General features: G+C 43.7%; 3 protein-coding genes across 11 annotated transcripts in view; 2 read left to right on the forward strand and 1 right to left on the reverse strand.

The window, feature by feature from the left end:
* The window catches only part of LOC147014363 (atypical kinase COQ8B, mitochondrial-like), a 92,955-nt gene extending 80,833 nt beyond the window's left edge, over positions 1-12,122 (forward strand). For both annotated transcript variants that reach the window (XM_085852275.1, XM_085852276.1), the window contains 5 exons: positions 3,450-3,543; positions 3,858-3,999; positions 9,572-9,679; positions 9,879-10,031; positions 10,119-12,122. In XM_085852275.1, coding sequence (XP_085708401.1) covers positions 3,450-3,543; positions 3,858-3,999; positions 9,572-9,679; positions 9,879-10,031; positions 10,119-10,409 — 788 coding nt within the window. In that variant the 3' untranslated portion in view covers positions 10,410-12,122. The remainder of the gene's footprint in view (positions 1-3,449; positions 3,544-3,857; positions 4,000-9,571; positions 9,680-9,878; positions 10,032-10,118) is intronic.
* A 3,606-nt stretch (positions 12,123-15,728) lies between these two features.
* Positions 15,729-45,532, reverse strand: LOC147014365 (uncharacterized). 4 transcript variants are annotated; one of them, XM_085852282.1, is made up of 5 exons: positions 45,404-45,532; positions 44,839-45,018; positions 22,073-22,392; positions 20,380-20,462; positions 15,729-20,061 (listed from the first exon to the last, which is right to left on the reverse strand). In XM_085852282.1, the coding sequence occupies exon 5, from the start codon at positions 19,642-19,644 to the stop codon at positions 17,977-17,979; it is 1,668 nt and encodes a 555-aa protein (XP_085708408.1). In that variant the 5' UTR covers positions 19,645-20,061; positions 20,380-20,462; positions 22,073-22,392; positions 44,839-45,018; positions 45,404-45,532; the 3' UTR covers positions 15,729-17,976. The 4 variants fall into 4 exon arrangements, with proteins under 4 accessions (XP_085708408.1, XP_085708410.1, XP_085708411.1 ...); XM_085852284.1 differs by lacking the exon at positions 22,073-22,392; XM_085852285.1 differs by lacking the exons at positions 22,073-22,392; positions 44,839-45,018 and having other exon boundaries at positions 45,404-45,479.
* Positions 45,533-45,596: 64 nt separating this feature from the next.
* LOC147014366 (MAP/microtubule affinity-regulating kinase 3-like) lies at positions 45,597-106,037 on the forward strand. Of its 5 annotated transcripts, none has more exons than XM_085852277.1 (17): positions 45,597-46,129; positions 52,971-53,168; positions 66,020-66,073; positions 72,089-72,137; positions 81,962-82,027; positions 82,293-82,363; positions 93,437-93,493; positions 95,118-95,354; positions 95,473-95,592; positions 95,819-95,918; positions 96,263-96,399; positions 96,628-96,781; positions 96,866-97,113; positions 97,241-97,344; positions 97,447-97,587; positions 102,234-102,497; positions 103,009-106,037. In XM_085852277.1, the coding sequence occupies exons 1-17, from the start codon at positions 46,079-46,081 to the stop codon at positions 103,358-103,360; spliced, it is 2,403 nt and encodes an 800-aa protein (XP_085708403.1). In that variant the 5' UTR covers positions 45,597-46,078; the 3' UTR covers positions 103,361-106,037. The 5 variants fall into 5 exon arrangements, with proteins under 5 accessions (XP_085708403.1, XP_085708404.1, XP_085708407.1 ...); XM_085852278.1 differs by having other exon boundaries at positions 45,598-46,129; positions 96,263-96,375; XM_085852281.1 differs by lacking the exon at positions 45,597-46,129 and adding an exon at positions 49,545-49,641.
* The last annotated feature ends 908 nt before the right edge of the window (positions 106,038-106,945 follow it).

A 106,945-nucleotide genomic window follows, 5' to 3' on the forward strand; every position in this document is an offset into this window, starting at 1 on the left:
TGCAACTCCTTCATGGTTGGCTAGGAAATGCAAAAATGTCGGAATAGTTCACAGGGGGCAATCGCATACTGGGGGAATTATCCTTAATCCCTATCTAATTAGCACCACACCACCGCCCATGTGGTGACAAGTAACATTTAAGCTCACAGTTTCCCTACTTCATTACATCGAGATGTCTCCTACATATCCACGGACCAAACAACTCGATACGATCCTATCTTTCCGATGAAAATCCTCCATCTACCGCACAAACATTACAATATTTCATTTCCTATGAGCCACCATTTTGTCTCGATCTCAACATTTCCCAACGATGAGCGTGCGAGCAGCAAATTTGATTGGTTGAAATGATTTAAAATTGTGTGATATTTTGAACAAGTGCTGTTAAATTGAGCTCTTTGGAAGTGCCAACAATGTGATTTGTGTTCTGCAATATGCAAGTGTTTAATTCAATTGAAATAAAGTAAAGATTTTCAAGGCTGTAGAAATTTTTTTTCAGAAGTTTACCACTGTTGATGCAGCATCTTCTACATCACCATATTCAACATGTTACATTAGTTTTTCATGCCTGTGTCCTTTACGGTGTCCTGTTTGGAGTGATTTTCAATTTTGTTTGACTGCGAGACAAAGTAAAAATATTATCTCACTCCTCTGTGTGCATGCGTGATCAGGATGAATTCAAAGCCAAAGTATTGCTAAACTACATGTTCATTTTCCGATTCGGGTTCAAAATATAACATTTATTTGAAATCAAATTGTTCTTCAATCATAAACTGATGTTTGCAGATGGATAGCAGAGTGAACCAATTGATAACCCCACTTTGGAATTTGTGTACGGGTTGAAAATTGGTTTACAGTTTTTATGTTGGACAAAAACAAGTGGTTGTTGTTAGTTTGTGGGAGGAGGGGGTCTCAGTATGCTGAAAAACGTGATGGAGATGTGATTTTGTTGGATTTTTAGCTTTTTGTAGTGAATGGACGAATGCTTTGTTGAATAATGAAGTTTGTTTCTTTACACTTGTGTTGAAAATTTGCACAAAATACTATTTGTGTTTGAACATATCTACTTTGTGTGTAGGCAACATATTTGAACTTGTCTCACACTTGCGTATTTGTAGGCGTTTCAACTTATCTCTGACAATACACTGCTCCTGTGCTGTGGTAATGGTCACACACTCGCACTCACACACCCAACAAATTCCCAAATAATCAACCTGATTAAGAAAGCCAAGGATATATGGAATACCACACTAATGCTGCAGCACTTGGAAAGAAAGATCGAAATACCAGAAGTGAAGATACGATGAGGGATCTTTCAAGGGGACAACCTCCCCTCCCCCCCCCCACTTCCTGTTTTGCCTGGCTCTGGGTCCACGAAGTAACCTCATTAATGAGCAAGGACACGGATACACCCTAACAAACAATAAAATAACGTCCAAATAAACAGATGATAACCACTTTACATGGATGATTTAAAACTCTTTGCACCGACCGAACAAAAAATTGGTAGAACAACTGAAATTAGTGAAATGATATTCTGACGACATCCAAATGGAATTTGGCCTAGATGAGTGTGCCAAGTGCACATTCGTGCAAGGTAGACCAACAAAACAGACAATACAAAATCGACCGCTACAACAAATACAGGAGCTTGACAATGAAGCATCTTGCAAATACCTTTGCGTAGAAGAGGGCCACCAAATGTCATACAAATGCAACAAATAATTACCAAAGAATACCTGCATAGAATGAGGCTGATCATGAAAACATACCTTTCTCCAAAGAACAAAATCAAAGCCACAAACCAGGTAGCAGCAGTACAAGTGTTCCAATACAGTGGTGGAATAGTAAACTGGCCACAAGTGGAAATCAGAACAAGGAAACTCCTCAGTATCCACAAAATATTCTACAAAAAATCAATGCATCCTGAGAATGTACCTGCCAAGGAAAGGAGGAGGTGGCGGCCTGATGGAACTCTATCAAGTGCACAGAGTGATGACTGTAGGATTAGCAGAGTACGTCAAAAGTTCAACAGACCACCGAATACAATTTGTACACAAGCATGAGCGCAACAAGCCAGAAAAGGTGTATCTCACTCACCTTGAAAAAACTTCCAAAAACCGATATGAATAGAAGATGTCATGCTCCAAACCGAAACAGCAACAAATACAGCCCCAATGATTGCAAAAAGGCCAAAAGAAAAACACAAGATGAAATACCAACAGATATACAGTGACAACTGGGAGAAAGACAAAAGAGCAGGGAAATATAAAATAAGAGTTGGACAGATTGGGGATGGACAATGAAGGAATATTGGAATGGCGAAGAAGAGATCCGCTCAATTGGAATGGAGAATCAATCATTATATATGCCCAAGACAAAGGATACAACATGAATGGCTTTTAAAAAAATGGCAGGACTGAGTCAATCGGACAAGTGTAGATTTTTCAAGGTAGAAACAAAGCACGAGCCACCTCCTATCAGGATGTAAAAACTCGTGTCAGAACGGCTGTATGCACAAAGGCACAGCAAGGTGCGATGCGGTCATCTTCATCCTGATGAAGCAGCATTTGTATGGAAAGGAAGGAAGGTTGTGTGGAGTAATTCATTGGCACATCTGTAGAAATTAAATATCCCAGTTCCACAAAACTCATGGAACCACGAACCAAAAGTAATCATTGAAAACGAGGACATGATGCTCAAGTACGACCTGATGATCCCATCCAGTGTGAACATAGAAAACAAAGCAGTGCTGCTTCTAGAAAACAAAAACATTGGTTTTACTTTCTGCTGCTAGAAAACAAAACAAAGCAGTCCATGAAAACAAAGCAGTTGACAGAGTACTCAGATAAAAAAGGGAAATAAGGCATTGCTAATTGTGGTTTCAGTACCCAGTGATTTCAGTTTAAATAATGCAGAAATTAAGACCTCAAGAATGAAGTGAAAAGATGAAAGCTGAAGAGTGCCAAAATTGTCCCAGTGATAATTGGAGTAACATTAATGATAAGGAAGAACCTCACAAAAATCGGACAAACCATCCCTGAGAACATTACCACCAACCAACTGCAGTTGGAGGCTGTCCGGGGTTTGGTGACTATCCTGAGAAGAGCCCTTGGAAAAAAATAATTGAGAACACAACTTCACAACTTGGTTCATAAACCACAATCCTTCACCAAAACAAAGGTGGATACTTGAAGTCCTGGGAGGACTCTGTTCCACCTTCTGAAACCCATATTGTGGAGATAACAATCAACCACACATGCACACATATATTGTTCAATGTGTACTATATACTGTATACAAAATTGAGGCTCACTGAACAGTGAGGTGATAAAGGGGGAAAAGGCAACTGTGCTCTAGTGGGGTCACAGTTGGATACATCAAGCAAGGGAATGAGCAAACGAAAATTTTATTCCACAATCTAATTATCTGCCATTCTGCATGTACAGGCTTGTTTGCAGACAGTGTGGTTGAGGTTCTTGGTCGCGAGCTTTCCTGGGAGTGTGATTACATACGTGAAGCAGAGTGCACACGACGATTTAAGTGAGTGCTTTAGTCTCCCAAACTTTTTATCAGAATCTTCAGTATCCCAACAAAACTCTCCCAAGTGATCCTTTCACATCCCATTCTTCCTCCCCTACTCCCCCCCCCCACCTTATTTCTTCATCATGCCCATCATTTTATTTTCTTACTGTGTTTCTGTTTTACTTTTGAGACTTTTCGATGATTCAACAAATTCTCCTGGATGTTGACCTTTGAATCCACAAATTATTTTTCTTGTGGATTTGTTTCGAATTTGACATATTGGTTCTTGTGCATTGATTGATGATTTTTATTTATTTATTTATTTTTCTCAGAGAGCTCCTGAAAAATGAACCTGGGTTCCTGGTTCCTGATGTGGTGGACCAATTGAGTAGCCGCAGAGTATTGACCACTGAGATGGTACCCGGTGTCCCCCTCGACCATGTTGTGGATCTTCCTCAACATGAACGGAATCTGGTCAGTCATACGGGTGTAGGTAACTCGTCAAAAAGGAGAAATTTGTTGTCAAGTGGATTCTATAATTCTTCTTCCAGCTGCTCCGATTTTACTTTTGATGTCTCATGAAACCTATCCATATAAACTGCAGTATTGAAGCAGGCACATTCGTCATCTTGGGACGTCAATGGCTTGAGTTGCAGTGGTGAAGCTTGTAAAAGCTCCTATAGTTTGAATTGGTTTTACTTCGTTGGACATGAGTTAGAAATGCAACTCTTTCTTGCTTGACGGCTTAGCTATGAGAGTGTCGGCCATGAAACGCCGATTAAAAATGGGCCAATGGCAAAGATAGGCACAGACACCTGTGGTTGTTTCTCAGCCAGCCACGGAATGCAAGTCGACTGCGTTGGAAGCGAGTTCATGTCACATTGGTTTATAGTTGCGTAGCTGTTCAACCATATTTGGACTGATGTGTTTTTGACTTGCTCGCTAATCCCAAATGAAAAATTTCAATCTTTGTATACTCAGGTTTTAAATTAAAGAAAATGCAATACAAATAAACCTCCCTCCCAATCGGGTTTGAACAAATTTGTGTGATGTGACGTTTTTTTGAGTGGGAAAGGGGCTTTTGTTAGAGTAGTTAGAATAAAACCTGAATGGTGTGCTTTGAGGTTGTATATCCCTAATACATTCAGGTTTTCTTCTAACCACTCCACAAGTCCCGTAAAACCTGCGTGTGCAAGCCTCTAACTTCATTTGAGTGCCCCCTGGTGTACATGGTGTATAATTTTCGGAGGGGAATCAAATGAAAGACTAAATACTGCATTGGAGTCCTCAGAAGGAAACTGAAAATAAGTAAAGATAGCGATCAGGAGGAACCTGGATAGGATTTAGATTTCAGCTGCTGTGCCTCAACCATCAAAACTCATCCAGGCGCAGCCAAGCGAGCTTTAAAAAAAAAATTGGTAAGAATTTATTTCTCCAAAGACAGAAAGATAAACAAAGAAAGTTAAAAGAACAGAAAAGGCAAGAATTAGCATGAATAAAGCAAAATATGAAAAAGTAGGAAGATGTGCAAAATGAACAAAGATCAAAGATGTTGGGAAGAACCCAGATGGATATATTTTCAGCAGTTACTTCCAAGGCTCAAAGGCAGCAACAGGTACAATGTACCAGAGGTCTGTCATTGTGGTGACATAAGGGGATTGGGTGGTGGGTGGGGAGGTTGGTGACCTTTATAGTTCCAAACATAGCATCAGTGAACATATGAATGTTTATTATAGTATAATGTGGCATGTTGGACGAAAGTGAATTGTGCTTTAAGCATGCCATTTGTATTTTTTTCTCAATCCGATTAAGAAGTCATTACTTATTCTTGACTATTGATAGATATGGTACTTTGAAGGTGGCCTTTATGTAAAATGCTTTCCAAAAATACACCCAGCTAACTTTTCATCAAGCTGGCTGGCCTTGGGGCCATTCACCAAAAGAAGTTGCCTGCCAGAGTTTTCACCAGCTGGCTTTGCACCGCCATACAGACATTGCTCGCAAACAAAACAGGAGTGCCATGTTGGGACTGGCACGGGGACGAATGCAGCAATCTACGCACCTAAACTAGATCGGCACCCGGAAGAGTGCATGCCTCATGAATTGTTCTTGAATATTGATAGATATGGTATTTTGAAGGTGGCCTTTATGGAAAATGCTTGATTGCAGACAGTGCTTGATTTCAATTTGACCTTTCCTTAATCCCATGTCTTAAAAGTCCCACTGTTACAACATTTCCTTTCTCCATTCTCTTGGTTCTCATTTATCGCATCTCTGACTTTAAAAAAATAAATTAAAATCCCACTTTGCAATGTACGAGTATGTTCACGTTCCATCAATCGTTCCTTTTTTTCCAACTTTAGTACCAATTCACCCAACCTCCTCACATCTACCTCCTCCTAACCCCTCACCTGCTATACCATCTCCTTACCCCTCCCATCTTCCCCCTCATCCTACCTCCGCTCTTAGCACCTCTTCGCTGTCTTCTGCTTCAGTATCAACTCCTCCTCTGATGTCCCAAAATGTGTGGTGTTTTTACATCTGTGGGCTACATTGTTACCTAACAGATATCTCACTCTCTCTATCAGTACAATAAACATTTCAAACATGCTCTTTCTTTCCTCACATCTCCCCCTCTTCCCAACCTCTCAAATATTGTACCTCCCCCTGCCTGCAACCTTCTTCACCACACCACGACCAAGTCTCATCCTTCCCCTCTCCCCACCTCTTCCATTGCCCTCCTGCCCCTTGGCTGTGCCTGCTCTCATTGTCTCCCCTTCCCCTCAAAGCTTCCCTCTCACCTTTCTCAAAAACTACTCCTCACCATTCTCCCTCAACTCTCCCCTCTCACCCTTCTCTCTCCAATGTGCCCCCTCCTTCCCCCTTCACAAAGTTGCTGCCTGTCACATCCACAAAGCTGCCTTCTTCTCCTGCCCTCTCTTCCATCTCATCACTCTACCTCCTCCAATCTTCAACTTCCCTCTGTCTCCTCTCTTACTACTTCCCACTGTTGCACATTCCATCACCACCGAGCCTTTTCTCTTCCTCATCTGGCCCTCTCCCCAAGCTCTTCTGTAATCCCCCACATTCTGTCAACATCTCTCCCTTCCTCCTCCCCCTCTCCTCCCCTGCACCCAAAGCCTTCTCCGCTCCGTCTTCCTTAACAGTATGGACCTCAAACATCCAGGGTCTTTGCTCAAATCTGACATCTTTCCATACATGTTGCCACTGACAAATCAGACATAATCTGCTTAACAGAAACTTTCCTCCTTCAAGATGTCTCTGCCTCCCTCATATCTCTCCCTGGTTACTCCCTCCTCCGAATGACAGACCTGAGCCTCATCCTGGCGGAGGAGTTGCTTTTATCAAAAACTCTATTCCTCAGTCTCCATGCACCGCCCTCACTCCCCCACTCCCCCAGGAATACTTCTGGCTTCTGCTTCTCCTCCACCCCCACCTCATGTTTATATGTGTGTTCTGCCATCCACGAAACAGTGATGACTCCATTTACACCTCACTATCCGAAAACATGGACCAACTTCTGTCCTCTCAGCCGAACTTCTCTCTTCCTCATATGTGGTGACTTCAATTGTCATCATGCCAGTTGGCTGGGTGTGGGTGCCTCTCTCACCTGTCATGGCACTTCTGCGACTCATTGGGACTGAAACAATCTGACAACTTCCCGACCGGGATCTCAACCAACGGTACTACATATCTTCTGGATCTGATTTTGATCAATTTCCCAGAAAACATCTGCTGTTCTTCCTCTGCTCCAATCGGTTCATCTGACCACGTACTTGTCAAACCAAACATCTCTCTTGCTTTTATTGGAGAACCACCTCAGCGCCATCGTGTCTGGCATTTCACTCAGACCGACTTGTAAGGACTTCAAGCATCTATCAAACCTCTCAATTGGTCTCCCATCTCTACTTTCTCCGACATAAACTCATCTTGTGAATTCTTTCAAATAAATTTACTCTTTCTCATGCACAGATTTATCCCATCTCGTCTTCAGTTGTCATAGCCTTCCTCCCGCCCATGGTACACTGAGGCTTGTGGCGAAGCAGTTGGCCTGAAATAACTTTCCTTTGCGTGATGGAATGCAAATCCAACTGAAGGCAATCTCAGTTCCTTCCACAAAGCTCACAAGTGTGTGTCGACCCTGAGGAGAGCCAGGAAACAATATCTTTCTCACCTCAAGTCCGAACTCTCAGACCTGTCTCCCTCCTCCAAATCCTGGTGGCTTGTAGTTATGATTGTTTCTGGTGTATGTCCCCCCTCCATCCCCTCCCTTACCACAAATGGCCACACAGCTGACACTGCACGTGAAAAGGTTGAATGCCTAAACTCTGTGTTTGCTTCTAAATCTTGTGTCCCAAGCCCATTTATTTCCTTACCCACCTTACCCAGTTGCACCCAGCTGTTCCTGGACCCTGTGTCCTTTTCTCCTGACAAGGTGCAGAGCTTGCTGTCAAACCTCGACTCAGATTCTGCAACCGGTCCAGACGGCATCAGCCTACGTGTCTTAAAAACCTGCTCTGCTGCTCTTACTCACCCTCTCTCTGTTCTGTTCACCCTCTCATTTGCTCAACGTGTTCTGCCATCTGCTTGGAAAAGGTGCAAAAACAGATCCCTGCAACGACAGACCAATCAGCCTTCTCCTAATCATCAGTAAGGTTATGGAGTCCATAATCGCTTCTGACACTAAATCTCTCCTCTTCTCCAATGGCCTGATTTCCAATCATCAATTGGGACTCAAACCAGGTCACTCTCCCCTGGACTTGCTGCTCCTGCTTTCCCAACGGTAGATGGAGGTCCTCAATGCCAGACATGAGATCAGCGCCATCTCCCGAGACAAATGGCGTGCTTTCAATACGGTCTGGCAACCCGCCGTGCTCACCAAACAATCCAATCCATGGTATCCAAGACAATCTCCACTCATGGCTCGGAGACTTCTTCTCCTGTCGCAGTCAACTTGTGGCCCTTAATGGAAATCTCTCGTCCCCTCTTCCTGTCCAGGCTGGAATTCCTCAAGGCAGTGTACTGGGCCCAGTGCTTTTTTTTCTCATTTTCATCAATCTCTCTTGCTGGAAAATCCTCCTTACCCCTTTGCTGATGACTCCGCCCTCTGCCGTACCATCTGTCATCCCTCAGATTGGCAAGCAGCAGCCTCTTCACTCTCTGCAGATCTGGATAAAATCACAAGCTGGTCCAACAGTTGGAACATGTCTTTCAATCCTGACAAATCTCACACTCACGATGTCTTTCCGAAAGGACCGGCTGGAACTCCCCCCCCCCCCGACCCCCATCTACTTTCTCAACAATCCTCTTGAAGTCTTGTCATTCAAACTTTTCGGCCTCACTATCTGCCATGATCTTTCCTGGGAAAGCCACATTTCCAAGCTGGCCTCCAAAACCAGTCACCGATTGGGCATCCTCCGTTGTGCAAAGTCCTTTCTTGGCACACCTGAGCTCCTGACCACATACAAAGCTTTCAACCACAACCTGATGGAATACTGCTCTCCTCTGGGTCACCTTTCTCGGCTTCACTCGCACCTTTCTCGGCTTCATGCTGTGGAAACCAAGGCATTTAAGATCATTGGTATCTCCCTTGATGAAACTGAGTCTTTGAGTTTATTTTTCTTGTTTATTTTTTGCCATTTGTGGGTATGTTGTGTGCATCTTGCAAAATCACATCCTAGGAGTCCCGCAATGTTCCCACCAGACAGGTTGACAAATGAGGATATGTATCCACACGAGAGCAAAATTATCCGCCTCTGGCCTATAGGCGGGTGGGTGATCGTTTGTTGCGCTGCCATGACAATGTCGCCTGTATAAAACTGCATGGGACCTGATTGCATTGCATATAATATGCGACGTACGATTAGAAAAAGAAATATTAAGTTTTTCAGTTTGTGAAACCCGATAAATTTTGCAACTTTTACCAAATTGCTTTTATTTATTTGAGTTCTCTGTGTGTTCTCAGTCCTGCAACTTCTGACCTGGTATTGTCATGGTTCTCTGTATCCCCCCATTGTGCTCCTAGATTGCATCCCGTGTCATGTGGCTTTGCCTTCATGAGCTGTTTGAGTTTCGCTTTATGCAGACAGATCCCAATTGGTCCAACTTCTACTATGACACAGACAATCAGCGTGTGAGAATTTGCACCCTTGGCTTACACGTACCATTTTACCTTCCTTATGATGACCACCTGAGCAGTGTGACACATGTTGATGACAAAGGAATTTATGTGACTGGGTTTGCATTTTAATTCCAGTTGCTCCCATTTAAAGCCTTCGTTTGTGGATGATTTTTCTTCCCAACGTGCACCTCCTTGCCCATCCATCCCACAGGTCGGTCTGCTGGATTTTGGGGCGAGTCGTGATTATGAGGTAGATTTCATCGACAGCTTCATCGAAATGGTGCATTCTGCTTCACTGGGAGACAAAGCTAATGTGCTCAGCTGCCTCCAGAATATGCGTTTCTTGACTGGTTACGAAACAAAGGTGGGATAAAATATGGTGTTTTTGTGCGTCATGACAAATACGATTTTGTTTGTCAACATTGAGCAGCTAATTTTCCCCTCTCTCCAGGCCCTGCAGGAGCTGCACATCAATGCCGTAATGATCATCGGTGAGGCATTCTCCGCTGAGGGTCCGTTTAACTTTGGACACCAATCCACCGTACAGCGCATATTTGGTCTCATGCCGACCGTGATGCGGCACCGTCTGGCCCCTCCGCCCGAAGAGAGCTACTCGCTGCTGCGGAAGCTCTCGGGCGCTTTCCTAATTTGCTCAAAACTGAACGCATGCATTCCTTGCAAGGAGGACTTTGACACAGTCTACCGGAATTATTGGGAGAAGAGGCACGCTCAAAAGGGTTGAGGGCATGGGAACTTTATGGTCTCCCCCTACTGAGGGAAAAATGGACAGGCCTTTGAGTGCCGCTCTACTCGATTATCTCCTGCCGCCTCTCCCTTTCTTTTCTCCTTTTGTTTTTTGGACTCGTATTACAAAGTGACTTTCTTTTTTGTTTCTTTCCATATTTGAGCCTTTGGCTGCCTAACGACACATTCTGCTTCAGGCCTGTTTCACCCAGTTGCAAGTCCAATAAAACTTCCGATATAATTTTGGAGCTTGAGAAAACCAAGCATTTCAGTAACCTTAAAAAAAGCTAAAATAAATAATTTTAGAAACCTGTTTTAATGCTCCTGCTCACAACCTGGTCTGGAGCAAATTCTTTTTTGACATCAAAAGGTAACATTTATGACTTTTAAATGTTTTTGTTTTGTTGTTTTTGAATCAAAGGACAATTTTATGGCTCTTACAAAAATAATCACACAAGGTGAAGTTTGAAAGTCAGGTGATGGAAAGTATGGAATGGCATGTTTGGCAAATACTTGGAGACTGTGTTACATTGGTCGGTCCAACAAGGCTGACACGGTGCTGTCTGGAATTGAATGAAAGACCAGTTGACTTGTCGTGTTGTGCAAAACTCGAGGGTTTTTTTGGGGAGGGGGGGGGGGGGGTTCTGTGTTCCAATGACATCGAATCGTCTTTCAAAAAAACAAAACAAAAAAACCCAATAAAAACGCAGCAGGAGGGTGCTGAATCTTTGAAAGGCTGATGTCTTCAAACTTGAACTCTATACCGAAGTGTTATGTCCGACGCACTCAGAGGTCTGGTTTCCGGCAGCAAGTTGAGGCAGCTGCACACGACGTCCAGCATCCAGTCCTCCGCTGGATGTTTGCACTGGTCCTTATCAAGTCATGTTCTATATGTTGTAAAATAACTGCTCAGTGACTTAACTAGTTTAGAGAGACTGGTAATTGATATCTCAGCCACCCAATGACACCATTATTATTTTGTGATGACTTTTTGACTAACTGCACACCATGCCATTGTCATCAGAAGTCCTTCACTTATTGGTCACACTGCAATAAAGTACCATGTATTTCTTCTCTGGTTTGTAGTCGTGTATGATGGGTCTTTTCATGTTTCTTCCTTTTACATGTAGCAGGTGTTGGCAGCTGGGTTAAGAATATGACTGTTTAAGCAAAATGCGTTATTTTATCTTCAGTGTTTAAACTCCAATGTGCTTTTAACAGTGACATTGTAATAATGGACTGTTTGTTTATGATGAAACTCGAGCATCATCTTCCGCTGAGCCGGTAGCTGTATGGAGGTTTGAGAGAACCGTTTATTTTTCTTTTATGGTTCTGGAACCTTTTGATTTGAAACATTACGCCTATTTTCTGTCTTTGAACGATCTGTGTTCCTCAGGTATGATTGTACTTTGAAGAGTACCAAACACCTGTTTTTTTTTTTGTTTTGTTTTTTGGGGGGGGGGGGTTTAAGTCTGCAATGTCATCACAAACAGAAGGTCCTTTGTTAATAATTGTCTTTTTGTTACCAGGAAGTTAAATTCTCACCCTGGTTTTACTGGGGAAAAAATATATTCTCTCCAACTTTTGTATAATCTCCTTTTCCCTACCTCCAACCGATAACATTTCCCATCTTCCTGGTGTGCCTGGTTGGAGGTGGTGGGTAGAACAGGATTGCTTGTCATTTTGGTTCTATTAAAGACTTTTATTTTGATGTTGTGTGACGGTTGTCTACTTTTGATTAAGATAGATCGGCAAAGAGTAATTAAACTAGCTATCTGTGACGGCCAAGGGTAAGCGTTCCTTGATGCCGATGATTTAGGGATAGAGTGCACGTTAAGAAAATGTGTCCATCTACATTATATGCATAAAATTCAACATCATGAAATCGGAGGAAAATTATTCAAGTTATGATCAAAAAGATTTTTGTTAATTCAGTCACAATCTGAAAAAAGTTGGTCAAGGACACAACTTAATAATTGGTTGCACAACATCAGGGCAAGTACATTATTGATGCAAGAACATCTTGGAAGGCCATGCAGTCTGAGGTTCCACATTGGCAATATCGAGCAATGACAAAAAAAAAAAAAAAAATTGAGACCACCATTTGACCTTTAACCTGGAGAGGTATGATGTAAATGTGCCTTGGTCTAGGCTATCGAGAGGGCAATTTCATTCCAATCTGACGAACAGTCGAGTTATCGCGAAACCATAAAATGTCATGACCTTAATGACGTCAAGGTCAAAAATTGTCAACCCCGCATTCTCTGTATTCCCATTGTTGATGCAAAATTTAATTCTGAAAGTCTCAGCCGGCTCAGATACAGCAGTGGCAGGAAAAAAACAGAAGAAAAAAAAATCTAGAGGTGGTTTCGGTACCATTAGAAACTCGAGTACCATTAAAAATTGGGAGTACTAATTGTAGAAAAACTACAACACTTATAAGCCTCTCCCCAATCCTACACGGGGAGGCTTAATAATATTGAGCCTTTTATTTCTTATACATCAATAAATATGTGTGAGATAACACCAATATGGATGAATGATTTTACATAGTGACAGGTGGATAACAACGAGACGAGCATCTTTCAGCTTGAAAATGAAGGAGAAAGGCCCCAACGACCTTGCTTATCAATGGGTTGATGCCATGTTTCTGGGTTTGCCATTTATTATGACGATGCCTCCAATGAGTGGTGTGGGGGTAGATGAGAGAGATAAGGATGAAGGTGCATGTGATTGCAAATTCTTGAATGGATACGTCAAGATGTGTACCAAGAGGCAAATGAATAGTGATGATAATGATACTGCCAACCAAAAATAAACATTTGAGAACCATGGCTATAATCTGGCACTTTGCATGCTGTTTACAGGGCTGAATAAAGGGGAATTACAGGAGCTCCTGCACAAATTTGGGAACCAGATTCCAGGATTGCTGTGGAGTATGGACAAGATGAAATATATTGTTACGGATCTGGAAACCATATGCATTCAAACATACAGATGTCCCAAGAGTCAGTTATTCCGTTAAGTACATGTGAGACAGGTCCCTTCCTTTTGTCTTGTGGGAGAATCAAAGGTGTGCGTTGCGATGTCCTTTCAGGTAGGTTATTACATCTTACGACCATCCAACAAACCATCCAACAACGAACCACGGTACCTTAGCAGCACTTGCAACCCTCACCTCACTGGCCACAGCATACGGGGCAAAAACGTCCAGTCCGCGGTTCCTTTGCGCTTCTACAAACGTTCCTTTTCAACTTTGAATCTTCCCCTTGATGAGTCCACACGCGTGGAGGGGGGGGCTCCCGGTTTGGCCGAGGCCCCCCCCCCGTTTGGGGAGGTCCATAAAAATACGAGGCGATCCTGAGAGTGTAAGTTTTTTTTTTGGAGGAGTTGAGTTGGGTGGTGTGCGTCGTGCGGTTTGAGCTGGAGTCTCAGGCGTTCGAGTGGAGTTCTGCATTTGGCTGGCGTTCGTTGGAGTTTTTCTGGGTCCCGTCCACGACCCTGATCTCCGCCCTGGGACTCCGACTGCCCCACTCGGGTTCCTCCACGGGCACGAGCCCCACTCGTGTGACTGTGGGCCGAGCCGCACGATCATTATCAGGTGCCGCACCGTGGAGCACCCCCTCCCTTCACCGTGCAGGTACCCAAGCGAACTGCGACCCCCAGCTCGTCTCCCTCTCTGGCTACGGAGGTCTTTTAATAAATCATCTGAGTGTGCGGGCCTGTCTTGTAAGTAGAAACTGTTTAAGTGTTTTTGAACATTGTAAATTCTTGCTTGTATATTCCGCAATAAGTCTTACTCTGTGTCTTCTTTATTGTAAATAAATTACTGCAGAAATGTTCCCAGTTTGTTTCCGTCCTTTCTTTCATTGGTCCAGCTTGGTTGGGATCTGAGTTTTAGCTGGATTTTTATACCTGGTAATCCGTTCAACCGAGCCGGCACGGCTTTGGCAGTTCCGCTCGACTGCACCCGAACCGGAGTTGGTAGTCGGTACTCTACCGCAGTCGGTAGAGTGACCCGGTTCGAGTAAGACCTGCTGAGGGCGTGGTTCCCCGGTAGACGACACCGTGTGGTTAATTAGGTAAATTGGTTCCAGACAAAAAGACCCTACGCCACACGGTCGAGATATTGGCATCCACGGTCGGTTCAGCGACCCGCCGGCTCACGGAATCATCCGTTAGCGACGGCTTACAATTCCAGAGAGTCTGGGAGGTGACAACGTAACGTCCCCCACTTCGTGGTCGTTCTCACCAACGGCCCTCAACAATATATATATATATATATATATATATATATATATATATATATATATATATATATATATATATATATAATTCCATTTGAGTATTTCCAACAAGTCTCCCATATGCTGCTGAAAGACAGTTTGAAGATCTAAGTAAATCCAAAGAAGTTTGACAGCAGAAAAAAATATATGCTTCTTTCCTCCAGGTGACCTTTCTTGAGAACGAAGATGAGTGCAACTTATCTTTGGAAAAAAAAAAATTTCAATCAATCAAAATTAGGGATAATCTTTTAACATTGTGATCAATGACGAAAACAAAATTGAAGACTTCATATGACGAACAAGAGAGCATTTAACAATCAGGAAACGTGGTTGTGGATGTATTGAGCATAGTCGTTCTGAGTTCATCGATATATTATATTAAAAGTGGATCTGTGTGCAGCCATGAACAAACACACAGACCAATGGGCTATCCGTCCCGTCGGGAACGGAAGATGCAACACGATTACTATAAGAAGAGTAAATGTTTTTTGGACAAAAGATACAAACCCCGTTTTTTGTAACGCACATTTATAGTGGTTAACATCCGTTTTTTGGAAAGTTTGAAACTGCAGCTTTAACAGCAGTAAATGTTTTGTTTAACACCAGCCACTAACTTTGATCCATTTTTGTTCTGGAATCAATCGAAATCGACTTTCAACCAAAAACAATTAATATATTGTTGCGAATTCGCGCCCGCCGGCGTGCGAACGGCCACGTAACTCGAATCGCGGCACGTCGCCCACCGGACGGACAATTCTGTCGTGACCCTCTCGGACGAACGCCAGGAGCTCGTCACGGGTGGGCCTTTTGGCCTCACCACGATCGTGCCAATCGGCCCCCCGCGTGGGATAGGGTTGTTCGCCAAACTCGACCTACCTAAGTACCCACGCGGAGGGTAGACCGGGCGATCGCACCTCGCCGCAGGTCGACTCCGGACACGGGCCGCTTAATCGATCCGTTCCGTACTATCGGGATAACCGAGCGGTGTTATCGTCGGCCTCGACGGTTCCGATTAATTATCGGGCGTATTAAGCCCACTACCAACCCTTTACGTGAAGCAAGATGGAGATTCAATTAAAGAAAAGACGAAGCGAAACGGGAAAACAGTTCAACATAATGCACATTTATTCCGCGGCACACGGAGAGCACACAAATACAGCCAAACAGAATGCACATAAAGCAAATGTAACAAAAGAAACAATGACGCAGAGATACTACCGAATAAGACCGACACACGGCAACACTTAACAGTTTTACTTCACCAGACCGGCGCCACACACACACACGTTTGCACAGAAACAAAAGAAAAGGCCACTCTCAAAGACAAGGAGGCAGAGGGGGCCTGTGGGCCAATATTTGCGCGGGACCTGAAAGAGCGGTCAGGTCCGCGAGACCGGGTGGATCCTATCCGTGTCTTTGTGATGAGCCGCAAATGTGGCAGCGCGGCGGTGCCCCGACTTCGTGCTCCTTCGCAGGTTTCGTTGGCACCGCTTGGAGTGGGGTGGGAACGGGGCCCCCTTTTCACACTATCTCAGCGCGGGGGAAAAAGGGGGGGGGAATTGTTGATGCTCTGGGGAAAGAGTATAGCTGGCTTGCTTGGGTCCCGTGACGAGCGATTCCACCGCGACCTCGTCGCTGACCGCCGTCTTCCTTGCCTCGGACCCGAGCTCCTCGGACTCTTCCCCCAATTCTCCTTAGCCGACTGCCGAAAACCACCGGGACGCCCTCGCCTCCCGACTCCCGACTCTACTCCGTGCTCCGCGCTCCAACCCGACTCTGCCCAAAACTCTCTCCGCTTTTATGCCACTCTCCGCTCTTCCAAAACCGACTCTGCCCAAAGCTCTCTTCGCTTTTCTGCTACTCTCCGCTCTTCCAAACTGACTCTGCCCAGATTCGCCTTGCGCTCGGCACTTTATAGGCCGTCAGGAGAACCCGTATGCAAATTTCCAGATCAGAACGAGCTCGGGGGCGGAGCCACGCTCGCACATTGGACGGAGAAAAAGGGGCGTGAATCTCCCCTGATCCTAGAATTTGCATATCTCGATTCCACACAGACGTGCATGGGAGCAGGGCCAAACCGCCCCGCGATTGCTGATTGGACGGATCAGAAGTGGGCGTGTAGCATTCCTGATCCGAATTCTCCTCGGAAAGGCCACATTTTGCACTCGCGGCTCGGCGCATACCTTGTACGAGCCCAGGACAGCCTGACGCTCGGTGCTCACAGGTGGTGCGGGAATGGCCGCAGAAGGAGAGAGGTGAAGGTGGTGGAGGGTTTATGGTGGTGGTTTATGGCCATGGTGCCGTTTGGAATGGCGGTGATGCGATGTTTGCAGGAGCGAGTTGTGAAGGTAAAGATCGTGGCTGTTGGCGTTGTTGTTGTTGTGTGATGGTTGGAGCGTGGTTGGTTCAAAATAAAGATAGAACAGAAAAACGGCTGTCTCAAAGCGTCGCAGCCCGAATGAATCACATTTCTTCCCTCTAAACAACGGATTTGGGGCTAACTACACATGTACTTACAGAGATATCTCACCTACGGGACCTGAATGGTGGTTTGCGAATTTCCACAACCGCAACAATATATACCACCATCAATAGCACCCGTTGCTTCACTGACGGGAATACTAGGGGGGTGGCGGGAAAGCAGCCAATGGTCATGTGATGGGTTGAATAAAATTTGGCTCTGAAATTTAGAAAACACGCTAATACAGCGAACGACTCGGAAATCGGGTGTTATCAAATATATTTTGCATTGAACTCACAAAGAGAAACCATAGAGCCTTTGTAAAGCACACTCGAGTCAAAAAAATAACCAATTGCTTTAGAAATGGTCAGGAGGACAAAAGAAAATGTGATCTCTTGTACGTTGCTGAGGTCAAAAGTTAAAACCTCCATCAGATATGGTATGAAACTTTGCCACCATGGCACCCGTAACCAAGCATGCCGGTATGCACACACCCACGGAGAGTCTAGTATATGCTGATGTGTTGTCATTTGGGGAATCGTCAAAATTTTGGGTTAATTTTTGACAACCTAATTTTTTTAGTGACTATGGACCATAAACTTATCAAAAATTCAGGTTGACATTTTTTTGGCAGCCATCTTGGATTACTGGCCACCATCTTGAAATTTGCTCTATAAAAACACATTACTGCCCATATCTCGACCAATAATAGTTGAATTTTGATGATGTTCATTTCTAAATATGTATAATTACACACTGGCCACATTGAACTCCAACTACATTACCTTAATCATGATGTTGAGTCACCAACTTAAAAATTATATCACTTTTAGTCTGTTGTGGGATTCCAGAATCATGTCATCAGACTCTTCAGATGAATCAGGCTCCTTGTCTTTTCTCAGGATATCTTCTAAGAGATTTCTCTTTGGGCATTTCGCTGGCATCTGTTTCTTTCGTTTCTGACTTTCTGTAGCATCCAGCCTGATTTGTTCCTTGATTGGGGTGTCTGTTAGAATTCTTGTGGCACCTTTTTTACGGCCTCCAAATGTATTCTTTCGTGGTCCTGCTACTTTAAATGGACGGACATCTTCGGGCGAGAAAGGAGGTCTGACAGACTTCTCAGCATCTTGTGTTTCTGTGGTGTGAGATGTTGATGGTAATACGGTTTCACTGAAGGTCTCCCTCGGGAGTGTATTTTCAACATCTGCTGTATGTGTGGCTGAAGCTGTTGGGTTTGGGCGGTCTGTTACACTGGATGGCAAGAAGTGTTCCTCTCCAAACGTGTTGCGATCAAATGGGTATATTCCCGTCACCTGAAATCCAGCCTTGATGTTGCTTGGGGTCATGGCCTTTGGAAATGCATAGCTCACAATGCTGGGTATGTCGTATATGGTCATTGTCTTTCCCTTGTGTTGCATTAACCAACTGTCGCAACCACTGTTGTAGAACTTCTTGAAAGGAAAGTACACACTGCGATCTAGGGGTTGAAGCTTGTGAGAGCAGTGGGGAGGAAACGATAGCATAATTACTCCATTTTCTTTTGCATAATCCAGTACAGCTAGACTGATATGCGATTCATGGTTGTCCAGCAGTATCAAAGCTGGATGTTCAGGTGTGGGGCGGACATGACTGACAAAATGCTGTAAGAAAACTAGAAAGTTGGGACCAGTCATCCATCCAGATGGGTGTGCTGCACCTATGCATCCTTCGGGTCCATCCCCAATAAAGTGATCCTTGAAGTTGACACGGGGAAATATAAACATTGGTGGTATGGAATTGCCAAGTGCACTGACCCCACAGCATACAGTGACAAGAGCTCCACGTTCTGCAGGGGTCATAGCACCAACTTGTTTTACACCCTTCCCTGCAATAACTTTGCTTGGTTTCTGCACTGTTGTGCAGTCTGTTTCATCAATATTCCAAATGTCCTTACACTGAATTTTATGCCTTGTCATCACTGTCTCCAAATTGTCAAAGAACGACTTAACATTGTGTTGGTTAAAACTTGTTGCCCGACTGAGGGATGTTGCCTCTGGAGTTCTGATGGAGATTTTTGTGTGTCGCTTTAGAAAACCGGACAGCCAATCTGGTCCAGCTGATCTGTTTTCCTTCCAATTCTCAGGCATGTTCTTATTATTTTTGAGTGCAAATTCATATGCCAAACTTCTAAGCTCTTTTGGTGCAAGGCAATAGTACAGTTGTGATGCTTTCAAAATGTAGGAAACAAGCATCTCTTCTTCAACACTGTCAAACACTTGCTTCCCATTCCAGTATCCAACACGAACATCTGGAAACTCGCCTGCATTTTCAGTGTTCATTCCCTTCAGTTTGAGACAGTATCGTCGCAAAGTAACATGTGGAATGTCAAACTCTTTGGCAACAGTTCTACATGGTATCTTGCTGTCTATCACCTGTCTTGCAGCACGAATCATTACATCTGGAGCAGTACTGGCATTCTGTGTTTTTCTTGTATACTTTCGTACCATCTTGATTACATCAGGTCATCCACACACTGACACAACAAGTTATAGTCTGGACAAATGTAAATGTGATCACAGCGTGTCAGTGGTTCTACAATTCTCATGAAATTTTTGGCACATTCCAGAACAGACAGTGGATAATCATCTGGCCCATTAATCTGATTAGAAAGGATGTAGATCAAAGCTTCCTTGCATTTTGCACCAAAGTAAGTATGGCTGCCAATCAAGTTAATCATCAGGAAGATGATACTGGTTTGACATTCATCATCAGGTTCTGAATAGAATAGTTTAGTGAGGGAAATTCGAATGTAGTTGGTCTCAACACTGGTCCCACACTTTCTTCTTATTCCACTCTCTCGGTTCAATAGTTGTGGATAAATATTGCCATTTGACACGCTCCAATGAAAACCATCCACAAGCATTCTGAAAGAAAAAGCAAAAAGCTTCAGGAAGAATTATATACATTATCAGACTATAAAAGGTGTCTGGGGCTAGTTGGAACATGTTCCAACTTGTCCCAGTTGAATTGTTTCAATTAGCCCCAGCTGCTCATTTACATTTCATCATGGCTGATTAACAAACCGATTGCATATGGAGTCTGAAGACAACCACACTTAGTAAGATCTATCGATGTTCTTGCCACATGTGATAACTGACAAATACTGCAATGTGAAGCTTCAGTTACAGAACAAGATGTTTTGCATGCTTAAAATTTACTGAGTAATGGAAAAATCAACAAACCTCATCTGGTGTTCTTGTCTAGTGGCCTTCTTCACATGGAACAAAATGGCTGAAAGGGCACGTAAGACAGGAAGTGTGATAGGCTGAAATGGAAGAGATGTAGCAAACGATTTTATTGGTAGATGCAATGTTTCAACCTACCCCATGTTCCATCTAGCCCCGGTCTCCCCTAAGGGTTGAATTAGCAATTTTTCCTTATATGAAGAAATTTAAAGTGCGAAAACAGTTATTCATCTGAATCAGTTTCTTGATCTGACATGCAGTCCTGTTGGGTATTCATACAGCTCTCTGGATTGGCTTCACACTTGCACAATTCTGTGCACTCTAAATTGTTTTGCTTGCAAGAACAACGAGCATTACACAAACTTTTGCTGTAACCACACCTCACCAATTCTGTAACTGATTCAGGGGCTGGAGGCATTTTGGACAGAATTGGTTTCAGTTCACTGGTAGATTCTCGATACCATCCAAGCTTTTGTTGGGTCAAGACGACAGGGCTTTGGAACAAATACTTCCTGCCACACATGGCACTGTAGATGAGCTCGGCGAATGTGTTCCACCATGTTCTTCCATGTTATTCTTCACTGCGCAAGCTATCTGTGAAACACGCTGAAGTGTGTGCTGGTATGACACTCCTGCACCAGCATGGGATACAGCATCAATAATCTTCTTACTCTGCATGGCATGATAGTAATACAGGGACATGCCCAATGTCAGAGGAGTTTCAGTGCCACTGCGAAACACAGAGGAATCTGATTTGGGTTTGTATGTAACCTGTCTGTGTGATCTGTAAGCTTGCATCATCTGCTGTGATATGTTACTGCATGAATGTCTGATACTTTCAGACCGTACATTTGACTGGGCCGTGCTCTGTCCTTGAATTATCCAACCCAACAATAAACTTAACTCTTCAGGAACAATAGTTTCACCAACCAAGGAACCTTTAAATTTCAAGCTATTATTCTGTTCTATTGTTCTCCGTATGATTTTTGCAGTAGTAAACATTGCTTGTACATCTTGTCTTTCAGTTTTGTTTGCAGCATTATCTGCAGCAGCCTCACGTGCCTTACTTGAGTAAATTAGTGATGGTTTAGTGCGGTCACATGGGTGTGTGAATTCCACATCATCGATATTCTTTTCAATAATTTCCTTCATTGCAGCACGAGTGGTAGTTCTGTGTAAACCATACATCATCATCATACTGTCATAATCTTGTTGTACTTTATCAATGCCTATATATTCACCAGAGCTGAGCTTATCTGCAAGGCAACTGTAAAACTCAATTTCTGCAGCCAAGAAATTTACAGAATCATCTGAATCCTTTTGGTCTTTTTCTGCAACTGGTTGCTTGACCAGGTTGTATTTTTTTCCACTGATTTGCCAGGCAGGTATTATGATACATCAAATCTCTAGAAAGTGGGTCCTTTGAATTTATCAATTCACTGTAGTTCACCTTCCACTCATCATTGTTGCATTTTTGCACAATCACTGCCATTTTTTCACCAACATTTTGACTTTGACATCTGTATTATTACCCTGACAAAAGAAGCACTCAGCTTTATTGAACTTCCTTATTTGGGAACGTGTGCATCGTACTGGTGGAGAAGAAGATTATGTAGAGCTACAAGATATAGGGCGACCTCTCTTTCGCTTTAGCTGGGTAGAGTCCTGTATAGCGAGGGCTGTTTCATACCGCCTGTTCGATCTTCCAATGTCTGTGACGTTAGTAGTTTCTGCATAGCATGGAGCATGCCACTTCGCATGTTGGTCCTTTAGCTGTTCTGCAGTTATATCACCCAGACGGTTATGAATTCCAAGGAATTCCAGTTCACCTAAATCAGCCCTACGATGGACAGAATGCAGAAATTTTTCATATGATGAATATTTTGGGTGTTGTCTCAACAAATCACTGCTATGTTTTTGACATTTAATGCACGGTTTATAGTTTGTATTGGTGCGTGATCTTTTTGTAGGTGGCTCTCCCATCTTTCTTCAGGCTGTTGTAGCTATATTCTGAAAAAAAGCAGAAACAAATATTTAATAAATATTAAACGTGATAATAGGTATTTATGGGAAAATAGTCAAATTAGGTCATGACAACAGCTATGAAATATCAAAAAAGAACATAATAAAATTTCATTATTTTGGCTGCTGCTATAAGCTAAAAAATGACAATTATTTCCATCACCAGTATTATTATTGTACATCACCAGTAGTAGACAGTATTATTGACAATTTCCTTGTCAAGTTTTATATTTAGACCTTTATGAAGTATGACAAATGATTGCTAGCCCTCTAAAACATACATTTAGACACTAATATCATGTAAATACCTCTATCAGAGGTAAAGATATGGTTGGAAATGTGTTTTACCCTCGCCAATTTCAAGATGGCCGCCAATAATCCAAGATGGTGGCCAAAAATATGCCAACCAGAATTTTTGATAAATTTATGGTCCATCGTCACTAAAAAATTAGGTTGGCAAAAATTAACCCAAAATTTTCACGATATTACACAACAGCATATACTAGTCCCTCTCCAGATCCAAATATACCCATATATGTACCTCTACATTGTAGCAACTCCCGACTGCACGTCCTGATTGGGACACGAACTGTACCACTATCGACTGGAGGGCGCTTGGCAAGTGGCTTAAGCACTGAAGAAAGCGCTCCAATTAAATGGTTGATAAGGAACGGCTGGCTTGGCAAATGATAGCATGTTGATTAGATCAGTTTGGTCATGGCACATTCCCGCAAAAAAACTAAACATCACCGATTTCTGAACGTTTTCAGATTTCACTCCAGATTTTTGAGTTATTTAGTCCACATGATCCAATCCTCAAAACTCAAATAATATTTGTATTATATACTTTAATTAGTCGGTGAGAGTAGATCATGGAAAATCGCATCATATAATGCATGAAATCGCTCCAAGCTCCTAATTTGAAAACTACAGCACTTACAAAAACAATGTTTCAGCGATTCGTAGTTATGTTTATCAGGCATTCGATGATGTCGGTGAGGAAAGTGAAAAAAACAACATTTTGAGCACTTTGTCATTAATAAACAGTTGGGGCCTGTTATATTCAAGGCATGATTGAGCAGGCCGAACAAAATGGCGAACTAAGACCCCGGTGAGAGTGAGGCGTCCGAGGATGTGCCTGATAAAGGATGTAATTAAATAAGGGCGTTAATTATCTTCAAAAGGGGTGTTTTAATTTATTCAAACACAATTTTCACTCTTGCACTCCCTTGGAATTCCCTCATTATGCATGCAAAGTTTCAGGCTGTTCGGTTTCATTGTTGTGGTGTGATGGAGGAGACATACACACTGACTGACACACACACACACGCGCGTGCGCACACACACACACAGACATTTAATATTGTAGATTTAATATGTATCTGTGGGAAAATTATGTGCCCAGACCAGGAATCTAACCCAGGTCCTCTGGTGAACCGGACCAGAGCACCTTGGTTCGATTCCTGGTCTGGGCACATAATTTTCCCACACATACATATTATGTCTGTTTGCCTGTTTATTTATAATTGTATTATCGATTTATTTATTTATTTTTTGAGCAAGGGCCCTTTGATGGCCCGGGCCCTCTGTCGGTGCCCAAATGCCTGACTGCTGAGTCCACCCCTGGTTGTAGTAGGTGTCGACCCGTTGGTCAGTGTGAGGGTCGGCGCTGGTGCTGCGTGAAGAAAAGCAAGTTTCAAGCGATCTATGGAGACTGTATCTCAACGACCATTAATATAAGAGTAGGAAGGTCTTATTGGAGCATTGTAGAGCTTTGTAAAGTCCGTCATGAGGTTGCTGCAAGGGTTTATGGACAGCGTAACATTGTATGAATATGCGGGTGCACGTAGAAAATTCCTGAGGAATAAAAAAAACAAGTGTGACAAATGTGTACATGTAGGTGTTGCCCTGAGGCCCTGCATGGCCGAACAAAGTTGGTTGACATAGTTAGTGGTGTCGGGTAAGGTGTCCTTTCTCCAGGAAGGTGAAGCAGTGTAGCATCCAAGGTGGTCTGTTAGAGCAGCTCAAGTACCAAGCAGGACGGATCACTATTGGTACGACATTGGTCGAGTGCCTGGAGTTGTCATGCGCTTTCAGGAAAGATTTGAGTTGGTGATGGAAATGCTCCACCATACCATTCGCTGCTGGATCATAAGCTGTGGTTCACCCAGGAGTTTAGTCAGCTCGTGAAATGGAGCCAATTTGAACTCACTTCCCTGATAATGATTGTTGATGGAACACCAAAATGTGGGTCCCCCTGATGGTAGGTGAGGAGATGTCAGCTATTGGTATCACCTCCAGCCACTCGGTGAAGTGGTCAACACAAGTCAGTCAATATCGGGTGCAGTTTGAAGGTGGTAGGGGACCAACAAGATCCACACAGACCCTGTTAAAATGCCTATTTGGTGTTGAATAGCCGCCGAGTGGTGCGACACTATGACATTGGATCTTGGAGCGTTGACTTTGAAATCATTCCTTAGCCCAAGGATGCACGTCGTCATTGATGCGTGGCCAGACATAGCGCGTGACGATGAGTCGCTGGGTTGCTCGAATACCTGGATGCACGCATGAGTGAAAAAAGCGGCATTTTGAAGTGTCGATGACTACAACACAATGCCACAGGAATGAAAGGGCATGACAGTGCCGTTGACATATCACACACGAGGTTAGTGTTTGTCCTTGGGACTGGTAACTCGCGAAATGGAAGTGAACCGGTTGCAGCGGTACCTCGCGAAATCCGTGTCCTCACATTGTGCTGCTGCAGGTGCATTGAAATTGATGGTCAATGTGCTGGTAGAGGACAATGATAATACCTCGATTAGAGCGTCCACCACTGAGCTAAAAATATATATATATAAAAAATTGTATACACTGTCGAGGCTCATATGAGAGCTAACACACACAAATGCACAACAAGAGGAGCAGGAGAGGGAAGGAAAAAACAGTGGGGGACAGAGACATGAGGAGTTCTGTGGAAGGGAGAGGGATGGGGTAAACAAGATGGGCACAATAGCAGCTTTCAGGTCCTTCCACGACAGGGACCTTCAGAAAGGAAAGCAGGGAATTTGAAGGAGGTGGGTTTGGGGTGGATAAGCGGGGGTAGAAAAGATCATGGTTTTGGATGGGGGAAGATAAAAGATGGTGGTGAACAGCTGTTTGGAAGACCTGGAGGGAAGAGTGGAATTGAAGAGAATGTGGGAGCTTGTAAAAAGGTGGGGAAAAAAAAACGAGAAATGAAAGAGTGAAGGTGAGCAGTGATTCTTGATTGTGGTAGTTTTACCAGAAGGGGATTGTTGGCAGACCTTGAGCGCCCTGCAGAAATATGGGGGGGGCCAGGGGGGGTAGGATGTATCTCAGACAGAGCAGGAAGAGCGAGGCCAGAGAGGAGATGGTAGAAGACAGAAAGACTCCCGACCGGCCTCTGGTGAGGGTGAGAGACCCAAAGACGCAGCCTCATCATGTGAGATACCAATGATCCTAAATGCCTTGGTTTCAAGAACGTGAAGCTGAGAAAGGTGGGAGATGGGAGCACCAGCCCAGAGGGGAGAGCAGTACTCCAACAGGCTGCGGATAAAAGCTTTATATGTGGTCAGGAGCTCAGGTGGGCCAAGGAAGGACTTTGCATGACAGAGGATGCCAAGTCGGTGACTGGCTTTGGAGGACAGCTTCGAAATGTGGCTTTCCCAGGAAAGATCATGGCAGATAGTGAGGCCCAAAAGTTTGAATGAAAGGACTTCTTCAAGAGGATTGTTGAGAAAGTATATGAGTGGGTTTTCCAGATGGTCCTTTTGGAGAGATATCGTAAGAGTGTGAGATTTGTCAGGATTGAAAGACGTGTTTCATGTGTTGGACCGGCTTGTGATTTTATCCAGATCTTCAGAGAGTGAAGAAGCTGCTGCTTGCCGATCTGAGGGATGACAGATGGTACAGCAGAGGGTGGAGTTATCAGCAAAGAGATAAAGAGGATTTTACAGAGAGTCGGATCGATCATTGATGAAAACCAGAAAAAGAACAGGGCCCAGAACACTGCATTGAGGAACACTAGCCTGGACAGGAAGAGGGGATGAGAGAACTCCATTTCGGGCCACACGTTGACTGCGACAGGAAAGGAAGCCTGTGAGCCATGAGTGGAGATGTCCTTGGATACCATAGTAATAGAGTTTGGTGAGCAGGGCAGGATGCGAGACCGTATCAAAGACACGCGATATGTCTCGGGAGATGGCTCTGATTTCATGTCTGGCATTGAGTTCCTCCATCCATTGTTTGGAAAGCAGAAACAGCATATCCAAGGTTGAGTGACCTGGTCTGAATCCAAATTGATGATCGGAAATCAAGCCATTGGTGAAGAGGAAGGATTTGATGTCGGAAGCAATGATGAATTCCATTACCTTGCTGATGATTGGGAGAAGGCTGATTGGTCTGTTGTTGCACCTTTTTTATGTAGCGCGGTAATATTTGCTGATTTCCAAGCAGATGGCAGATGACCTTGAGCAAATGAAAGGGTGAATAAAACAGAGAGAGGGTGAGCAAGAGCAGCGGAGCAGGTTTTTAGGACACGTGGGCTGATGCCGTCTGGACCGGTTGCAGAATCTGTGTCGAGGTTTGAAAGCAAGCTCTCCACCTTGTCAGGAGAAAAGGATACAGAGTCCAGGGACAGTTGGGTGTGACTGGGTAAGGTGGGTACAGAAAGCAATGGGTTTGGGACACAAGATTTAGAAGATAACACAGAGATTAGGCTTTCAGCCTTTTGACGTGCAGTGTCAGCTGTGTGGCCATTTGAGGTGAGGGAGGTGATGGAGGGGGTACATACATCAGAAACGGACTTAACGATACGCCACCAGGATTTGGAGTAGGGAGACAGGTTTGAGAGTTCACACTTGAGATTAGTAGGGAGACGGGTTTAGGAGTTCAGACTTGAGATGAGGGGTGGGAGAGAGGGGGAAGGGTTTGGAGGGAGAGTGATGGGTGGGTAGCGGTGGAGAGGCAGAGGAGTGAGAGAGGAGAGAGCGGGGAGGGGAAAAGGGATTCCGACAGATGAGACGTCCAGTTTAACATCCATCCGAGAGATGGCACACACGATGATTAATCACCCTGCCTGTTAAACACTGGGATGACAGTTTATAGCTGGGTCTGGATTCAAACCCAAACTAAGCAGCTTAGAGTGAGCATGTGTACCTTTCTGCTTTCCTGCCGTGATGTGAAGATTCATTACTTCATAACAACTGAAAACATTTTTTACTCTTTGTGATCATATGATTGATATTGCCTTCCTATCTCCGGTATAGAACCACGGTATCGCCATTGAAGCTTGAAGAACGCACGCCAAGTGGCTTCACCAAGCACTCCACGAAACATTTGAAGAAACTTTTAAAAACGAAACGTTTAATTTTTATTTGTATTTATCTTTGCCAAAGTGATGGGTCATATAATGGAAGATAGGACAAAAAGGGGAAACGTCGTGGAAAATAAAATTTCACATTTTCAGAGAGCCAGCCCCCCACCATCTGTTGCACCCCAGAACTACACATGGTCAACGCACGTCAGTGGCCCGTGAACTTTGTTCAAGTCGATCAATTTCGTGTCCAGCAACAGTGTGAATACTGTAGAGCAGGGTCTATTTTAACGTGCAGTAAACCCCTACTTGTGCAGTTCTAAATCCAATTTTGTGCAGTTCTAAAATTTAGAATAAAAACTCCAATGTCATATAAAGAAACACGAAGTCAATGCATGACCATGATACTGAAAAGCAAAAGTACCTTTATTTACTGTTTATTTGACAAGAAGTATATTTTTAATTTTACAAACACAAATGTATGCTGATTAGTACTTTTTTTAAAATTTTTGTCAAATACTAAGATGGTTAAAACTTAAAACACTGTGTTTATATGACTAGATATATATATATATATATATATATATATATATATATATATATATATATATATATATATATATATATAAATATTTTTTTTTTTAGTATATTAGATATATATTAGACTAGATATATATTTTCTAATTTTAGAGACTCCAGTGAGTCATCCTGTGTTGTGTAACTTGTCAAAGGATACAAAGGAACTTAAAATCTTTATAATGTTAAAAAAAAAAATAGCCATTACAAATGCTTCTCGGACTCAGAGAATCTCAAACACTGGGCCATGGCACCTGCCTCAAAGATTTGTGCAGTTCTAAAATTTCCTTAAAATAAATCCTGCTGTAGAGCGCTCGCCAAGTGGCTGAAAGGTCGCATGACACTCAAAACTTTCTGGTTATTTATATATTAACTTGACCTTCCTCATGAAGAAATCACCCATGTTTCTTTTTAAAATAAAAAATGCGATAATTAGACCAATATTTCGAACATTTCTGGTGCTTTTCACAATTTGCTGTGCCCCACCCCTCAAAAAAGTTGACTTCAGCGAACCACAGCGTTGACGTCATCTGCAGAATCTCGCACAGAGTGGATTGACTCGATGTCGCACACCATATAAAGTACGTACAAATGTATTGTACACATGTGTTTGCTATCTCACTGATCGTCTTAATTCCTGTGATTGTTTCGTGGAAAAGAAATTATGCTTCTGAGCCGTGAATGCACAACAATCACGAGGCAATTATTTATCCCTTTACTACCTTGTCGTAGTCGTGTACAAATCCAATACATGTATGCACAATAAAGGGCTATACCATGTACACAAAATATAAAATGTGACTGTTTAACCTTTCCATTAAAAAAAAAAATTACAGGGACCTACAAGTAAAATACTAACCATTAATATTGCATCATTTCAAGGCGCAAGGAGATAATTTTAAAATCAAACAATGTGAAAAGCCTGCACCCACATTTTGCAGCTTATTGAATTGTTCGTTGAAACCAGCCTGCTGGGATAGGTACGATTCCACATACATGCAAGCCAGGTATGGCTGCAATCGACATACATGGGTTTATTCTAAAGTGAAGGTACTGCTTCCATTGGCTTCCTATTCAGTAACAATTAGCCAAAATGCTGCAATAAATGAACAGGGAAAAATATGTTGGCACAACTATGAAAGACAAATTTATCTGTCCTATTACACGGCCTCATGGCCTCGGGACTCTTACACATTGACTTGTACATTGTGTGCATGCTAATACAAGTTACTTGTCAACTCTAGAGTCTAGACTAGTCCGATGAATCCGTCGTCCGTCCGACTAGTCCGATAAATCCGTCGTCCGTCCGACTAGTCCGATAAATCTGACGTGCTGTAGCTTTCTTTTATTATTCTCTTTCTTCATTGTTTTCTACTGGTGCTACATGACGACAGTAGGAATAAAATAAATAAAAATACAACAGAACGTCAGATTTATCGGACTACTCTAGACAACTGTGTCACAAGGCGTGTTCTGCACACAAGTTTTCATCGTATCCGGACAGCGAGATTGCTTCGTTTTATGCGCAGAGAGATACGGCCGATGACATGCGCCGGCCTTGCTTGTGATTAATTTGCCGCGGAGCAACATGCCCGCTGCGCTGCGCTGGTCACGTCACGTCACTAAAATATTTCTGATATTGAGCAGTATGCAAGTACAATTTACATTATTGAATTACAAATAGGATTTAGTCTAACCAGTTGTTATTGCCAAGTCTTCCTTCGATGTCCTCCCGATCATCATGACCGCCGGGAATTTCATCGCCAGTTTCCTCTGCTTGTCCTGCTTCGGGCTCGAACTGGTACGGCCGTATTTCATTTCCAGCTGTCTGAACTTCACCTCCCGCGATGACGTTATCCGATAATTCTCCATGTGATTCAGACCAAAATCCTTCATGTCTCTCACACTCACTGTTGCTCTCAGACAAATCAAAGTCCATGTCATCCATGATTCAAAACCAACTGTTTGATTTTTTTTAAAGCAGAAATGAACGAAGCTATTGAGTCGATCAATCGAATGTGTAAACACACAGGGAGCCAATACAATCACGTAGACCACCAACCCGAGTAATTTGTCGTCCTGCTTTGTAAACAGTAAACAGCCTTTGTCGTCCTGCAGTTGACGTCATGTGGGTTATACCCCTTTCAGTAGAATTTTTAGGGGCGTTCCCGAAGAGGTTTGTTTTTTTAATTTTACATTTTACAGAACGAGTATTGTGAAAAAAACATTGTCAGATCTGAAATCAAGATGAAAAACTCCTATAGGACATATATAATATATATATATGTGTATATATATATATATATATATATATATATATATATATATATATGTATGTATGCAATTTCAGTACTTTTGGGTGTCATGGGACCTTTAAGCACTCAAGAAAGCACTCCAACAAAACGATTGATAATAAACGGCTCGCTTGGTAAGCGATTAGCAATTACCGAACTGGCATATTAAACATACATCTCCCAGAGATGCTCAAAATGTTAAATATGTCATAATTGGACAAATGAACACTTTTATAGGAGTCAGAACTGCTGCTAAGTTCGCTTCTGGAGCTTAAATTTTGTAATTCAGCTTAGTTTAGAAGGTTCTCGAGGTTATTGCATGTGCAGAAATGATATAAAGCCACGAACACTGGCGTCTCCTGGTGTTTATAAGCATTGCAATATACCCAGCGATTCGTAGCGATGATGAACATGCATTCGATAATATGAGTGAGGAAAGTCGAAAAACAAAAATTTATCATTAACAAGTCATTGCGGCCTGTTCCAAGGCAAGGTATGGTTGAGCAGGCCAAAAAACATGGTGGCTTCAAACCCCAGCGAGGTTACGTAGGATACGCCTTAAGACCCCAGGGAGAGCAAGGTGGCTGAGGATGCACCTGATAAGGGATATAATTAAATAAGGCCGTTTATTATTTTCAAAGGGGGTGTTTTAATTAACCCAAACACCAAATTTTCACTCTTACACTCCCTTGAAGTTCCCTTATGCAAAGTTTCAGAATGCTAGGTTTCATGGTTTTGGAGTTATGGAAGAGACAGAGACACTGACGCGCACGCGCGCACACACACACACACACACACACACACACACACACACACACACACACACACACACACACACACACACACACACACACACACACACACACACACACACACTGACATTTATTAGAATAGATGTACAGTACTTGTGTATACATGTATAGGTGTGGATGGGTGGGGTGTGTGTGTGTGTGTGTGCCTGTGTGTGCCTGTGTGTGTGTGCGTGCGTGTGTTATGTTTGGCTTCCTTCTTCGAACTATGGTGCAGCAATTGGTCTTTATTTTGATTTTGTTGATTTGTGTGCAGAGGACGAAGTGGTTGTAATGGCCGCTGGAGAAGAGGATGCGATGTTTGGCAGTGGATGTATCATTAATCACTCTGTTGTCCAAGTGCTCCAGGAATGCAAGATGAAACATTAGGTTTGGTGAGGTGGCCGAGCCAAGATTTTTTTTAAAATAAACACCATTCTCCAGAACTACAGGTACTTAAACCTTCCAGAGACTTCATTTAATCACTTGCATCCTTTTTGTCCATGTTTGTCAATTTGTCATTTCATTCTTCACAATATCATGATGAGAATTTAATAATTCCGAATGTGAAAAGAATGACTAATTAGAATGAATACATCAAGCAGGTGAGGTCTCTCCCTGATTCATACAATCAATGTCACTCATGAAGGGAACTACAGCCATTAACCCTTGGTGTTTGCTGCATGACTTCATTACTGCACATCATGTGTGACTTAATTAATGCACAAACACATTTCCACTCCAACGTTATGTTGACTAAATATTCTTCAGAAACATCTCCAGCCTGAGCTGTGGCCACAGTCTCTTCTTCCTCATCAACTCAAAGACTTGGTCAATCACAAATCCCCTTTGTTTTTTTTTTGTTTTTCCAAAAGCCTTCACCACTACCAGCTCACCAAACCTACCTGCAGAATCCATTAGAACGACTTCAATCAAGTTCTCCCTCAAATACTGCACTAAATTACCTTTGCGGTTATAGTTATTTGAAATGGCTCTCCTCTTTGCTATGCTTGAAGGATGTTTTCCACAAGTATCTTCCCATGGTTCTCTAACAATGGCTTTACATTTCACTCCAGCACCCAAACCTCTACTCTTGAATTGTGCCTCGGATAAACAGTCTCTTTACTACCGATGCTGATTTACACTTCCAAATCGATACATTGGACTCAAACTTGACAATGTTGAGAAAATTGTATCGGAGATACAAAATGAAAATACTCTTCCCAAAACTCAGTGTGAAATCATTGATTTGTATGAAGACCTTTTGAACAACCAAGACCCAGCAGACGAGTTTAACCTTAGAGACCCTCAAAACGAATTGTACCTTGATGACCCAGCATACGAGCTCAACCTTGGAGACGAACAAAATTCGGTAAAATCAGGAAAAGTGTTCTGCCGAGATGGCTCACAATGTGAGACCTACCTTGGAGACTTACAAAATTAAGGAAAATCAGGAAGAGTTCTACCTTGGAGACTCAAAAAGCAAGTTCTATTTTGGAGACTACTTATGGGTTCTACCGTGGAGACTTTTGGATTTCTAAACTTATTGATGTCATCCTTCGTTGGATGGTGCTTGATGAGAGGTAAGTTAAATTGATTAAAAAATTAATCAAGTAACATTATTGAATTTGCTATAAAATAAGTAATGTGATTATTTATTATTTTTCAGCAATATTAAGAAAGTGCTGGGAAGACCTGGGAATTCTTTAGACATATTCATGATTTATCTCCCCTTTCTACTTGAAATCGTTGTGGAAAGTCCTTCCTTGGCACACCTGAGCTTCTAACCACTTACAAAGCTTTCATCCGCAGTCTGATGGAGTACTGCTCCTGCCTTTGGGGTGGTGCTCCTGCCTCACACCAAGCTCGACTTCATGCTGTGGAAACCAAGGCTTTTAGGATCATTGGTATCGCCTGCGATGAAGCTGAGTCTTTCGGTCTCTCACTCTCTCTCACCGCAGGCAGGTCAGTGGTCTTTCTGTCTTCTACCGTCTCCTCTCTGGCCTCGCCCCTGCCTGTTCTGTCTGTGCTCGGTCCCACACTTATTTCTGCAGGTTGCTCAAGGTCTGCCAAAAACCCCATTCTGCTGAAACTACAAAAATCAAGAATCACTGCTCATTTTCACTCTTTCATTCCTCTTTCTGTCCCACCCCTGGAACAAACTCCCACACTCTCTTCATTCCCACTCTTCCCTCCAGGTCTTCAAAACAGCTGTTTACCACCATCTCATAACTTCCCCCATCCAAAACCACGATCATTTCTACCCCCGCTAATCCACCCTAAACCCACCTCCTTTAAATTACCTGCTTTCCTTCCTGAAAATCCCTGAAGTGTCCATCTTGTTTACCCTGTAAACCAAACCCAATCCCTCTCCCTGCCACAGATATCCTATTGTCTTTGTTCCCCACTATTTTGTGCTTCCCTCTCCCACCCTGTTATATGTTTCTGTGTATTTGCTCTTACATGAGCCTCGACATAGTTTACAAAAAATAATGATAATAAAGACATACAGTGCCCAAAGAAAATCTACATCCCCTTTCAAATATTTTACCATTTGTTGCCTTATATCCTGGAATTAAATTGCATTAAATCAAACTTTTTCCACCTTTATTTACACATCGTAACACACAACTTCAAAGTGAAAAACAAATTCTACAAATTTCAGAAAATTAATTAAAAATGCAAAACTAGAATATCTTGGTTGGATAAGTGTCCACCCCCCCTTATAATAGCAATTGTAAATTCGCTCAGGTGTAACTAATTACCTTCAAAATCACACAAAAAGTTAATTGGCCTTCACCTGTGCTAAATTGTTGTGATTCTAATCATTTAAGAATAAAATCAGTTGTTACTGGAGGATTCCTCTGCTGGGTAGTGCATTTCACAGCAAAGACTCAACCATAAGCACCAAGGAGCTTTCAAAAGACCTCTGAGATTTAACGTTGTGGAAAGGTACAGATCAGGGGATGGGTATATAAATATTTCAAAGGCCTTGAATATCTCTTGGAGTGCAGCCAAGCCAATCATTAAGAAGTGGAAGGTGTTTGGTATCACAAAAACTGGGCCTAGATTAGGCCATCTCTCCAAACTGGATGACCAAGCAAGGAGGAAACTGATCAGAGAGGCCAACAAGAGGCCAATGGCAACTTTGAAAGAGCAACATGCCTTGATGGCAAAGGCTGGTCACTGTGGGCATGTGACAACAATATCACAAGCACTCTACAAATCTGGCATATACATTTGGGTGGCAAGAAGGAAGCCATTACTCAAAAAATCCCACATACAGTCCCATTTGAGGTCTGCTAAAAACCGCTCCAGAGATTCTGAAACCGTGTAGCAAAAAGTTTTGTGGTCTGACGAAACCAAGATGGAACTTTTTGGCCTAAATGCAAAACGTTACATTTGATGCAAACCCAACACAGCACATCACCCAATGAACACCATCCCCATTGTGAAGCATGGTGGTGGCAGCATCATGTTATGGGGATGTTTCTCATCAGCAGGGACTGGGACACTTGTCAGGATAGAAGGGAAAATGGATGGAGCGAAATCCAGAAAACCCGAGAGGAAAACCTACTTCCCTCTGCAAGAAAGCTGAAATTGAGATGGAAGTTCACCTTTCAGCATGACAACGACCCGAAGCACACAACCAAAGCTACACTGGAATGGCTAAGGAACGAAAAGATAAATGTCCTTGAGTGGCCCAGTCAGAGCCACGACCTAAATCCAATCGAAAATCTGTGGCATGACTTGAACATTGTTGTCCATCAACACTCCCCAACTTGTCTAAGCTTGAACAGTTTTGTACAGAAGAATGGGCAAATATTGCACAACCAAGGTGTGCAAAGTTTTTAGAGACCTATCCCAACAGACTCACAGCTATAATAACTGTTAAAGGTCCTTCCACCAAGTATTAACTCAGGGAGGGGGGGGTGGACACTTATCCAACCAAGATATTCCAGTTTTGTATTTTTGATTCATTTTCTGAAATTTGTAGAATTTGTTTTTTGGAAGTTGTGGATTACGATGTGTAAATAAAGGTTGGGAAAAGTTCTGATTTAATGCAATTCAATTCCAGGCTATCAGTCAACAAAAGGTGAACATTTTGAAAGGGGGTGTAGACTTTCTTGAGGCACTGTATAGTGTATATACATATTATTTTGACATATTTATGATACATCTCCTCCTTTGTACTTCTTCAATCTACAAAGAATTGAAACTTCATTCTCAAGACAGAAATGGAAGAAAAAAAAAAACAACTTTGTTGAGTTGAAAGACTGTATTCTCCTTGTATTATTATTATTGAACCGTTAAAATTATATACAGTATGTAAATTTAACCGTTGAAAGAAAAAAATAGAAATTTGTTGAGCTGTTTAAAAAAAAATCAAGGACAAATGTGTCCAAGAGCCGCGTCCTAAAGGTTTTGTCTTCACCAGAAGAAGAAGAACAAGAAGAAGAAGAAAAAAAACAACAACAACTTCCGATATTTCGTCACGTGCCTTGACGGAGCCAAGAGCGAGACCTGCCATGGACAGTCGTCGTTCATGACGACAAAATAGTGTATTTACGAAATTACAACACATTAAATGGAATAATCTTTAAATAGTAACGTGAACTTTTCGAAACTTTCAAGCAAATGTCCGAATATATTTAAAAGTTCATGATAGACGCTCTCAAAAGGCACCGTCAATGCGAGGATGTGTACATGTGTTTAGTATTTAAGGAGATTTGTGACAGATGTGTACAACTTCCATCAGTATTTAAGAGTTTGAATGTGATGGTTTGGTTTGGTTTGGTTTGGTTTGGTTTGGTTTGGTTTGGTTTGGTTTGGTTTGGTTTGGTTTGGTTTGGTTTGGTTTGGTTTGGTTTGGTTTTGGGTTTGGTTTGGTTTGGTTTGGTTTGGTTTGGTTTGGTTTGGTTTGGTTTAGTTTGGTTTGGTTTGGTTTGGGTTTGGTTTGGTTTGGTTTGGTTTGGTTTTGGGTTTGGGTTTGGTTTGGTTTGGTTTTGGTTTTGGTTTGGTTTTGGGTTTGGTTTGGTTTGGTTTGGTTTGGTTTTGGGTTTGGTTTGGTTTGGTTTGGTTTGGTTTTGGGTTTGGTTTGGTTTGGTTTGGTTTTGGTTTGGGTTTGGTTTGGTTTGGTTTGGTTTGGTTTTGGGTTTGGTTTGGTTTGGTTTGGTTTGGTTTGGGTTTGGTTTGGTTTGGTTTTGGGTTTGGTTTGGTTTGGTTTGGTTTGGTTTTTGGGTTTGGTTTGGTTTGGTTTGGTTTGGTTTGGGTTTGGTTTTGGGTTTGGTTTGGTTTGGTTTGGTTTGGTTTGGGTTTGGTTTGGTTTGGTTTGGTTTGGTTTGGGTTTGGTTTGGTTTGGTTTGGTTTTGGGTTTGGTTTGGTTTGGTTTGGTTTGGTTTTGGGTTTGGTTTGGTTTGGTTTGGTTTGGTTTGGGTTTGGTTTGGTTTGGTTTGGTTTGGTTTGGTTTTGGGTTTGGTTTGGTTTGGTTTGGTTTGGTTTTGGGTTTGGTTTGGTTTGGTTTGGTTTGGTTTTGGGTTTGGTTTGGTTTGGTTTGGTTTGGTTTGGTTTTGGGTTTGGTTTGGTTTGGTTTGGTTTGGTTTTGGGTTTGGTTTGGTTTGGTTTGGTTTGGTTTGGTTTGGTTTTGTTTTGGGTTTGGTTTGGTTTTGGGTTTGGTTTGGTTTGGTTTGGTTTGGTTTTGGGTTTGGTTTGGTTTGGTTTGGTTTGGTTTTGGGTTTGGTTTGGTTTGGTTTTGGGTTTGGTTTGGTTTGGTTTGGTTTGGTTTTGGGTTTGGTTTGGTTTGGTTTGGTTTGGTTTTGGGTTTGGTTTGGTTTGGTTTGGTTTGGTTTTGGGTTTGGTTTGGTTTGGTTTGGTTTGGTTTTGGGTTTGGTTTGGTTTGGTTTGGTTTGGTTTTGGGTTTGGTTTGGTTTGGTTTGGTTTGGTTTTGGGTTTGGTTTGATTTGGTTTGGTTTGGTTTTGGGTTTGGTTTGGTTTGGTTTGTTTTTGGGTTTGGTTTGATTTGGTTTGGTTTGGTTTTGCCTTTGATTTGGTTTGGTTTGGTTTGGTTTTGGGTTTGGTTTGGTTTGGTTTGATTTGATTTTGGATTTGGTTTGGTTTGGTTTGGTTTGGATTTGGGTTTGGTTTGGTTTGGTTTGGTTTGGTTTTGGGTTTGGTTTGGTTTGGTTTGGTTTGGTTTTGGGTTTGGTTTGGTTTGGTTTGGTTTGGTTTTGGGTTTGGTTTGGTTTGGTTTGGTTTGGTTTTGGGTTTGGTTTGGTTTGGTTTGGTTTGGTTTTGGGTTTGGTTTGGTTTGGTTTGGTTTGGTTTTGGGTTTGGTTTGGTTTGGTTTGGTTTGGTTTGGTTTGGTTTGGTTTGGTTTGGTTTTAGGTTCGGTTTGGTTTGGTTTGGTTTTGGGTTTTGGTTTGGTTTGGTTTGGTTTGGTTTTGGGTTTGGTTTGGTTTGGTTTGGTTTGGTTTTGGGTTTGGTTTGGTTTGGTTTGGTTTGGTTTTGGGTTTGGTTTGGTTTGGTTTGGTTTGGTTTTGGGTTTGGTTTGGTTTGGTTTGGTTTGGTTTTGGGTTTGGTTTGGTTTGGTTTGGTTTGGTTTTGGGTTTGGTTTGGTTTGGTTTGGTTTGGTTTTGGGTTTGGTTTGGTTTGGTTTGGTTTGGTTTTGGGTTTGGTTTGGTTTGGTTTGGTTTGGTTTTGGGTTTGGTTTGGTTTGGTTTGGTTTGGTTTTGGGTTTGGTTTGGTTTGGTTTGGTTTTGGGTTTGGTTTGGTTTGGTTTGGTTTGGTTTGGGTTTGGTTTGGTTTGGTTTGGTTTGGTTTTGGGTTTGGTTTGGTTTGGGTTTGGTTTGGTTTGGTTTGGTTTGGTTTTGGGTTTGGTTTGGTTTGGTTTGGTTTGGTTTTGGGTTTGGTTTGGTTTGGTTTGGTTTGGTTTTGGGTTTGGTTTGGTTTGGTTTGGTTTTGGGTTTGGTTTGGTTTGGTTTGGTTTGGTTTTGGGTTTGGTTTGGTTTGGTTTGGTTTGGTTTTGGGTTTGGTTTGGTTTGGTTTGGTTTGGTTTGGTTTGGGTTTGGTTTGGTTTGGTTTGGTTTGGTTTTGGGTTTTGAGGGTTTGGTTTGGTTTGGTTTAGCTTAGTTTGGTTTTGGTTTGGTTTGGTTTGGGTTTGGTTTGGTTTGGGTTTGGTTTGGTTTTGGGTTTTGAGGGTTTGGTTTGGTTTGGTTTGGTTTTGGGTTTGGTTTGGTTTGGTTTGGGTTTGGTTTGGGTTTGGTTTGGTTTGGTTTTGGGTTTGGTTTGGTTTGGTTTGGTTTGGTTTTGGGTTTGGTTTGGTTTGGTTTGGTTTGGTTTTGGGTTTGGTTTGGTTTGGTTTGGTTTGGTTTTGGGTTTGGTGTGGTTTCGGTTTGGTTTTCTGACATTTTTTGGTTTTGGGTTTTGAGGGTTTGGTTTGGTTTGGTTTGGGTTTGGTTTGGTTTGGTTTGGTTTGGTTTTGGGTTTGGTTTGGTTTGGTTTGGTTTGGTTTTGGGTTTGGTTTGGTTTGGTTTGGTTTGGTTTGGTTTTGGCTTGGTTTGAATGTGAATGTGAGGGTTGGGGTTGAGATTAGGGTGTGAGTTAGGGTTTGGGTTTGAATGTGAGGATTTGGGTTGGACTTGAGGTGTTAGAGTTAGAGTTAGGGTTTGGGTTTGGGTTTGAGTTTTAATGTGACGGTTAGAGTTCGGGTTTGGGTTTGGGTTTGGGTTTGAATGTGAGGGTTTGGGTTTGGGTTTTGAGGTGAGGGTTAGAGTTGGATTTGAATGTGAGGGCTAGGGTTGGGTTTGGTGTGTTAGGGTTTGGGTTTGGGGTGCTGGGGTTTGGGGGGTTAGCGTTTGGGTTTGGGGTGTTAGCGTTTGGGTTTGGGGTGATAGTGCGTGGGTGCGGAAAGTTAGAGTTTGGGTTTGGGGAGCTAGAGTTTGGGTTTGGGGTGTTAGCATTTGGGTTTGGGGTGTTAGAGTTTGGGTTCGGAATGTTAGAGTTTGGGTTTGGGGTGTTAGAGTTTGGGTTTGGGGTGTTAGCATTTGGGTTTGGGGTGTTAGAGTTTGGGTTTGGGGTGATACCGTTTGGGATGTTAGTGATTGGGTCTGGGGTGTTAGCGTTTGGGGTTGGGGTGTTATCGTCTGGGCTTGGTGTGTTATCGTCAGGGGTCATAGAGTTTGGGATTGGGGGTGTTAGAGTTTGGGTTTGGGGTGTTAGCGTTTGGGGTGTTAGCGTTTGGGTTTGGGGTATTAGAGTTTGGGTTTGGGGTGTTCGCGTTTGGGTTTGGGGTGTTAGCGTTTGGGATTAGGGTGTTAGAGTTTGGGTTTGGGGTGTTAGCGTTTGGGTTTGGGGTGTTTGTGTTTGGGTTTGGGGTGTTAGTGTTTGGGTTTGGGGTGTTAAAGTTAGCGTTTGGGGTGTTAGAGTTTGGGTTTGCGGGGTTAGCATTTGGGTTTGGGGTGTTCGCGTTTGGGTTTGGGGTGTTAGCGTTTGGGATTGGGGTGTTAGAGTTTGGGTTTGGGGTGTTAGCGTTTGGGTTTGGGTTTGGGGTGTTAGCGTTTGGGATTAGGGTGTTAGAGTTTGGGTTTGGGGTGTTAGCGTTTGGGTTTGGGGTGTTTGTGTTTGGGGTGTTAGTGTTTGGGTTTGGGGTGTTAAAGTTAGGGTTTGGGGTGTTAGAGTTTGGGTTTGGGGTGTTAGCATTTGGGTTTGGGGTGTTAAAGTTAGGGTTTGGGTTGTTAGAGTTTGGGTTTGGGGTTTGAGGTTAGGGCTGGGCTTAATTTTCTTATTTGATTGTGAATTTTTTCTTTTGTAATTCCTGTGAATAAAATAAACCTTATACATATTCTCCTTTCATATCATATAATTTACAGGTGCAAGGAATGGTGTCGAAAACGTTGTTGTGGAAATGTCTCCAAGGGGATTATAAATCTTTCAAGTCAGAAAAAACATTTCATGAAAACATTTTTGTTATAGGTGGTGATAGATTGTACAATTTTATGAGGATGTCCATGTTAGAAGTATTTGTAGATTTGTAGTGTGGGTTGGTGTAATTGTGTATTTCATTTGTTATGGGATTAAGATGGAAAATGTCAAAAGACGTCACGATGAATTGTGTGTTGTATTGGATTGTGGTCTCATTTCAACTTGTCATTTCTTTCTTTGTCATTCCTTCCTTCCTTGTTTGGTTGTTTGCATCAGCAAACAAAACAGTTTCTTGGCAAGGGTTATACTGGGTGGTTTGCCATTGCCTTCCCAGCATTGTTTGTCTGCGCTCGATCCTTTTAAATGGTGAGCGACAAGTAAGGAAGCAGCACGTACCATTTTGAGTCTTTAGTTAGTTTAGTATGACTCGGACGGGGTTTGAACCAACGACATCCCAGACTCTGAATTACATGGCGGCGACGTATACCTGAACTGGGGTTTGGTTCTGTCTGCATGCCCAGGTAGGACCGAAATGGGGATTATCTTTTTAATGTGTGCGGAGTATTTGGAATAACAGGGTGAGTATCCAACTTCTGTGATGTCAACCTTTTCACACTGATTTTGAATTTGTTTTGAGAGAATAATATGAGCAGACAGAAATATATCAAGATAATTTAACAGGAACATTTTCGTTCTTGTATGATGCCAGCCTACTTTTACGGCCTCAAGGTGGAGGAACTGACAAAGAGACAACAGAGGTTGCAGGTCTGCGAGAACAACTGGGTCAGGAGGATTGCGGGAGTGAAGTGGGTGGATAGAAGGAGGATGGATGAACTGGGGGAGGGGATTGGTGTACAGATAAGCTTTACAGGGAGATTGATAAAAGCCGGCTGAAGTGGGCTGGACACGTGGTGCGGATGGAGGAAGAGAGTGGATAGGTTGAGGAAGCAAGGTTGGAGGAAAAGAGGTAGATCGTTGTTGAGATGGGAAGATCGTGTGACGAGTGATATCAATCGTGTGGAGGTGGTTGGAGAGTGGGGAGAGTTGTCTGGGGACAGGGGGGAAGTGGAGGAGTATCATGATCATGGCAGGACAGAAGCTTAATACTGTTGGACATCCCTTATAAAGGGAAGAGACCAGGAAGAATCCATCCATTCATTGGGACCATACTCTGTGCAGAGCGTTGGTGCTGCCGAGGCAGTCTCCTTGGCTATTGGGCACAATCCTGGATGGGTCGCCACTCCGATACACAGGATACCAGCAAGCTGGCACTCATTTTGCCGACCTGGGAAGGATGACAGGCAGAGTCAACCCCACCTGGTATTAATTCAACAGCCGAGTGGGATTTGAACTCAGGATCCTAGGATCCCAAGCCCACCACCCTAATACACAGGATACTCGAATGGCAGGGTACTGGTATACATTTACTTGGTCATGTGTCATCTGACAAGGTCTATATGGTCTTCACATGGTATGCCAGCACAAAGACCTATTCCGATAAACTGTGTACCATGGCAGTTTTTACATCCACACTGACAGAGCAGTCAAGGCACAAACCGGAGTAACATCACCTTCCGTTATGATGTGGAGCCCTCTGTCGGCAAAACACAAGAAAGGTAGTTTGAATCGGTTTAACAGGCAGCTCAAATGCCTCGCACTACTGATCTATCCCACCATCCCAGTCGTTTGATCATTATTCTTGTAGACCAAATTAATGCAAAAGGTATCAGTAAAAGTTTCCACAGTGACGTCAATATTAAGTTAGATGAACACTATTATTAATACGACTCCATCTTTTACAGACCCAATTGCTCCCACTTTGTGGGGTCACCTTGGGAAAGTTTTCTGCCGAAGCCTTTCACGAACCGGCTGTGCAGGCCTGACGGTCAACTGAAGGTGATTTGGCAGAAATGTACAACTTGTTCAAGGCACCGATGATAACTTACTCTCACGAAAGACCAAGGGATCCATAATGCCCACCAGCTAATGTTGGCAGATGGGACAACCAGCTTAACGTCCATCCAAGGGACGTGCACTTTTTGATGGAACACCCTGCCAGCGAAACACCAATTTGGCAATTTATACAGGTTGGGTCGGGAATCGAACCCACCCTAGACGGCTTAAAGGGTGAATGTTCTAGCTCTGCACCATCTTGTCGGACATGGATAGAATGGAAATGGTTATGTTGGGATAAAAGTGAAACTTGGGGATGGAGGGTGGAGGGTCGAGGGAGGGAAGAGGAGGGAGGAGGATGAAGACGTGAGTGAGAGAGAATAGGCTTATATAGTTCCTGAAATATTAATGCCACTTTCACTGGGAATCGATGCCAGCAAATGGAAAATCTGATGCACCTTTCATGTCCGTCCTCTCCAGACATTCCATCGTTTCCAGAAACCTCGTCCCAGCATCCTTGTGCTTCCTCGATCTGGTGGACAATCCACAACCCCTTATGCCTAGACCCCCTAATGGAAGAGCTAAGCCGTCGAGGTCATGTTGGGGTCAAAGATGAATCCTTTTTTTTTTTTTTTATTGATTAATTTTATTTATTTAATTTTATTTTTATTATTTTTATTTTTCTGACGAAATACAGCAAAAACCGAATTTTTAAAAATCAAATTGGAAGTTCTAAATAAAGCTGACACTTACACACGTGTCAACGTTTCAGAATCATTTAAAAGCAGGTGTATGTTGTACGAGGATGTATGAAGAACGCACGACCAATCGACGACCGGACATAACTACTCACATGATCAGATTGGAGTCAAAGGATTACGTCATAGTTATATTTTAACCGGTTAACTGATCAACGAAGGAGGATGGACGTTGTGTTTTCACTCCTGTTTGTCTGTTTGCTTGTCTCTCGGTCTACAAGATATCTCAAAAAAGGTTGTGGACGGATTCGGATGAAATTTTGTGGACAGGTTCGGTGTGTGACAAGGACGAACTGATTACATTTTGGTGAAGATCCGGATCCGGATCCGACTACTAGAATTTTAAAAGTGATTCTTCACCATTGAGAGATCAGGCCAAAAACGATATAGAGCATGATATCTCAAAAAGTTGTGGACGAGTTACGACAAAACGATGTGGATGAGTTGGGTAGGTGGCGAGAGCAAGGCGATTCGATTTTGGTTGTACAAGTCTGGATTCTGATCCGACCCATCACTGGGATCCAAGATGAAAACTGTTCAACATGGGGGGGGGGAGGGGTATGCGCTCTACCGAGTGCCGTTCTCCAGGGTGAGCCATAAGTCCCAGGTCACAGTTTTATCTGCTTATACAAGATTTGTTCTCATCATGTATTTAAACTTTTCTTTTTTTTCATTCAGATAATCCATATAATACATTAAATCAAGATGGCGGACACTCGTCCATTGACAGTGGAAGAGAGGCTGGTATCAGTGCTGTGGTACCACGAGATGAGAAACACAAACAAGATGATGAAACAGGTTCAAGAAGACTTGGAAGGTGAGGGGGGGGGGACCAAGCACCGTCAAAATGAAAGCACACTTGACGTGTACTTGATAACAAGTGCAGTGGCCGACCAAAAATTCATTATTATCCTCTTACTAGAATTCAACAAAAATGATAACCAGCTAAAACGGCGTCCTGGGACTTATGGCTCACCCTGGAGTAAGCCCACCCCCTTGTTTGGAACACCTGAGGTTTTACAATCACCTCAGTGTATGTGTGTGTGTCTGTCTGTGTCTGTGTGTCTGTCCAGGCCATAACTTTTCCCCCCCCCCAATTTGAGCTTTTATCAAATTTTCAACAAAGCTTTATGAGAATATGGAGAAGAGAAATTAATTATTTGGTCAAAATTATCAAAGGTACCGTTCAGCATTCAGCGAAGAAGAAGAAGAAGAAGAAGAAGAAGAAGAAGAAGAAGAAGAAGAAGAAGAAGAAGAAGAAGAAGAAGAAGAAGAAGAAGAAGAAGAAGAAGAAGAAGAAGAAGAAGAAGAAGAAGACGACGACGACGTCTCTGGTTCAAATTATGTCCTTTCAATGTAAAACGTTACAAAAGAAAAAGCAGACATTTGGGAATTCCTGCGTTGTTTTAGCTGATGAGTGATTGCTGTGAATTAAATGATAATCCCTTCCAGGTTTGCTCGTTTCCATGGTAACCACAATTCCACGCACCGGGTGTTGCCTCAGCGGTGAAGGTGGCTGTTTTAAGATCTTCGGGTGTTGTGTTCATCCCCGTCACGCCGTGAACACATGTAACCACCAGGTGGGTTCACTCAGCCCGCCATCCTTCCGAGGTCGGTAAAATGAGTACCAGCTTACAGGGAAGGACGAGCCATTCGGGTCTCCTGCGTCCGTCGGGGTGACGACCCGTCCGGTCCACGATTGTGCCCTCTCGTCGAACTGAAAAAAAACTGTCTCGGCACCTCGACGTGTCCGATGACGTAACAAAGAGTGGCTACTCTTCTTCTTCACTACTACGTCATAATGCCACGTGACCGGTCATAATGGGATTGCACACGTCGGGGGTGTAAACAAAGAAGAATCCCCATTCACTTACAGTCTTTTTTTTCTTTTTCTTGGAACGTTCTTCCTGCAGATAATGTTGCAACCACCAAGGTCCTCGTGTTGTTCCACAAAAAGCTCCCAATGACGTCAGGCATCAACCGGCCAATAGCAAAGCTCCTTGACCGCAGAGCACGTCATGGTCCTTTCAACACTCGGACCGGTTTCGTCGTTTCTGGCGGTAATAGTGGATGACAAACATTCTTTATACCCGTTGACATGAACCGTATGGTGTAAGGTAATTATCTGAATGATATAAGCTCAGCGGACCTTGCCGTCCTCAGGGTTAAACACACCTAGTTAGGGGTTATCTGAAATCACCGGTTCGTGTTCACCGATGATGTGATGAGCACGGTGCTGGGTAAATATCACTTAGTGGTTATGAAATACCTTGTGATAAGCCTTTTAAATATTGTATTGTATTGTAGTTTGTGACAGCTGTGTTAATAAGCAGACGGAGTCATGGTGATAGCGTATAAGGAGGTGTAGGCACACAAAACGAAGACGTGCGAGAGATGGAGCCAAACATGTAGAGCAGACAGATGTGTGTGTTTTCAAACCTCAGCGAGTAGTCATGGCTCACGTCCGTTCCCACGCTCCGCCGCGACCCCGAGAGTTATTGAAATGACAAACGCCCTGAAGGCACAGATATGACCATCGAACGACCCGTTTGCCGACTGCTGCCGCCTGAGGGACGAGTGGTGAAGTGAAAAGTGTCGAGCTCAGCCATTTCCTGGGAAGTGTAGGCTCGGAGCCGCTGCTTCCGGGCCCGGCCGGGCACCGTTGCTCGGCATGTGCTTAACGCGTGTGTAGTGGCCCTCGTGTACCGTGTACCGTGTACCGGGCCACGGCTCCCTCACCCTTTCCTCTCCCCTCCTCCCTCACCTTGTCCTCTCCCTCTCCTCTCCTTTCGTCGTCGTCACCTTCACAGTACTCGTCTTTCCTCCTTTCTTGTTCCTCACACCACTCCTTGCTTGCCTTCGTTTACCTCGATTACTTTCATTTACACTCTCCCCGTAAACGGGCACAGCCCTTCATCCTCTCCCTCCCGCCTCCACTTTATTCCTTTTGCTCTTCTTTTTTTTTTCTTGTTCTTGGTCAGGGTTGACGGGGGTTTCCCCTCTTCCAACCGTCCTCTCTCCATCACTTTACCTCACCTCACCCCCTCTCATCGACCCCCCACTACTCCCTCCCCCTCCTCTTCCATCTCAACTTCCGGTGTGCTTGGAGGAAACATGTCGACCCGCACACCTTTACCCACAGTGACGGAAAGAGAAAATGAACATGTGAGCTGATTTGGATTTCAGGAGGAGGGGTGAGGTGTGGTGTGGTGGTGTGGTGTGGTGGTGAGGTGTGGTGTGTGGTGTGGTGTAAAGGGACGTTTGGGGTTGAATGAGCAGGAGTGGTGGTGTGGTGTGTGATGGTGTGGTGTGATGTGGTGGTGTGGCGTGGTGTGTGGTGTAAAGGGACGTTTGGGGTTGAATGAGGAGTGGTGTGTGTGGTGGTGTGGTGTAAAGGGACGTTTGGAGTTGAATGAGGAGTGGTGTGGTGGTGTGGCATGGTGTGTGGTGTAAAGGGACTTTTGGGGTTGAATGAGGAGTGGTGTGGTGTGTGTGGTGGTGTGGCGTGGTGTAAAGGGACGTTTGGGGTTGAATGAGGAGTGGTGTGGTGTGTGTGGTGGTGTGGCATGGTGTGTGGTGTAAAGGGACTTTTGGGGTTGAATGAGGAGTAGTGTGGTGTGTGGGGTGGTGTGGCATGGTGTGTGGTGTAAAGGGACGTTTGGGGTTGAATGAGGAGTGGTGTGGTGTGTGTGGTGGTGTGGCATGGTGTGTGGTGTAAAGGGACTTTTGGGGTTGAATGAGGAGTAGTGTGGTGTGTGTGGTGGTGTGGCGTGGTGTGTGGTGTAAAGGGACGTTTGGGGTTGAATGAGGAGTGGTGTGGTGTGTGTGGTGGTGTGGCATGGTGTGTGGGGTAAAGGGACGTTTGGGGTTGAATGAGGAGTGGTGTGGTGTGTGTGGTGGTGTGGCATGGTGTGTGGTGTAAAGGGACGTTTGGGGTTGAATGAGGAGTGGTGTGGTGGTGTGGTGGTGTGGCATGGTGTGTGGTGTAAAGGGACGTTTGGGGTTGAATGAGGAGTGGTGTGTGTGGTGGTGTGGCGTGGTGTGTGGTGTAAAGGGACGTTTGGGGTTGAATGAGGAGGAGTAGCTTGAAGGAAAATTTCGAAATTACAATGTGGAAAGAGGCAATGTTTGAAGGATGCTCGGTGTGTGTGTGTGTGTGTGTGTGTGTGTGTGTGTGTGTGTGTGTGTGTGTGTGTGTGTGTGTGTGTGTGTGTGTGTGTGTGTGTGTGTGTGTGTGTGTGTGTGTGTATGTTTGTGTACATGTGTGTATTTTTGCGGTTGGTGCAGCCCAGGAATGATAGGCCGAAGGGTCTCCTCCTGTCCCAAAGTTCCTTGTTTGTCCCGTTGCTCCGCCAAGTGTCGGGGCCTCCATTGTTATTTCGAGATTATGAGAACATGATCTCCAAATACTAATGTGCATCGATTGTTTCAGACACCAATATGAGTGATTGTGTCTCTGGTGACGCAAGTGCTGGGTTAACCCACAAAGTTGTAGCTCCTCCTCAGCAGAGGTCCTCACAGGGTTGAACTCTTGACAGCCAAGCTGAACCTGTATTTATTTGTTTTAATGCATATTGCTGTAATGTTTTTGTGCCTGTATGTAGTGGCATTTTATGCAAGGCATGTTGATGTCAAGTTGTGTACACACTGCACAGCACAGAGGACAGATAGGAAAGTGTTCACTTTGGCCCGTGTTACAGAATAGCAGCATGAAGCACGCATGTGGCCTGCAGGTTAATTTTGGCGTGTGGCTGGACGTCCACACAGTGAAAATGAGTTTTGTAAACCATTCAGTTCATGCCCGCTTTGTCAGTGCATTGCACACGTGGGTTTTTAGCTCGCCTGTTCGAAGAATAGAGAGTTATAGCGATACCCCCGGTGTGAGCGTGAGCGTGAAAATGTTAAAGTTTTTGGTGCAAGTTATTTCCTTTCTAATGTTTTTATCCACCACACTATTTTTTACTGATTACAATATATAAATACATATATTGCTTTAAAATTATTTGGATCAGACTTCGCTGCAATGCTTTATAAAAAAAATATTATTAGACTAGTCTTTTAAAAACGATAAATGTATAAACAGGTGAGCATTGGGTGGCTTTGACACCAACTCTCTGGTTATAATCCCCATGCTTCTTGGGGGGGGGGGGGGACCTGGGGATATTGTAATCGGCTCTGTCTGCCTGTCTTGCTGTCACGCTACCTTCTCCTAAACGGTTATGCAGAAATTCACCAAACTTGGTAGTTATGATCACCACATGGCAAGAAGCAGTGTGACCACTCCTCATTTTCATAAATGCCAAGGTGAGCCAATGAAAAAAAGCCAAGAATTCACAAGGTTTCGGAAAAGCGATGATAATAGAAAACCTATACGCCAAGAAAACCTATAGAAAACCAAGATGCCAAGGTGAACAACGAATAGCCAAGATCTTGTGAAAAAAGCCAAGGAGTGGTCACACTGGCAAGAAGGTGCAAGAGCAGTGACATTTTTGGCCGTGGGCTGGGTCAAAAGGTCAAATACCAAAATATGCAATTGCAGGCACATTTTAACACCTTGTTTGAAATGAAACTTTGGATGTGAAATCAACATTAGGGGATGAACGAATTATGTAACGATTTGTTTGGATTTGACCCCAGTTCATGCCCCAGGGAGTGGGGACTTAGGATCACAGGTCAAAACTGAAGATGTTTTAAACTTCAAATTTGATATTGGGTCATTCCTGATCAAACCTTTTGCTATCTTTCAACCTTACTTTTGGTAGGAAGTGTGGGGATTTGCGATGGCACGCTATCGACTTCGCTCTAGTTTTATTTTTTTATTTTTTTGTAAACCTTCGGTCAATTTTGATGCTTTGGACACTTTAGTTTTTCTTTTTTTCATTTAATCTTGTTTTTGGCTCTCGGACAAGAATTCTGTGCTGGGAAAGGCAAGAAGATATGCTTTTGACTTGCTGTCGTCATAATTAATTGTGGGTTGATTTTAAGTGGAAACTGATTTTGTTGGCGTACTTTAATAAATAAAACCGAAATCGACCTCGATTGTGGAGGGAAAATACTGTTTTTATTTGTCATGCCATCTATGCGTGGACGGCATGATGGTTTAGGCAGCATCTCAGAGCAGAATATGCTAATATGTGCGAAAAACACAGTCGCAAGACAGACCATCTGTGCGTGGCAAGCCGTAAACGGTACTTGTGGAAATAATTGTTTGCAATTTCAAATTGACCTTGGTTTGCTCCCTTTGAGCATAAAATGCATGGATGCATGTGGAATCTTGTCACGCAAACGATGAACCCATCCCACAGTGTGATTTTTTTTTTAAACATCGATGCTCAAAAATGTTTGTTGCTTTGCAGTTTAAAGTGTTTGTCCAATCCAAGTTTTCCAGACATTCGGCAGATATTACATTATGGAAACCGCAGCAAAGCAACAACATGTGAAAGCTGATTATAAATGATAGCGCTTTCCTGGTTTAATGCCATTCCTCGAAGGTGTGTGTGTGTGTGTGTGTGTGTGTGTGTGTGTGTGTGTGTGTGTGTGTGTGTGTGTGTGTGTGTGTGTGTGTGTGTGTGTGTGTGTGTGTGTGTGTGTGTGTTTTGAGGAAAGGTCTTGCCTGGTTCCTGGTTTTCTTATCATCACTTGCGGTGTGGTTATCACAACACTCTGGTTGCGTCGGCGTGAGTACTTGCGTCATTTTGTTTTGACGATGTTTGATTACAAGTGTTTCTTTCTTTTGTTATTGACACATGTTTGTCTGGTTTTTCTGCACAGCCTCCAAATACTCGTAGTTTTCAATGAGTTTTCTTGCTTCTTTTGGGTCTGAGATCTGTCGTATTTATTTGGGTTTCCTTGAGTCGTATTGGAAGCCTTTTCAATCTTTGATACACTTAGTTTTAATGCATATATATATATATATATATATATATATATATATATATATATATATATATATATATATATTCCTGTGATCAACAATGTTCTTAACAACTTCTTGGCTTCCGATCTTACATTCGTTTCAAGGACTCTAATAGGTCCGTTGTCAAGATGAGCTCGGAGCTCGGCTGGCAAAGTGGTAGGAAGGCAGCTTAAGCTCCTCTGTGATGTGACAAACCAGGATGGCGATTGTGAATGTAAGAATGGGAATACAATGTCAGTGGTATTAAATAGGAATGATAAAATAATTGTTTTGTTTCTGACAAAATGAAAGTGTTCTTGATGGGAAGTTTGGAGAGGTTGATGAAGGTCAGTATTTCAAACGTGAGTGAAATTGATCGCTGCGAAATGGAAATTATTCTGCAATGTTCGACGATAGGTGAAAGCGAAAGAAGTGAAACGTCGAAGGGATGGGCTTTAAGAGGAGACTGAGTTTGGAGGAGGAAGAGGAGGGTGGGATTTTGGGGAAGGAGGAGGTAGTGGTTGTGGAGGAGGAGGTTGTTTATAAAGCAACGGAAGTTACAATGTTGAGGTGTGTTCTCAAGAATGCTCTTGGGGATTGACAAGCCAGTGCAACATTGAGGGTTTGGATTTTGATTTGGTTTCTTTTGACACATTGGATTAAGATGATTGGGAGTTTGAATTGGATGGACTTGAGTGAGGGAGAGAAACTTTTTTTAATATTATGCAACAGACTTGCACTTTTGCAAACTGGGAAGTACAGTCAAAGACTAATTGCTGGATCAGGGTTGCATGAGATGTATGCTTTGCCAGGATCTAAGTGCACAAAAGAGTGGATTTTGTTGTTATTATTGTTGTTGTACACTTCAGTGGTTCAGATGAAAAGCAATACAAGTCAGAGCTGTTGTTTGCATTTCTGGGACAAAAATATAATCTAAATGTTGTTGTTTTGCAAAAAAAGATTTTCTGCAATTGTGCTGCCACTTGTTCTGCTTCTTTTGTTCTTCTTGTATTGGGTTGTCTGAACACGAATGGTGTTAGTTGTGTCATGGGCTGTTATCCACCGGCATTGTACCGATTGTTCCTTTCAAGCATTGATGTCAGCCGAATATCAGACGTGACACGTAATTTTTAGCCATCGAATCAAAGAGCTTGGAATTCCCAACTTTGGGAATGTTGTGCACAGGTCATCGGGAACACAGCCATCCAGGAATTGTAATAATGAGCCTTTGCTCTTGGACCAAAAGCGACATTCACATGCAACCACCATGTCGCAGTTCCCTCCTGGGACATAAAGGTTCTATCTTCATGATGACATAAGGTTCCTCCCATAGCACTCGCACTCCTATTCTTATCCCTCCGACTAAGTCGTTCCTGTAAAATCCAAAAAAGAAGCTGTGATCTGAAATGCAGTGAAAGAGCTCAGCACAAATGAAACACAACACATGATTGGGGTTGAGTTCTCTCATAATTTTTATTATGTGAAGTGAAGAAATATATAATGATCTATGTGGGAGTGCCCGTTTTCTTTTATGAGCAGGAGGATGGGACATAGTTGGGAGGGGGAGGTTGAGGACTTTTTGGGTGTGTGGGGGAGAGTGGACTGAGGAGTTGTGGTGGTTGTCAGGTGGGGTGAGGATGGGGTTTGAAGGCTGGGATTTGGTAGGAGATTGATGCCTTCGGGTTGGAAGGGGGGAGGATTCGCACTTTTGGTTGGGAGTTGGAGATTGAGGAGTTGGACTTGGGGTTTCAGAGGAGGGGATTGATGATTTGAGGGTTTTAAGTGGGGTGGGGGTAGGGGGGGGGAGTTGAGGACTTGAAGTCACATTAACCTCCGCCATCGAAGATCGGAGGTTACTGTTTTCACCCCTTTCTTTGTTTGTTTGTGAACAGTATTACGGAAAAACTCCTTGACGGATTTCGACTAAACTTGGTGGGGTGATTAGGTTTGGTCCAAAGATCATGCCATTAGATTTTGGACTCGGTCCAAAATCCAATATGGCCGCTATGGCGGCCATTTTGAAAAAATATTTGAATGTATATTTTTTTACATTTCTACATGTTTTAAGTGATTTACAACCCCCCTCCCCCCCAAAAAAAAATTGTTAGAGAAAAAAAAATTATTTGCAACTTTTTTTTCAACAAAATTTCGATTTTTTTATTTTTATTTTTATTTTTTGCATTTCTACATGTTATAAGTGATTTCCAACAAAAAACATGCCAAAATTATAATTGCGGCTGATTTTGGAACTTCAGGTGGATATACCTACGTAAAATCAATTTGTCTCAAGGAATCTAGTTATGACGAATGAATTGAGTATGTAAAAGGGAAAGTTGCAAACTATCACTCTGTGAGCACTGTTGACGTCAAATTGAATGAATAGGATATCAGGTTCACTTGAGTGACCTCGCAGTATTGGCGGCGGAGGTTTTGCACTCTACCGAGTGCTACCCCTCTAGTTTTACACTGTGTGGATCTTCCATGGGTTGCTGCTAGTCCATTATAATCTCAAGCCTGTAATTTGACCTCCGCTATTAAAAAAAAATGAGGAAAAAAAAATTAGGATAACGTGGCAAACGCTTTTTATGTGTTTGAGTATGGAAAGCATGTTTAACATGTTGACTTTGGAATTTTAATTTTAATCATTCGGTAAATATTGAGTGGTCTTAAAGGAGGTGTTTTTTAAGAGGGAGAAGAAAGCATTCATAAAGAACTGCTATGCTGCTTACTCCTTATCCTTGTTTGGTGATAAGGAGCACAATGAACACAGATGCCATTGTTTGAGTGAACCGTTGGTTCCTTCATGCAATCAGTTTCTTCGTATTGTATGATCGGCTTTCTCAAATGAAAGTGAACCCTCAGTTGATATTTAAACCTATCATTCGAGCCGTCTGCTGACGCAGACCAGCACTCAGTTTATCAAAGTCGAGTGTTCCTCATCATAGTGTTGCTGTTTTCTTGACACGTTTATCTATCTGTCAGTTATGAATGTATGGCCTGCATTCGCAGAGGTGCTTGGGTATGTGTGGTATATGACTCGGATTTATATTGTGTTTGAGTTGTTTGTGTTTATTTTTCTAATGATGTGATATTTCTTTGGTCATGACCAAGAGCCCGGCTGGCCCGGACACAAAGGCTGAAGCAGCCGCTACCAAGCCTGGTACGCGTCCTCTTGGTGCTCGTTCTCGAAGCTCGTTGGCATCGGCCGACGACCATCCCCGTGTGGGCAACTACAGGTTGCTCAAAACCATTGGAAAGGGAAACTTCGCCAAAGTGAAGCTCGCGCGGCACCTACTCACTGGGAGAGAGGTGAGAATTGTTTGATAAGGTGCAGCTTAGTTGGGGTGAATGGGGTCACGATGGGGTTGGGGTCATGTTTGGAAAAGAAAAACTTCCAAGACCTTTTACGGAGTGAGTTGGATTGAGTGGATTGATTTACGTTCCATGATTATATAACTTGCCTAATTCACGATTTAATACCTCTTTCTTTCCGCTTGCCAAATACAATTTTGTGGCTTTCTCCTTCCAGCCTTTCAGTTTATCCTCCTTTTCATGCATAGCAGCTCTCTGTCAAAGGACTCCCCAACATGTCCATGCTTAATTAAAGTCTCTTAAGGACGTGATTGAAGAACACTTTGTAAAATTCTGAATTCATATACACTAGCCACTGCCAAAAAATAACTTTCTTAGCAAAAAATCTTTTCTTCAAGGAAGAATAGTTATCTTGTTTCGAGAAGTTCCTTGCGGCCAGAATAATTCCTTTAAACACTGCTGAATGCGGATGCTGGCAAGAATTTTTTTTCTTTCTTTATTATGGGAAGGTAATGCCTCTTTGACTGAGAAAAATATTTCTGAGATATATTCTTCTAACCCCAAAACAAAAATGGAGCAGTAAAAATTTTTTGGGTTTATTCACACCAAAGAAAAATAGTCAAAACAAGTTATTCTTGATGCTTGCAAGAATACATTATGACAATAAATAACTAGAGAATTCATAGAACACCTTACCCTGTGCAGCTTTGAGAAAAAGAACATTAGAAGGGTCTTTTAAATTCTTGCTTTGCGTTCCAAGCACGATCTTGATTAGCTTTGTTCATGAACTTTGAATAAAAGGTGCGATGGTTAATATACATATCGATGGGTCAAACTGAACAGTCCAGATGCGAAGATGCTGTATTGAGATGCGTTTTTTTGTCACCATCAATATTTATCGATACATTTGCACAATCATAAGCTTTCTGCCAAGTTATCCATGGAGAAACTGATGTTTTTTTTAAAACGATATTTGAGAAAAAGATGCAATAAACATTTTAAATTTTTTTTGGATGAAGTTAATTCAGATGATGTTGCATCACTGGGCACCACCATTTCTTTTTCTGATTCTCGATGTTCCTCCACCCTGAGAGTGCATGCTGCATATATGATTGGGTAATACGGCATACAAGTTTGCCAAAGTACATTTCTGCTAAACTGAAGGGGTTTTTTTTTTTGGAAGTGCAAACAATGGAATTTGTGTTCTATGGTGTTCAAAATATATATTTCAATTGAAATAAAAAATATTTTTTGATAGGCTGTACAAAAACAAATAAGTAATAATTTAATTGGAATTTTGAGTTGATGCATTTGGGAAACACCTTCTTTTGTTGGTGTCCTTTATGACATCCCGAAAAACAGTAAGCTTCCTGTTTGGACTGATTTTCAATTTATTACCCCCGCCACCAAAGGTGAAAGGAGGTTATGTTTTCACAATGGTCTGTGTTTGTTACTTGCAAAATCGAAGATTTTTCAAGTGTATTGGTCAGTCGATTTTGTTATTCTGTCTCTGTCTGTCTGTCTGTCAATCACCCACAGGTCACAATTTAAAACTGATCGTCATGAAACTTTACCAAGTTGCTGAGGTAGTCCCAACTGAGAAGCCTATTGATTTTGGGGTCAAGGGTCATTTTGAGGTCAAATATCTAAAATCGTCATTTTTTTCATCCGATTGACTTGAAATATGAAGCGGATTTTCATATAGGTTTGCTGAATTCAACCACCAATTATTCTTGAGGTCAACATCGGCCAAAAGGTCAACATCGGCTGAATTTCTAATATTGTCAATTTTCATCCAATTCACTTGAAATTTGAAGAGGAGTTGCATATTTGGTAATTGAATTCAACCACCAATTATTTTTGAGGTCAAATTTGTTTCATGGATTTTGCAGGTATCGTGCTCTGTACGACCTCTTCTACTTTGTCTGTTTGTCCGTTTGTGTGCAGGACATCTCATAAAGCTGTCGACGGTTCTGGACGGAACTTGGTGGACATGTTGGGTGTGTGACAAGGACGAATTGTTTTGATTTTGGTGAAGATCTGAATCCAGATCCGATAATTTGTTCAGTGATTCCTCAGCATTGAGAGATGAGGCTAAAATGATATGTAGCACAATATCTCAAAAAGTTGTAGATTGATTTGGATGAATCTTGGTGAACAGGTTGGGTGTGTGGTGATGACAAATTGATTCAATTTGAAGCGGAGATCCGAATCCGGATCTGTTTTCGACAATTATTTAATTTTTAAAGTTATTGTACACCATTGAGGGATCGCACAAAAAATGATATATCGCATATTTCAAAAATGTATTGGGTCCGATATGTTGTCGTGGATCAGGCATTGTGTGGCGGAGGTGTGCGCTCTTCCGAGTGCCCTTCTAGTTTTGACTGCAGTCGGCTGAAGCAATTCCTTTACCCCGCTATGTGCATGCATGTGTGGGATGAGACACCTTACAATTTTCAGAGCCAAAGTACTGCTACACTTTAGGTTTTTGGAAATGCAAGCAAGTTGATGCGTGTTCCACAGTGTTCAAAGTATGAAATCCAATTGAAAAAAATTCAGTACTTTCTCGATCATCGACTGACGAACAGACATACAGACAGAGTGAATAATTTGCTTTCCTCCTATTTGCATGACAAGCTTGTGGTAATGACATCATTCTCAATACACCTTCATGTTCTACAACCGCCATTAGCTCGAGGTTGACCAACGATAAGTTCAAGTTTAGAAAGCAGGTGGTGATGTGGATCATAAATACAATAATCCATTTGCTATTGAGTTGCCAGTGATTTACTAGGATTCAAACCATTTTCCTTCAAAGCTAATCTCTTACACCCTTGGGGTGTTGCTCGAACCTTGTGCAGAAATCGCGACAAAACTGTTTGATTAGCCTGGGAAAACGAATAACTTTTATGCGATTACATGATGCTCGTTCCCACCAGTACCATCCTTTCCTTCCTAGTTCTTTCTACTTGGGTTGGGAGCGTCGACGTTGTAAAAGCGTTCTTGTGACAATTGTACATGCTTGTACCATGCATGAGTGGGACCGTTTGTACCGCACTGGACAAGCACGGATCCCACACACTATATGAAAGCTTGGAGAATTTCCATGAAACCCGAGGCCAATTTGGGCGAGTGCTAATGAGATGCCGTGAAACAGATCCAAATGACGATGTGTTGGCACGATGTTTGTTGAGCCTTTAATAACAGCTTTGGCTTGTGGTGTGTTGATCTTTTGTGCATCCTATTCTAAAAATGGATGATGAAAAATCATGTTTGTTTGTGTTGTTTTTTAAGTGGTAGCATATATTCTCCAGCATGTAAATAATATACTGTTGCATTCACTGCATGTGATATTAAAATGGCTTAACAAAATAAACTAAACAAGTTTGTTTTTGTCCCATTATTTAATGCTTTGCTCTCAAGTGTAGCGATTTGATGTTTATGCACATTTTCGGAGTTACATACTCTACCGGTCAAAAGTTTGAGAACACCCCGTTTTTCCAGTTTTTACTGAAATTTAAGCAGTTCAAGTCCAGTGAATAACCTGAAATGGTACAAAGCTAAGTGGTAAACTGCCAGAGGTTAAAAAAAATATTTTAGGTTACCAAAAACTTATAATAATGTAAATTTCAGTTGTTAAAAAAATTTTTTTTCTTTTTTTTCAGGGAACAAGTAATGGGTTAGCAAATGCAGCTGTTCTGCAGCAATGGGAGTAAATTAAGCCTTGAAAGTTGATGCAAACAATTCCTACAGGTGTCCCAACTTTTGTTGTTTAGTTACAAACCCTCTGTCTGTTTAAAAGCAGTGTTGGAACAGACTGTGTTGCTACACCCTCTGAAGCATTATTTAGACAATATTGCATTGCAGGAAGTAGTATATTGCTATCATAATGGTGAGAAAAAGACAATTAACAAAGGAAGACAGACAGATCATGACAACCCTTAAAAGTGAAGGTCTTTCCTTTGGAGAAATTGCAAAGAAGCCAAGGTGTCAGTGAGTACAGTTTCCTACACCATCAAAAGGCACTTGGAAACTCTGATAGGAAGAGGTATGGCAGGCCCAAAGCCACAACACAATCAGAAGACAAGTTTCTGAGAGTCAACAGCTTGCATGATGGGTGGCTCACAGGACAGCAGCTTCAAGCATAGCTCAACACTGGTCAAAGTAAGGAGGTCTCAGTTTCAACTGTGAAGTGAAGACTTCGAGCTGCAGGTTTGACAGGATGAGTGGCAGTAAGAAAGCCATTGCTAAGATGGAAAAACAAGAAAAAGAGACTTGCCTGGGCCATGAAGCACCACCAGTGGACTACTGAAAACTGGAAGAAGGTCTTATGGACCAACGAATGAAAATTTGAAATCTTCGGTTCATCGCGCAGGGTTTTTGTACACCGTCGAGTTGGCGAAGGATGGTTCCTCAGTGTGTGACACCAACTGTCAAACATGGAGGAGGAAGCGTGATATTCTGGGGCTCTTTTGCTGGATCCAGAGTCGGTGACTTGCACAGAGTGACTGGCACCCTGAACCAAAAGGACTATCACAGTATTTTGCAGTGCCATGCAATACCCTCTGGTCTCCGCTAAGTTGATCAGGGGTTCATCTGACAGCAAGATAACGACCCAAAACATACCTCCAGGCTGTGTCAGAACTACATCAGAAGAAAAGAACAAGACGGTAGGCTTCAAATCATGGAATGGCCAGCACAGCCTCCAGACTTAAACCACATCAAGCTGGTTTGGGATGAACTGGACAGAAGGGTGAAAGCAAATCAACCTACAAGTGCAACGCATTTGTGGGAACTTTTGCAACAGTGTTGGAAAGAACTTTCCGAACAATATTTGATTTCCATTGGAGAAAGTATGGCATGAGTACGTTCGGCTGTTATATCTGCAAAAGGTGGCTACTTTGATGAGTCAAAATTTGGATTAAAGTTTGTTCAACAAAACGATTCCATGATTTCTTTTTTTATCTGCAATTGTTTGTTTGTTCTCTGCTTTAATTTCAGAATACATTGAAACATTAAACTGCTTAAATTTCATTAAAAACTGGAAAAATGGGGGTGTTCTAAAACTTTTGACTGGTGGAATATATATGTATATATGTATATATATATATATATATATATATATATATGTATATGTATATGTATATGTATATATATATATATATATATATATATATATATATATATATATATATATATATATATATATTATATATTGTTGCGGATTCGCACCCGCCGGCGTGCGAGCGGCCACGTAACTCAAATCGCGGCACGTCGCCCACCGGACGGACAATCCCATCGTGACCCTCTCGGACTAACGCCGGGAACTAGTCACGGGTGGGCCTTTCGGCCTCACCACGATCGTGCCAATCGGCCCCCCGCGTGGGATAGGGTTGCTCGCCAAATTTGACCTACCTAAGTACCCACACGGAGGGTAGACCGGGCGATCGCACCTCGCCGCAGGTCGACTTCGGACACGGGCCACTTAAAGCGACCCGTTCCGTACTATCGGGATAACCGAGCAGTGTTATCGTCAACCTCGACGGTTCGATTAATTATTGGGCGTATTTAGCCCACGACCAACCCTTTACGTGAAGTAAGATGGAGATTCAATTAAAGAAAAGACGGAGCGAAACGGGAAAAACAGTTCAACATAAAGCACATTTATTCCGCGGCAAACGGAAAGCACACATATACAATTACACCAAAAGCAAATGTAAAAGTAGAAGAAGCACAACAATTCTGCACAAAAAGCAAATGTAACAATGCAGATCTACTACCGACTACCGAGCACACGGCAACACTTATACAGTTTTACTTCACAGACGGCGCCGACAACACATATACTCAAAGCAAAAGAAAAAGGGACCACCCTCAACGATGAGGGGGGCAGACGGGCCTGGGGCCGAGACCGCGTCGAGCCTACCCGTCTGGTGATGAGCCGCAAGATGGCGGCGGCGCCCCGACTCCGCGGGCCTCGCTGGCACTGCCTGGAATGGGGTGGGAACGGGGCCCCCTTCTCACACTATCTCAGCGCGGGGGGAAACAGGAGGGGGTTGTTGATGCTCGGGGGAATGAGGATATCTCGCTGGCTTGGGTCCCGCGACGAGCGTCTCCACCGCGACCTCGGTCGCGTTACCGGCCTGCCCTCTCCGCAGCTCCCCGACTCTGACACGAGCGCCCTCTTGACTGCCTTCGCCGCCGCCACAACTCTCCCACTCTCCGCTCTTCTCAACTCCGTCCAACTGCGATTCAGAAACTCTTTTTCTCTCCCGATTCAGAAACTCCCTCAACAACTGCCTTCCAACTGCCGCTGCCACACCTCTCCACTCCCCCCAACTCAACTGCCTTTTTGGCGAGCGAACGCGGCCCTTTATAGCCCCCGGGGCTTCGCTCCTTCACCTTCGACCCTTCACCTCTGGCTGGCTCCCCATTGGACAGAGGAAAAGTGGGCGTGAATGATTTTTGATCCGCGAATCTGCATATAGCGATTATACTCAGACGCACCTGGAGGCGGGGTCAAATCGCCCCACGCTCGCTGATAGGATGGAACAGAAGTGGGCGTGAATCGTTCTTGATCCGATTTCTTCGGAAAGGCTGGTGTTTTTGCACCCGCTGCTCGGTACGCGCCCTGTACGAGTCCAGGATCGGTGTCCACAAGCGGCGCGGGAATGGCGGTGATGCGATGGTTGCGAGAGCGAGATGTGACGGCAAGGGTCGTGGCTGTGGTTGTGAAGCGGCGTTGCGGTTGGTGGTTGTTGTGTGATGGCTGTTGAGACGTGGTTGGTGGTGGTTGTGGTGGTAGTAATGGCGGCTGGTCCAAAATAAAGATAGTAAAAGAAAAACGGCTATCCTGAAGGGTCGCAGCCCGAATGAATGACATTTATTCCCTCTAAACAACGGGTTTGGGCCTAACTACACATATACTTACAGAGATATCTCACCTACGGGACCTGAATGGTGGTTTGCGAATTTCGTCAACCACAACACTATATATATATAGTAATCCCCGTTTCTCGCGGAAGTTACGTTCCAAACCTCCCCGCGCTAAGGGAAAATTCGCGATGAATGGACGCCTCCCCAAAAAATCGACTCGTCTGGTCTGGTCGGTTTGGCAGTGATTGGGTTTGAGGTGCCGGAGGGAGATCAACTCGTCTGGTCTGGTAGGTTTTGAGGTGCTGGGTACGAGCAGTGCTCGTCCAACGGCGGCAAACCTTTTTCCTTCCCGAAGCATATATCGAGCACCTTAACCTTCTCCTGGAGCGTCCCAGGACCTTCCACTGGCGCTTCGGTTCCTTGCCAGAAGCCTTAGAAGGTGCAGGGCGTTTGGGCGGCATCGTGGGGCTTGGAGAAAAAACGTAGAAAATATTCGAAGGTCACAAGCAAAACTTTGTCTCGTGCGTTGTGTGACTGGTCGAGCACCACACGTTGTAATTTATTGCCTAAATAATTTATATTTTATATATTATTACCACGATGTACTGAGGGAATCTGCAGAAAAAATTAGTTAAGTTCCAAGGGAAAACCCGAGATGAACCGGGGGCGCGATAGGTGAACATTGATGAAGTGTGGGTTGACTATATATATATATATATATATATATATATATATATATATATATATATATATATATATATATATATATATATATATATATATATATATATATATATATATATATATATATATATATATATATATATATATATATATTACAGAGTCCATCTCAATCGGAAACCCATGAATGTGTGGCACCTTCAAAAATGTATTGGAATGATGCTCATAATTGTTTCGGAAATGTCACTTTATTTTTAATGAACCAACATCGAATATATATTGTTACGGTTGTGGAAATTCGCATTACACCATAAAGAATCCTCACGTGAGATATATCGGTAAGTTCATGTGTTGTTAGCCCAAACCCGTTGTATAAAGGGAATATGTGTGATTCATCCGGGCTGCGATGCTTTGAGTTAGCCATTTTTTCTTTCTCTATTGTTATTTTCGACCATTAACACCCACCAACAACTCAAACACCACCACCTTCACCTCTTTACCTCCACAACTCCATCCCGCAAACATCGCTTCACCACCATTCTCAAATGACGCCCGCCAACAACCAAACTCCCACCACCTCCGCCTTTCTACCACACGTCGTGCCATGGGCTGTGAATGCGTTCCTTTCCCTTCAAAAAGCGGATCAGGAATGCTTCACGCCCCCTTTTCATCCGTCTAATGACCAAGCATCGGGTAGTGTAGCCCCGCCTCCGAACCCGCTGTGAATGCGTTCCTTTCGCCCCGAAAAGCAGATCAGGAATGCTTCACACCCCCTTTTTGCCCGACCAATGGCTGAACAGAGGGTGGCGTGGCCCCGCCTCCAATCGCGTTTTGATCCGAATATTTGCATATCGGCTCCTCCTGAGGCCTATAAAGAGGCGAGCGCAAGGCGACTCGCAAAAAGTTGCATAGAGTTGGAGGAGGAGTTGGAGGGGAGTTGCAGGGAAGTTGGAGAGAGTTGGAGTTTGCGCAGTTCGGTTGCAGGTGGCTGGTCGAGATCAAGTTCAAGTCAAGGGAAGACGGTGGTCGGCAACGAGGTTGCGGTGTGGGGGTCGCTCGTCTCATCGCGGGGTCCAAGCCAGCCAGCCATTCCCCTCCCCCTGAGCATCAGCAATTCCCCCCCCCATCCGCGCTGAGATAGTGCCGGGGGGGGGCGTTCCTCCCCCACCCTAAACGTGGTGCCAACAAAACCGCTCACGCGGAGCATGCCGGAGAGGGCTTGGCGACCACGCCAGGGGCACGGAGTCGGGGCGCAGCTGCGTGAACATTGCGGCTTGCCCGCCATCGTGTCACGAGGACGCAGATAAGACCTTCCCGGTCTCGTGGACCTGGCCGATCCTCCAGGATCCACGTACATTTGGTCTACAGACCTGTCTGCCTCCTTGCCTATGAGGGTGGCTTTCTTTCTTTCGGGTTGAATGCATGCTGTGGCACCGTGTCCAATAAGTAGAACTGCTTATGTGTCTGTGCCTGTGCATTGCCCCTTTTATTCGGGTGTAACTCTTTCCCTTGCATTTGCTTTTGTTGCATTATTGTATGGCTGTATATACGTGCCTTCCGTGTGTGAGAATAAATGTGCTTACTTGTTGAACTGTTTTCCCGCTTTGCTTCGTCTCCTTCCTTTTATTGAATCTCCAGCTTGCATCACGTAAGGGATTGATAGTGGCTTTAAAACGCCCGGTAATTAATCGGAACCGTTAAGGTCGACGATGACTCCGCTCGGTTATCCCTGTAATACGGAACAAACCGCTTAAGCGGTTCGTGTCCGGAGTCGGCCTGTGGCGTTGTACGATCGCCCGGTCGACCACTCGCGCAGGTACTGAGGTAGGTCGAATTTGGCGAGCAACCCTATCCTGCGCGGGTGGGCAATTGGCACGATCGTGGTGAGGTTAAACCCCCACCCGTGACTGGCTCCGGGCGGTAGTTCCCGGAGGGTCACGACTGAATTGTCCGTTCCGGTGGGCGAGGTGGCCGCTTTTGGCTACACGCGGTCGATCGCACGCCGGCGGGCGCGATTTTGCAACAATATATATATATATATATATATATATATATATATATATATATATATATATATATATATATATATATATATATATATATATATATATATATATATATATATATATATATATATATCTGTATGTAGTTTAGCCTGTCTGTCTGTCCTTTATGCAAGCACAAACAGTTTGACCTTGAGCTACCAAGAAAGGAGTGCGTAGCACATGGGATCTCCAACAACACTGCATTTGTCTGTACTTGCAACATGAACAAGCGTTCAATTTCGCAAAATTTCAGATTTTGGTGCATTTTTCTTGAAAATCGGTCCCGTCGTTTTCTGCCACATCAGGTCCCATCATGTGCATAATGATTGTTACAGGGAGTTAATGTGGCAATGTTTTTTTGTAGTTTTCGAAAATCCCAACAACTTGCCCATTTGTTTGGTGGCATGGTAAAGTTTGGGCAGATCTACATCAGCAGCCAGAAAAACAAAACAAAACCCGGAAGTAGGAAAGCTCACAAGAAAGACAATCACGCCTTGAAGCGGACCGTGAACGACATGCAACAGCCAGAGCAAGAGAAATTAATACCACCTGCCAGCACCTAGTGGTGGTGGCAGGTGATATTACAATTGCCATTTTTTACTTGGGCAATGCTGAGGTTAAAATGCCCTTTGCATGGGTAAATTTGTCCTCCTCCTTCTCTCCCCCCCCCCCCCCCTTCCCCAAAGCCTCACGATGGGCCTGTCAAAACCTATCATCATGTGTGAGACATTTCTCGCAGGAAGGGACATCAGAACAAATTGGGGGGAAGGGGGGAGTACAGGAGGTGGGGGGCTCAAAAATTTGAGGGGGAGTGGGACATGGGGGACAGGGATGGGGAGGGGCTGTATAAAACAATATACAATATTGTTGTGGTCATTGGGTTCGTCACAGTTGCCCAGTCCGAATCCTGACAAACCACGACAAATGGTTGTGCTGGTCAACTGATTCTGGTGCCCTGAGCAAGTTCTCAAGCCTGTTTGCCATGTTACCATACCCCAGTGGAACGCCAGAGCCAATCAGGTGACGCGCCAATTAGTCCCATATGTCCATTTATCCGAATTAGCGATCCGAGCCAAATTCGCTGGATGCAGCCACAATCTCGTACTGGGTGCGATTGCAAACTGTCCTTTAACGGACGTGCACAGCTCCTATACTGATGGCAAAGATACTCAGTCACCCAACGACAATGTGGATTTGTAACGGAAGCATTGAAATTATTAGTAACCCCAAAACCCATACATTCCCCTCGTCGACAAACCGACAGCAGATCCTTGGTTATTTTTTCATTTAATGGATCCCCATTCACATCTCAGTAGATAGACCAGAGACAATCAGACAGGACTGAAATACTCGGGTGGCATCCGGCAGGACACAACTTAGTCCCAGGTGGAGATATGGCCCTGCCGTGAACCAGTCCGTGCTGCAGACAGAGTCAGAACAAGGACGGGAAGTGGGCACGGCCTGCAGTGGGGGCGTATTGGGAGGCTGCATGCTGCGTGGAAACCCAAGGAGTACCTTGTGCAGACTCGTGGCAAGTTTCCTTGCATTTGGCACCCCACGGCTTGTGCCACACCCTCTTATAGCCTCTGCCCCCATCCGCATCTATGACGCCTCGAGCCCCTCCCCACTCGGCTGCTATTGGCCCGTAGCCCAGTCTGTGGGCGTGGCAAACTGCCCAGCCTTTCACCTAGATCAAATGATGTGCTTTCCCTATCATGGTGATATTCCTACTTTTGCTTGTGCCCGGTGGCCTGTCAGACCCTTTTAAAGGACATAAAAGACAGATTGTGAATGGGTAGAATATCAAAAGGGTGTCAAGGGATGGTGGTTTTAGACACACACATTCAGAGAGGAAAAACAGCAACTTTACACACATATAATGGTGCATGTCTCCATATCACAATTAAATTATCTCATACTGATGCTAATACATGCAATGAGGGAAATAACTCACTTTTTGCCATTCCCTCAACAATATATTTTGGTCCATTTGCCTGGTTTTTAATATTTTTTTTGGTGTTGTTTATGTTTGTTTGTTTTTTTTTTTTTTTTTCTGAAATAAACTATTTTCTGACAATGAAGAGTAATCCATAACATATTCCCTGTTGTGTACAAATAACATCTGGACTAACTGTTTGCACATACAGTTTCATTTCTAACCCTAACAGTGAAAGATCGGAGGCATTCTATTTTCAGGTTGTCTGTCTTCTGTTGTTACTTCCACCACCAAAGGTGAAGGAGGTTATGTTTTCACCCCTTTCTGTCTGTTTGCTTATTTGTGTGCAGGATATCTCAAAAAGTTGTGGACGGATCTGGATGAAATTTTGTGGACAGGTTGGGTGTGTGACAAGGCCAAACTGATTAGATTTTAGTGACGATCCGGATCTGGATGCGACAAGTAGAATTTTTTTAAGTGATTCTTCACCATTGAGAGATTGGGTTAAAATGATATATAGCATGATATCTCAAAAAGTTGTGGACGGATTCAGACAAAACTTGGTGGATGGGTTGGGTGTGTCACAAGGACGAATTGTTTTGATTTTGGTGAAGATCCAAATCTGGATCTGGATACGAGAATTATTTAATTCTCAAAGTGATTCTTCACCATTGAGAGTTCAGGCCAAAAACGATATAGTACTGTATAGTGTGGTATTTAAAAAATGTATTGGGCACGATGTGTTCTCGTGGATCAGGTATTGTATGGCGGAGATATGCGCTCTTCCGAGTGCCCTTTCTCGTTTGTTTTTTTTGTTAACACAATAACTTGTGAATCACTGAAGGGATTTAACCAAACTTGGCACAAGTAATGACTGTAATACAATGATGAACTGTATCAATTTTGGGTTCAATAAGTCAAAGGTCATGTGCCCTTTTATAAATAATTTTCAGACCATAACTTGATGTGGAAGCGTCTGATATTGCTTCTCTTTGCATACTTATCTTTCTGTTCTCTCTCGTGCTCTCTCATGTGACCTTTAACTTTTCCTCTGACCTTTAATTGAGATCAAACGTAACAGTGGATGGGCATCTAATGTGGAGAGAGGCATACCCATAGCCTCATTCGCAGCATCTAATTCTCTTTTCTTATTTTCTATTGCAAGCATCATCTTTATGATGTTCTCAAGCACACCCCATGTTTGCTGAATGCCTGGATATATTTCCTTTTTGTATTATATTATAAAATCGTGCTCTTCCCATGTTATCTCTGTGCATGCTTCCTTCACCTTGTCCTTCTCCCTTCAGGTGGCTATTAAGATAATTGACAAGACTCAACTGAACCCTTCAAGCCTGCAGAAGGTGGGGTGCTTTGTTTTGTGGAGTCTTGATATGAATGGGCTGCCAAAATGGCTCAGGTGCAGCACAGACTCACCTTTGATTTTGAAGACCGGGTTCTCTTCACAGTCTGAATATGCCACTTTGGTGCATCACAAACACAGTGTTGGGCAAGTCCAAGAATTCACGCATGTTACGTATGGGACATTCAGAAAGTTTATCCCTCTGAAAAACAATTAAGATTGTCATTGATTTCAGTGATTTTTATTCTTATGTTGTGCATCTACAAGGAGAATACCCACAATAATTTATGTATCATTATTCCTTGAGATTATGTAATTAAAGAAAACATGGTGCATTACGTTATGGGACCACAAGAAACACGATTTTTCAAAGAAATATGTTTAAGTTCAAAGTTCTCTGAAAGTATTTTATCATTCACCAGAATTTTCAGCGTGGAGAAAGTTGAAACACTTGCATAATTCATCACAAATTCTCTTACAGGAAAAATACACAGCAGTCAAGAGAGATTAATTAGTGTTAACAAAGGATGCATTATGTATGGGACTAAATTCTCCATTGGCTTAAAATGTGATGTATACATTGTTGGTGTAAATTACCTTTCATAACACAATCAACAGGCTTGAGCATATTGTTGCGGTTCTCGGAACCGCATGCATACAACAAATAGTGTCCCAAGACAGTTATTCCATTATTATACGTGTAGATAGCCCCTTTCCTTTTGTTTAGCAGGACAACAAGGGAGTGCTTTGCGATGATCTAATAGTTTGGGTTGCTTCAATCATTTTTTCCTTCATTTCATCCCCACTCTTTTCTGATTATTCTTGAGGTAAATCATCCACGTGCGCCTTCGCTGTAAGGTGGGGCCTCGTGGAGGCCAGCGCGTGCGGCGCCATGGTGGGGAAACTGCAGCGCCGAGTCATTTGTGCTTGTTGGTGCGGGATTGTCGGCTTGAGCTTCCGATGGTCTGGGGAGAATTGCCGATTGCATTAGAAAGGCATGCAAATAAATACCTCTTAAGAGGCTGCATGAATGATGTTTTTTACGGCACGAGAAACACGGCCAGCACGACGCCCATGCTGCACGAAACGCGTACGGAGGCCAATAAAGACGACTACGCCATGTTGGGCAGGATACGAGTGTACGGGTAGAAGCGGCTGGATCCTTTTCAACCTCAATATCCGACACGTATTGGTGTTTGCCCCGTGCACACGTTCGCGGAGTTGTGTGAACGCGAGCGCTGGCCACGTGCGTAATGGCGGAACCGTGCACACTGTATGGAATGTGCTCGAAAGCAGACACGTACGCCGCTCGTGAAACGTGCTTGGATTTATCCATGGCGATGTACCTTCGGTTCTCGCTGGCAGCGGTGGATTCTCCACGGATGGTGAACGTCTTCTCGTCTCTGCAGCCAGTGAGGCTGCGATCGAGTCAGGGAATGTACAGTGTGGGCCACGTTGGCGCGCGCGGAACGAGCGCGTTGATCGATGCTGGTCGAACGCCCGAGTGGGCATGCAGGACCCTCGACCGGTCGCCCGGGGGTTTTTGCAGCATGATTCGCGTGCCAATTTCGGTGTGGGCAATTAATGTCATCTCGTGGGGTCACAGCGCAATATTGCTGCTGTTTGAGATGGCCTTGCCGGAAACGAAGTGAGGCGGTTTCCGGCCCAAGCTGGCGGGCCACGTGAGGGGTCGGGGTCAATCGGAGCACCCAACTCGGTGATGACGTTTGGATTCGGCATGGCCCCTCCCCCCGAGCTGCAGGCCCAATAAAGGTTGGGGCAGTCCCTCTTGCCCTCCCTCTTGCCTCCTGCACCTCGTCTCCTCCTCTCTCTCGCCTCGCCTCGTCGACACCACCACAACCCGCCTCCTGCTGCTCGTCTCCGCCCACAGGACAACGACCCCACCCGCCTTCCTGGTCCCGCCTACTACTCCACCCTCGTTCTCTGGACTCCGCCCCTTCTCGACTCAAGCTCCTCCTTTACGGTGCCCAATTCCCGGTTCTAAACTCGCTCTTCATTGGGTTTTCTGTGTCTGTACGTATGTGTGTGTGTGTCCTGGCCCTGTCTGCCTAAGTAAGACCGCAGAAGATCGTTATTATTATTATCGTTATTAATTTTGCGTTAAGTCTGCTCTGTGTCCCTTTTGTAAGTTGCCTGTTTATTGTCGCACCACACGCTTCTTCCTATCTCTGCACAACACACCCCAATAAATCATCACTGTGCCACATATCTTTCCTCGCCTGCTTATAAATAAATTATTATTATTAGGAATGTTCCCTGCTCGTTTTTTTATTTTCTTCCATTGATCCAGCATGGTCCGAATCCTACTTTAGCCGGGACTTTATTCCCAACAATCCGTTCCTTTAAGCTGGTACGTCCTTGGCAGTGTCGCTTGGCTGCATCCGATCCGGAAAAGTGATCCGATCCAGTAGAATGATCCGGTTTGGACAAGGCGTACCGAGGACATGTTCCCTGGTAATTAAATCACGTGATTAATTTGGTAAGCCGATTAACCCATAGACGGGAGGACCCTAGGTCATGCGGTTGAGTTATTGGCGTCCACGGTCGGTTAATCGACCTGCCGTGTCATGGAATCATCCGTGTGCGACGGCCTACAATTCCGGGGAGTCTGGTGGGAATCGACATAGTGGTCTTCTTCCCCCACCCAACCCCCTGGCCCACAACAATATTTTGACACAAAGATCTGCCATTTAACTATTGGAAACTCTGCAATTGATATTGTAGGATATGAAACGGTGATCATCTGATTATCAAGTGTAAAAATGCAAAATGATTTTAAATTAGAATCATATTAACCATGGTTTGTGAGTACTTCTGAAGAAAATGAAATGCACAACTTTATTGCAGACAAACACAAAAATGTACTGCATAAAATGATTAAAGCTGGACAGGACACATCAGACAGATCTGTTTAGTGTGTGTACAAGGAATGAAAATAAACAAAATAATTTGCATCGAGTAATTTGTTGGAAATTAATTATTTTTTCATGCTCATATAGGTTTTTGTTTTGACTTTCTCAGGACCTCAGAGCTTTTGTACATTCAATCGAAGTAATAATCTGTAGATGTAAAGATTTATCAGTGAGACTGAAAATCTCAAATCTGGCAACGTAGTTATAATATGGACTACTTCCACTTACACAAGGGAATAGAAGAAAGTATTAATTTTGTGTAAAAGGTAAATACATATTCCACTATGTTTCATAGAAAAATAAGAAACTTAGAGATGCCTGAAATAATGATAAACAAAAACTCATATATTCTTCAAAAAGAGGTTACACAACTCCTTAAAAATGGAATGATGCCATATTGTTTAGTCTGTCTTAAACTGGGCCATGTACAGAGGACAGGTCTCATGAGAATACATGAATGGCCAAAATGTCTTCTGGCCAATGTAGTAGTCATATGTTGGAGATGTTGAAGTAGTCTTTCCCACAGACTTTGCCAGCAATGTCCCATACATAATGGTATTGTCCCATACGTCACATTTTTTGATGACTTGTGAACTAATTATCTACTTATATTTTAAGCTAAAAATACAGGATATATTGTTGTGGGCCGGGGGTCGGTGGCGAGGAACGGCCGCCAGGTGGAGCAGTAGAGCCGTCTCCCACCGAACACCCGGAATTTAGGTCGTGACTCTCGGACAACTCCGAAAGTCATGGTTCATTTAAGGACGGTGATCGCCAATTCTCAGACTGCGTGGGGTAGGGTTAATAGCCAAATTTCAATATACCTAAGTACCCACGTCGTCAAATTACCAGGGAAGTCACACCCTCAACGGACTCTGTCGAACCGGGTCGCTCTAGCGACCTCGGTCCGGTGTAACCGAGCGGAATTACCAAAGTCCGTCGGTCCAAACGACAACTTACAGCCCAATCAGCTTACTGGTTCTCAAGTACGAACCATGCTGGGTCAATAATAGAAGCACAACAACGAGCTGGTACATTGAACAATCAGGATTGATTTATAATGGGGCAGAGGAGCACAAAGAGCAGAGTTAAAACCGAATATGAGAAATGCAATTTATATACAAACAAACACTTAGCAATTTCTACCTCAAGACAGGGCCCACTCAGACACACACACACACACACACACACACACACACACACACACACACACACACACACACACACACGCATCCCAAAATAAATGGACCTCAATGGTCTTTATTTGGCCCTTCGGCTTGAGAGGGAAGGCGAGCTGAGGGTCAAGGTCTGGTTGGTACCTGTCTGCCTCTTGCGGTCTTTACCGACCTGCGTTTGTGGAGCTCGGATTCCGTGGAAGGAAACTGGATCCTCAGCTCTCTCGCTCCCACACAACCCGCCTCGGTGGGACTCGAACCCACGCCTCCAGAATCCAAGGAGCGACTTGGCCAGCCGTGAACGACGATCGGCGACCCGAGCACCATGAACACAAACACCAACCAGGATGAGCGCCAACTCCGACCAGCACGACCATTGACCAGGAGCCACGAACTCAACCAGCAGGAACCAACCAACTTCTCGACCGCACGAGCAGCTTGCGTCCTTTCTTATCCCTCCCCCTCGCGGGGGTGGAGGGTCTGCTCTGAGGTAACTCGCCTCTGGATTGGTCGAGGGCAAACATCCCATCTGGCTGGGTGGGGCCGCCCTGAGGTAACTCGGCTCCGGATTGGTCGGGGGCTTCTGAGGTACTCCTATCCCTCATTGGTTGCGAGGCACACCCATCTCGCTGGGTGGAGTCGACCTCACCCCGCCTATGCCCGTGGCCCTGAATACGTGCGTAATGGCAATGATGGAGCGAAGGGGAGATTTAATGTAAAAAAACCTGACGATAAAGAAACCTGCAGCGCACACATGAAATTCCCATTAGACATAAGGGTCGGGACCCTAACTATAAACGTATACTTAACGAAATAACTGAACTTTGGGACTGCTGACTGTGTACAAGAGGCTTCCAAATCCGTAACAATATCACCAATACATGCTGGATTAGAACTTCTGAAAATGGCATTAAAAATTTTTTTGGAGCTTTTAGTGTAATCCTAAAAAAATCCATGTGAAATTTACATATGGGACATCGCTTGTTAAGAACGGGCCTAATTTATATAATTAATGAAATGAACAATTTTTTCTTTGTGTATTAAAAGGCCTTGTACATGGTGGAATATTCAAGTCCATGTAAAAAAAATTGTTGTAAAGTTTGCTTTAATTTACTACATTACCATTTTAAATGGTCCCATACGTAACACCTAATTTGCATATATGCAAATCGGTTTAGTGATTGGACACCTTAAACCTATGACTGCCATTTTCTTTCAAAGATTCATAAAACTTCACATTCAGACATGAAAATCTCATTGAAATGAGAGCTGTGGCATGAATATGAAATTCTGCCATCTCAGGGGACCTTCTCTTGGACTTGCCCTATTGCATCAAGGAATACTCAGTCCTTCAGAGGAGAACAGTTGGCTGTCTGATCTGCTGGCATTTGCCGGTGGTCATTAAAGATCCCAATGTACTATTTGAAAAATGGTAGGCCATTGTGTGCCATTACCATGGCCGAGTTTGAAATTCCTATGGGGTTGAGTAGCAGAGCTGCGTCCCTAAAATGATGCAGCACGCAGTCAGGTGCTGCGTACACCCGCCAATAATGATACAAAGCAGACATGTCTTGTGGTTGCTTTGTTAGCTTATTAACCTTTGTGTAATTTTTTTTGCAATTTATGTTTTTTATTCCACTAGAGAAACATGAATTTGAAGACCCAAAGTGGCTTGGTTCCATGAGTTTCTTTATCGAATTAGCTCAACCAACATTGTCACTTGATATGATGAACCATTTTGATCTGGAGTCTCCCTGTAACCAGTATCATCTGCTTGATATATTCAAAGCTCTTTAACCCCATAGTACATCTGTTGTGATATGGCAGTGGTGATTGTCGGCTGCATCTGTTGCTGTGTGATTCTTCCTGCTGGTTCAATGGTTGTATCCATGCGGTTTTCCCTTGCAGCTTTTCCGAGAGGTGCGAATTATGAAAATGGTGAATCATCCTAACGTTGGTGAGTTTGCACCTTTTAAATTGGGGCCTTGTCCATGTTGACTCAACGACTTCTTTCGTTTATTCATTCAACCCTTGATTTTAATGAAAGTTTTATGTGACCACTATGGATTCAGCAAAGCACCGAGGAAAGTAGGGAATGCATTACATCAAGGACAACCTGAAGTAATGGAGTCAGTTGTGAGGGTGAGGGGGGAGGAGGAGAGGGAAGGGATAAAAGGAAGGAAAGGAAGGAGAGTGGGTGTGAGCAATGCTTGCCGACACAATATTCCTCTTCTGCCTCAGAGCCCCGGATGCAGAGTCAAGACCGTGGGACGCTCTTTTGTAAACGAAACCACAGAACGATATTCTGAGTGAATCTGAAGCAGTTCCTTGATTGAACGGTCTTTATTATACCTGAGTATTCTCTGTGAGGGCGAGTGTCAGTCTGTATTGGTCCACAAAATAAACAGCTTTTATCAAGCAAAAGTTGATCAGAGGATGTTTACGCCATGGTAAACGAGGTGCAGCTGACATTTTGAGCATGAACCCTTTGTCAGAGCAAATAATGAAGGTTCATGTTTTTTGCACTGGTTCCTTCTTCCTTCTTTGCTCTGATGAAAGGCTAACACTATAAATGTCAGCCTCATTTAATTTCCCATTGGCGATAAACATATTCTTAACAACCTTGAGTTTATATAATCCCAAGCTCATTAATGATCTCCTGAAGAGAATTGATGTGTATATGTATGTATATATATATATATATATATATATATATATATATATATATATATATATATATATATATATATATATCTATATATGTGTGTATACGTAGATGTATGTATGTAAACTGTATATCTTCTTCTTCTTCTTTCGGTTGCTCTCGTTAGGGGTCACCACAGCGGATCAACCATCTCCATTTCGCTCTATCCTCCACATCTTCCATTGACACTCCAACCACCCGCATGTCCGCCCTCACCGCATCCATGAACCTCTTATTTGGCCTTCCTCTTCTCCTCCTGTCTGGCGGCTCCATCTTCAACATCCTTCTCCCAATATACTCCGCTTCCCTCCTGTGCACATGTCCAAACCATCTCAATCTCGCCTCTCTCACTTTGTCTCCAAACCGTCCTACCTGCACAGTCCCTCTAATATACATGTATACTGTGTATGTATGTATGTATATATATATATATATATATATATATATATATATATATATATATATATATATATATATATATTGTTGCAGATTCGCGCCCGCCGGCGTGCGAACGGCCACGTAACTCGAATCGCGGCATGTCGCCCACCGGATGGACAATCCCGTCGTGACCCTCTCGGACTAACTCCGGGAACTAGTCACGGGTGGGCCTTTCGGCCTCACCACGATCGTGCCAATCGGCCCCCCGCGTGGGATAGGGTTGCTCGCCAAATTCAACCTACCTAAGTACCCACACGGAGGGTAGACCGGGCGATCGCACCTCGCCGCAGGTCGACTTCGGACACGGGCCACTTTAAGCGACCCGTTCCGTACTATCGGGATAACCGAGCGGTGTTATCGTCAACCTCGACGGTTCGATTAATTATTGGGCGTATTTAGCCCATGACCAACCCTTTACGTGAAGTAAGATGGAGATTCAATAAAAGAAAAGACGAAGCGAAATGGGAAAAACAGTTCAACATAAAGCACATTTATTCCGCGGCAAACGGAAAGCACACATATACAATTATGCACCAAAAGCAAATGTAAAAGTAACACGACAATTCTGCACAAAAAGCAAATGTAACAAAAGAGACACAATGCAGATCTACTACCGACTACCGAGCACGCGGCAACACTTACACAGTTTTACTTCACAGATGGCGCCGACAACACATATACTCCAAAGCAAAAGGAAAAGGGGCCACCCTCATCGACAAGGGGGCAGACGGGCCTGGGGCCGAGACCGCGTCGAGCCTACCCGTCTGGTGATGAGCCGCAAAATGGCGGCGACGCCCCGACTCCGCGGGCCTTGCTGGCACTGCCTGGAATGGGGTGGGAACGGGGCCCCCTTCTCACACTATCTCAGCGCGGGGGGAAACAGGGAGGGGTTGTTGATGCTCGGGGGAAAGAGGATATCTGGCTGGCTTGGGTCCTGCGACGAGCGACTCCACTGCGACCTCGATCGCGTTACCGGCCTCCCCTCTCCGCAGCTCCCCGACTCTGACACGAGCGCCGACCTCCACAAAGATTCTTGGCTTCTCCAGCCTCTCCGGACCCCGACAGATACTCTCTCGACTGATTTCGCCGCCGCCACAACTCTCCAACTCTTTCCTCTTCTCAACTCTTCAACTCTTCCCAACTGCCTCAACTCTTCAACTCTTCCCAACTCTGTCCAACTGCCCTGATTCGCTCCGCGCTCGGCGCTTTATAGTGCGACAGGAGAAACCATATGCAGATTTTTGGATCAGGAACGGCTCGGGGGCAGAGCCACGCTCCCCATTGGACAGAGGAAAAGTGGGCGTGAATCATTCTTGATCCGCGAATCTGCATATAGCGATTATACTCCGACGCGCCTGGAGGCAGGGCCAAATCGCCCCACGCTCGCTGATAGGACGGAACAGAAGTGGGCGTGAATCATTCTTGATCCGATTTCTCGGAAAGGCCGCTTTTTGCACCCGCTGCTCGGTGCGCGCCCTGTACGAGTCCAGGATCGGTGCCCACAAGCGGCGCGGGAATGGCGGTGATGCGATGGTTGCGAGGGCGAGTTGTGACGGTAAAGGTCGTGGCTGTTGGCGTTGCTGTTGTTGTGAAGCGGCGTTGCGGTTGGTGGTTGGTGTGTGAAAGCGGTTGTGGAGAAGGTGGATGTTGTGAAGGCGGTTCTGGAGAAGGTGGCTGTGGTTGTCGAGATGCGGTTGGTGGCGGTTGGTGGTGGTTGTGGTGGTAGTAATGGCGGTTGGTCCAAAATAAAGATAGTAAAAGAAAAACGGCTATCTAAAAGGGTCGCAGCCCGAATGAATGACATTTATTCCCTCTAAACAACGGGTTTGGGCTAACTACACATATACTTACAGAGATATCTCACCTACGGGACCTGAATGGTGGTTTGCGAATTTCGTCAACCACAACACTATATATATATATATATATATATATATATATATATATATATATATATATATATATATATATATATATATATATATATATATATATATATATATATATATATATACCTTCTCATCCGTGCTCATACCCCTCAACGGCAACTCGTCACCACCCATCTGCATGACCCCTCGGTCCAAGTCGATTTTGCAACCACCGGTGGTCAGCACATCCAACCCTACTAAACATGGGTCGCACACCTCCACCACCCAAACCTTGATTTTTCTTTTAGCCGAGCCCAATTTAAGTATCATGAAACCACGCCCTATGATTGGGGCCGTTGCCCCGGTAGCTATCCGCAAACTATGATTTTGCAGACGGTAGATCTCATCCCAACCGTCTACACTCGAATCAAGGACCACAGGGGTGATGATTGTGGCGCTTGCTCCTGTGTCCACAATGACTTCTACCCCACGCCGGCAATTTTGCACCTAATCATCAAACTGCCTGTGCCAATTTGCCCACAATAAATGACATGTCGCAGCGCTGAGGGCTCTTTCCCATCTGGTGTGGCCGAACACGGCCCTATATGCTCAGCACTCGTTAGTTTCCCTGGGACTGGCCGGGGGGGGTGGTGTTGGGGGCTGGCTAGTCTGGTCTGTTCGGGCCGGAGTTGGTGGTCTGGTGGGCCAGGGCCTCTCCCTGCGCGGGGCCCTACACTCCCGCGACAGGTGGCCCACCCGATCACAGTTAAAGCACTTAACCCGGTATGGTGCATGCCTCTGGTATTCAAAATTATACCCCCCCTCATTCCGAATTGGGGTATTCACCAATGGCCCACCACGTGTTCTCCTATGAGCTACTTTCCATGGTCCAGACTCTGCCAACCGGCAGTCGATCATGTCTCGGACCATTCCCTCCAGTTCTGCTCAGGTGCCAAGACCAGCCCCGGCTCCAGGCTCACACTGTCCACGGGGCTGACCTGCCGAACAGCTATCACATGTCGCTTGGACCCTCTAGCTGGCAGCGTCAGCCGCCTTCTGGAGGTTTTCCGGTCAAAATGTCATCAGCAGGGCCCCGGTGTCGGTGCCCGCAAGAGCCTGGATGAAATATTCCAGGGCAAGGTCTTCCTGGTAGGGCGCCGCGATGTTCGCATGTGCGATCCCCACTGCGTGGCGAATATCGTAAGCCAAATCCCCCATTTTCTCATGGGGCTGTCGTTTTCGCCCACTGAGCTGAGCTTTAACAAGCTCGCTCTGCTGCTCTATCCCAAATCGGTTATTTAGGACCGAAGGGAGGCCTGCCAACGTTATTGCTCCCGGGGGCATTGTGGTCAGGACCTCGGCCACCGCGCAGCGCTGCTACGAGATGGATCCCACTCTCGTCCGCGCTCCAGCCATTTCCCCTGGCCATGTGGTCAAATTGGGCCAAATATGCCCTCAGGTCGGTCTTTCCTTCGTAGGGAGCTCGCGGCACCGTCCGGCCTCCCGGGTTCCGAGCCCCATTCACCCATCCTTGTGGGAAAAATGGAGGGGCAGACCCTCCGGATTCCGGCGGTGCTCTACCCCCGCAAAGCCTAAGCCACTCGCCCGGACAATTTGTCAACCCGTCTGGGTTGATGCGCGCCCCGCACCGTCTTGTGCACTCATCCATGCCATATCACTCGCATTCTGCACACACTCCGGCACAATCGTACTGGGGGCCTGTGTTAGGCCAAGACACTCCGGAGCCTCTGCCCCTCCCCCAAGCTTGGCATGTACCCCCCCCCCCGCATCGCATCATGCCCCAGCTTCACTTCACCTTGCCCAGCCTTACCTATACTGGATTCACCTTGTCACGATCTGCTTCAAGGGAGCGTATCCTCTCCCTCTGTTCCTGAAGGAGGCTATCCTGCCCCTTGCATTGGGTCTCAAGACATTCCACAAGCTCCACCTTAATGTCCCTTACCTTCCCCTCTATCTGTGTTTGCTCCTCTTTTACTTTGTTTAATTTGTCTTTCACTCGTTCTATCTCCCTTCGTGTCTCTTAATTCCTCCTTCGCTATGCTAAACCCTCCTTTGTCTCGTCCTCATGTTTCTTCAATTGCTCCCCCAATTCTTGGCTCTCCGTCTCGACCTTCCGTCCCATTCCTTTTACCATTTCTGTAATTTCCTCATGTCTCATTTTACACCCTTCCTTTACGGCTTCCAATTCCCCCTTCGCTTCCTGCTGGCCTTGTTTTAAATTTTGTATCGTGGCCGTGTTTTTCCCAATCTCTGCTTTTAATTGCCCTTGTCCTTTTTTAATTTCCTTCATCCCCTGTCCGAGTTTATCCACCTCTCGCCCAACCGTCGTTATCCTATCCGTCACTTCTTCCTTTCCCGTTTCCATTGCGGACCAAACATCTTTCACACTCACTTTCAACTCTGTCATTTCCCCACGTACTGTACCAATCTCTTCCGCCATTTTCCGGTCCATAGTCTGCATTTCAGCCTTCACCTTTGCCAGCTCCGCCTTTATTTCTTCCTGACCCGCCTTCATTTGTGCTTGTAAGCTTATTCCTATGTTCTGCATCTCTCCTTTCATTTCTTGCATATTCGCATTTGTGCGTTCTTCCATTCTTTGCACATTCACATCCATTGTTTGCGTATTTGCCTCCATTCGGCTTCCCAAGTTTATTATCATGTTTTGCATGTTCCCGAGTACCTCCACCAACTGGCTCATGTCAAGTGGCCTTGGCGGAGCCGATCCGCCATGATCGGGCTCGGAACCGGCAGGGATTGCTCGGTCCTGCTTCGGGGAAATTTGATGCAGGGGTTGCTCATGCACCGCCGCTGCCGCCCCCAATGCTACCTCTGGGTCTGATCGCAGGAAAAGGTCTTCCTGCATGGTGTCGTCCTGAGCCACAGATTATTTTAATACAAATTCAAAACCCACCTGTACCAGTCCGTCTTGGTCCGCCATGGTCTGTACTGAGAATTAAATATTAATTTGGTTTGGGATGTTAATTTGGATGTTTGGATGCCAAATATTAATTTGGCCTTCACAACATCCCGCTCTTAATTTGGAGGGAAAGGGGGGGGGGGGTTGTCAAGCACACCCCTGGTCCAAATCCCGTAAATTTTCTCCATGGAGGTGGAGGGGTTCGAACCCCGCTCCTGACACCAAATGGACTGGGAACATTTCTGTGATGATTTATTTACAGTAAATGAAGACACAAAGCAAGACTTAACGCGAATATGCAAGAAGTATTTACAATGTTTCAAAAACACTTATTCAGTTCCACTTAAAAGATGGGCCCACACGCAGACACACACACAAATGAAAAATAAACCCAGAATTCTTTATTGGACCCTCGCAGCCGAGGAGAGAGATGAGCTGGGAGTCAGAGTCCAGCTGGGTACCTGACCGTCGGAGGAAGGGGGTGCTCCGCGATGCGGCACCTGACAAAGTTCGTTGGTTTGGTCCCCAGTCGCACGTGAGGGACTCGTTTGTGGCGGAGCTCGGGTGGTGAATAGCGGGGTCCACGGAGGGGGGTCAGGGTCGCTCTTTCCTTTCCTTGTAGAGGGCCAGCAAAGACACGTTCGCCACCTTCACGACCTTCTGCTCAACCCTCCGCTTCAAAAGAACTGCACACTCAACAACAACCCCGGTGAAATCCTCCGAACAACCTTCGTAACAACCCCTTCGTAACAACCCCAAAAAAACCACCACTTCAGAGAGTGCTGGGAATTTATGGATCTCCCTCAACGGGGCGGGGCTCGTTCAAACAGACCTCACTACCCACCCTGATTGGGCAGGCTCCCATGGACTCACCCTTTCTGGGCGGGGTTTCGGCCCCTGCAGGGAGACCCCACCCAATCTTCCACGTGGGTTCGTACTTGTCGAGCAACAGTATCAATGTTGTAAAAGTTGTCGTGAAAGAGTTAGAACGTTTGTGGGAGCCGAGAAACTGGAACCGCGAGATCTTGCCTTGGCACGTCAGGGTGCGAGAAGGCAGCTGGTTGGTGGTGGATCGTGATGGGCCGAGGGGTCATGCAGATGGGATGGTTGTTAGATGGCTTGTTCGATGTAATAACCTAACTAAAAGAAATCGCAACGCATGCCTTTGATTCTCCCACGAGACAAAAGGAAGGGGATCTGACTACACACGTACTTAACGACATAACTGACTTTTGGGACATCTGTATGTTGAATGCGCATGGTTTCCAAATCCGTAACAATATATATATATATATATATATATATATATATATATATATATATATATATATATATATATATATATATATATATATATATATATATATATATATATATATATATATATATATATATATATATATATATATATACACACACACACATACATACATATATTGCGGACCCTCCTTTGTTGGTCTTTCCTTTGTTGGTCTTGGGCAAACTACGCACCAACAACAAAATGTATATATATGTGTGTGTATGTATATATATATATGTATATGTATATGTATATGTATATATATATATATATATATATATATATATATATATATATATATATGTGTATGTATGTATGTATACATGTATATATATGTGTGTGTATATGTGTATGTATGTATATATATATATATGTATGTATATATATATATATATGTATATATATATATATATATATATATATATATATATATATATATACATACAGTATCTCACAAAAGTGAGTACACCCTATGTACTTTCTTACATTGAAGCGTTATTGTTTTCAGTATTTTGTATGTCCACCATTGTTTTTGAGCACAGCAGCTATTCTACTCGGTATGGAGTTGACCATTGTTCCACATGTCTTTGGGATCCTGTTCCACTCCTCTGCAATGACTTCTCGAAGTTGCGTGATGTTGGACACCTTTCGTCCCTCAACCTTACATTTCAGGATGCCCCACAGGTGTTCTATTGGGTTTACATCAGGTGACATGCTTGGCCACTCCAACACATTGACCTTCGACTTCTTCAGAAAGGCAGTTGTCTGCTTGGAACGATGCTTCCGATCGTTTTCGTGCTGAAATACAGCTCCTCTACCAAGTTTTCGCAGGGAGGGTAACATCTTCTCCTTCAGAATGTCACAGTACATCGTAGAATCCATGTTTCCCTCGATGAACTTGAGCTCTCCAGTACCGGCAGCACTCGTGCATCCCCAAACCATGACACTACCAACACCATGCTTGACATTAGGGATAACGCACTTGTCTTGGTACTGATCCCCAGGTCGCCGCCAGACACGCTGCACTCAATCAGATCCAAACAAATTGATCTTCGTTTCATCAGACCAGAGGACATGTTGCCAGTCGTCCAGGGGCTTGGATTGATGTGCTTCAGCAAACTGTTTGTGAGCTTTCTTGTGGCTCTGCTTTAGGAAAGGCTTACGCCTTGGACAACGCCCATGCAACCCGTTACGATGGAGTGTGCGACGTATGGTTTGCGCACTAACAGACTGGCCAGAAGCTGTAGAAATCTCTTCAGCAATCTTGGCGGCACTTTGTCGTCTGTCATGAAGGACTAGATTCTGAACTTGGCGAACAGTACGTGCAGTCATCTTTGCTGGTCTGCCCTGGCGAGTGCAACTCATTGTTGTATGCTTCTTGGAGAACCTCTGGATGACCTTGGCCATGGTGTTGAGGCTTACTTTCAAAGAAGCACTGATCTTCTTGTATCCTTGGCCATCTTTATGTGGGGCAACGATTCCATCTTTGACTTCTTTCGAGAGCTCTTTACCATGAGGAGCCATGCTGCTTTTCAATGGCGATTGGTACAGTATTTCCTATGCAATTATTTCTTCAGCAAGCAGATAGACAATTACTGCATTGAGTACACGTCTTCACTTTTAACATACCAGGGAGGTTGCAGCTCCATGGACATTGTGTGTATTGTTTGGTGCATATTTGTACCTTTAACACTCTTTGACTTAAATATGCAGAAAATGATGAAAATGGAAGCTGTTTTACCATGCTTGACTTACTACCTGTGCAGCCAATAGCAGGGGTGAACTCACTTTTGTTGCTTCCTCTTTCAAAAATATTCGTAATATGCCACATTGTTTTTATGGAATGGCAGTTTTGTGCCTGCATACATATTGCAGAATGTCTACTCTGTCATCAACTCGTTTTTCTTCTAGCACTGCTGCTTAAAAAGTTACACTGAATTATTTACATATTTGTGAGGGGTCTACTCACTTTTGTGAGATACTCTATACCACCTTCCTTGGCTTGGATGAGGCCATTCCACTTTGTGGTTGACTCGTAAAAGATTGCCGGGGCAACTTGGCAGGAGTGCTAAAATGCCTCAGACTACTCACATCCTCCAAAGCAAAGCTAAATCTGACCTGAATGTAGTATAGTTTGAATTGGTCAATGAGTGGCCTTGAAATGAAACTGTGCAATGAACGCAGGTGTCTCGCATCATCCAAGGATTTTGGCCCAAATCGAGATGACAGAGTTCCCTTCATTAGAGAGCTATAAAAACTGCGCACCTGATCTGAATAATCCTGTCCGTTAAATTGGGACGATGTACTCAAGCTTGTTCTTCGAGTTCAACACAAAATTCTTCAGACAAATTATTGCATAGTTGTACAATGTCTCAATTGAAAGCTGTCGGTTACGAATTGTAAGTAAAGGTGGAAAAAGTCTGATTAAATGCAATTTAATTCCAGCTGTCAAAAAAGCTCTGGGATAAATTGTTAAAACTTGAGGAATTTTTTTTTTGCCAGTTGACCGACCTTGTGTTCCTGTGCTCTACAGTGAAGTTGTTTGAAGTGATAGAGACGGAGAAAACGCTGTACCTTGTGATGGAATATGCTAGTGGAGGTAGGTGTGGCCATCCTTTACTTATTTAATTATTGTAATAAAGTTCATAGAATTTTATTGAAATTTGAAATAAAACGATGGATTCACAATTAGTAATTTATGAGACTGTAATTATATGAGTGATCATCTGTATTTTTAGCTTTCATATCACTTTATGGAAGTTGCCACAAATGTTCAACAGTGCACCAAAATGGGGTCGTTTGAGCACTGGATGTACTTGCATTTAACAAATTCCGGTTGTTCTCGCACCCTGTGGTTTGCACAGGTGAGGTGTTTGACTACTTGGTCGCTCATGGGCGGATGAAGGAAAAGGAGGCGAGGTCAAAATTTAGACAGGTGAGCTAAAATGTCTTGGAAATTTAATGCAGGATGAGGGTGTAGTGGGAAAGTCTTGTTCACTGACCTCTGGTTGGAGATGCTTTCAGTAAGCCACCATAAAGCACATCTGCATTCATCTTGGTTCCTGTGTTTGGATTGTTGGCTCAAAGGGTGGTGTGATGGGTTGACCATTATAGTTACAGTGTTAAAGAGAAGGCTGTAAGCTGTGTCAGCAATAAATATTGTCACATTGATTGCAACTTCCTAACAAGATGCAACCACAACAATGCTGTTACCATGATGCTGAAACCGAGACTTCAAAGATAGCTAAACTGTCAGCTTTTCATAAACCAATGCCAAGCAGTTATCGCCAGCCTTGTGATCCAACAGGCTTTTAAACACCGGTTATAAAAGAGGATTACAATAAGTTGAACTCTCCAGGCATCCAAAATGGACCTGATTGTATGCATGACAAAATGGCAGCAGCAAAACTGGCAAGCCATTCCTTTAGAGTTAAATAATTTATCATACGCGATAATACAGCACAATTCCCGATAGACAAGAGCTAAAAAACAACAACCTGTCTTTCCCTCTCGGTCACACCACACACACACACACACACACACACACACACACACACACACACACACACACACACACACACACACACACACACACACACACACACACACACACACACACACACACACACACACACACACACACACACACACACACACACACACTGTGTGGCTTTCAGTAAAATGCACATGGTGAAGAGCATGACATTGGAGTACAACACACACAGTGCTGCCTTGTCTCCACCAGGGCAAGACCGGGAGCCAGACAGTGCAGCCAGGGAGTCAGATTGAGAGAGAGTGAGCTTTTCAAAGAGTTAGCAGCAGACCCAGACTTTCAAGAGAGTGAGCTGGTCTAAGAGAGCCAAACTGAGCCAAGACAGAGAGGCTGCTTCTTGTTGGGACCGGCATTTTAGGTCATCTCTAATGATAACCAGTAATAATAAAATTATAACCAGATAAAATTATAACCAGATAATATAAAATTATAACCAGATAACCTAATAAAACCAGACTCGATGTACGTACGTCCCCATTTTTTCTTGCCATTTTCTTGATATTTGGTATGTGGGTAGATGTCGATGAGGGATGCACGACAGTATGACCTTTGACCCGATTGAAGGTCAAGGTCAAGGCCACTCCAAAGTTGTGAAATCGTCCATTTTCAAAATCTATCTCCTCCGCCGTTTGTTCTCCGATCTTCAAAATTTCTTCGGATTCTGATATGGAACAATATCTAAATTTGGTCGGGCCGTTTTTTTTTTTTAATTCGTCCTGGTTATCGAGTCACGTGTCTTCAAAGTTGTAAAAATCGTCGATGTGATACGGTCAAAAAAATTTCGCCCGATCTTGATGAAACTTGGTATGTAGGTAAGGGTCGATGAGTGATGCACGATAGTATGACTTTAGACACAATTGAAGGTCAATGTCAAGGTCACTCCAAAGTTGAAAAATCAGCTAATTTCAACATTATCTCCGCCATTTATTATCCGATCTCGGCGGAATTTCCAACGGATTATGATAGTAGGGTACAATATCTGAATCTGGTCGGGTCGTATTTTTCGAATTTGTCCTCGTTTTCAAGTCGCGTGACTTCATAGTTGGCAAATTGTCATGTGGCTGATCTGTGCTGTACGTAAGAAAACAGTGCCTTGAAATTCAAGATCTCCGGTGATCTAAACTACAAAACTTTGCGGTGCTTCAGAGATGACCGTCACCCCCAACCGGGGGTAATTTTTATACTCAAGCCCTGCCCCGCCGTGAATCTCTGCCTTCTGCAGTTAACCAATGACGAGTCACAATGGTCTTTTCCTTCAGAGGTGCCACCAATCAGGCTCCACGGGTTCCATCAATTAGAGTCCAAGGGCTTATTCCAGCAATCAGAGTCCTAACCCTTGGTGGTAGTAGCACACGTGCCACGTCGCCGCTTCTTACCTGACCCCACCCGGTTCCAAATGGAGGAACAAATACTCGGGACGCCTTCATCTCGGTATCTCTAAATCAGACAATGCCTAGCCCCTCGCGAGCAACACTAATGACTCCTTACCATAACACAATCTAATACAGGGTAGAAATTCTAAAGCTACATGTAACATACATGGCATATTGCCCCCTTCCTATTCAACTATTATATGTTCAACTATTGCCCCTTCCCCATAAATGTAACAATGTTATCATAGGAAAAGGTGATATTCACAGACGTCCTGTATTCTGTGGTGTTCACAATTTTGTTTTTGCAATGCATATATATTTCACTCATCCTTAAAGAAAAAGGTGCTCTGGGTTTTGTGGCCTGACCACCCTGGATTATGGAATCATGAAATGGGCATCGATGATGGGAGCCCAGCTTTATTGGTGTTTATTCACAATAGTCTGGCAACCATTGGCTAAAGTGTGTTTTGGAGTACATACACAATTTTATTGCAGATTCTGGTAACATAGACTATACTAAACTCAAATCCGAGTGATGCCACTTTGTCACGCTTGAGCAATTTTTTTTAGGAGCAAAATTCAAAATGGCCACCATCAAAACCGCTTTTTGGCCGTAACTCGGCCAAAAATCGAGATATGAACCCGATTTCAGTGGCAAACCCTGTTTTGGGGGTCAAGGAATACACTGATATGTTTAAATAAACCATATCATCCATATAAATAGCCCATATTGCAATATTGGTATATCAGATACCATATTTTGACTAAAATTGTAATAAATTATTGACCAATTGTTGAAGTTTAGACCTATAAAGCTTGAGCCAAATAATATCAAGGGTACATACGATGAAGACACTGAAATGTTGCTGATGTGCTTTTATTGCGCTTTTATTGTGTTTATATATAGCTGTAGCACGGTTCCAATTCAGTTTCATGGTATAGCGAGAAAAGTGTTAAAAAAGTTTTTTTTCACAGAGCAGTTTTTCCCCAGTACAGTTGTGACAAAAAATGGCTGCCATGAAGATCAATGAACTGTGTCAACAGATCAAGTAAGTTATATATGCTTGGATATTTTTAAAGAAACATGCAAAACTGTGTGTTAATTAACAATAAAGTATTGTTATCAGTAGACTAATCAATTTTCTTTTGAAAGCAAGACGTTTTTGTATCTTCATATCATGATTGTTTTGATACCATAGCAACCGTTTGTGTTGATGATGTTTAAAGTACACAGGGTGGGAACAGGTTTTCTGATTTATTTTTTTTTATGCATGTATTTTACAAATAAATGAAATGATTAATTTGTTCATCACCCCTTGTAAATGTCTTCCATTTAAGAATGCATTGGGGTGTTTAACTTTCTGAACAATTAATATAAGACATACAGTTATTTCGTGATTATTTTGCATTATATTGATCTAACAACAATTGAACATTTCTGCTTGTCTTTTTCTAGTGACAACGTTCGACAGCTGTGATCTTGAATCTGCTTGAACTGATAACGGTGACATGCGAATCACAAAATCTTAAGCAGTCTTGAAGCAGAAATTGCAGGTAGAGGTGTCTGACAGAATGTTTCCAGCTGATGGAGCAATCATTGTAGATGGTTGTGCTCTGCTGTGGGTGATTCAATGGCGCGAAAGGAACAGTAGAGGACTCTGTGCAGAATCTTCTTTATTATTTGAGAGATAAGCTGAAGATATGTGATACGTATTTGGTCTTTGACTGGTATTATGACAACAGCATGAAGAAAGTCATGCGAACCGCTCGTGCAGGCAAAGATGCCAGTCGACGACACCAGCTGAATCTGACGACGCCACTCCCTGCACAAAAGATCGTTTTGACAATGACAGAGAACAAAGTCCAGTTAATAAATATCATTTGCAGCTACATCAAAGACCATCCTGAAGCATTTTCTACCAACACAAAGCTCCTATTAACTGGACCTAACCCAATACCTATGGAAATGGCAGAATACCAAGTAGTAGAGAGGCCTGACCTAAGAACCACTCACGAAGAAGCCGATGTTATTATGGTACAACAAATGGTCCTTCTCGCCTCATCAGGAGTTCCGGGTATCCGGGTAATTTCAGATGACACAGATGTATTCATATTGCTGTTGCATTTTTACCAACTCAAGGAACTGGCATGCAACCTTTTGATGGCTGGTACAAGTCGTGACAGATCGTCTGTTGACATCAAGGCGACAGTGCAGAAGCATGCACATATTGTCACCCAAGTTCTGGCAGCACATGTGGTGTCTGGATGTGACACAGTTGCCTACCTGTGGGGTATCGGAAAAGGCATAATTGTGAAACACCTCAAAGATGGGCATCAATTAAATTATCTTGGTGATCTTGATGCAGAATTACCAGATGTCATATCTGAAGCAACTTCCTTCTTTGCTGCTTGCTATGGATCCCAGGAAACAGAAGACATGTCAGCTATTCGATTTGATGTCTAGTCTTCAAAGATGGCTAACAAGAAGCTGCCATCAGCACCAGAGTTAAAAACTCTACCACCAACCACTGTGGCTTTCATCCAACACGTTCTCAGGGCGCACTTGCAGGCAGCAATATGGCGGGCTGCATTAGATCCAGACCCACCATTGATCGATCCAACGAGTCGTGGATGGTCACATGAAGAAGTGTCGAGCATGTTGCTCCCTGTGTCTCTGCCTCCGGATGTCATCAGAGCTCCTGATAATGTTCTCAAGATGATCAGGTGTGAGTGCAGCTCAGTGCGACCCTGTGCAATGAATAGATGTAGTTGCTCTGCCGCCAGGCTCTCCTGTTCATTGTTCTGTAGCTGCCATGGTATGGAGGAATGTCAGAACGACCAAACAAAGTCTGTATCAGCAAGCGAAGCTGTGGAACTTGAGTGAACACTAGTTATTTGATTTATGCAGCTGTCTTGTGTGTGAGATTGAGTGAAAGAAAGATTGAGTGAAAGCAGAATGAAAGAAGTTCATCAGCAACCAATCAGTGTATTCATAGTTGATAGCATGTACAGATCCCTTTTTGGATTTGAATTAGTGTAAAATTTGTGTAAACCTTGCTTATTACGTTTATTTGGTTATGTGTTAATATAATTAATTATAGTTTGTAGTTACCTTATCATTGTATTACTCAACTGTACTGTTGGAAATAAAGATATACAATACAATATACTGTTTACCACTTAAATCAGGTTCATATAGATTTTGGGCATAGTTACGGCTGAAAATAGTTCGGTCGATATTTTTTCAGTCAAAATATTATATCTAAATAGAAAAATTGCAATATAGACTATTAATATGAGTTGTATGGTTTATTTAAACATATCAGTGTATTCCTTGACCCCCAAAACATAGGGTTTGCCACTGAAATCGGGTTCATATCTCGATTTTTGGCCGAGTTACGGCCAAAAGACGTTTTTGATGGCGGCCATTTTGAATTTTGCTCCTAAAAAAAATTGCTCAAGCGTGACAAAGTGGAATCACTCGGATTTGAGTTTAGTATAGTCCATGTTACCAGAATCTGCAATAAAATTGTGTATGTACTCCAAAACACACCTTGGGTAAAATTCCAGTTCTGCATCCAAGACTACAAGTTACATCAAAGGAATTGCTGTTTTGTTGCCAAAATAATATAATTTGTGTTTTAAAAGGTGATATATATATATATATATATATATATATATATATATATATATATATATATATATATATATATATATATATATATATATATATATATATATATATATATTTGTGGATTCTCGCCCGCCGGCGTGTGAACGACAGTGTTTAACCAATAGCGGCCGCTTCGCCCACCGAACGGACAATCCAGTCGCGGCCTTCCAGATCAACGCCGAAAAACAGCCATGGGTGTGTGTTTTTAACCACACCACAACCTTGTCTGTACTCTACCCGCGCGCTACAGGGTCCGATCGCCAAATCTTCGATTTACCTAATTACTCACACGGGTAGATTACCGAGAGATTGTACCTCAACGGGGCCGCTTGGAAACGAGCCGCTTAAGCAGCTCGCTTCCTTTTGGGATAACCGAGCGGGGTATTATCGCGCAGCCCCGTTGGACCCGATCACTTTATCGGCTATTTAACAACCAACTATATTCCGAGCGCAATATGGCAGTTCAATTAGGGAAAAGGACGCAACGAACGGGTGACATTTAAACAAACACATTTATTTGCAATGGCACGTATGCAGGCATGCACGTAATCAGGCGAGGCAAACAAAAGCAATACACTGTACAAGCACGTAATGAATGGGGGTAAGGACAAGACGCGAGCAAGACAAAGAGCTACCACCGTCTATTTATTATGTACAGTCACTTATACAGTTCTACTTGCGGACATGGCGCCACAACGTTTATACAAAGAAACAAAGGAAAAACCCCATCAAAGACAAGGGGGTAGACTGGACCTCTTGGGTCTTTATTCCACCGAGCTGTGATGACTGCAGAGGCTCCGCGAGGCCGGGCTGGTTGCCTTCACCTTCGAGGTGCCTCGCTGGGGCGACCCGCGACATCCCGTCCCCACGGTAGCTGTCGTGACCGCGGTCCGGCCCAGGCCCCGTCCGATGGCCTGGTGATTCGGGCCCAGCCGGCAACGCCTCAGAGGAACGAGCGGGTCTTTTGCTCTTTCAGAGTTGATGCTCTCTTTAAGAGCCCGTCCGTCCCTCAGCGCTGCTCGGACTGTCCCGAAGCCCGATCACCGTGGACCGTTTAATGCTGACTGGCGACCTCTCTCCGGCTCTCCCCACATCCCACATGAAAGGAAACCCCCGCGTTCATTTGCAGCGATCTTGCCATGGCTGGCACAAAGATGGCGGCGCCCGCGGAGTTGAAGGTGAAGCGATGTTGTTTCGTTGTTGGGTATTGGGGGAGATGTGGTTTAGGAGATGGTGGTTGGCATTGTGGAGAAGGTGGTTGTGGTTGGCGTCCTTGAGAAGGTGGTTGTGTGAGGGTGGTGTGGAGGAGGTGGTGGTTGTGGTTGAAATGCGGTTGGCATTGTGGAGAAGGTGGTTGTTGTGAAGCGGTTGGTCAGAGCAATGTTGATGGTGGAGGTGGTTGTTGTGAAGCGGTTGGTCCAAAATAACGATAGCAAAAGAAAAACGGCTAACTCGAAGATCACAGCCCTGATTACACGAATAAAACCTGCTAAACATCGGTGGGGAAATCTATCTGAACACAGACTTATCGGCTTAACTGATCTAAGGACCTATATGGTGCTCTGCAAATTTCCACAGCCATAACAATATATATACATTTATATATATATATATATATATATATATATACATACATATATATATATATATATATATATATATATATATATATATATACATACATATACATATATATATATATATATATATATATATATATATATATATATATATATATATATTGTTCAGGATTCGGACGGTGTCGAGTGATGTCAATCACCACCGTCTCCGGGGTTATAACGCCGGCTGGTGCGGCACAGGCCTCGGGTCACGCGCCTCGGATCGCGATACCAACGTACACCTGGACCTTACCAGTTGGGGGAATAGACCTTGGTTACAGACTGGTTTTGTCAGAGACCGAGCGAATTTTGCCAGTCTGTAACCATTTTGGTTTTATATACCAATCGAGCAAATTGTTTCTCAGCACGGCACGAAAAAAACCCAAAGCGCCAACTTCTTACGAATCAGCCAGATTTATTGGGGACACATCGGAGAACACAACACAAGCAAAGCATTCACGACAGTTATAATTAATCTATTACCCGTTCTTAACTAGGGAGCTACGGATTACGGGTTTCGAAGGGAACCCTAGCGAGATAAACCTGAGACAACATGCAGACAAGACACGGACAGCATGCAGACAAGACACAGAGTACTTGGTGATGCTTCATGGATGAGAGGAAAAGTGTCGAAGGAATGACTGTTGCTCGTGACAAGCCGATGTCCACGGATTCGAGCACCCAAGCTCAAACACGCCGCGTGGCAAAATGGCGGCATCGTCCTTTTTCTTCTCCCGGCACCGTCCGCGCACGCAGCCTCTGCACATCCAGACCCCGCAAGGTCGACGGCCCAAGACGAAAGAACTGTGGTATGCTCCAGCTGGCTATTCACAAGGTCCAGCATACAAGTCCAGGCCTGGCCTGTTCATCAGACAAGGCCAAATAGTGTATTGTGTATGTACTATTTGGAATTGCTGGAATTCAGAAAATTTTCAGAAAATTAAGTTGGGCTCCACAGGTGGATCGACAAACGTGTCGAGCAGTGAGGTGAGTAAGGAGAGAGGCTCCGTGGTTAGACTCATGTTGAACCTGTCGATCACCTCATAAAGTCGATCGCTGACTCACACAGCAGCCAGTTCCTCTCGACGCAGATTGCAGCCTCCCACTAGTCGTTTCTATACAGCAGAAATCCTCACTCGAGACTCAGGCTCAGTCACTCCCTCGGCAGATGGCAGACTCGACCCTCAGGTTCAAGCCCTTCCTCTCTTACAGATCGCCGACCACATGCACTGCGAGTTTCTCCTCCAGCCGATGGCAGACAGACCTCTTGCAGTCCCTTCCTTGCCTTTCTTTCAGCTCGCTCTTCACGAAAAACCTGATCACGCCACCTCGGCGCTCAGTTTCACCACCGCCTTCCCGGCGCTCCTGCAGTTTCACTTCCTTTTTCTTTTGGGGCGCGCCCCTTCACGAAGCCGACAAACTCCTCCCCCTCCCAGAGCACTGGGCGGAGACTCCTTCGGAGAGGGGAACGAATAAGAAGAACCTCTCGGTCCACCACCACTGTACGAACAATAAACAGCCTCTTTCATCTCCCGACACACATGTAACGTCCATTTACCGAACAACTTGACTAAACATGCATTTAATGGGGGATCTGGGCTAATCCTATATTCAATAACACAATAAGGGCCATTTCCGCAACAATATATATATATATATATATATATATATATATATATATATATATATATATATATATATATATATATATATATATATATATATATATATATATATATATATATATATATATATATATATATATATTGTACACTCCCTTTTAAATTTTTCTCCTTTTGTTGCTTTATATCCTGGGATGAAATTGCATTAACTCAGACTTTTTTCACCATTATTTACACATCGTAACCCACAACTTCCAAGCAAAAAACAAATTCTACAAATTTCAGAAAATTAATTTTTAAAATTGGCCTTCACCTGTGCTAAATTGTAGTGATTCTGATTATTTCAGAATAAAATCAGCTGTTACTGGAGGTTTCCTCTGTTGGGTAGTCCATTTCACAGCAAAGACTCAGCCATGAGAACCAAGGAGCTTTCAAAAGACCTCTGAGATAAAGTTGTGGAAAGGTACAGATCAGGGGATAAGCACGAAAATACTTCAAACTCCTTGAATATCCCTTGGAGCACAGTCAAGACAATCATTAAGAAGTGGAAGGAATGTGGTACCATCAAGACCCTGCCTAGATAAGGCCGTTCCTTCAAACTGGATGACCAAGCAAGGTGGAGACTGATCAGAGGCTACCAAGAGGCCAGTGGCAACTCTGAAAGAGCTACATGCCTTGATGGCAAAGGCTGGTCACTGTGTGCTTGTGGCAACAATATCCCAATCACTCCAGAAATCTGGCCTGTATGGTAGGGTGGCAAAAATGAAGCCATTACTCAAAAAATCTCACCTTGGGTCCCATTTGAAGTATGAAAAAAACCACGAGATTCTGAAGCCATGTGGCAAAAAGTTTTGTGGTCTGATGAAACCAACATTGAACTTTTTGGCCTAAATGCAAAACGTTACATTTGGCGCAAACCCAAACCAACACATCACCCAAAGACCACCATCCCTACTGTAAAGCATGGTGGTGACAGCATCATGTTATGGGGATGTTTCTCATCAGCAGGGACTGGGGCACTTGTCAGGATAGAAGGGAAAATGGATGGAGCAAAATACAGAAAAATCCGAGAGGAAAACCTGCTGCTCTCTGTAAGAAAGCTGAATTTGAGACGGAAGTTCACCTTCCGAAGCATGACATTGATATGAAGCACACAACCAAAGCTCCACTGGAGTGGCTAAGGAACAAAAAGATAAATGTCCTTGAGTTGCCCAGTCAGAGCCCCGACCTAAATCCAATCGAAAATCTGTGGCATGACTTCAAGATTGCTGTCCATCAATGCTCCCCATGCACCTTAACTGAGCGTGAACAGTTTTGTACAAAAGAATGGGCAAATATTGCCAAATCAAGGTGTGCAAAGTTGGTGGAGACCTATCTCAACTGACTCACACCTGTAATTGCTGTCAAATGTACTTCCACCAAGTATTAATTTGGGGGGGGGGGGTGGATACTTATCCAACCAAGATATTCTAGTTTTGTATTTTTAATTCATTTTCTGAAATTTGTAGAATTTGTTTTTCACTTGGAAGTTGTGGGTTACGATGTGTAAATAAAGGTGGAAAAAGTCTGATTTAATGCAATTTCATTCCAGGCTATAAGGCAACAAAAGGCACTGTAGGTATTTTAAGGATTCCCCTTCATTCGTTGGTTTGTGGGTGCATGTTGGTATGGATTAAAGGGGTCTTGCTGTTTATTATTCATTGTGTGTTGCTTCTTGTGTTTCCAACCCTGTGTTCATTGTTACAATTAAATATACACGGTCACAGGGTGAATTTGGGTCATTGTGATCACTCTTGCACTTAAGAAAAGTCCATTGAGGACTAATTGGCAACAGTAATTAACACCGTGCTGCGAGTATCTCGGCTCACTCGGTCATTAATTAGGGACGAGGTGTGCGGTACCAATTAGCATATTGCTCGGCCTACTCCAAGACCCCACCAGTTTGGTATTGTGACAGTGGACATGTGATCCAGCTTGGGGTCTTCGCCTTGGCTGGCCATTGGCCATATCTGGACAAATGGTGGGGATAGGGTTGGAGGATTACCTTTATGAAGGGTGGGATCAGTATAAGGGACCATACCAACGAAGGAGATTGGTCCTCTGTTACAACAGTGGTTATTCTTTGTTACATTCATCTCCACTTCAGTTTCTGTTCCCATGCTTTTCAGATCGTGTCTGCCGTTCAGTATTGCCACAGGAAGCGCATTGTTCATAGAGACCTGAAGGTGAGATGGAGATTTAATATATACCAGTTTTATTCACAAGTCATGGGCTGGTACTATGAGCTACGTAAGATTGTTGAAAATGAGAAGTGCTCACAATGTAATTTAATACATATATTTTAAAAATGGTAAACATGTAAAGTGTTTGACATGTTCAGCTATTTCACTCTGAAACTAACAAGATATGTTTAAAAGGTGATCTCATGGGTCATTGTTTCAAGTAGAAACTTGGCATTTTTAGGAACCCTATCCTCATGTGTTTACATGAATCTCTTCCACTGCTCTCTCGTTTGTTCATATAATGCTTTTTCAGATTATGGATAGATGTTAATATTTTGTTGGGGGAATGACTTCATGGGGCTAACTTTGCGTGGATTGGTGAGTTATTTCCCATATTGAATGTTTTAGAACAAGTGTGAGATGATTTAATTGTGATACAAGATATGTGTCGTTTTTATACATCGAAAGATATTGTCTACCCACTCCCATTGTTTATGTCTAAAACCACTATCCCTTTGATGAACCCTTTTTAATGTTCTTACCTTTGTAACCCATATTTTGTGTGCTTTAAGACGACCTGACGTCAGGCGCAAGTTTGGGCGGGAAAAACCACGCTTCGGTCCAGACCGAGACGGAAGAGGAACACCATATGAGTGACAGGTCTATGGGTGGTGCCCTCCACCCATAAAACTGGGCCCTGAACCAATAGTGACCAGGAGGGGAGGGGCTAAGTGTATCATCAGTGTGGGTGGAAGCAGAACCTATAAAGGCGGGGGAGAGCAGACGCCGAGAAACTCACTGGGGAACTTACACGCGAATTGGTGCAATGTTTCACCTTGAACCGGCCCCTTTGCTGCTATGGTCTCCATCACGCCCCACCCAGCAAACCATGCCCACTGTCTTCCTCTTGCCCTGGATTGGACTGTGGCACAGTTTGTCCCTTTGCCTGCTTCTCTCCACTAGGGGGTCAAGCTGTGTCCTGTCGTGCACAGCTGTGGTATTTTCAGTCCTGTCTGTCACATTCTATTATCTATCTCCTGTGGTATGAAAGAGACCTTAATAACTACGGTAATTAAGGTTCTTATTCGTTCGTTGATTTATGCTCACGTGTTCGTTAGATGGTCAAGGGGTGTTTATTTGTTCATGATTGATTGCTTCTCTTTGTATTCCCACCCCGTGCTCTCCCAATTGCATTTTTAAACCACGTAATCTCCGAGTGAATTTGGGTGGTTCTGTTCTGATCGTGATTGCAGTTGTGCACATCCGTTAAAGGACCAATTGGATATGGGTGATTAGTGCCCATAACGAGGCCGTGCCATACACTTAACAACTCCGCTCGGTCGTTATTAGAGATCAGGTGTATGGCACCGAATGAGTGCGGCACATCTACTGGCTCAATGATTCTACTCGGTACGGTAATGTGGTGGACAGACACATGATCTGGCCCGAGACAACCGAATGAGTCGGCTGATGCGACTGCTTTGATGTGGTTCACCGGGATTTGAGCCGGGCAACCGGATTTACCCGATGACTTCAGCAATGTATTTTCATTGACCATCGGTGGTATTGCTTTGTAACTACTCAGTAATTATTTTATTATTCGGAACGTTATCACATTTACTTGCAGGCAGAAAACCTTCTCCTCGATGGTGACATGAACATCAAACTGGCTGACTTTGGATTCAGTAATGAGTTCAGTCCAGGTGGAAAGCTGGACACTTTTTGCGGAAGCCCGCCATATGCTGCACCAGAGCTCTTCCAAGGGAAAAAGTACGACGGACCGGAGGTGGACGTGTGGAGCCTGGGAGTCATCCTTTACACGCTGGTCAGCGGCTCACTGCCGTTTGATGGGCAGAATCTTAAGGTGAATGTTATGGCTGGTCCCCTGCATACGATGTCGTATCACGGTTGCGGTGCTTGCGTCTTGAGTAAGATGGGATTACTTGGTGGAGAGTGATGACTTGTCCTTGTTTTCCCGGCAGGAACTGCGAGAGCGGGTACTACGTGGTAAATATCGAATACCATTCTATATGTCGACAGACTGCGAGAACCTCCTGAAACGTTTACTTGTGCTTAACCCATTGAAAAGGGGTACTTTAGAGGTGAGTGAATTGCATAACTTCCTGGGCATCTATAGCTCTTTTTTTTAATGGGTCATTATCGTTGTGGACTTGTGGAGGAGTTTTTCCAGTTCACCCTTTTGTGCCATGCTTTGGTGCATTTTTAAAATTATTTTATAAACCTGACAAAACTGAAGCTTTGCTGAAACATTGTAGCCAAAATGACTTTAATGTTGTCAGTCTTATGATGACCTGTTCTGCACTCCAGCAAATAATGTGTGACAAATGGATGAACATGGGGTTTGAGGATGACCCATTACAGCCATTTGAGGAGGTTGCAGAGAGTGTGGTAGACAATCGACGGATAGGTGAGATGGACTATTTATTTGAGAGCATTTTCAAATGTAAAGCATGCTTGGGTTTCTGAATCTTTTATTGCAATGTAACATCAATTGTTTAGTACGTGTGGCTTTGATTACTTACTGCTTGGTTGTGGGAGTGTTTTGATCGAGATTCGCCCAAATCTTTTTAATGAGATTTCCACTTAAGTTTATGGCTTCTACCAAGTGGGTTATTAAATTATTATGGAATGTGTTTACTATCGATTGCGAACTTGGAAATCTATGCTGATCGTATATTTTTTGCTTTTATTGGAATCGTGAAATGACCTCGGTGGCATCACGCGTCGCATTTTCTTTGTTCCTTCCGACAGAAATCATGTTGGGAATGGGCTTTACGCGTGAAGGTGTACAACAGTCTGTGAAGAACATGAAATATGATGAAATGACGGCGACTTACCTTCTGCTGGGCTGCAAGCCTTCAGAAGTAAGCCTCCAGTGCAGGACTTTGGTCAGTTCTGCTGCCGCTGCTTCAAATTGGTGACTGCTTTGTCTTGCTAACCTTTGCTTGCTCTCATTTTCTTCAATTTACCCGTACTTGACATTTTCTGTTAACCTTATTTTGCTCTTCCTTTTCCCTCCTTCCAACCCTCATTCCTTCATCAACTTGTTTAAAATTTTCTTCCTTCCTTCCTTCCTTCCTTCCTTTCCAACCACCTAATTCTGACACCAACACTAGCTGGAGAGTGATTTGTACTCCAGCAGTAACTTATCCCTCGCCAGGCCTCATCGGCCTAATAGTGACCTGAATACCAGCACTGCATCCCCTGCACGCGGCACTGTGCAGCGCAGTGTCTCAGCCAATCAGAAACAGCGTCGCTTCAGTGATCATGGTAACTAAGCCTCCGCTGTCTTCTTGGGATCCATTCTTTCCTCTTTCTTTCCTTCTCACCATATTTTTGTACTTTTGTTGGTAGTGCCCGGCCCATCTGTTCCTGTTGGTGGCTTTGGCCGTCGGCCACATCCCTCAGTCGGCGCATCAGGCTCCGGGACAGAAGGGTCCACCCTTACAGCAGAGTTGGCATTGGAACCCCTGAGATCAAGGAAGCCGGGACATGGACCTGGTGTGTCAGACAGTGGGCCGCACAGCCCCCTCCCATCAGGCTCAGCCAATCCCAATAAGGCAGAGCTACCCTGTCGACGAAAAATTTTGGCCTCCCCGTCGGTGGGTTATCCCATTGCCATTGTTATCATTGAACATTTTGCTCCTAGAGCTGCACATGTGCTTTCTGATCTTTCACCCCCAATCGTGATCTGATTATGCTGTGCCTTAATACTATTACTTGCCTCAGAACAACGTGCTATCTGGTGGCATGAGTCGAAGAAACACGTACGTGTATGGGGACAGGACCACAGGTGAAAGGCCGGCTTCCATTTCCAATGGAAAAGATGCCAGGTTTGCCTCTTCACACGTTTTTGTGTTCTTACCAAGTTCTTCTCTTTCACCTTGCGGAACTGTACAAACTTGCATTAATTTTTTTTGTACACTCTTCCACAGCTTGATGGAGGTGTGTGGAGGTGCGGCACCTCCTCCAGCCTCCTTGTCCGTAAGGCCACGGCACCAGAAGTCCATGTCTGCCTCTGGTCACCCAGGTCGTACGAGCCTGCCACCCATCCCAGATGAGATGCAAAGGCCAAAGTTTGTCTTTTTTTCACCTCTTTACTCTATTAGTTATTGGCGTATTGTGGGAAAGAACCGTAAGAAATGTACACAGTCAACACTCGCTAATTCAAATACATACATTCTGGAGATCATTCAGATTGGATGCAATTCAAAATGCTGAGAGTTATTTGTTTGTTTCTCCCTGCTCGTCAGATGCAGTGTCGCTTATATTCCCATCGTGCACCATTGCAAACAATAAAAAAGAAAATAACCGAACACAGTTTACAGACTACCATGAGCATTTCCAACACTATAACACTGGGAGCATCGAAACTTTTTTTTAAAATAAAAACCGAAACAAAGGAGGTGACTGACAAAGGACACATTCAACATCGAGTATCTCGCAAGTCTGGGGCCAAATCTTCCCCATTCTTCCCTGCTGTCCAGATTCCTCAAGGCAGCGTGGTCACGGTCAGTGACGATCGGTCCCCATTGACTGGACCTTTCCCTCTTGTCTGTCGCCTCTCTCTCCCCCTCTCTCTTTTTTTCTCTTTCTCTTTCTGTTTCTGTTTCTCTCACACTCTCACTCTGTCTTTCTAACTCTGTTGTGGCCCTGACTCTGTGAAGGCACACCATCCTGGATGTGGAGGATCTCTGGGTCGCTCCTGAGAGATCGATCAGCTGTCTCCGTGCCGTGGGCTTGGTCGAGAGAACTGTCCATAGCTATACGACGACAACAACAACATTGACTATCATACAGGATACTACAAAATGCGATGGCACTTCATGCATATACAAGGCGTGTTCACAAAGTTTTTAGTCGGACATATAAATCTACCTAATTTGCTTTCAATGGGTTTTTTTTTCCTCCAGTCCCCCTTGAGTTCAATACACTTGGTCCAGTGCTGCTGCATCTTGGCTCTGCCCATCTTGTAGAAGTCCTTGTCCTGCTTGTCGAGAAATAATTTGACCACTACGATCACATAATCATCACCGGCTCTTCCTTCAACTTGAGGGACCGGTACAAATCTGAGGAAGCAAAATCTGGTGAATATTCTGGATAGGTGAAGCAGTTCAAAGCCACAATTGGTCGTTGTGGTTACTGCAACCTGGAGAAGCAGCACTCCTCAACTCAACCTTCCAATCCACTTGTTTGTGATGACTTCTTGCAATGATGCAGCTCATTGGCATTGTAATCCCCATTGATGGTCTTGCCTTTTTGGAGGTACTCTGTCATGATCACCCTTTCCCCGTGTGTCCTAGAAAATTGGCTATGACCTTTCCAGCTGATGGCTTTTTCTTGAACTTCCTGGGAGGAGGAGAATGTGTTTTTCAACTTGCACGCTCTGCTATTTGGTCTTAACATCAAAAGCATCTCATCTGCATTTCTCTTCCATCTCAAACAATATGCGATTGCACTTCACGTCCCTTCCAGATATTTTTGGAATTCGTGCAGTGAAGTATATTGTAAAGCATGAAGGTTTGACCGAGATTTTTATTGTACTGCATTTCCTCTCTCCTCTCTCAATCTCTCTTCTTTCATTCCCTTGCTTGTTGTCCAATTGTTATGTTATCTCCATTAACTCACAATAAGTTTGTTGCTTTTTACCCTCGGTCCTCACGGTCTTCCATGAGTCTAGTTTTTTAAAAGTTTAAAAGAATTATTCATTTTTTAGCAGAGTCCATACAGCCTTGCTGAAAGTGAGAGCACAATGTGTGATGTTCAAGTAACATGAAAGATGTGCGGCCAATCAAAGTACAGTATGATAAACATAAATTGAAAAATATTCCTTTGCTATCAAAATGGATGATTATGAAGACCGAGGAACGCTGGTAGCTGAAGGAGTTCTGGCAGTGATTTGAGACGTTGCTGGAGATTGAAGACTTGAAGGAGGCCGAGTGGTCTGATGCTGAATTGAGAAGGAGCGGATCTTTTTTTGCATCTTATTATCTCGGTAACCCATGCAATATGCACTTTCCAGCAATCCAAATCCTTTTACATTGGTCTCCCTCTTTTCGGTAGAAAGATCACTCTTCAATATATTTAACGAAACGATGACGACTTAATTTACTGGTCCTAATGTTATAATGGCCGTTCTTTCTTCCTCAGCCTCCTCTGGGTGTTGGGCAAAGTTTATGAACTCATTCATTGTCAGCTTGTCTGTCCTTCACGCTGTAATTTTTTTCAGAACCACCTGAATGGCATTTGGTTCATCTCCTGCAGGAGTGAAATTATAAAACTTTTTGTTATCAGCTAAAGCACCTTAAAGTTGGTGAATACCTGGGAGAAAGGTCGTAGTGAAGTTCTGATGGTATTCAGCACTGCCGAGAACAAGCTCGACCTTTTCGTTCAGATTTATGGAATGACAAAACTGTGTGTGTGTGTGTGTGTGTGTGTGTGTGTGTGTGTGTGTGTGTGTGTGTGTGTGTGTGTGTGTGTGTGTGTGTGTGTGTGTGTGTGTGTGTGTGTGTGTGTGTGTGTGTGTGTGTGAAGCAGTCTTCATAAGAGGGTCAACTCTATTAAATTCTTGCTGTTGTGGTGCCACAGTACTAGATACTCATGTTCATGTTCGTAAATGCTCGAGGGAATTTGGCTTGTTCACCATGAGTGAAAATTGCTTGTTTCATTTTTTCAACCTTCACCAACAGGCCCATGCCTGGTGTTGGCTTAATGGTTCAGGTGGTGGGCTCTGGGATCCCAGGGTCCTGAGTTCAAATCCTGCTTCCATTGAATTAATACTATTGAATTTATACCAGGTGGGGTTGACTCAGCCAGTCATCCCTTTGAGGTCGGCAAAATGAGTTCCAGCTTGCTGGGATGATTGAGCCATTCGAGTATCCTGCGTCTGAGTGGCGACCCATCCAGGATTGTGCCCAATAGCCCAGGAGACTGCTTTGGCAGCAACCGATGCTCTGTACGGAGTTTGGTCCCAATGTAATGGAACAGGCCTGATCTGATCTGTGCTCACAGCATTGATAGCCTGTCCTTGAAAGAATTAAATCCAGGAACAGATGTCTCTTCATGCATGATAAGTCTTGGTTGGCATCTTTCAAAAATGTCCACTTCTTTTTCTTCCTTTTACCATGTTCGTTTAACTTGTTAATCCAATCGATAATGAGCACGCACTCACCAATTACGTTTGATCCATCCCCTTGAATCCCAATCATATGTATCCATCCTTACTACGTCATCTCAAACTGCCTCCCATAAGGTCACGCAAGTCACATATGGCAGCTTTTAAGTTGGAAGTTGTAAAGTTCGCTGAGGGAAATGACGGGAATTTAGCAGTGAGAAGTGTAGCTCATTTTAAATACTGTACCTCGACATGATAACATGTTGAAAACTATTTACATTCCTAATTTATGCAAAAGATCGTCCCACAACGTAATTCAAATAACATGCATGAAACAGCTCTTTAATATCTATGACCCTGGAAGTACCATCGGCAGTGATGTGAAAAATACGGTAGTTTGATAGTGTGATGGTTAAGACACAATTCTCGCTCAGCATTTTGATTGAGCTTGACAGCAAAGAAAAATTCAACATGCTCTTTTGTCTTTTTGGCCCACCGAGTGTGACCACTTCAGGATTGGTACTCAGGTTTTAATCGCTGTTTCCAAGGCAAGCACGTGTGAGACGTGTTTTACAATCACCTTCCAAAAAACACTTCTGGCCATCCAATGAAATACTGGTACTCTTCCATATGGACACTGCTGAAAACCTCCTGTCTTTGGATCCAGATTTACTTCGTCGCCTCGCAGCCTGAATCTGCTCGAATAAATGGAGGCTGTCGCTATGTCACCAATATTTGCTCATCGGTTGGTCACGACACTTATGACCAATTGGGTGTTCCCGTTTTTTCCAGTATCGTTCTTCGTATCTTTGTAGATGGACCTGGATGGGCACTGGCCTGGAGACAAGCCATTAATAATGAAAATAATTTAATATGATATATGATGAAATGTTTAATGAACATGTTTTTTTTTTCCATTGGCGCCATTTGTGTCAACAGAAAACGTCATCACAATAGACGTTACAAGAGTGTGTTGCAAGCTTTGAATGCGATCACATGGAGTATGGTATGTTGTGATCAATATAATCTAATTCAAAAATTATAAAGTGCATTTCCAAGAATGTGCCGCAGCACATTGCCCACCGGAGGTGAGCTGAGGAGGGCACTCCCACCTGGAGGGCAGGAGTGCTCGCTAGTTCTGTAAATAATGGAATATTCTGAAAGAGCAGAAAGCCATAAGCCAAACCGAGGTCAATGGACATGAAGTAAGTTTAGTAGAGGATACGATTGTGGAGATGTTTATCAATCACCATCCTCCATTATATTTGCTTGTTGTATATCTCTGTAAGAGTCCATCGGCATATGTTTAGGAGGTAAACAAATCGATTTTCACTTGAATATGTTCAATTTTGTGTGCATACGTCCATCAGCTTTTTGAGTTCCTGTAAGCTCTGAGTGTAGCTCAAAAGTGAAGATAAATAGCTTAAGCAAGAGCTTCGGGTTCTAACTGTCGTTAAGCCATATTGCACAGTATTCGGTAGAACTGCATTAAACAAATGCTAAACAGTGGAAGCCAGAGCTCATACTTGATTTAATGGAACCTGTTCTCACTTCAGAACTCTGCCCCCTATTCCTTCCTTTGTTTCCTTCCTTCATTCCCTTTATCAGCACATCACCCAGCCCACGTGCACCTGTCTCATCTCCATCGGCACACACTATATCAGCCGGCACGCCAGAGCGCAGCCGCTTTCCCCGTGGCACCGCCAGTCGCAGCACCTTCCATGGCGGACAGCTAAGGGAACGCCGGCATGCCACGCATAATGGGCCGCCTGCCTCTCCAAGCCTCTCGCATGACCAGGCCCCGCTCACACCCTCACGCCGGGGACCTGTGCCAGGCATCTTCAGCAAGATTACATCCAAGTTTGGTCGCAGGTAGTTCCTTGGATGGAATTTATGGCTTTGATTTTTATTTTTTGATCTGTGTTATAGGACCAGATTCTTTAGAAGGTGCAACTAATATACAGAAACAGTTAAGATTAATGTGGAGTGCAATTATGTAGGAATGAAGATTTTAGGGGAAATATATATTTGATATGTAGTTGAGTCACCGTGATTCCCACTAATTGCTGTTTAGACGGCTCTTTCGAAAGCCTAATACAAAAAAAGAACACTCAGATACTGGCAAAGTTTGTTCACTTCCTAGTTATATCCAGAGAGTTGCTTTGTGGCATGAATTTCATTGTTCCCTCAGCTGCTGAATCGGATTGGGAGGTAGAATAGGCTGTGCGGGTCTAAAGCGAATTAATTTTGCAAAGAGCCAGTTTTGACAGTTGAATACACTTTATCATTTCCATATTTGGTGGTAGTTCTGTACCTTTTGTGAGATGGGTCACTGAGTTAATAACTTTTTATGTTATTATTCAAATCTATTTATCCCCTCCAGCCGTCAAGTCCCTTTGGGTGCCGAGTACAGGGAGGAAGGTCGGGAGGTGAAACCTCGCTCGCTGCGCTTTACATGGAGCATGAAGACGACGAGTGCGATGGAGCCAGAGGCCATGATGCAGGAGATCCGCAAGGCGCTGGATGTGCATGCTTGTGACTACGAGCAACGTGAGCCCTTCCTACTGTACTGTGTGCACGGGGACGGACGGGCAGATGACCTTGTTCAGTGGGAGATGGAGGTGTGTAAACTGCCTCGGCTCTCTCTTAATGGCGTTCGTTTCAAGCGCATCTCGGGCACATCTATTGCCTTCAAGAATGTGGCGTCACGCATCGCCAATGAACTCAAGCTGTGACTATGCTGGGAAGAAAGGAATTAGATCGAGAGGGACATGTATCCATAATGATCATATGATGATATACGGAGGACAGTTGAAGGAGTTGAACCTATTAAAATGAGCCACATAGGAAGTGATGTGGGAGCTTGGTATCATGGACAAGATTCTTCATTCCTGGAGTAATGTAGAGAACGTGAAGTATTTGGTTGTGTGACATCCCCCAATCTATGGATCATTGTTCTCTAACTATTGTATTAACAAGGCATTGAGCTACTGATCCTTTGTGTACACGGAGAGTTTTGTGATTCTTCAATGGTCAATCGCGACCGACTTTCCATCCCTCAACCCTGCTAACTGTGAGGGTGCACTAAAGTGGGCCTGTCATGGTGATCGCAGATGGAGTAGCTTCTCGGGGAGTCTTTATTATATTAACCGAATACTCTTTGTCATCCTGACAATTTCTCCTCTTCTCAATCTTTTCATTCGGTGTCACAGAGAGGCATTGCAGTGACAGGTTGCAAAACTTGTAGCGATTTAAGCTCCTTCCCTCCATCCCCCCCCCCAACCACCATCTCCCATGCTTATCCTCTTGCTGTCCCCTTATTTACAAGGTGACTATTTACTGTCCGCTTCGTAGTTTGGTCTTTGTTCATCTCCATGTACTCCTCGTCCATTGTCCACAATGTTGAGTACCATCTTGCAGCCACCATTTTGTCATAAAGCCAGTAACACGTGGCAAATCATGTGATCCCTCGCTCCCTCACCCACTCTCGCTCCACCCTCCACTCTTAAATACAATCTCTCTCCCCACCCACTCTTCTTCACCCCCTACACATCTCCATTCCACCACTCTCCCTTCACCCCTCAATACAATCTCTCTCCCCACCCACTCTTCCTCACTTGCTCCACCCTCCACTCCTCAATACAATCTCTCTCCCCACCCACTCTTCTTCACCCTCTACACATCTCCATTCCACCACTCTCCCTTCACCCCTCAATACAATCTCTCTCCCCACCCACTCTTCCTCACTTGCTCCACCCTCCACTCCTCAATACAATCTCTCTCCCCACCCACTCTTCCTCAACCCCCCCCCTCACTCTCCCTGCACCCTCTCCCCCTCCACTACACCACTCTCCCTCCACCTCTCCACTCCACCACTCTCCCTTCACCCCATCAATACAATCTCTCTCCCTACCTACTCTTCCTCACTTGCTCCACTCTCCCTTTACCCCTCAATACAATCTTTGTCCCTCCCCCTCCACTCTGGTCCTCCCTCCTCCCCTTTCAATCAACTCTTTCCCCACCTATCCTGTGTGTATCTCTCTCTGTGTCTTGCTGTCGGTTTGCGTGTTTCTTTATCTGTTTATATTATTGTCAGGATCAAAACATTGTCAACAAGCACAGCCTTTCAGTTACCCATTGGGCACCAGTTTACAGTCTTTGCTCTAAACTCGCATCTTTATTCCTGTGCTGTCGCAGAAATATTATTCTTTTTTCCTCTCCTTTCGTACTGGTGGTTGAAGCCGTACATCTGAGCAATCTGCAATAAGTTTTTGTTTTGTGATAACTGCCTGTGAGAACCGCAGTGAGTGGCAGTAGCTGTGAACCCAACTCCAGCATTCTGTACATGCCTTCACCGAGGCAGGTGGGGTTATAGGGTAAACTCGTAATTCTGTGCAGGTTTCTCTCAGACAAAGGGCCTTCATCCGAATGAAGACACATTCTGCGAACTTGCATGGTGTTATGTTGTGCTATCTTTGATATCGGTAAGAAAATGCTGATATTAAACCTGGCTCCCTTTTTACGCTTTGCACACAGCTTCCGAAGGAAAATTACGATTGCCCTTCCTTAAAGAGCAATTGTGTCCATTTTCACTCGTTTTTCAATTCAAATACTGAAGCATTATTTAATATGGAGTATCTTGATATCGGTGAATGCAAATCGGTTGTGGAACAATTGAGGTGTATTTGAAGGAAGTAAAGAGGGAGGTGTGGGTGGGGGTGGGGGGGTGGTGGTGGTTCACAAAGTTTTGCACTCTTCCCAAGTTTATTTACAGGCAATTAAAAAAGTTTCTCACCAATCCCGTTTATTTGCACGTGAGTCAAAAAAATATTTTCTCCCCTTTTCAAAAACCTCTTTATGCAACAGCCAAGATACCGACAGCTAAGTGCAAATAAAGGTGAAATGACATGCATGCCGAGTTTCACTGGTGCAGGTCCAGTCCCCTTGTGGGGTCTTCCATCAAACGGCTACATGAGACATTCGATCTTCTAAATTATCTGTTGGTATTATGAATTCAATACTGTCGATCTGTTCTTGAGATTTAGGCCAAACCATAATAACCAGATTTGTATATTTAATATCAAGACAGTTGCTCTTTAAGTTCCACTTCACAATGGTGCCGCCAAATGAAGTGCAAAGTCTGCTGATGCAGGGCATTAAGTGATGAGTATTCGTTCTTCCACCACCTCTGTCGGTTGGTGTGTCTGATTGCGTTTTTATTTATTACTATAATTTTTATTTTATTTTTATTTTTCTGTCTGTGCTTTGTGCTTTTTAAGCCTGTCTAACCCAGCCTCCGCGCCGGGCCGCGGCTGCCTATTTAAAATCAGAGTTGCCTTTTGGTTTTCAACAGGAGCGAACTGTGCGAGATAAAAATGAAGAAAATAAATAAATAAAAATAATTAAAACTCACCAATTGTCTCGCGTGCTTACTTACCTTTGATTAGCACATGGAGGACTCGGGTCCAGGAGTCGGAGTCAAGGATATACAGGGTGACACCAAAAAGTGGGCCCCAGGAAAGGTTAAATAACCTTCACAGTTTTCATTGAATATCATTTTTCAGGAGGTCTGACCTGAGTTCAGTGAGAATGTATCTGCCTAGTTTTTTGAACCTGTCACATTCACACACCATGTCATGGACACCTGAAGAAAAGTCATTTTCTGTCGAAAACTATCTGCGGACATATTCGTTCTTGCAGGCAAGGAACCTGTTCTGCACACATTTTGCAACAAGGAAAGCACCCAGCAAGGTGCAAATTCAAATGTTTGTGAAAAAATTGAGATAGTATGGCACAGTCTTGAATATGAATTCACCAAACAGAGGAGGCCGAGCAAAATCAGGAAGGTCACCCGTGAATATTGCTGCCGTTGCTGACTCAGTCACCCACAGTTCTAATAAATCTCTCCAGCACCGCCGTAAAGAGCTCAACATCAGCAAAGAAAACTTCAGGAGAATTGTGATAACAGTGCATACAAGTCATCAATAACTTTGCTCGACGTGCAACTCTCTGCATTGAGTGAAATGGTGCCCATTTGGAACATATCATTGACATCAGTAATTTCATTGTAAAATTGTCAAATTTATTTGTAGAAAACTCACATTTTCAGTGATATCTTGACTATTAGTGAGTAATATGATCTGCAAATTTTGTGAAGTTTGATTGGGTAATATTAAAGTAATTAAACTTTTCTCAGGGCCCACTTTTTTGGGTCACCCTGTACAAGGAACTTTAGCACAGGAGGAAGCCATTCAGCCCATCTTGCTTTTGCTAAACCAACCCCAGAAACCATCACGCAGCCACACACAAGCTTCCTACAG

The sequence above is a fragment of the Eptatretus burgeri genome, chromosome 13 (genome assembly GCF_056783735.1).
Source record: "Eptatretus burgeri isolate ZD-2024b chromosome 13, Ebu_testis_v1, whole genome shotgun sequence".
Taxonomy (NCBI): domain Eukaryota; kingdom Metazoa; phylum Chordata; class Myxini; order Myxiniformes; family Myxinidae; genus Eptatretus; species Eptatretus burgeri.

Bases quoted from the DNA above. Each gene is read 5' to 3' on its own strand.
- LOC147014365 (XM_085852284.1), bottom strand. From the start codon at position 19,644: ATGGTACGAAAGTATACAAGAAAAACACAGAATGCCAGTACTGCTCCA.
- LOC147014366 (XM_085852277.1), top strand. From the start codon at position 46,079: ATGTCGACCCGCACACCTTTACCCACAGTGACGGAAAGAGAAAATGAA. The intron at 97,114-97,240 runs GTGGGTTATCCC...TACTTGCCTCAG, and splicing joins AAATTTTGGCCTCCCCGTCG to AACAACGTGCTATCTGGTGG. The intron at 97,588-102,233 runs GTTTGTCTTTTT...TCCCTTTATCAG, and splicing joins GATGAGATGCAAAGGCCAAA to CACATCACCCAGCCCACGTG.